The sequence below is a fragment of the Argopecten irradians genome, chromosome 2, assembly GCF_041381155.1.
Source record: "Argopecten irradians isolate NY chromosome 2, Ai_NY, whole genome shotgun sequence".
In the NCBI taxonomy this organism is placed as follows: domain Eukaryota; kingdom Metazoa; phylum Mollusca; class Bivalvia; order Pectinida; family Pectinidae; genus Argopecten; species Argopecten irradians.
Genome location: NC_091135.1, coordinates 10,047,005 through 10,186,691, shown reverse-complemented (window position 1 = coordinate 10,186,691; position 139,687 = coordinate 10,047,005). Strand labels below are relative to the sequence as shown.

Sequence of the window (139,687 nt, the reverse complement as noted above, 5' to 3'; positions counted from 1 at the left end):
GGAGCCGGAATTAGGTTACTGCAGTAGTGGACTATAGCTGATGATCCATTTGATTACAGATGTTGTGGATATTCACTACCAGAGAATCTAGACCCCATAACTTTTTGAATCCTGGTTGGGGCAGATTCAATAACAGGAATGTGTATTTCCCACTGTCCCTTCTTCAAGTTCATATCATAATATAATTATTTAACTTCATATATTGTGTCGTCAAATTATTTAATATGAAATATTAAAGTAATTACCATTAGCTTTGAAGTGGCATTTATTAGCTTTAAAATTGATGCAAAAAAAAAAAAAATTTTCAACCAGCATAATCCAAGGCAGACAACACATCTAACAGTTTTTCTCTCTCAATTATTTCCATATGTCATCAAATTCGGTACAAACCTGTCTATAAAGAGTTAATCAAAGGCCACTCCATGGATAAAGAAAAAAAGCCTCCATGGATAAAAGAAAAAAGCCTTTTGTTTTAAAGTTAAATGGTGTTTTACATCTAGTCAAATTGTGTTGAGATTGACCATCAATATTATAATAGACCAAAGATCTATTTGGAGCCGTGTTCGTGGTTGCTTTAAGGTAATGATTCATGATCACTGTACATAGGCATGTATTTCTATAACATGACTCATTGTCACCATGAACATTCCCTTTAATTCATTAGTCTACAAGTAACAACTATTATGATTTTTGACTAAACAATAAAATAATGCATTTAGGATTTAATTTGGCCATGATTTTTCATATTTTTTTTTATGTTTCAGATATAAACACATCCAATTTACTTAGACTGGCTTTTATGGACTGAAGCAATACCTCGGATTGTCAACATAGATAAGCTGGGGAAAAATCAATAAATATCTTTAAAATAATTAGGTTACTGAACACTCTATTGTATAGCTATAGCCCGACAATGAAAGTACCATCACAATTAGAATAATTATCGTAATCAGTGGTGTAGGGTTTCACCTTCTATATCATCCTTCTGGAAAGCATCAGGTAAACTGACTCCATAAAAACTTGATGCTTCCAAATCACAGTCCTGGGATTTTTCACCCCTTCTGTCGAACTTGTAGGCAAACCATTTGACATTGGTGCACCAGGTTGACTGTTAGCGGCTTCGACGCATTCATCATTGCTTTTGTCTACATTATTCTCATTAGACGACGAAATCTGTCCACTGTCTTCAGGTGTTCTCGAATTTGTTGTTTGTTGGGATGCAAGGATTTTTTCTTGCCAAACGTTTTTGAAATAATGCAATCGTCGTAGGTAGGATCGGTCCGACACTCTCCCCATATTCTTTCAGTTGCGTCCTGAGATCGTCTGCACTAAGTTTTTTCACTTGATCTAAAATGTCCTCCATTATTTTTAGTTAGCCGACGTAACTAACCTAACGAGAATCCCCTCGCCTGATATTTTCATCTCATTTTCGCCACTTCCGCCTCTTTACTACCAAACTTGTTTCGTTAACGGTTTTCTGATTAGTTCACTGTTTAAACGTCATCCAATGAAATGTCTCGTTACATTGTTACGAGATTACAGAGTTGAGGGACGAAAACGAAAAACGTGAGGACAGTTGCCTCTGGCGATGTGAAGTCCCGAACTTCAGTGGAAAGTTTCTAAAAGAAGTTTCAGCTGTTTGATAAGGTTTATACTAACTTTTGTTTTATGTATTTTGCGTAAAAATTAATACGTTATTGTGTAAACACGGATTCATTCGGCACCGTTCACGGTGTGAAGCAGACGCTTTTTTGGAGAGTTGAGAAAACACCCCCTTTTTCTTTTGATCATTTTCAAGTGTGTTCACAACAACAACTTTTGGAGGGTTGTCATAAAATCTCACATGTGTAAAATGCTTTAATATAAATTGAACAAGATGTTCTTCTGCACACAAAACAGTGTTTCATTGATAAACTGACAATATAGGGCCTATAATAAGTCGTCATATGAATAGTAGCTAAAAATTAGGGTCTTTGAAATTTAGTAAAGTGAATAACATAGGCCTAAGGCTACAATGCATATATATGGAACAAATATGTACTCCTAACCATATGTTATACAAAGTCTATTCAAATTGTTGAATTTTTAAGTCAGTCTGCATCCTTTTAATTTATATCAAGACACATAAAATGAATAATATAGAATATCAATTAGCAAAAGAAAAGAAAATAAAAGTAAACAAAGGAAATAAATACAATACACTTTTTCAGATAAAGTAGTTTAAAGCTGCTTAAAAATGATTTTTTAAAAACATGAAAAGGAGAAATTAGACTTCTTTTTTTATTTCAAAAATCATACATGTATTCAAAAGCGGAAGTGTGCATGTTTTTCTTTTAAGTTGAAAATATTATTTGTTCTTATTGCTGAACTTTATAACATGATATCAAATTTGTCCTTACGATAATTTCCCAGTTCATATCCTAGTCTAGTAGTCTTTATTACTCTAATAAGTAAAATGCTGTTTTGAAAATCATATTATAGTTTAAACAAGTCATTTACATGTACAAATGTACATATTTTGCACATGTATACTTCATGATGTTTTATAGGTGTTTGCCATCATGAGTAACTATGAACGGTTTGGGTCTGACCGTGGGGAGCCGGAAGGAGCAGCTGAAATTGATGTCACCACGGTGGAAGGCCAAGATATTAAAGACACTCATATACAAGTGGATGACAAGGATGATGGCAGACAAGTGAAATTCTATGATTCTGAAAACAAAGCTGGATTGGAATACATTGAGGATCCTGCTATGAAGACTGAACTTACTGGAATAAAGTATATACATAATTGTGGTCAGAGCCACAAATCAATTAATTGAATGTCAATCTGGTTAGATCTGGTTTTCTAGACAAATCCTCTAAAATTACTTTACAATTAATACCCTAAAAAAATATACTGTATTTATTTCTAATGGAAATTAAGTGTTAAACACTTGTTGATCAATGTATTAAGATGTAGATTTTGAGTAAGAAAATTATTTCAATGTTATGTGAAATGATAGCATACACAGCATTCCAAATTAACGTCTGTCCATCTACCAGTGATCGGCAATTTCACAGTAGCTTAAAGATGCTCCACTGCTGATAAATGACATTTTTTCACTATCAAAAACATGAGCAGACGATTTAGTATTTCTCTTCAGTTACAAAAGTTACTTACTTTACACCATTACTAAATCGTTTGCTCATGTTTTTGATAGTGAAAAAATACCATTTGTCAGCGGTGGAGCATCTTTAAAGGCAGACAATTTTTGCCATGCAACTGGTCCTTTGATCGGCAACTTTTTCGTCTAGTTCTGATAGAGTACTAAAGATATACAAAACAAAAATAGCAGTAGCATTGTAGAAAGGTTGACGATCAGACTGTACAAAACTAAATTTCATAATATCTGCATGGTTTATAATTTTCAGTCAAATTTGTTGAGAGCGCACAAAACTAAAACAGATATGTGGATTTTTTTGTTAGTAAAACTATTACTTTGCTAGTACATTTGTATATAAACTACAAGTATGAATTTTAACTTTGTAAGGACCAGTAACTTTTAATGTCAACCTGTCCTTATGACCAGCTGGAAAATATCCTTAAGGGGGAACAATTATATATATAGGCATGCATTTTTACCGTTATCAAGTCTATGGCCCACATCAATATCATAGATGATTCTGTTATTTTTCCTCATCAGATTTATCCAGTCCCCAATTCAAGGCAGTCATCGAGCATGTGATTTTCCGTATAGTGACTGTGCTTCTGATCCTGCTGGATTTCATCTTAACCATTATCGGTTTAGCTGACACTGACAATGCCAACAGTGGTCTGGAGATTGTTTCTCACTGTATCATCAGTTATTTCCTCCTGGAGGTGGCAGCACGTATCTTCTACCAAGAGTAAGTTAAAGTCCTGCTGTATACAGTAAAGGCCTATTTATTTTTAATGTGTAATTTAAATCTTGTCCCCCATACAGGCTCTGAGTATCCACTTATCTTAAAGGGACAATTCACTCAGGCTAATTCTTTTTACATAACCAAGAAGCAAAATATGACATAAAAGTATTGTTCTACATTTCTTATAAAACATATGACATAAAATATTGACAAATTCTTCGTCATTATTTGGTATTTTAATTGATACAGTTGTAATTACAAATCGTTGATCAATACGATTAAGCAGGTACAATATGTACACTGTACCCATATCCGAGCCAAAGTCACGCACGTTAAACAAATGAACTACATAACCACTGTGGATTGTGATAAAATTATTTTTAGGCAAGACAATTCACCTAATAAGGTAAACACATAACTGTCAGAGCGATTGGAGCAGTTCTAGACAAAAGTAGCATTACTCTACGAGCAAGGGAAAGGTTCGGCATACAAGATGTTCGACCACAACGTGTAATGGCGGACAGCGAGCGAGTTTGAACATTACACACGCATTTCACCACCATGGGCTTTTCTGGCATATCACAGAAAAAGTGACTGGTCTAATTTCCATTAGAACTGGGTTTTATCCGATATATGTATAAATTTTAATTTTTCTCTTAGACTGAATTGTCCCTTTAAAGGATTTGTGCAGCCTAAATTTTTTTTTTATGATACGTCAGGATAATTGCTTTAGATGAATGAAAAATCAAGTCCCACCCAACGAATCGTCTAGCTTTTAGCGCTATCGGTTGGTTTTGGTCGTGATTTACGGGTAGTGTTGACTGCAGTTCAGAGGTAATGAGCTAGGCGGTCACGTGGTCTTGTGATGTCAGAGTAGTCCATGGATACACCTAGGTATGCCTAGTACTATACATGTATATCAGCATTTATACATATACGTTTATAGATCTACAATATGAGTTTTTCGAATAAATGGTTATTCTAGCTTTATGATGTAGATATTTTCAGTTTCAAAACATTCCATTTACACCATTTCAGACATTCAAACAAGCATTTATCGAACTTTAGATTAGACAATCAGTCCAATTTTGATAGATATATCAAAAATGATGTCCGGATCAGTCTGGACTGAGATTAAGATAGCATATTATGTAAATTTCTGTGTATTAAAAAAACTGTATAATGTAATACTACATTTTTACGAGTAAACTCACAAAAATAAGCACGATTATATCTAGAATGCGTGTTTTTTTATTTCAAACTTCTGTCATAACGATGCAAATATGGCATAGTTTTTTGATTAAAATAAAATGTGGACGGTTGTCAGTAATTATGATATATATTGGAGTAACGGTACCCTGAACTTAAACAGAAAAATTATATAAATATCTATATTGTTGCCTTTGAAACTTTATCCATAACGTTAACTAAAAAGCAGAAATACATCATTGATATTTCTGATATATGTTTTTTAAATTACAGTATAAGTGTAGATTAAAAAAAAAATTTCATTATTTCAAAATTATACTAAATCCTTAAAGGCCCATTACCTTTCCGGAGCAAAATATAAAGGTTTCTTAAAAAAACATTAATGACATCAGAAAATGCATACCTATGACCTAAAATAAGGTTACAACACCAAACATATGCAAGATTTCCTTCGTAATATATATGAAAACATTTGAGAGTCATTCGCTGTTTTGCCGTCTGGCGCAATGATAATCAACTACAGCGCGGTACTTAGGGACGACGGCGGGAAACATAATACGACCGACCCGCTTTATGAAAATAAACATTTTATTTATTCTAATCAAATCGTTTCAGAAGGTGATGATAAATGTAGTATTAACGGAAAGCTAATAACTTTTGCAACTCTACAAAATTATCGATCTTGTTTTACATTCCCATTTTAAAAATTAAAAGCCGTTTCGGAAAGGTAGTGGGCCTTTAAGATAGCCTATTTATTGTTGATCCTTTTGTATATATCATACCGAGATTTAAAAAGTGTGATATATGAACATACTTAGTGATATTTAAATACCTTATAAATAAGTTTCTCCAGCATGTGAAAACTTTTGAACTTGCAAATGTTTACGGAAGTGAGTGTAATCCCTCATGCAGAGCCAGCAAATTAAATACGAAACTAAAACCTTCCTAAATTAACACTGACCAATCGGCACTATAAATGATGGTATGACTGTAAATTTTACTCTTATTACTATCTTTTGAAATGGTTCTGTAAGATATCATCCTGATTTCAATACTAATTGAAATAATTGAGAATACGGAAGCGTGCAGTCAGTAATCAAATATGGCGGCCACCTGTGGTTGATTGGCCTACTCAGTCGGCTTTCCAGCTAATATCTTGGACAATGATTAAATCTAAATGCCGAACAGATACACAATAGACTTGATTGATACCACTTGGAATTACACAAGGTATGGTTAATTATTTGATTGTAAAAACATCGTTGTTGATATCCTCTTTATAGTGTCACCGGCAATTCACAAGCTAACTAGGCCTGCCATTGTGTAAACAAAGTGTCAATCATCGTGTCAAACTCCTCTCGCCAGTTAATTTTAATGAACAGAATGTTGTTTTAAGCACTGATAAACAATAAGAACCGTTTGATTTTGTTCTTCAAAAGTGTTTGGAGGCAATGCAAAATATTGTGAACGAGGATACAAAAACTGAGATTTTTTTGTTGAGATTTTTTTGTGTAAATATTTTTTTTTTCAAAATGAAACTCAAAAACGCACCTGCGCACTATACGCGGGTGCGCACTATACGCGCAAAAAATACGGTAAGTATATTTAGTGTGGTAATGCTGTAACCCTTCTTGTATGATCATGACTATACATGTAGATTCGAAACGGTGAAAATACATGCTTAGAATTCTTACTAATACCTTAGAAATTACGGAAGATTGCTATATGCCACGATTCCGTTATTACAGTATTTGATTTGAATATTTTTAAAGGTTAAACCTTTAGTTGAAATAGTTCTTAGAACCATTTTTGTTTCTGAATAAGTCAACTTCCATTATTGTTTTACCTGTGTACGACATATATATATATGTGTGTGTGTGTAATATATATTCCTAGTTATGATCAAGGATATTTCATTTCCATTTACTTCTACATCTTCATTTTAAAAATGGAGATGACAATAAAAAACTAGCATAGAAGTACAGGGTTTCCATAATTCAAATCACAATCCAAATAATGGATGCCCTAACCTGATTGACAGTAAGACAATACCAAATACCCGATACAGTCCACCGAATAGCAAATTGCCCAGTGGCCAGGTAATTACAGGTGAGTTTGATGAATGGCGTTGTGTACAGGTAAACAATATTGTCCTGGTCCAGGTATTACATAACCATCAAACCAAAGGCATGGCTAATTATATATCTATATCGGTTGTATCTATTCCTACATCGATTTGAAATTTAAAGCGACAGCACTGTCTAAAATAATTTGTTTTGCTTAATATTTCAATATTTTGATCTTTTAAAATATAAAAAATAAATTATTTCTACCACATGTTGAAACGTATTACGGTATTGTAATAAATGTATATCAATTTATTCGGTTAGCAACACACAACACAACCATCATATCCTTGATGCTTTAATCAAGGATGTCTTTACCTGTTACGTAAAATTTCATTTTACAGTCACAAACTTTGTAATTCACAATGTATCAAAGATGCAGCTACAGAAAAATATCTAATTAAAGCTTATTCGTTGCTGAACTCCATGACAAAAAAAAATCCGAAACTTTTATTTCTGTGCGGATTTTCTTTCATAATTACACGAAGATACCTGCTATTAGAGCATAAATTAGAGTATTTGAAACATCAAATTTCACTCTATTAGTTATTTACATTCAAGCCAAAGTTATTGTACGATTAACTTCACTCAAAAGTAATCTTAAAAAATCGTTGATCGGCTTTTCCTGTGACCGTCGATATAAGTGATACTGTAAAATCATTACCTGGGTAATTTTCGTGGGGGGTTTATAATTTTCGTGGATTTCGTTTTTTGACCAAAATCAACAAATTTACATCCCCACCAAAATACATATACCTTTACCATCGAATCTACATCCCCACGAAAATACATTACTACATACCTATACCAATGTCATGTAAGTTTATGCGTTCATACATTGTAGGATGATTAGTACCTGAGCACACTGCATAAGGTCTATTTAATTCGAAATTTAAAACAAGAATGACAAGTTCAAAGTTGGAAAATATTGTTTAAACAAAGATAGTTTTCAGAATTTCACAGACTTCAATTACATGTACCAACTAATGATTGATTGAATATATCATGAATCTATCAATGTGACACGGTAATTGTTTGTTGGACACATCTGTATAAACACTAGCTGAGTACCGACTCTAGCTTTTGATTGTAACTGTGTTGTGTGGTAGAGCTTAGTTCCGCTTGAGCATGCAGTAACAGGTGACAGTGTCAACAGTAATGTGTAAAGTCTTCTCCACGAATTTAAGTGCCAACGTAATTGTAATATTTTTAGAATCCAAGAAAATTGAGCACAACGAAAAATAAAATGATTTCACAGTAGCACATCAGTTATAGTATATACGTACAGCTATAAGCCACGGACTATTATGACGTCACATAGTTTAGAGCCAGAAAATATGCATAATCGTGTGGTTAGAAAATTTGACCTCGATATCGACGGCTTACAGGTTATTCCCCGCTCGCGCGCGGCACGAAGATGTTTCTACACGTGCTAATAAAACCATTTCCAGCATAAACTGAAATTATCATTTTTGACTGCACAAATCCTTTAAGAATGTGTAAATACTAGAAAGTCAGTTAGTTTCAAAATTATCTTTCACATGATATATATAAAACCTTGATTAAACTGAATTATCTAAAGAATTTCAATTTTTTTTCATTCCTCATTCATAATCATATTTGTGAAAGACGCTCCACCACCAACAGAGCCAACGATAACCATTATTTTGAACAATAAATTAGGTTTAATCATTTTTTTTCTTGTATTTTTTTTTTTTTTTTTTGATTCAATTCATTGTTTTTAACATTTTTTTCTTGAAGTATAATAAAAGCTTAAAGTCCCCCAACATCCGTATCTGTCTTATTTTTTTAGCCCCACTATAATCAGATTGTTGGCTATATTCAAATCGCCTTTTGTCATGGTTTGTCGTCCATCTGTCCTTCCATCCGTCCATTAACAATTCTTGTTACTGCTATTTCTCAGAAAGTGCAAAAGACATTTTTTTCAAATATGATATGTAGGTTTCCCTACGGCCCTTGGTGAGCATAATGCATTTTGGACCGATCGATCAACAATATAGCCGACAGGCGGCTATCTTGGATTTTGATAGTTAAAGTTTGTTACCGCTATTTCTCAGAAAGAACTGAAGGGATCTGATTCAAAGTTCATGTGCAGGTTCCCCTAGGGTAACTTGTTGTGTATATTACATTTTGGGACCGATTCGATCAACAAGATGGCCGCAAGCAGCATCTTGGATTTTGATAGTTAAAGTTTGTTAAAGTTTTGTTACAGCTATTTCTCGGAAAGTTACTGAAGGGATCTATCTCAAATTTCATGTGCAGGTTTCCCTAGGGCCTAGTTGTGCATATTGCATTTTGGGACCAATAGATCAACAAGATGGGCTGACAGGTCACATCTTTTTTGGATTTTGATAATTGAAGTTAAAGTTTCTTACTGCGACATATCTCAGTAAGTAATGAAAGGATCTTTCTCAAATTTTATACAAGTGGACCCTCGATAATCCGGGACACCTTCGTTCCCAGTCTAAACCGTCCGGATTACGAGTTTTCCGGACTGCCAAATTCCGTGCTCTTAGTCCAATTAAATTGTCACGTACGAGTTACTCCCCTTGACCTTGTTATCGATGACAGGCTTTTATTGTAATATATGTGTATTATAATCAATACATCGTTTGTTTATGTTTTATAGGTATTTATATATCATTACGTTAAGAATAATAAATAAACGATTTCTTTTTCAAAATACGAAACCTAAAAGCCATAGTTAATTGTATAACTATGTATGCATATAGCAAACGTATCCCACTCTTGATCCTGTCGTACGGCAAATTGCCTACCCAAAGATCAATATCAATCTACGTTGTTGGCATAAAAAAACTATGATAACAAATAGTTTGTGAACACTTTAGGAACTCAAATAATTGTTATTTTGTATACAATGTGTGTTTTTAATGACAATTTCTACAAGTCCTTTGCTTATCTGACTTACAGACGTGTGTAACAACCACGTGCCCGCGTTCACTTCCAACTTCGTGCACCAATTTCACACACTTATGGCATGTGCCCGGTGGCGCCGTAGCCTTATATCTTATACCAACAGACGATGAATTATAATAGATTTACATACATTTAAAACTCTTATTAATTTTTGTAAGTATTATCTCACTTTTATTGTATCTGATACTCATATCGATATATTCTGCCACGCGAAACAAGGTAATGTATCTACAGCATATGTACCCATACTCAATCTCAAACTTCATGTTTAAAAAGCGTGTGGGCTAAAAATAATATATTGCGTATACTCAATTACAACACTGAAGTTTGATCTGCCTATAGAAAACCTAATGAACCGTTACATGACTGCATGTACCCGTGTGAAAGGTGTTCAGGTAAACGCCCTTGGCTATAACCTGGCAGGCCGTCGTTATGGACAACACACATCAGTGTCCAAATGATAGTGTGTATTGTACACATGAACTGAGATGGTCCTTGGATTATTCTCTGGCACTTCGTGGCGACAAACAAATTGTCCCGATTATTGACGAGAATATTATTAACGAAAATTTCGTTCCGTATCCCAAATGGGGAGCTTACATGTTCCGGATTCGGAATACGAATTTCCGGACTAGTGAGTATAAAATACGTTACGGAAATCCGTTCCCTGAACATTTCCGTCCGGGTGAATTGTGAGTTTTTTCAGGACGTATCGGACGGTCCGGATTATCGCGGGTCCATATATGTAATGTAGTTATGAAAGTTAATAAGTTAGAAAAGCAGAGAAAAGTAACCCTCTCCGTCCTTGTTCGGACGTAATATCATTCTTTGGTGGGCGCCAAGATCCCTCTGGGATCTCTTGTTATGAATTTTTTAAGGATATTTAAAAAAATGCTGTTGTAAATCATGAAGAGACAGACTAAATCGAAGTTAAGATGAGTGGTAATGATTCGGAAAACTTTTGATAAAAGTCAAATAAATATTGAACATTGCTAGGTCGGGTCCCCATTTTGTCAAACAACCCGAAGTTAGCCGACATTGTAACAGTGTTTCCGAGAACATCATGTGACTACAGTAACTACGTAACATCTGTGTCGAAACTCTTCTGAGAAAGGGTCATGTACTTTCTGACTTCTGTTCAGCAATAATCATAACTTCCTATGGCGACCAGTTTAAAATGAAGGCATGTTTTTACAAGTATTGATTTAAAGTCACTTTCAACAACTGCTTAATACCAAAGTTCTTAAGAAATCATTATGAATATTCTTAATATCGATATTAACTCTCATTTCAGCTACATCTAGCAAATTGGCTAGGAGCTTTTTAAGCTCACCTGCCCCCAAGGCAATGCAAGCCTATAAGCTATAATGGGGGGGTTTTGGGGGTGGGGGGGGGGGGGCGAGCGTGCCTTCTTCCGGGAGGGCGCGGCCCGTCCTTTTCAACTTTTCCATTTAAACAACTTCTTTACTCCAAACTTGGAGTACTAGTGTCTCTGAAATCGTGACCATAGCATGCTGGGATGAAAGGCTACCAAGTTGTGTTCAAATGAATGGACCCTTGACCTTCATTCAAAGTGTCACAGGCTTCAAATAGAGTGAACATCTTGTAACAGACATACTTTTTCTAAATAACCAAGAGGCCTAGGAGACCTGAAATTGGGGCTGTGACATGCTGGGAATGAAGGGGCTACCAAGTTTGTTCAAATGAAATGATGACCTTGACCTTCATTCAAGGTCACAGGGTCAAATGGGCTGAAATATCTTGTTTTAAGACTTCTGCTTCATAACCAAGGGGCCCTAGAGACCCGATATTTGGTATGTAACATGCTGGGATGAAGGACTACCAAGCTTGTTCAAATGCTTGACCTTGACTTTCATTCAAGGTCACAGGGGTCAAATAGGCTATAATCTTTAAACGACTTCTCCTTATATAACCAAGAGGGCTAGAGTTCTGATATAAGGCACGTGGCATTGCTGGGATAGAGGGCTACCAAGTTTGTTCAAATGAATGACCTGGGGGGGACTTGATCTTCATTCAAGGTCACAGGGGTCAAAAAGGCCTAACATCTTTAACTGACTTCTTCTTATGAACCAAACAGCCTTGGGACCTGATATTGGGCCTGTTGCATTAGATGGGATCAAGGGCTACCAAGTTTGTTCCAAATGAATGACCCTTGACCTACAAGAATAACACCTGATAGTGCCACTTCCATTGATATTATTCCTTATAAACACCAACCCCAACCTAATAACTAATACTTTTGTATCACCACGCATTCTGTAGATGAACCATTCATCAGTTCATGCTCAGATTTCTCTTTCTGTTTTTAAACAGGTGACTTATAAAAAAACTATATTAAAATATGACAGAAGCTGATTTGAAAGATAAAGTATGAATAATGCTCTCCTTAATATTGACTGGTTGAACTTATCAACACTTCAAGACCCAGGACACATTTAACTCATTTATTATAGACTCAATCACCGAACAAGTCAGCAGTTTCATTCCGACCACAATTATTACTGTGCGCCCAAATGATAAGGGCCCAGGATGAATAATATCCATCAGTAATAAAAATGATGAGACAACGCAATAAAGAATACATAGAAAAGCTAAAATGATTAATACCCCCCACTACTGGGTAACCGATTTCGTTATCTTAGAATGAAACACAATGGACTTGATCGGAGTGTGGCTAAAAAAAACTACATCAAAAAGCTTGAAAATTGTCTAAATGAAAACTTAGTCCCATCCAGACAAATGGTGGAATAAATTTTGGAAGATAGCAAATCTATCACTAACTTCACTAATAAATCCTCTTCTATTCCACCTCTTGAATCTGATATCAAACCATCAATCATCCTATTGATAAAGCCAGAAATCCTGAATAATCATTTTAGAGTAATATTTCTACATCTTTCAACCAAACCTTGAATTACACAGTCAGTTAGCACAGCCCTATATTCCTTACTCACTTACTAATATTTCAAATCACCTCAACAAGATGGTATTCTGACCAAATTAGTAATCTTAATGTAAATAAAAACCCCCTGGACCAGACGTAATAGTTCCTAAAATAGTAAAACCATTTGTGTAACTCACTTATTCTCCCTCTCAGTCTTCTATTTAATAAAACTTCTGGATTCAGGAATAATTCCAAAAACAATTAGTTGGAAACAATCAAATGTAAATGCTATATATAAAGGGAATGGGTCATCTAATGATGTTCAAAATTATAGACCTATCTCGATAACCTCTTGTTTCAGTAAAATAATGGAAAAAATATATTTAAATATCTCTACAACTATCTAATGGACAACTCTATATTATCTAAGCATCTGTCTGGCTTCATACCAGGTGATTCACTAGTTAATCAACTATTGTTTTTTTATAATGAAAATTGTTAGCATATGGACCAGGGTAAGAACTTCGATTTATTTTTTTTGTGATATAAAGTAAAGCTATTTGACAGAGTATGGCATAAAGGAGTCTTTTTTACATAAACTCCAGATAGTATGGAATAAAATGGAAATTTACGTTCTATGGTTCGACAAATACCTTATCTGATAGATTACAAAGAGTGACCATCAGAAGGCTACTATTCACAGTTCAAGGTTGTAAATGCTGGGGGTACTCCAGGGAATCAGTTACTTCGGATGCCTCTTCTTTTCCTCCTCTACATCAACGATATCCACTTGATAATCTTTAAACTAATATCAAACAATTTTGCATGTGATGAGCACCTCCTTGTACGTAATTATAGATGAAATAACCCCAGCACAAGCAGCTCAAGCACAAACAAACTGACCTCTCTAACATTAGTTGAATGGGTCAAAAACATGGGTACAATCAAATTTAACCCTAACAAAACTAAATCAAGTACATAATTTTCCAGAACCACATAACAAAAACAAGCCCCCCAATAAACTTCCAAAACAATCAAATTACTGACAACATCTGAACACAAACACTTAGTGGACTTACACTAAAGGACGATTGCATCATGGAAACAACATATCCTTAACATATATGAAAAAGCATACAGTCGATTAAACATTCTTCGTTACATAAAAATAAAAGTAAAATCGTCAGTCATTAATTTTAATAAAATTTAAAACACATAGGCATTTATTAGGCCAATCTTAGAATACGCAGATATATAATATGGGATAATTGCACGCAACAATCAAAAGACCTTTTAGAATCTGTCCAATTAGAAGCAGCCAGAATTATTTACAGGGGGGGAAAAAAAAAAAAACTTAGGTCTGGAACATCGCACAATAAACTTTATATACAGAACTTGGATGGGAAACACTATCAGTAAGGAAGACACTAAACACAAACTAATAAATGATGTACAAAATAATGCATGGCCTATCACCACGAATACTTACAAGAAGTATCCTAAATCCTTTCCAATAACATTAACAATCAAACATTAATGGCTATGTCTCTCTGTATGAACAAACAAGAATATTTAATCCACCAATATGCAGAAACTAATAATTATTTTGATAGTTTCATCACACTAATAGTGTCGCACTATAAACACATTCTGATAACAATCCTCTTTAACTCTCACTTCTCTTCACAGCCTTTAACACAACTTTAATAAAGATGTCCCAGTTTGTAATTGAAGTCGACCAAAATTTTTTAAACAGAAGGTGGATAGATACGAGCTAATATTTTCTTTGTCAACTTAGAAAATTTGTGTATGTAATCTTAATTCCCACGCTATATTACTGACCTATCTATCGTGATGATACATCTTGCTGTGCTTGTTCTTCTTAGAAAATGAAACTACTATCCATCCCAGCTATTTCCTCGAATGTACTTTATATGAACCAAAACATAGACCTTTCCCTGTTCACCTCCATTAGTAGTTATGCAAATCACAACCATATTGGATTATCAATATTCTTCTTCAAGGCTGCCCTGGACTGTGATAAAACTATAAAACAGACAGTTACTTCACGATGTTCACCTATATATATGTAAAATCTAGACGTTTTAATCTCTATATGATTTAAATTAGCCATGACATAAGTTTTTGACATAAGTTTTTTGAAATAAGCTTTTGAAAATTTTAAGATTCTCTTTAAAAAAAAAAAAAAAAAAAAAAAAAAAAAACCAACAACATTTAGTAATAACGTTGTATAAAATTCTACTCTAATTATCCTCTGATAAAGATATACTTGGAGTATTTTGTTGAGCCATGGTTGTTTTAATACGGTTACTTTGTTTTATTCTATATACAGCATACACTTATTCTTATTTAAAAAGAATATAAACATGTATATTATCATTTATTTTCTGGAATTTTAACAGGTATTGAGAGCAATGACAAGTGTGTATATATATCACATGGACTGTTTGGTCATTGTCTGTTCAATTATGGCTTATGAGTAAACATTATGGTCAAAAATTAGTAATATTAAAATGATTCATTGTATTAAATAAATAGCTAGCTGTATTAGTATTATGTGTGTGTGTTTGTGAATGGAGTATGCCAAAGAGTTTATCTCCCTTTATCTGTTGTTAAAATTTCATTTCAAAAACTTAAAGTATAAAATCTATAATTGATGTAAGTTTAAAACTATTACTTTTGCCTAACACCATTGGAGAGGAATTAATATAGGACTTTGCCTTGTTATTTAATCCATTTTGACCTGTAAACTATCTTTGTCAATAGAAATTTTGTTTGAAATGAAAATGACCTTAGACCTTCATTCAAGGTCACAGGGGTCAAAAAGGCTAAATCTTTTATAAACGACTTCATCTTAAAAACCAGAGGCCTAGGGTACCCGAAAAATAAAAAAAAAAAAAAATAATGGGGCCTGCTGTGACATGCTGGGGGATCAAGGTGCTATCAAAGTTTGTCCAAATGAATCACTTAGAACCTATCATTCAAGGTTACAAGGGGTCAAATGAGGCTAAAAATCATTAAACGACTTTCTCCTTTAATAACCAAATAGGGCTAGAGACCTGATATTGGGCATGTTGGCATGCTGGTATAGATGGCTAACTAAAGTTTGTTCAAAATGAATTGACCTTTGGAACTTTATTTCAAGGTCACAATAGGTGGTCTCAAAAAGGCAAAAATCTTTTAAACGAGCTTCTTCCTTAATACCCAAACAGCCTAGAAACAATATATTAGGGTCTGAAGGGCATGCTGGGATCAAGGGCTACCAATGTTTTGTTCAAGATGAATGACACTTGACCTTCATCTCAGGGTCACAGGGGTCAAAAGGGCTAAAATTCTTTAATAAGAACTTCTTTAAAAAAACCAAAAAGGCCTCTAGCGGGACCTGTTAATTGGGGCCTATAGCAGGCTTGGGATCAAGGGCTAACCAAGCTTTTGTTCAAAAATGAATGACCTTAATTTTCATATCAAGGTACACATGGGGTTCAAAAAGGCTAAAATCTTTAAAATACTTCTTTAAAACCAAAAGGCCCTAGCGGACCCTGATAATGGGCCTATAGCATGCTTTGGATCAAAGGGCTACCAAAGTTTGTTCAGACATGAATGACCTTGGTCTTTGTTCAAGGTCACAGGGAGGACAAATGGGTCTAAAATCTTTAAAACAACTTCTTTTTAATAAACCAAGAGGCAAATGAGGCCTCTAATGTGCTTAGGATGTATATAAATTCTTATTTACTCTAATTGTTAAGTATGAACCATATATGATTACCAGATTACATGGTGTGAGCGATTCAGGCTCATTGGGCCCTTGTTATAATTTTTTTTGAGGTGCGAAAAAAAACACATTTTATTGCCCAGACAAATTTTAAAGAAGCTGTGCCGAGGTTTAACAGAATGGGGCACTGGGGTTTAGACCTCCTCACAAACAAAATGTCAACACACACACGAAGGGCTGTTCAATCATCAACACACACATTCATCCCCACCTAAACACAATACAAAACACTCTCAACCCTTTCAATTCTGAAGTACATAACATTCTATTTAAACATCAACAAAACTGTCATCACGCGCCCCCCCATGGCTCTCACTCAATTTGATTCTCACAATCATTTTCTTTCATTACAGTGACCATGTATTGATATCAAACTTTTTGACTTATAATTTATAGAATATTTTGCTTGTAAATACCAAAAACATAAATGAGTAAATAAAATATTAACAAAGTGATATGAAAATAACTGACTAGTAAAATTCATAGATTATAAATACTTTTTATTAAGTAAATAAAATAAATAAATAAATAGATAAATAAAGAGAATATAATTAACTTACATTATATTATAATAATAATAATAAAAATACTGTAAAAAGATATCTTCATAATTAAAATTGTTCTGAAAATAAGACATGATTTTTTAATACCAATCGCGACTAGCGGTTGTATTAAATGCTATCTGGGTTTACTATGGATGTGTAAGATCTGAGTAGGACTTGCCCTGACAACTGACATCTAGTGGTGACCTCTTGAACCATTTCATTCATAAAACTTCCACTTCATAAATTCCCTATTGGCATTGAATTAATATTCCTTTGGATTACCAATCCAGTAGTCATGGTAAGACTGCCTGCTGATTGGTAGAAATACACAGAGTGTGTATAGAATACACAGGAGTTGTTATATAATACACAGCCCATCTAGGTCAACTGTTGCTTGCTGGTGACTCCATCTAGTCCAACTTACATAATCTCTGTTAATGATAACTTACTATCTAAGGCTGTATAGACATCAAGAGTTTTTAAAGTAAACTAAATCAATATCGCCCTTTTTGTGTACTTTACAAATAATGTATTTTAAATGAATGTTTAAACACAGAATCTGAGGTTAGAGCGCAGAATAATGTATAAGGACGGCCCTCATATGTGCGATGGTTTTACCATAAATAGGTGTATGTTGCCAACTTAAGAAACGAAGAGTATATTGAGGATTAAAAACTCATTTTAATGAAGACTTATTGTTTTCTTGTGTATTTTTCATGTGAGGAACTTTAATGAAGAAAAATTGGTCCAAACAAAACATGTTATTTTCTGTGAATGCAGAGTTGAATGTTCGTTGAAATAATTGATAACAAAGTCCTGTAAAAGATGGATTTTTATATTATGATTTTGGAAAATTCAATATGTTTTTAATTTTATATTTCTGATTTCTGTTGCTGCTTTGTATATTGCAGTACTTCGAGAGTACTTTGGATTAAGTGTTTCCAGCTAAATTAATGGAGTTGCAAACTTACTACACACTTTTGGAGGAAAACTGACTTTTCTGTGTCCCTTATTTCCCTGTAGTGCAAATATCCACTGTTGCATTAATTGGAAGGTCTTTATCTCTTTGGTGTTGTTTCCCGTGGAAAAACAAGCGTTCGGAATGCCCTTTGCGGAGTGTATAGTTAGAGTCCATTTTACGAATTTTTAATCAATCAACAACAAGAAGCGGGAAAAATTTAACAAGAAACAATTCATTATTGTTCAGCACTAATGAAATATCGACAATAGACGGGCACAGAACTCGATATCCGGATAATAGTAGTTTTCCTGAAAATAGTTGCAATAGGAAAATATTACGATGTCAGTATAATAGATGCTTAATTTCTTTTCGTTTGATTCAATTTCTAAATTTGATGGACTTGATCCCCCGTAACTTTCCATAGTGACGTCACTTTGAGTAGGAATGGAACTGAAAGGTCAGGCAGGTCCCGTCAAACAGTGACTGTCACAGTCACCGGACTATGACATCGCTTGAATCTTGCACCACGGTATAAGTGTAAAAAGGAGTACACAATCATTGTCTGTTTAGTGATGCATTTCTTTTCCTTGATCATCCAAAGAAGCGTTGATTTTTCGCCTTGAGCGGAATTATGTGTGTAAATAACAGGCAATTTGCTTATGTTTTGAATACCATTCTTCTGTATGCATAATGAAAAAAAAGTTCACAGGATTAACAGAAATACACGGTCACCTAACTCGCCTTACAATACAAGTTTTATTTTTGGGTGTCGACAGGGAAAACCGAGATAACTCGGCAAAACTCTCATCTCATCTCATCTCATCGCACAAACGAAACCAGCATCGATATTAATTAGCAAAATTGAAAATGTCCCAGCGTTGGAAATATTGCAAGTACATTCATTTTTTAATATACACCAGTAATTAGCAATAATACATTTATTTCATCTAGACTAAATAATTTGCAAATCCCATACATCGCTTCCAAGGCGACGTCCTTGGCCTATCGCTACCCACGATGCTCTCGATCCGTGGTTCTTATTGATATTATGTAACTTTTTGATGGGATATCAAATCTAGATTATCAGTATTTCGGACAGTTAAAATTTCACCATGATTATGTGTAATAACACTAATGTACTCAGTCTCAGAATACTGTACATACGTTAATGTACTCAGATTACGGTCACCTCAGCTAATGTACTCCAGATTACGGTAAATTATGACAGAAACGTATACTGTAAATTCAGATTACGGTTAAATATGTCATTTAAAAGTATTCAGACCTTTTGATATACCACGTGTAGACTAATGTATTTCATGATTACGGTTCAATACAGCTAATTATACTCAGATTACGAAAAATGAATTATACATATATGTTATAAACTCGGATTTACGGTACATTTTTATTGTCATTATTGTATATACACTAATGTACTGATATTTCGGAAATACACATATTTTAATAGGATTACAATACATACACTAATGTAAGTATCAGATTAGGTGATAACAAAATGTATCATAATAAATAATAATTACTGTTGGTATAATGTATATACATAATTATAGATTATAACCTTGGGTACATTACATTGTAATGTACATCATCCTAGACGGTACATATTATAATGTACTCAGATTTAAAAAAGCTAAAATACAGAAATAAAAAAATAATTTAAAAAAAGTTATGTTTTTGCAGTTATTGTGCAATGTATCTTTTTATACATACACTAATATAACTGTAGATTGGCGGTACATCATAAATGTATCAATTATTTAATCATTAATTTATCATACATAAACAGGGCATTACATTTGTTATTAGGTCATTAATTTAACAACATAAGAGGAAAACTCAGAATACATGGATAATTCATAACTCACTTGAAAAAAATTAAATAAATGGCCCCCAAATGCTAGATTGACGGTACACGAGTCTACTTATTTACAGTCAAAACCTGTGTATAATGATATCCTAAACTGGTCACTTGAACATTATCTTTGTGCCATGTTTTTTTTGATACACAGGGCTAACGCATGCAAACTGATGTATTGCCCCTTATTTTTGTAAATTAAATATTTGATAAGGAAGCAGTTTTTTAAAGCGATTGTATTGATGCTGCCAAAGATTTGTAGTTCATCGTTGTCTATTTTTTTATCTGGATATGGTAAAACAAAATTTATTGCGCTGTCAACGAGTATCCCTAACCTTGGTTAACCAGGTAAGCCTATAAAAGCATTTATCCAATAAAAGTAAAGTGGTATCAGATGATATACTAGATTTTGATGAAACTTAAAGGAAAATTGCTCAATTGAAAAGAAATATTGGATTGCAATAATTGTTGTTTTAACCACAAATATAATGTGAAGTCACATATGCTATAGTTACTGGTAATCCCTTGTTAATGTTAAAATACATTGTCAATTACCTAAATCATTTATTCACCACTGGCATGTCCATGTAATAGGTAAACTCACTATATGAAATTTATTTTATTGTTCTATTTTTCAAAAATTTTTAAATTAAACGTAAAATTTTAAAAATTATTATATTTAATTTTTCAGTATGTGACACTGGGATATCTCTACTTGTATAAATAATCAGCCTATCTCATGTATTTATTTACCAGACAGTTATCTTATTTGCAGTGGTAAGGTATTTTGGGAATGATTTTCATGTGGTTTAAAGTGGGGAATTTCTGTGTACTTAAAACATGTTTATTTTTGTGAAAAATACGTGATTGAACACGCTCACAATAATTAATATATATCGTACAACTGATGTACCTGCAATTATCCTCTATATAAACATATGCTGCTCTAAATTTGCTAAATGTGATACCTTATAATGATACATGTTATATAAACATTATTTTTAGGTGATACATTAGAGGAATCCCTTAGTGGCTTACAGGGATATCCTTCTTTCTATAGAATTTTTAAGTGTATATGTGTAGGTGGATACTAGATATGGTTGTTTCGAACCCCAGGATGGGACAATTGGACTATCCATCTATATATACAATGTTATTTGTGTAGGTGATAAACTGATATGATTACTACAAGGATAGTTAACAACAATCTACAATTAATGAGTGGCTACATTACTAGTTACCTCTATAATACATGTTATGTAATTTGTGTCTGGTGATACTAGATATGAGTGGGCTACAGCTATCCTCTCAAATATATACAATGTTTATCTAGCTCTAGGTGATATAAGATATGAATGCCATACAAGGATACTCCTCTTATACATAATGTATATATCTATTGTTAGATGAGTAAAATACTAATCACATTTCCCTATAAAGGGAGATAATTCCATTTTAGATATTCCATAAGTATATATCCATTTCATACATGTAATTTCAAACTAGATTATTCTGAGGAAATTATAAAATTCACATGTTTGACTGATCTGAATGGTTCGTGAAAAAGAGCTGTCAACATATGTTGGGTCTGATACTTAAATATTGTACTGTATGTGATCATCAATCAGGTGATTGGCAGATAGTGCCAGTCAAGGCTTTAATTTCTTGTCAGCCGTTTTATTTGTGAACAACGGTAATCAATTCAAACTTTTAAAAATATCATCTTTTTAATTTGTCACTGTGTGTAAAAGAACCTAATATCAGTTTGTATTATCATATACCTACATCGATCTGTAAATATCAAAATTAACCGAGCAAAACACACAAAATTACAGCAAGGTCATTGTCACTGCTTACACCATACCATGAAACGGTATTGAGCAATATGAATTATAAGGACTAAAGACTTTATCCAATGGTGTCTTTTCTATGTAGTATACACCTGCAATGCATATAACATATATTCCATAATTACAAGCTGTAACAGACAATGATCAAGGCTAATGCTCTACAAAATCTTCCATCAGACTTTCAACTAGATCAGCAGGTACAGGCCAGTCACGCAAGCATATACTTACTGGCTTTACTGGTAGGGGGCACTGCCTGTCCTGTTTCAGACGACGGATAAACACACATCAACTTTACATATATGAATTATATCATTGGACATACATGTACAATGCAAACAAAAATCTCTTTCTTTATCTGTTTCTTAAAATAGTTCACAAACCCAACAAATCTATATCTCTGTGTAATAGCATGCATATATCTGTAGCTGTACAAAGGAAATTAGAATCTATCTAAAATCTTGTCCTAAAGTTTTTTTCACATAATATATCCTTTCTCAGATTAATCACCAAAATACAAGGTAGAGTCAGTGCCCTTTCTCAAGTTATTAAGAAAGGAGTGCAATTTCTCATGAACACACTGAATTGTTTAAGGATACATTTTAGGGCAGGCTGAAACTGACATACAGCCCAGTTTCTAGGAAATACCTTTATGCTTTCATTTTTCTATTTCTTTCAATTTTTTGTAGATGTTCAGAAATTTCTTATAAACAGTCAAATCAAATATGATCAAAACAAAAGGAATAAGATATATAATTAGGCATTCTATGTGAAAAAAATGTAAATTTAAAGTCAATGTGAAGGAAATTTGACACTTTTTTATGACTGAATGCCAATAATTCATATTGCTTACCACTTAAAAAATATATACTCATAATATTTTTTACCAATTTCTTCTAAAAGGAATAATATGAACTTACCTGCATATGGGTGTGGGGGCATACCCGCATGTGGGGGTACGCCCATTCTTTGTGGCCCCCCAGGACCCATCTGCTGGCCTGGGTATCCTCCAGGTCTAGGACCCTGAAAGTATATTATTCATCATTGTTTATATGTAAAAGATGCTTGGAAAACACCACTGGCCTAATTAATGTTAATATTTAAATTCAATGTGACAGTGTGTGTTTCCGATTAACGATATTTCAATCGACGTCAGTCGTTTCAGCTGCAAAATCTATTAAATTTGATCTTCATTTATCATGAGTCGATTCACAATTTGATTAATCTAACATTTACATACAAAATTCCTGGTTAATTCATGACATCTTGCAAGAGTGCGATCTCGGATGAATGCTAGAAGATATTGAAAGCTTAAGTTTGAATGCTTTGTTGAAAACAACAGCACGATGGCTGAATAGCTCAATACGTCGGACCAATCAGGAATGGTATTTTGAAATTGTATGCTGCATTCATGGATATATACGAAACGCTAGCGTTTACATTTTCGTACCGGCGTTATATCCGTGGAAAACAATATTAATGAAATTGTTAGTGCTTAGGACCAATAATATAGTTCTTCGATTTTCCCTATGTTAAATGTGTGAAAGGACGATCCCTGCCCTCCAACAATCATGACGATATGGAGTTTTTCCGAAACAAAAATGAAAGTAGGTTTTTGTATAGGGGGGGGGGGGGGAGGGAGGATGGGTGCTGCCTGGAGTTTCTTGGCTCCAGTTGTTCGATGGCTGACTTGAATGCCTCGACAATTAGGTAATATGTAGATATAGTAGAAGTCATAATTGTTCTCTTATATTTCAAAAGCATTATAATTACAATCGAGTAAAAACAAGAGTATATTTCATGATACGAGCACAGAAAAGTTATTAATAAGAACTACAATTAGGGCTGGTTTTGAGTACCCGAGTTCCCGGATACGGGTCCAGGTTGTTGATGTAACCGGGTCACATATGTAATAGTTACCCTGGTGTATCAAAATAGGACAAACGTAAACAAGACTAACCTTTATTTAGGTCACACTTACTCACCAAGGTTGACACCATATCTTTTCAACCATTCTGTCACCTACAACACTTGTTCATTTTTTATTTCTCGATATTGATGCAGAACAATAGACGGACCACCTTATAATAGTTCCGAATCCGGATAAGACTATGTCATGTCAATGACAAGTAATGATCACTGATAAGAAATTAACAAATAAAGAATCGTGTAAGTTATGCCATGTTATTCTGTGTTTTGAATTCCAATGTTTCGGAGCATGGGGATAATAAATAATTGGCACTCTGATTCGAAAATCACGTTTTCTAAATGCAGGTAATGATAGTTAAAACAGGTAATTACGGTATTTTGTTTCTTTCCTAGTACTTCCTGTTGCGCATGTGCAAAAACATTTCCTCTCGGACTGGTATATGCTATAGACACACTGGTTAGACTGACGACTTTAACAACTCTTACTGCAGCTACATTAGCAATTTGTGAATGTCCAATAGAAATGAAGTAGACAATTAACAACTGAAGCTATCTTTACTGACCCATGAACTCACATATGAGGGTGGATCATTTTCATTCATTCGAATCTCTCTGTTGATCAAACTGATAGGGATGTATGTCACGGTTCATGTTTTTTTTTTCAAGCTCGGGTTCGGTTTCACAACTTTTTTTTTTTTTTGATGCGGCTTTATCGGTTTTTTTTTTTTTTTTTTCGGTTTTTTTTTTTTTTTTTTTTTTTATTTTTTTTTTTTTTTTTTTTTTTTTTTTTATTTTTTTTTTTTTTTTTTTTTTTTTATTTTTTTTTTTTTTTTTTTATTTTTTTTTATTTATTTTCGGTTCGGTTCAGCAGCAAATCTCAATTACACTTTTTACATAGTCTATTTTCTATCTATCAAAAGCAAGTTCTCTCTGCTTTAGATTTAAAAAGATGGTATATTTCACTACTTAAACAAATGGGTTTTTTTTCTTTATCAAGATTTCACTTCTAATTAAAAACATATAATTTATTTTAATTGCGCCCTGAAAAATAATCCACAGCACTATATCCTATATACATTGAAGTTCTAAAAAAGTGCATGCAGCAAAGAAAATGAATTTCATTAATTATTCTATAATCATTTTGTAATGTCTTAATTAGACATATAAAACGACGTTAAAATACCATTTTTGTTCAAATATTATAGAGTATCATTTTATGATCTCTCAGCAGATTGGAACATCTTTAAAAAAAAACATACTTGAACATTTTTGCCTTATCCTTTTTAACTCTTTCTAGTACTATTGACACACATTGTAATCAGTCACAGAGAGATAATATGTCCCTCGTATCCTTTATGTACATTATTTCAATCACTAACTAACTTTTCCTCGTCATCCTTCATGAATGACGCCATTATTATGATTATGTGATTGACATGTGAAAATCGTAAGTTTTATAAAAAATTACCTTACAAATTTTACCGCAAATCAATACATCGGTATTATCCCAGAAAAAGTGTTTTTAAAAAGTATTATGATTGCAATTGAATTATAATAAGGAGATAAACATTATATACGTACCAGGTGCATGTTCAATAAAAGTCGCGTAAAATGGTTTTAATTCACGGAATATTGGCCGACCGGAAACACGCGATTGTTTTACAATCGGCAACACAATGGCGGCTTGATTTAGCTGCCGATATTCTGCGGGATTAAATGTTATCGGGAAAAAATACATAATAAAAAATTATAATGAAATAATAATAAATATTATTATAATAATATATTACAAATAATAAAAATTATAAAATCATCAAACATTTAGTGAAATTATAAATCATTTAGGATATTATGTATGTGAAAAAAATAAAATCATGTCCGCAGACAGCAACAAAACGATCTTCTGAATGACTGAACTTGCTCCAACAAAACAACAGTGTTACCATATATTGTGATTCCGGCGGTCAACCCCAGGTGTATGTTCTCGGGATTCTGAGAAAATCAACCTTCGGCCTATTTTCAATGACATAAACTGCAATACAGTTTATACAAACACGTAAATTACAGACAGGTAATATAGGACAGTTATTTTTTTTAATGAACCGAACCGAAGATTTAGAATTATCGTAACACGAACCGAACCGTAACGGTTTGAATTTTTCGGTTAAAACAAAAAAAGAACAAACAAAAAAAGAAATTTTAACACAACAAAAAAACCAAAAAAAAAAAAAACAAAAAAACAAAAAAAAAAAAAAGAAAAACAAAACAAAACCAAAAAACCCAAACAAACCGTATTTTTTTCGGTTAAACCCTTGACACTCCTATCAACTCGATCTTCCCCAAAACGACACAGCAAACATAACGTAACCCAATTTGTTTTACAAAAGCAGTAGATCTGTGCTCGAGTAGGGCTGGGCCGCAATTTGGCAGAAGTGTTGACCACGATATATTGTGATTACACAACAGCTGTATTGTGTGATATATGGTATTGCAATATTTTTGACCTTAACATATGTGTTGTCTATTTTGTATATATTCCATAATAAAAAACACCTTTACATTATACAAACATTACAGTGCTATGTTATGTATTTTACATCGATTTCAAACTGTGTTGTTGAGACACAAAAATGTTTAAAAATGTGAGGTCTTCTTGTTTTAAAAAAAATACGAGTCTGTTTGTGAAAAAGCTAGGTTACAGACGATCGCAAAATAAAGCCTAATAATGCAATAACTACATATAATAATAGTTAATCTGCAAATATTTACATTTTTGAACCTAAAATAATGAACAAATTTACAAACAATTGTCCTGGCAAAATCAGCTTACGATCGTGATTAAACTTCAAAGGGCTGATCGGCTTGCATTGTTGTTTTGACATGTGTAGGAATTCGAAAATGGCGGCGGTACGATGAAGCCTGAAATATAGCTAGAAGAACGACCAATTCCCTACACGACACGCCATATATTTCACCAGGCCTAAATGTTTTTAGAAAATTATTCCGGTATTGTTGATTGATGGAGCGATTCAGCTTGATAATATTTCAGAAACTAGCCTAATGTCGTATCATTTATATTCAACGTCGTGCAAATGTTTGAATCATTTGAACATTATACACGTTAGTTACAAACATTTGACCGCCATTAGAATCAAATGAAAACGAAAAGGATACCCACATGGCTTCATATTATCGGAAAAGAAAACAAATTCAACTTGCTGGTTATGTTTTAATGACAGGATGTTTTAATTATATCAAATTAATGAAATTATGATACTAAGAAAATATATCATTAAAAACCGGTACAGGTAAACTGTATCGCGGTACAATATTTTTTGATGGTGCATTGCAATTCACCAATATACCAGTTAACCGCGGCAGCCCTAGTGTCGTGTACCCAGTACGGGTCAGGTACTAAAATTCGGGTACCCGGGGACAAAATTTAGTACCCGTGACAGCCCTATCTACAATACATTTTAGCAAAAAGACTCAATGTTTTTTATTGTAATTAACCCCCTCCTCACGCCTCTGCGCATTACCCTATGCCACATAATCGTCGGCTACGACGGAATGGTCTTAACACAAGAAGAAGATATGGGACTTGCAAACTTCAAACCTAGGAGTCCCTTGGACTCCGAAAAATTAATACGAGAGGGAAATCCTTGTTGTATACATGTCCTGATCAATTACAGTGAATAAAGCATGCAATTTAATTTGTAATCCATACTAGTCTATCAATCTGGCTATATCGGTTATGAATATACATATGCACCATGAAGAAATCACTAGCCTGTTTTCCAAGTAACCCCCCCCCCCCCCCCCTCTCTTTTTTGCCGGTTCATCGCGTACCTGTCTTCATGAATAGACAAACATACTAATTTATCTCCTTATCGTTACGATCGATAAATATCAAGATATATAATACGCACCGCTGGATATCCCTGCTGCTGATATGGTCTCATCGGTGGCCCTTGGCCGGGGAATCTTTGAGGCTGCATTTCTTTTTGTTCTTCGCTAAATCATATACTATAAGCTATGCGTACGCATCTCCCTTTTCCGTTTCCGGTTATCAACTTTGTCGGGGGCGAGTTTGTATAGGAATGTTTGGTTCTATTTTAAGACATTGCATAATATTATCACATGTTTGTGATTGCATATGATAAACAATTAAAACAATCAAATAAAATTTTAAGTCTAAGTTTAGAATTAGTTATTCCCCACACAACAGCGTAATTCAGTAATTTTCACTTTTGAATTTGAATCTGCACATAACATTATAAAGCTAGATAATACTTTATTTGTAGTTTAAGTAGGCCTATAAAACGTACGTGTACATATAAGAAGCTTAAAAATGTAGCCAAGTCATTCGATTTCCGAATTAGATATCGGTAAGTATACTGAAAATTATGTATTTTCTTATTTTGAAAATTGTAAAGCATACAAATAATATTAGCAAAAATGCAAATTAATCTTAATCTGACAATGTAAGTTAAAGCATTTAAGATTTATTTAAAATCTTAATTAAATATTGTTTTACTTGCATCGCCAACTTTAAGGTCAAAACTAGGAAGCATTTTTAAGTAATCAAAACATTCAGACCTTTTATGAAGACGCCGGTTACATTAATTTCAATTTTAAATTTTTTTAGTGACAAAAAATGGGTTATGTCAACATAGAATGGACCACAGGCGTTTGACTCTATAGACATTTTTCTCCATATATATGTATTAATACTGTGTCACAGTACTAAATATACATATAAAGAAAAAAATCTATAGAGCCAAACGCCTGTGGATGGATAGACATTAGTCCTTGCCTGTATACAACGTACATTGTATACGGAGCCTACATTTACATGTTTTAAAACCCGAATATATAACATTCTTTATATCATATTTTCAAATCATGGATTGGCTAGATGTATCGACCTTTCCCGGTATTCCATGACAGTAGTTTTATCATGATCGGCCATGTTGAGTTACGACATTTAGCTGTTGGTATTTTTTATCTATAATTTGTATACATCATATACATTGCATGCAAAAGTCAATTGTGCTACCTTTTGATATTGACATGAATATACATGCAAAATATTAGCCAGACGATGGATTTCCCCTTTATTGGCGTATGATTGACATTGGGATTCCCCCATGTGCTTTAAATACATTATGTAGTTCCAGCGATCGAGCTATAAATAACCAAATTGCATTATTCAACCGAAAATCCAGCGCGAGATTACATAGATCATAAAAAGTACATGGTACACGGCTTTACAAAGAAAATGTGCATACAAACTGACATTATACACCTCTATTTATATATTTAGTTAAAGTCCAATAATATCCAAAACGAAAGTGAAAGTTGAATTTCATGTAATTTACCTGTAATCAACAGATCTGGTCAACTAAAATAAAATGTGAACGGTTATCAGTTATGTGATATTGGAGTAACAGGAGATTTCAGAAAAGATGGCGTGACGTCACAGAAAGTTAACATCCGGGTCCTCAAAGGTACAAACACGGTATGGCGACTAATAAAAACAATAACAGATACGTACATCCCTGATACATAATCGCAAGGATTTATAAGTGAGAAGGATTCGTGACTGTCCCTCTTTACATTAAGTCGAGACGCCTATGAACCGGGGAATTTTTTCTCCAACAAATAACTTGTCGAAGTACACTACGAAACACCATTCAACGACGTATATTACTTGCTTTAAAGCAAATATTTCAGCACAGGATAAGTCTTAAATTATCGTTAAACAAAGAGCGAACATCTAATCGAATGACGGCGCCCGCTTTACAAAAGTAAGACGGTAACCACAACAAGCTACAACAAAGGCTTACCGGCTGAATATCAAAGAGGTGCGTCAAAATGATCGTCGCCCAATTTCACGGTCAACGCACAAAAACAAAAAGAGCCTGCACATCTGGACTTCCCCAATAACCGCAGTGTGACTTATCACCCTAAAGAATTTTTTATATATATACGTAGGAAATGGCGACCGTTTTTTTCTCTCTTCGTGGCGTTGAGAAAATGGATATAAACGCGAGTAAAATATATAAATACCAGATGTTTTAATCTAAATATTATTGTTAAATATTTTTATTTACCCTTTTTATAATTCAAATAACGCAATAGTTTCTCGGACATTGTCTTACTATTTAAGTTACAATTAAATGGTAAATCAAACATCGCAAGGGGCTGTTTTACCCTCTATGTTTATGTGTAGATAATAACGGAGTTTGTACCTTTGAGCGCCCGGATGTACCTTTGTGAGTGACGTCATCGCCATCTTTTCTGAATCTCCTACAGTACCGAAACTTATACCGAAAATAAATGTATATAAAAAAAAAATATACTATATTGTTGCCCTTTGAAACTTTATCCATAACGTTTACTAAAAAGCAGACATAACATCATGTATGTTCTGACGACCATTGGGTATATCTGATATATTTGTCCCGATCCTAAATCACAGTTATAAGTGTAGATTTAAATTCATGATTATTTCAAAAAATATACTAAATCCTTAAAAAAGTATATTTCATTGTCGACCATTTTGTATATCTTACCAGAGATATTAATAGTAATGATATATGAACATTTATCGTATAAATCCAAAAAGTAACCACATAAAGTGGATCAAATGAAAATTGAAATTACTTGTAATAAAAAAAAACAGGCCCCCAAATATAAATAGAAATACATGTAATATCTTGTACCTTTTTAAAAATATACTAAGTGATCATTTAATAAGCATAATTTAGTGTGATAAATGTTGTAACCCTACTTGTAATGACTATACATGTACATTAAGATTCGAAACGGTGAAAATACATGCTTAGAATTTATACTAATGACCTTAAAATTACGGAAAATTGCTATATGCCAGCCACGATTCCCGTAATTACCAGTACTAGACTGGGAATAAATTTTTAAGTTAAACCTTTAGTTGTGAAATAGTTCTCTAGAACTCATTTTGTTTCTGAATAAGTAAATTGCTTAATATCTCAATAATTTGATTTTTATAATATTAAAAGTAAATTCTTTCTACCACATGTTGAAACGTTTTACGTTTTTGTAATAAATGTATCTCGATTTATTCGGTTAGCAACACACAACACAATGTTTGTAATGATCAATCATCGGTGTGTACGTGTGTCAAGCATCATATCCTTGATGCTTTAATTCAAGGATTTCTTAAATTGTTACGTACAATTTCATATTACAGTCACAAACTTTGCAATTCACAATGTATCAAAGATACAGACTACAGGAAAATATTATCTAATTAAAGCTTATTCGTTGCTGAACTCCTCGATAAAAACCTGAAACGTTTATTTCTGTGTGGATTTTATTTCATAATTATACGAAGATACCTGCTATTAGAGCTTAAATTAGAGTATTTGAAACATCGAATTTCACTCGTTTAGTTATTCATATTCGAGCCAAAGTTATACTCAAAAGTAATCATAAAAAAACCTTTTATCGGCTTTATCTGTGATCGCCGATGTAAGTGATAGCACATCAGTTATAGTACAGCTGTAAGCCACGAACTATTATGACGTCACACGGTTTCGAGCTAGAAAATATGCATAATCGGGTAGTCAGAAAATTTGACCTCGATATCGGCGGTTCACAGGTTATTCCGGTCGCGCGCGGCAGGAGAGGTTTCTACATGGTCTAATAAAGCCATTTCCAGCATTAAAACTGAAATAAATCATTTTTGACTGCACAAATCCTTAAAACACCTCGCGGTCTGCCGTGTTTTACGATTTGATCAGCTATTCAATTCCGGAAAAATAAGTTGAGCAAAATTCAATAATTGTACGCAAGGATTTATAAGTGAGAAGGATTCGTGTCTGTCTCTTTACATTACTAAACACCACGAGAGCCGCCTATGAACCAGGAATAAAAACCGTTTTTCTCAACAACTACTTGTCTCGAGTCAAACGAAACACCATTGTAAAGTTTATTAAATTTCACGACGTTTATTACTTGCTTTAAAGATGGAATATTTAGAGGATATGTCTTAAATTTTCGTTAAGAAAATCGACAGCTCATGAAATGACGGCACCGCTTCAGAAAGTAAGACGGTAACCCTCGCACTCGCAAGCTACATCAAAGGCTGCGCCGGCGGATATCAAAGGAAAATCAGTCGTCGCCCAACGTCACGGTCAGTGCACAAACACAAAAGCACGTGTACATGGGAGACCGTCCGTTACATGACTCTGGTTGTTGATAGGACGTTAATTTACCAAACAAAGAAACAAAATCGTTATCACCCTATCCTCGAAGTATCAATCAATCAATCAAGCTTTTACCAACACCAACGGAAAAGCCCATTCAAATAAGATGTGAAAATAAAAAAAGTATTGCGAATAAAGGCAATACTATTGCGCATAAACGCAATACTATAGCGAATAAACGCAAAAATATTGCGAATAAACGCAAAACTAAGTATTATTCGCAATATTATTGCGTTTTTTTTACAATAAATATTGCGTTTATTCGCAATGTTTTTATTTTTCATATACAATACATCAGTTGGCACCAGTGGGCTTCCGTACAATACATGTACTACTCTGTAGGACATTTATCATTAAAGGCCCACTACCTTTCCGACACGGCTTTTAATTTTTGAAATGACAGAATGTAAAACGAGATCGATAATTTTGTAGAGTCGCAAAAGTTATTAACTCACCGTTAACAAAAAAAAAATGTTAATTTTCATATCGCGGGTCGTCTTATGTTCCCGCCGTCGTCATAAATACCGCGCGGTAATTGGCTATCACAGCGCCAGACGGCAAAACAGCGGAATGACTTTCCGCAGTTATATATTATGCAGGACTTTCCGCAGTTATGTTTGGTATTGTAACCTCATCTTAGGCCATCGGTATATAATTTCTGATGTTATTAATGTTTTTGAGAAACTTTTATGTTTTGAAAATTGAAAATATTCACATAACGTTCGGTAAAAAAAAGTTCTTAAGGTTTTTATGCTTTTACACTTTTTATGTTCAAGTAAGAGGCGATATACTAGTATAGCCAGGCATACGAAATATCACTAGTTTAAACAAGGTCTAAAACCTTAAAGATGCTACACCACTGACGAATCGTAATTTCTATCTACTAAAAACATGAGCTGACGAATTAGTATTTTTCTTCAGTAACACAATTACATAATTTACACTATTACCATCATTGAAAATTTTGAGCTTATTATTCTACTTAAAATTATTTAATACAATTTTTGCTAATTAGACGTATATATACAATTCAATATTAATGAATGTCCAAATGATAAATATTATTTATTCTTTGTCGGCGGTGCAGCATCTTTATATGGTTTTAAAGTAAGAAAAAAATACATCTGCTTGCAATACCATATCATATGCATTTTGAACTTGGACGATATTGTTTAAGAAAGTACAGAATAATTAAAACTGGTTAAATCTATTTGATATGAACCTTTTTATATAACAATTATACAGGCAATTATTGCGAGTCGTCATTTGGACAGGTAATATACAAACAGTACTGGAAATAACTGGAGTGTTTGTGTTTTTCAATGCGCGGTTTCAATATAAAAGTCAACATCTAAGAATCCCACACTAGATTGGTAATATTGTGGTTAAATATGAATAATCAAATAACTAGGAGCTGAATGTAAGATTACATTTGAAGTTTAATTCTGTTATATCTAGAACCGCATGATGGCTGAAAGACCAGGTCCCAACGAACCACCAAATACTGAATCTAACACGGATGCAGACGCACCAGGAACCAGCAGTGATTCCGCTGTGGAAGATGATGATCCTGATTCGACCATGGTGCCAGATGGGGTGAGCAGAACCCTTGCCCCTGGGTTTGATACCAACTCAAGTTGTAACACTCCGAGGAGCAAAGCAACGTCAGGTATTGACACAACTGTTAAAGAGAGGGAAGATGAAAATTCTGACGAAACATCAGACGAGGGCTTTGAAAGTTTCGTTAAAGTAAAGATGCCTAAGACAGACAAAGGTCAAAAAGAAATAGAAGGTGAAAAGGCTCGGGAAGGGGACGGGCGCAGTGAAGACAACAAAGATGACGAAGAACAAAAATCAGCAGGCGGCGCACATCACGGAGACGATTACACATATCGTGAAGAAACAAATGACACACATGTACAGGACGCACATGGTCCACCACAAGAAGATGACGTTCAACCGGAAGTTAATGCACAAGAAATAGGTGACACACAGGTGAAATGTCACCTTCCACAAGAATGTAACATTCAACAGGAAATTGTTGTACAGGACGAATATCACCCTCTACAAGACGTAAACATTCAACAGGAAATTGTTGTACAGTACGAATATCACCCTCTACAAGACGTAAACATTCAACAGGAAATTGTTGTACAGGACGAATATCACCCTCTACAAGACGTAAACATTCAACACGAAATTGTACATGTCGAATGTCACCCTCTACAAAACGTAAACATTAAACACGAAATTGTACATGTCGAATGTCACCCTCCACAAGATGTACAGGACAAAGATATAGGTGACACAGGGAGCGAAGAACATCTGCTACAAAGAGAGAACGCAGACCACCCTCCACAAAAAGAGAGTAAACATCAAGAAATTGATAAGTCTAATGATTCAGAAGAAACGGATGACACACATCGCCAATCACAACGAGGACCGGGAATATCGAGACCATGGTCAAATGCTGGAAATATATCACAACTCCGACATTTTCTTTTATTATTCGCGTTGTTTCTGTATTGTGCATTAGTAGCATGTTCAGTTCTTTTAACCAGTACACATGTTTGCACAATCCCGACTTGTGACTTCAACGATGCCATAACCGAGGAAACGGGAGGACAAGATAGGTGTAGCTGTGGTTCTCTCGCTATTTGTAACAGCGATCAGGAATTCCCATGCGTCCTGGACGAAAACAATAGCGATCAGAGAATGGTGACTGATTCTTCCTCGGCTGTAAGACAATGGCTTTTGCATAATGGCAGTTTCAGTATTGTGAGATCGGCAAATGATTGCGACAGAGAAAATGAAGGAGCAACGGGTGGACAACGAAGTATTCCAGGTAAGGCATGTCGCTGGTAGACTAGCTTCGTGTGGGACAATCCTTGCTTCTTTTATTCATATGTTTACTTAGAAGATTAGGGTATTAGAGCGAAATGTAAATTGTAGTATATAGAACTAACAAGAAAATGAAAGAAAAAAAAATAAATTTAGATTATAATTTGCCGTTCACATTTGATGAACATTTCAGTAAATCCAATCTAATTTGCTCTCATGGAACACCAGAATAAAACCCTGGTCCGAACTCAGACTCAGCTAAACTATACTTTATATTAACATGGCGCCAAGGAAAATGGTCACAGTAACAGCGAATACACGTTTGACGTAGACCAATCACTCTATATCCCATTTTACAATACTTTGCATTTTCCGAGATGGGTAGCATATTTTTACCAAATCTAGGTCGGTGAGAACATATACATCAGAACAAATAGAAATATCAGTTATGATACACTAAGTTTTTATTTTCATTCCAGGTGTTTGTCCTGGAGGCGAAGGATTAACAAATACGTGCGGATTCGACAACTGGTTTTGTGCGGTTTGTCAGCAACTGGACAAAAACCCACGCTTACATCGTGCGGTACAGCGTTTGGCTTCTCATCGTGTCCAACCCTTTGTAGTACGCAATTACATTATGTAGTTTTGGGTATTTACTGTCGACACAGGGTTCTGGTGTGAATACCATAGACTTAACCACACGAAAACAAATATTTTGATTAGAAATACGTGTACAAGCATGGCCAGATGTTATCTTTTCTTTATTCTCCGTGGGACCGAGTCTTCCAGAACTATGTATTGTTCAAGCTGTTTCGCCGTTCATGGTAAAGAAAACTTCTCTGGTTGGTTGGATATGCATGTTGGATTGGCAAAAACATAGAATGATACACTCACATTATACTGACATCGGACAACCTCCTTTATGTTTAGCACTAAGCAGGAGCAGAAACAACCATATTTAGTCTCGGCCAGGGCATAAAATGTATAGAGCATTCCTCACTGCATCCTCGATATTCCAGGGGTTCCGATCACTTACGATCTCTACACCCCTGGACTATCTCATAGTAAAACTGGAGGCAACATAATAGAACAGGTAATTTAGTCATTTGATGTACATCAAAAGAGTCGTATAACGGTACACTGTGGTTGACTGTGTGACTTTGAAGTTAGGCGTCGCTCTCTCTGTAGTCTTCAAAGGAAATCTTTGCTAGCCTGTGATTGGTCAAATGTTTTCCGCTGAGCTGCTTTCAATTTCACTATGAGATAGTCCAGGGGTGTAGAGATCGAAAGTGATCGGAACCCCTGGAGTATCGAGGATGTCCTCACTGAGACGAACGCTCAGCTTGAGGCTGTGTCAGGGGGAGACGTTAGGAAGAAGAATGCCAGTTAGGGAGAAAAAAAAAGGATACAATTCCAAATTTAGTCGCCTTTTACGATATATGCAATGGGGACGGAAGGTATAATTTTATAGAAAATATGCTAGGCTATATATTTTTTCTATGAATTGTACTTACACGTATTTAAATTTATCTTTTAAAATGATTCTACTGATGCACGTCTTCATACATTCTCAGCCTCCATGGCGTGGTAAGTGGGATATTATGTAACCATTATCGATTATTGCAATGACATGTTATAATATGCACATGTATTTTCGGTCCATAGGACATCTTTGACTCCTATCTGTTATTGAAAGGAGGCAATACAACGGCGGCCAAGGAGAGGTTATGTCCTGGGCAGCGTGACTTCCGTCAAAGTGAGGCTTACCGTATATTGGGGATATTGGAGCCTCAATTGCGTCACGAGCGCGTCTATGGGGATGGCTGTTTTCAGCTAACAAAAGACCACGTGATGCTGTCAAATACAAGGGATGGGAGGTACGAAAATACAATAAAAACAGGATTCTGTTTGGTTAGATTTCACGGACTTTCTATCAACAGTGAAACCGCTTAGTAATTTTGTCATTGTTTGAGTGCAGACACTTAATTATGGGATTTTTATGCATAACCTCAGTTTTCGGTTACAGCAAATCAATATTCATATTTATATCCAACTTTCTTACCATTTACATTTTTCTTCAGTAAGGCGTAAAAATATCCAAAAACAATCAGAACGCATCTCTCAAACAAGCTTTGAAAAAAGGATAATGGCCAAAATGCTTTATTTTACTTTCAAGGCCGTTTGAAGATATTGCCGAGGCGGTTACACACTATGAAACAAGGAGAGGGTAAGTCAATCTCAAATCGAAAATTTAAAAAAAATCGAGACACATTAATGGAATAATAGAATGGCTTTGAAACGTTACATTTTATTCGAAAATGTCTGCCAACGTTGAAGTAGTGATTTATAGTCACACAGTAACATGACCAATAATGTGATCTCCCGATATCAATATTTCTTCGATGGTTATGGTCAAAGGTCACAATTTGACCGTAGTTCCCATGCGTAAAAACGGCTCTCGTGACACCTCGTGAACCTTTCAAATGCAAAATGTTAATGTGTGGATGATCCCAATGCTGTCCTCTTATCTATAAATCTGCTAATCGACAATATATTGGTTTATACACTTTTTTAAGACATAAATGTTTTGCTTGTACATTTACTTCATGAACATTTTCTTTAATAATTCCTAGTGTATACTATATCTCTATCCGCCATATCCACTTACGTTTGTTTAAATCCAGGTGTTTGAGGTTCGAGAGACCACCTGTCTTCCTTTCACTGAGGGTGCCCACCTCGGAAAACTTTAGAGAGGACACGGATAGACTTAGCAGTGTCATTACCTTCTATGGCGAACGGTAAGATATTGATTCCGTCTTTACATTTTACAGTGTTAGTTCCTTTGCGGGTAGGTATCGATTGTTACGTCATTATTTTGTGAGCGATTTTCACCTTTTCTTTCAATTTTTTTAACAATATATCAATTTTACATAATCATGATATATAAATATATATAAAGTTATCTTCCATACACATCTTTCACTCTGCCATTCTTTCGTGAGCGCATTTCACGTCGTTTTTTCCGAAAAAAAAGTATGACATTTCGCTCGCAAAAAATCCGCAAAGGCATCCTCGTTACTCCAGGGCTTTCGATCACTTACGATCTCTACACCCCTGGACTTTCTCATAGTAAAACTGGAGGCAACAGATTAGTCATTCAAAAGAGCCGTATAACGGTACACTGTGGTTGACTGTGTGGCTTTGATGTTAGGCGTCGCTCTCTCTGTAGTCTTCAAATGAAATATTTGCTAGCCTGTGATTGGTCAAATGTTTTCCGCTGAGCTGCCTTCAATTTCACTATGAGATAGTCCAGGGGTGTAGAGATCGTAAGTGATCGGAAGCCCTGGAGTATCGAGGATGCGCAAACACTTACACAACTGAGGTAGATAACTCTGTAATATGCAAATACAGAATAGCCGTGAATATTGATAGAGAAAGAAATTTTGTTTGCAAACCAAATTTATTTCATAACCCTATGAAGTTAAAAAAAATAGTTACATCAATGCCTATAATTATTTTTTCAGGCTACTTGATAACTTAAAATACGTTTAAGCGTACGATTCTATTTTTCTAAATCAATACGCAACGTCGACGTCTCTATTGTGACGTCATGATTATGTCGGATTTTCATGCCATTCTCGGATTTTTTTTCATAGTGTATGAAGGAAAAGAATCTGCCAATCAGAGAGTTGGATTTAGTATGAAAACAAATAACTATTAATTAGGCCTATATGTATGTATATTCAAAAAGAGATAAGAAAGAAAGAAAGAAAGAAATGTATCATCATTCAATCTCCGTCAATTCATTTCGATGAAACAGTTTTGTCTTTGTACATGTATAAAGATGTTTATTCATGTAAGCGGTATTTAATTGTTTTGGTTTGAATGATCATTTATGTAGGTACTACCTGGCAAGTGTAACGTACCTCATCTTAAGAAACTCGGATGTCCATCACCTTACATCTCGGATATTTGAACCTAACGGGACGTATACTGACGAGGATATACCGCACGGTAGCTGGTGGTACTATGCTAACACTGTAGGTGGACGATTAGTGCCATTTACATCTCCTCCAGACGGTTACACACTGAATATGTTGCACTACGTGAGAGTTTTCCAGGAGGATAGGGATGGTGAGGTACAAGCGGGAGCTTCTGGTGAACCGCACACAGAATACATGGGCGAACCACAGAGTGAACAAGAGGAACCTAATCCTACAGTCGAGCCTCATACAGATCACTTGGATGAAGCACAGACTGGACATACTGACGACCTTCATACAGAACACTTGGATGAAGCACAGACTGGACATACGGACGAACTTCATACAGAACACTTGGATGAAGCACAGACTGGACATACGGACGAACTTCATACAGAACACTCGGATGAAGCACAGACTGGACATACGGACGAACTTCATACAGAACACTCGGATGAAGCACAGACTGGACATACGGACGACCTTCATACAGAACACTTGGGTGAAACACAAACTGGACATACAGACGACCTTCATACAGAACACACGGATGAAGCACAGACTGGACATACAAACGACCTTCATACAGAACACTTGGATGAAGCACAGACTGGACATACAGACGGACTTCATACAGAACACTCGGATGAAGCACAGACTGGACATACAGACGGACTTCATACAGAACACTTGGATGAAGCACAGACTGGACATACGGACGACCTTCATACAGAACACTTGGGTGAAACACAGACTGGACATACGGACGACCATCATACAGAACACTCAGATGAAGCACAGAGTGGACATACGGACGGACCTCATGCAAAACACTCGAATGAAGCACAGACTGGACATACGGACGAACTTCATACAGAACACTCGGATGAAGCACAAACTGCACATACAGACGAACTTCATACAGAACACTTGGGTGAAGCACAAACTGGACATACAAACGAACTTCATACAGAACACTTGGATGAAGCACAGACTGGACATACGGACGACCTTCATACAGAACACTCGGGTGAAACACAGACTGGACATACAGTCGAGCCTCATAAAGAACACTTGGGTGAAGCACAAACTGGACATACGGACGACTTTCATACAGAACACTTGGATGAAGCACAGAATGGACATACGGACGACCTTCATACAGAACACTTGGGTGAAGCACAGACTGGACATACGGACGACCTTCATACAGAACACTCGGGTGAAACACAGACTGGACATACAGTCGAGCCTCATAAAGATCACTTGGATGAAGCACAGAGTGGACATACGGACGACCTTCATACAGAACACTCGGATGAAGCACAGACTGGACACACGGACGAACTTCATACAGAACACTTGGATGAAGCACAGAATTGACATACGGACGACCTTCATACAGAACACTTGGATTAAGCACAGACCGGACATACGGACGAACTTCATACAGAACACTCGGATGAGTCACAGACTGGACACACAGACGACCTTCATACAGAACACTAGGATGAAGCACAGACTGGACATACGGACGACCTTCATACAGAACACTTGGGTGAAGCACAGACTGGACATACGGACGAACTTCATACAGAACACTCGGATGAAGCACAGACTGGACATACGGACGAACTTCATACAGAACACTCGGATGAAGCACAGACTGGACATACGGACGAACTTCATACAGAACACTCGGATGAAGCACAAACTGCACATACAGACGAACTTCATACAGAACACTTGGGTGAAGCACAAACTGGACATACAAACGAACTTCATACAGAACACTCGAATGAAGCACAGACTTGGCATACGGACGATACAGAACACTCGGGTGAAACACAGACTGGACATACGGACGAACTTCATACAGAAAACTCGGATGAAACACAGACTGGACATACGGTGAAACACAGACTGGACATACGGACGACCTTCATACAGAACACTCGGATGAAACACAGACTGGACATACGGACGACCTTCATACAGAACACTTGGGTGAAGCACAAACTGGATATACAAACGACCTTCTTACAGAACACTTGGGTGAAACATAGACTGGACATACAGACGACCTTCATACAGAACATTCGGATGAGTCACAGACTGGACATACAGACGACCTTCATACAGAACACTTGGGTGAAACACAGACTGGACATACAGACGAACTTCATACAGAACACTCGGATGAAGCACAGACTGGACATACGGACGACCTTCATACAGAACACTCGGATGAAACACAGACTGGACATACGGACGAACTTCATACAGAACACTCGGATGAAGCACAAACTGCACATACAGACGAACTTCATACAGAACACTTGGGTGAAGCACAAACTGGACATACAAACGAACTTCATACAGAACACTCGGATGAAGCACAGACTTGGCATACGGACGATACAGAACACTCGGTGAAACACAGACTGGACATACGGACGATTCACAGAACACTCGGGTGAAACACAGACTGGACATACGGACGAACTTCATACAGAACACTCGGATGAAACACAGACTGGACATACGGACGAACTTCATACAGAACACTAGGATGAGTCACAGACTGGACATACAGACGAACTTCATACAGAACACTCGGATGAAGCACAGACTGGACATACGGACGAACTTCATACAGAACACTCGGATGAAGCACAGACTGGACATACGGACGAACTTCATACAGAACACTTGGATGAATACGCACATACAGAATTGACAACACACGGACGACCTTCATACAGAACACTTGGATTAAGCACAGACTGGACATACGGACGACCTTCATACAGAACACTCGGATGAAACACAGACTGGACATACGGACGACCTTCATACAGAACACTCGGATGAAGCACAGACTGGACATACAAACGACCTTCATACAGAACACTTGGATGAAACACAGACTGGACATACGGACGAACTTCATACAGAACACTCGGATGAAGCACAGACTGGACATACGGACGACCTTCATACAGAACACTCGGATGAAGCACAGACTGGACATACGGACGAACTTCATACAGAACACTCGGATGAAGCACAAACTGCACATACAGACGAACTTCATACAGAACACTTGGGTGAAGCACAAACTGGACATACAAACGAACTTCATACAGAACACTCGGATGAAGCACAGACTTGGCATACGGACGATACAGAACACTCGGATGAAACACAGACTGGACATACGGACGACCTTCATACAGAACACTCGGATGAAACACAGACTGGACATACGGACGAACTTCATACAGAACACTCGGATGAAACACAGACTGGACATACGGACGACCTTCATACAGAACACTCGGATGAAACACAGACTGGACATACGGACGACCTTCATACAGAACACTCGGGTGAAACACAGACTGGACATACGGACGAACTTCATACAGAACACTCGGATGAAACACAGACTGGACATACGGACGACCTTCATACAGAACACTCGGATGAAACACAGACTGGACATACGGACGACCTTCATACAGAACACTCGGATGAAGCACAGACTGGACATACGGACGACCTTCATACAGAACACTTGGGTGAAACACAAACTGGACATACGGACGACCTTCATACAGAACACTTGGGTGAAGCACAGACTGGACATACGGACGACCTTCATACAGAACACTCGACTGGACATACGGACGACCTTCATACAGAACACTCGGATGAAACACAGACTGGACATACGGACGACCTTCATACAGAACACTCGGATGAAACACAGACTGGACATACGGACGACCTTCATACAGAACACTCGGATGAAACACAGACTGGACATACGGACGACCTTCATACAGAACACTCGGATGAAACACAGACTGGACATACATACGACCTTCATACAGAACACTCGGATGAAACACAGACTGGACATACGGACGACCTTCATACAGAACACTCGAAACACAGAGGCACTGAACACTGGACATACGGACGACCTTCATACAGAACACTCGGATGAAACACAGACTGGACATACGGACGAACTTCATACAGAACACTCGGATGAAACACAGACTGGACATACGACGACCATACAGAACCTCTGACGGATTCATACAGAACACCGGACCGATGAACACAGACTGGACATACGGACGACCTTCATACAGAACACTCGGATGAAACACAGACTGGACATACGGACGACCTTCATACAGAACACTCGGATGAAACACAGACTGGACATACGGACGACCTTCATACAGAACACTCGGATGAAGCACAGACTGGACATACGGACGGACCTCATACAGAACACTTGGATGAAGAATAGACTGGACATACGGACGACCTTCATACAGAACACTCGGATGAAATACAGACTGGACATACGGACGAACTTCATACAGAACACTCGGGTGAAACACAGACTGGACATACGGACGACCTTCATACAGAACACTCGGGTGAAACACAGACTGGACATACGGACGAACTTCATACAGAACACTTGGGTGAAACACAGACTGGACATACGGACGAACTTCATACAGAACACTCGGGGAAACACAGACTGGACATACGGACGACCTTCATACAGAACACTCGGTGAAGCACAGACTGGACATTCAGACGACTTCATACAGAACACTCGGATGACAAAACTGGACATACGACGAATTCATACAGAACACTTTGGATAAACATATGTGATACACAAAATCTATACGAATGATGAACACAAACTTTGCCAAATAATAATTACAAGATGCTCCACCGGAAGATAAACACAGACTGGACATACGGACGACCTTCATACAGAACACTCGGATGAAACACAGACTGGACATACGGACGAACTTCATACAGAACACTCGGATGAAACACAGACTGGACATACGGACGACCTTCATACAGAACACTCGGATGAAACACAGACTGGACATACGGACGACTTCATACAGAACACTCGGATGAAACACAGACTGGACATACGGACGACCTTCATACAGAACACTCGGATGAAACACAGACTGGACATACGGACGACCTTCATACAGAACACTCGGATGAAACACAGACTGGACATACGGACGACCTTCATACAGAACACTCGGATGAAACACAGACTGGACATACGGACGACCTTCATACAGAACACTCGGATGAAACACAGACTGGACATACGGACGACCTTCATACAGAACACTCGGATGAAACACAGACTGGACATACAGGACGACCTTCATACAGAACACTCGGATGAAACACAGACTGGACATACAGACGAACTTCATACAGAACACTCGGATGAAACACAGACTGGACATACGGACGACCTTCATACAGAACACTTGGAAACACAGACTGGACATACGGACGACCTTCATACAGAACACTCGGATGAAACACAGACTGGACATACGGACGAACTTCATACAGAACACTCGGATGAAACACACAGACTGGACATACGGACGAACTTCATACAGATCACTCGGGTGAAACACAGACTGGACATACGGACGAACTTCATACAGAACTCTCGGGTGAAACAACAGCACTGACGGACGAACTTCATACAGATCACTCGGGGGACAACACAGACTGCATACCAAAATTACAAACTCTCGGTACAGAGATATGACTAAAACCGCACCAAGTTTATATACACATGTATAAAATTTTGTATATAATGTATTTGTATAAACATATGTATACCAAAATGTATCCCGGTGAAATGAACAAACATTTTGCAAAACCAATTTATATTAATGTCCCAATTACACAAAAGTGATATGTCCCGGTGTGATAACCAAATATATTGTCATATATAGTCAATTATATTGTATAGTCAAACATATAACATAAACTTCATACGGTATATATGTAGATCTAACAGCATTTTCTTTTAACCAATTATTTTTCTTCATTGTTTGTACCTTATGTAGAAGAACAATATAGTTTATACTAATATCAATATGGCCAAAAACAATTGTCTATTTAGGGTTACAGTTGCGAAAAAAATAGTGTCTTTCTAAAATAATGGCCGGAACCGAAGTCAGAGATCGAAATCCCGACTTTTATTTTTTTTTTCGTAGAAAGGTGGGGAAAAATAGGGTCGGGGGTAAAAATTAAGGTCGGTCGGGTAACCCTAAACAGACATATATATTTTTTGGCCTAATCAATCTATTTTCTGAAGAGACATATATATCGATGTTTGTTAACCTAAATTTGACGATTAAGGAGTGTAACGCCAAAATGTTTAGAACTTGCAGCTAAGTGAATGAAGACTTGAAAAATACCATATAATCCATTTTCAATGGCAGCTTATTTCCATAAGAATCTCAGCACAAATTGCAATTGTATATTTTTCTACAATCAAGACGTTTTAATTATTTGTATTTATCAATAATTACATCAGAGGGTATGTAGACAATTAAATGGCATCTAGGCGTGCCTAGATTATAGTGATTTTTTTAAAAACATTTAACGATTTAATGTGATATATTTTTATTGAATAGTTTTTGTTATTATTTTTATCCTCATTTTTATTACGTAGGTTGTGTTAACTTGAGAAACTATTTTAGCTTGGCTCAACTCACCTTCAATAGTTTGTGATAGCCCAATGTCTTTCAATTTCTTCTTTATCATTTACGTAAAGACATACAAGTTTATACCTATGCTCAAAAATTCATTCCATTACCAACGTTATTATGTTATAAATGCCTTTGCGAGATATTTGTTCTTATTCAGTATGAATAGTCAGTAAAAACGATGATATTTGAACATTGATTGATATTCAGAAAAAACGATGATATTTGAACATTGATTGATATTCAGAAAAAACGATGATGTATCTGAATATTGTACAGTAGTTAGTAAAAGTGGTGATATTTGAGAAGTATTGATCAGTATTCAGTTAAAGCGATTATATTTGAATATTTCATTGACCTTTTCGTCCTTGGTTAAACATTGATCGCAATATTTTCATTTTTATTTAATTTTGTTGTGAAATGTTTGTTCTTTTCAAAATACTGCAAAAGAAACAAAACATTGTGGTCATATCAGACAATCTGTGTTTTACATATTTCAAATACTGTGTGTAAATATATCTAAATTAAAACTGCTTTGGCTTTAACGTGTTTACAATTGGATGAATGAATCAATTTACATAATTAATCAAAATTGATTCATTCATTCAACTTTTATAATAAAAGGAGATTGAATGGAATAAATGAATTATTTACAGGAGTCGTATATATGAATTAGGGAATTCGCGAATTTTGCGAAATTAAAACCTCTACGAATATTAGCAAATATATATATATAGTAGTATACTCACAGTGAAATTTTACCTATATATCTTCAATTGCACCCTTTGGTTCTACCATCGGAATTTGTCGCATCCGTATCTTTGGCATCAACGCAGCACTTGGTGGTAGAGGGAAATTTAGCTATCAAGCATTGACCAAAAGTTCCACTCCAACGAGGGGTTAAAACACGATGGAATTTTGTTGACAAAATGTAGTATGTAAACTCGGATAAGTCTTGAAGCCTTTCTTCTAGTAAAGCTTCCAGCTGGTTATCCTAGATTGATTTCCTTTTGAAGACTACAAAGAGAGCGACGCCCAACATCAAAGCCACACAGCCAACCAGTGTTGCCTCTAGTTTCACAATACCCCCGGTAGTTCCCTATTTTTACGAGAGGCTTGTATCACTTGGGCATTGTATTGTATTGTTCTAAGACTAATAGCCAAATGGAAAAGCCAAGCATGTACATGTAGTTTACTGTGTATCTAATTGTTTCTTTGTTTCCTTTGGAATTCATGGCAATTTCTATGGCGATTCAGAGTTTTAAAATAAGACCTCAAAATCTTAATGTTAACTATTCATAAAAAGGTGGAAAGAAAGATTGGCTCCTAGCCAACTCCCTTTGTTTTGCTTAAAATATTACCCACTAGATCATTACGAACATTGGTAAATTATACAAACTGGAGAAATTTCTTTTCAAATATAAGGTGTACATGTTGGCCGTTTTGCAGTCCCTTAATTAGTGATAAGCAAATTAAAGGGTCAGCTACATAGTGCGTGCTATTGTTTTAGTTCCTGGTCTGGGCCTTCTCGATACTACAGGGGTTCTGATCACTTACGATCTCTACACCCATGGACTATCTCATAGTAAAAACGAAGGCAACAGAATAGAACAGATAATTTAGTCCTCTGAAGTACATCAAAAGAGCCATATAACGGTTCATTGTGGTTAATTGTGTGGCTTTGAAGTTGGGGGTGGCTCTCTCTGTGGTCTTTTAAGGAAATTTTTGCTGGCCTGCGATTGGTTCAGAAGTTTTCCTCCGAGCTGCTTTCAGTTTTACTATGAGATAGTCCAGGGGTGTAGAGATCGTAAGTGATAGAAACCCTTAGAGTATCAAGGGATAGTAGATGTTCATCAGTAACAGTAACAATGTCAGCTTTCATCACAGTTGTTTATTTTGCCTTCAATGAACATGAAATGTACATACTAGATGTAAATACACATAGGTGAATCATAATGTCTTTAAATTGTCTACAACACCAAGTCACTACAGTAATCATGATTAATGAACATGAGTTGAATTTATTCTTCTATCATAGAATGAAATTACACCTTAGTTGCATTTCAAGTACATAATGTTGAAAATTTGTATAAATTAATATGGACCTTAACTTTATTCATTGAAATATTTCACAAGAAATTGAAACGACTGCAGTACCTTATGAAGCCCTTACCCCTATGAGGACCTAACTTGTGATGATAAGGTACAGTATTAAATAGAATATCAGAGGCCCACTACTCTTCAGAAACACAAAATGAAAGTTTCTTAAAAACAATAATAATAAAAGAAAAAATATATTGATGGCCTGGTTACAACGCCAAACAAATCAAATTTTTCTGCATTATCTATGTTTAGAGTGAAGATTCACTTCGCTGTTTTTCCGTCTGGCACAGTTATATAATCAACTAATAAGCGGTATATATAGGACGATGGCCGGAAACATAATATGACCTGCGTTCTGAAAATGAAAATCTATTAAATTTTAATTAAATTGTTCAGGAATTGATAAGAAGTATACAGTATTAACGTTAAGTTATTACCTTTTGTGGCTCTACAAAATAATCTTGTTTTACATTCCCATATTAAAAATCAAAAGCCATTTCGGAAAAGGATCTCATAGGTAATTTTTAGATCAATCATTTCAGTCTATTTACTAAATTATCTGGACGGTTTTAGGACAATCCACATGTTCAGTGACTTACATACCATACTGCTGCACTGCCACTTCTGACAACAACAAACAATGGGTATAAACAAACAAATGATATATACACACAAAATAACAATGAAAAATCAAGTAAACAATAGCATAATGATGATGAAGATGAAAAAATATCACAGATATCTGTCATACATTTTTTTAACATTTCAGTGGGGTTTTTTTTTTTTTCGTGTATGTATACCTACATATCTTTTGATAATTAATACCATAAATGATCACTCTCTCCCTTCATATCTGACTTATTTTTAAAATGTTTTGGTACATGCACATCTGTACTTACTTTTAAATGACAACATTTTATTTGTCAGTGTGTGTAGATTTATATACATTTTCTACACATAGTCTTTCTTTTTTAGTAGAGGCTGATTTTATTCTCTTAATAAATATATATAAGCTTTATGCTGACTTGTTGATTCTAAAAGAGTATTCCTGGAAATGATATTTTAACAAGTGTTCCAACATTTTCTTTTTGAAACACATTATTCAATTATTAATTAGTTTTATTGTTAACAGTAAGGCTTCTACTACAAGATGTACACAGTTCTGTGGACTTGACTCCATCATATCATTTCACAATCCAATACACAATGCATTCATATAGACATTAATCATTATGTGTCTCAAACGACATATATTCATAGATACTTTAACTTTTAAGTTATATAGGCTATGAAATACAGTTTACCATAAGCCTTAAAAATGCATGACACCATCGATAAAATGGGATATCATTCAAGTGTAAATGTCGCTTCTAATACTTGCATGTCCCTTCAATCTCTCAATCAATGTCACCAATATCATTCAAGAATGCCTCTGGTTTATTATTCAACCTTTCATGTCAATCAAGCTCATCAATATTGTCATCCAAGTACATACAGTCACTGGATTCATTCAAGCGGAAAACTTATCCGAGCACATCCCACAGACCATGAAGTGTAAATCCATCTCGTAACTTTTCTATAGCCAGTCCGAGCTCTTCAGAGTACACTGGGTCACGGTCCTTGTCTTTGCTTCCGTCAGCAAAGTAGGCCTGTAGAAAACAATGAACAGAACAATAACATTGTTTTTAATAGTATCATCATTAACATTGTACAAAACTATTTCTGTTACAACAAGAATCAGACTTAAGCACTTAGTCATGATAAGTTGTAAGTAATAACAAAAATCAAAACAATATACAGAGTATATGTATCAGGGGTTTCATTATCTTTCAGAGAAGTGGACAATTACAATTTAGGGTCACGGTCCTTGTCTTTGCTTCCGTCAGCAAAGTAGGCCTGTAGAAAACAATGAACAGAACAATAACATTGTTTTTAATAGTATCATCATTAACATTGTACAAAACTTTATTTCTGTTACAACAAGGATCAGACTTAAGTACTTAGTCATGATAAGTATAATAATAAAAAAATCAAAACAATATACCCTGATGTATAATACATGTTGTGAATGGAATTATAATTATATAATATGTTAGCTTATGATATGTGATTTCCCAATACCAAGAACATATAGTACTATACAGATATAATTGGGTAGATTCTTAAAGGGACAATTCAATGAGGCTTAATCTGTTACATAACCACGAAGCAAAATATGACATAAATGTATTGTTCTACATTCCTTATGAAACATATAACAAGAGATATTGACAAATTCCACGACATTGTTAAGTATTTTGATTGATACCGTTGAAATTCCAAATTGTTAACCAATACGATTAATCAAGTATAACATGTATGCTGTACCATACCCTAGCCAAAGTCATGTACGTTAAACAGATGCAATGCATAACCACTGAGAAGTTGGTGAAATTATTTTTAGACAAAAACATGCACCTCATAACGTAAACACACTATTGTAAGAGCAATTTGAGTAGTTATAAATAAAAATTTCATTTCAAATTGGCAAGGACCTGGGCTCGGTATACAAGATGTCCGACCACTATGTGTAATGGCGGACAGCAAACGAGTTTAAAAATTTCACATACATTTCACAACAGTGGGCTTTTCTGACATATCACAGTAAAACCAACTAATCTAATTTCCAGTAAAACTTGTTTATTTCCGATATATATGCAAATTTTAATGTAGTCTTAGATTGAATTATCCCTTTAAGCAATACTTTTTTTTTAAATAAAAAATCTTAAACTGAAATGTTATGTGTATTACACTGGGAAATAAAGAAGCAAATTCTTCAATAGTTGGACAGTAATGAGAAAAACTGCGACTGCAACAGTAACTTTACTTAACAAACACAATATGACTTGGATATATAAGAAAACATTTGCAGAAAAATAAAAGTAAATAATTTTTATTCTAACTCACAGCAAAGGCATCCGAGGATCCTTCATTTTCTATCTCCACATCGTCCTGAACACGCTCAACTGACAAGTCCTGACTGTCGTCCAGCTGGGAAACATTGAAATATTCATCATACAAAGTGAAAGAGTATACAATAGCCACATATCAAAACTGTAGAACTCAAATTGTCCATAAATAGTGTTGATTACTGGAAGTAAGAAGGAAGGTGGATGCATGGTTTTTTAGTTAAAAGTTGCATGTAAATTGATCATTTTGAAAGTGAAATTGGTTGAATTTTCCACTTTAATAGTCATTAACAATGCTAAATATAAATTGTAAAGGTTGGTATTTAATCAATGATTGATTGAGGCATAAAGAATTCATTTAAAAGATATGCCTGTCATTTGCTTTTATTTTGAGGAAGACATTTGATATAGCCGCAACCTCTTATGACATTTATGCAAGGTAAGTAACATTAATCTGTACAAATTGTAGTTAGAATCAAATAGAAATTAAGAAGGTTCAGTTTTGTTGGATTTCATTCAATGTTATTTTTAACAGGGTATGCCAGTAATGGTAGACTAGAAATAGCCAGTAAGTCCATAATTGGTGAGAGGGGTTACTGTGAAATCATTTATTTTTGTTGGGCTCAATTTCCGTGGATTATGAAAATTTACAATTCCGTTGGCACTTAAAACTCGTGGAGAAAATTCTGATAGACACCACATTATGATTCAAAAGTATCCAATCATGCAGCTTTACCTATAACATTGTTGGGAGTACTAGTAGGTATAGTGATGTCAAACAGCATCTGATACCTTACCTACTAAGTCATACTGCGACCACTGATTCAGAAATAAAGATCTATGATTTTTGGTACTATAGGCAAGACAACACATTCAATCACTATCTATAGACCATTAACAAATTCTAGTGACAAATGTGCACATAGAAAATCATTAAAAAGTAAGTTCAAAATTTAAAGGTAGGTTTCGCCCAATGAAATATAAAGACTACGAAATTGAAATTTATCCAAAACATAGATATTATCTTCAGATCATTTTCAATGCATACAGCGAACAATATGGGTGGTCAGTTGCCTAGCTTGACCAGGAAAATACTCCTCTAAAAATAGAGCGAAGTCAAGCTTTACATAGAACATGACGTATTTTTTTCCAAAACGAGGCCGCAGCAACAAACGGAAGCGTGCAACAAAAAGTCAGATGGCAGTGACAGTTTGCCACGGCATGTTTAGTTAAAAACAACAACAACAAATTGAAGTGCGATGGACTGTTTATACATATCGTATAATCTAAAACACTTCATGTTACTTACACACGCTCGCTAGCTTATTACACCAAACATACATGTAGTTAGTCTGGTGCGCTGGCATATGTGTTGAAATTTAACTAACCACGTGCAACGCCGTTACACGAGTCCCAACAGATCCGAGCAAGTTCCGCTTGGGATGTGGCTTCTGTTTTTTTCTACTGCTACATGTCATCTCTGAATTTAAATCCCTATAGATATCCTAGGGTGCTACCGATTCCATTATAATTTCCTCCACTTTGTTGCCGATTTAGATATTTTTTATCTCACACACTTTCGTTCAGCCATTTTGTTTACTTTTAGTGCGTAGCAATGCGCATGCGCGAAACTTCGACAACACAATCCATCGCAGCTTCATTTGCATACTATTTTGTCTGACGGACACCGTAATAAATCAAGGATTTCCTTCAATTTTGTATTCAAGACACATTTGTTTAATCTCAAACACATAAAGAAATTAAATTGAGGTATTTTAAAAATGTTTTTTTCCTCTTTTCTTCCATTTATTAGATTTTACAAAAAAAATATTTATTTGGTTGGGCGAAACCTTAAAAAGTGTTCAAAATTTAAGGAGAGCTACAAATGTGATACATATCCTATTGCATTTTTAACATGATTTTAATGAGGTTTTTACCTTTTCTTCTGTTTCAAACTCTACACCAAACAGAGGACAGGAACTGTACACACGATGTAAGCTCTGGATCTCCTTGACAACCTGTTGTAGTTTCTCGGCGGGATCTATTCTAAACCCTAATACAAATCCACCGCTCTATCAACGAGAAGAAAGACAAACTTATATGTAGTCCTACAAATTAATTGAAGATTATGTAATCCTGGTAAAAACTAGCTGCAATATACCGTATTCGACCCAATAAGCGCCCATGTAAGCATCTTATTAAGCATCTTTTCATTTTTTCATTTTTTTAAATATTCTGGGCACTTATTGGGTTGAATACGGTACTGTTGGCAATGGAGAACTTGTCTTTAGCTTGATCGGTTGAACATCAGACTATAGCTAGGAATCATTAGGTCCAGAGTTCACTCCCTGACAAAGATCGTGATTACATTTACCGTATTCGACCAAATAAGCGCCCATGTCCCTATAAGCGCCCCTCTCCATTTCTGAGGCATTTTTCAATTTTTTAAACGCCCTGGGCGCTTATTGGGTCGAATACGGTATATCAAATCATGCGCTATGTTACGATTGTTTTCTGTTTGAAAGGGTCTGTTGTCATCACCTGAATGAAATAACTAGACACATTGTATATTGTTGATCTATGTCATCTTTGAACTTATAGATCAAGGCCAAAGTAACCTTAAAGTAGTACACACATAGACTTTTGGTAATACAGATGTACTACTACAGTAAAATTACAAAAAAAAAAAAAATAAAAAAATATCTTTAAGAGATCAGAGGGTTACTTGGTTTTGGATTTACACATTGCTTAATTTCTTACAGCTAAGGTAATAAACGTACATATTGAACATATTTTACTTACCTGTTGTGAACTTTCCACAACCAGGGCCAGTCCAAATTTGGAATCTCTGATTTTCACAGATCTCTGAAAATTGATTTTTCAGAAATACAAGATTGATTTAGTCATAACAATTAACACTAGGTACCAATATTCTGAAGAAATGATAGCTCTGAATTCTAGAACAGACTTTTTTAACATTATTGTCATAAAAAAAACATCTTTTTCCTCAATCACATCTGAAAGTCTCATTGTAACAATTTAAAGGTGTTTAAATATACTGTTAATAGTAGGTAAACAAATATCAAAGCCATTTTTACTATGATTTTGTATTTCAATTATTATATATATTTGGCCTATGACATGGTATGATCATCTAATATGCCAGAGTACATGTAAACATGTACATACCATTTGTAGATAAGGGATGCTGACATTGAAGGATTCATTGATATTAGCATGCCACACCAACCGTACATTGGTGATGAAAAATGTCCCTAGATTTCCCTGGAAGAAAAATTTAAGAAATCTCTGAATATGTAGATTTGAAATTCAAATATCCTGCATTACATCAAATATATTCTTTTATATTCCATGGCAACCAATATTGTTTAATTTGTTACCCGACTGGTAAAATTTTTTTGCTACATTTTAAAATATTGTTATCAAAAGGTACATTTAATTTGTTGGTTAGAATTTATCTGTTGTGAAAAAATATTTGCATACGCATTCATATTCAGTATTTATATAGGTCTAGTTTATAAAGGTTTCTTTATTACATAAATATCTAGAAACACATAATATGAAATAGAACAGTGTGGACAATCCTGCTTATACAGAGTTCAGATTACACAGGGTCAGAATGAACAGGTTACCTGATCACTAGATAGATTCCATACTCCATTGACATTGTCGTAGATCTGTTCCTGTGGTAGAAGCCGAAGCTGTTTGTTATGGACGAGTGCACCACGTAGTTTTAGGTCACGGTATAGCTTGGAGGTGTCATAAGCCCTAAACACAAACATTGACAAAATTAAAATTTTCATTAAAACAGAAACACCAAGTCTTCATTAATTAATTAATGTAACTTCATTCACAGTTAAACTCATAAAATTGTCCATAATTCAGAGAATAGTTTTACTTTCTTGGATGTTTCAACATTAACACGCAGCTTTTTAAACATTTCAGTAATAATTGGCTGATGAGACAGCGACACAGTTGAAATATATATCACAATAATTAGGTAGTAAAATTAATCTCAAAAGATCCTGTGAATGGAAATTAAGTTCTAACAATAGCATGGATCCAAGAATGAGAACAAATATGGATATGTAGTTACAATCCATATACCTACAAGTGTTGTCATTTGAAACTAGCACTGTCACATCAATAGCAGGTAGGAAAAGATGAAATGGAACTTTCATGGAATTTAAAATTTCATAATCAATTGTCATACAATCATTATGAATGCTTATTTTAAAAGATCAAGGACCATAAATAACTATTTTTCGATTTGACACATAGTAATCGTTATAGTTTCAGCAAACATTATACATCATAGACTTACCTGTGTACTGCAATCACGGTTGTAAACAGACGTGGTGAGCCAGGAATCTGGAGAGAGATGGTTGGAAATAAAAAAATAAACAATGACCTGTAAGATTCATTCAATCATTTCCCCTGCATATTACAGGTATGCTAAATTGATTTGCTGTAAACTAACTTACTTTCGCTGCTACCACTACAATTTTCAGAGATAAACTTTCATGAATTAAAATCGGGGAAAGGAAATTGCACACAAAAGAATATTTGTTTACACTACATGAATATTATAACTGAACTGATCAGATTACAGATTGATTCACTAAATCAAATTCTCACTACCATCAAACAAAGAATGTGGGCATTGTATTTGTAGAGTTTTTTCTTATTCATGCAATTAATTTAGAAATATCTCTTCAAAATGGAAGACAAAAGCCAAAGGACAGGAGTTTGAAAATTGTATGTATTTCATTAACTACAGGTCTGTGTATTAATGTTTTTTTACTTACTAAATTTGTGAAGATGAATTCAAATCTGGTGGTATTGCACTTTGTCAAAACATATAAAGCCTCTGTGGTTCCTCTTAATTTCTGTGCAAAACAAAATGATTTCTAAATCAGTGATTTTCAATTTGTGTTTTTTAAATGCCATCCAGGAATAGAAGGTAATATACAAAACACATTCATATCTATATCTACCTGGCAAACAATCAATACATGACATTTTTGTATACACATTTGAACTACTGTACATTGTACTTGAACATTCTGACAGCTCAGCCTCTGTAGCATATACATATACATAGAGTTGGGAGAATTAAATATAAAGTGACAGAAAGTTAGACACCCTAACCAATCAGCCACAATAAATCTTGAATAAAAATGCTAGATGTAGAAAGTTGAATGTTACCACTTGGCCATCAAAGCACACAGTTTGAGGGCTAGTGGTAGAATAATATCATTGTATGAGGGTGTTTAATTGGGTTTTGTTGCTCATTAAACAAACTTAATGGAACATTGAAGATTTTCATATATATATATATAAAGGATAATAAATACTTACTGACTGAGCGGTCTTTGTTGAAATATTTATCACACAGTTAAACCCAATAGCTGGAAAATAAAAGAAATACATGCATCAATCAAACTTTTGAAGCAATATATTTTGCAAACATAGTACATGTAACTTATTTCATGCATCATTCAAATATAGCCATCACAGAGAGACAGCTCACATGTATAAAAAATCCCTTTTTTTTTTGTTTGTTGCAAATTAAGATCATTTAGAAGAAAAGAAATATATGTTATGTTCATTTATAAATAAATGACAAACAAGAAAAACAAAATAGAAAGAAGAAAAAAATATTTTAGAAATACTGTCAAATTTGTTAAATTTGTTGAAAGTCAAAGCGAACATAACCTGGTAAAACTTTAAGCAGTTACAATATTACAGTACCTGGTATGTTTCTCTTTATTTCAATGTGTAAAATTGGTTTGCTATATTATCAAGAGTAAAATCAATTCATACATACATAAATTGACTCTAGGCATGTTCAGGGAGTGCCAAATAATCCTCAAGTTGGTCACAATTATGCGGCCTAAAACAAACAATAAATAATGAATGATTATTCAAATGTCATCATGTCAGGGTACTGTTAACATCTATGAATAGAAAAAATCCATATCCATATGATTATGACTTTTAGAATTCATCATATCACATAAAGATATTTGTTAATGCTTCACATTTTCAAATAAAAGGTAAACAATATTGACTTTTAGATTATGCCAAAGTATGATCAAAGCATCCTTGATACTCAAGGAGTAACTTTTACTGACATTTATTCCATCCCTAGACTATCTCAAATATCTGGAGGCAACAGAACAGGTAATTTAGTCCTTTGATGCACATAAAGAAGACATAGCTAGTTGACAGTATGGGTTTGAAGTTGGACGTTGCTCCCTTGATATTTAGTCTTCAAAGTAAGTCTTACATGCCTGTGATTGGTCAGACCTTTTCTCTTGGACTGCCTTCAGTTTTAGTATGAGATAGTCCAGGGGTGGATATAACTAAAGTGATAGTAACCCCTAGAGTATCGAGGATGTGATCAAAGTAGCATTATAAGTACAGTAAAACCTCTCTATTAAGACCACTTGAGGGTCTGAGTGAAAGTGGTCTTAATAGCGGGGTTGTCTTAATACCGAGGTGCATTGGATTGACTTCTAATCAGTAAGAACCGTAACTCTGCACATTATAATTAACAAGGACATAGTCATTCAGATCCCCCGCCAATGGAGATAACAAAGCTGAAGAAAGTTTGATTGTGGAGACTTATGTGTATGAAAAAAAAAACAGGAAAAAGTGCAAAAAATGAAAACCTAAAAATAGCAAAAGGCACTACTAGACCATAAAATGAATGTGTCTATGAAGTGGAAATATCTCTGCTGGTTTTAGAGTTATGCTCCAGAAATGAACCTGCTACAAAAATATGATATTTTCAGCAATGTTTCTATGGTTACAGAAAAAAGTACAAAAAGTGAAAACCTAAAAATAGCAAAAGGCACTACTAGACCATAAGAACAATGTGTCTATGAAGTTTCATGGAAATATCTCAGCTGGTTTTAGAGTTGTGCTCCGGAAACGATTCTTACACAAAAATCTGCCATTTTCAGCAATGTTTCCATGGTTACAGAAAAAAGTACAAAAAGTGAAAACCTTAAAATAAGCCTACAGCTGAGTTCAACTTTCTTTTTCAGCGGCAGCTCGTTTCGAATTGCATATGAATTTAAAAGAGGTGGAAATATTACATACAAACGTTTGAAAGTTATTGTGTTTGTATGGAAATTAAAGGGACAATTCAGTCTAAGAGAACGTTAAAATTTGTACATATATCGGAAAAAAACAGTTCTAATGGAAATTAGATCAGTCAGTTTTACTGTGATATGCCTGAAAAGCCCACGGCGACATGTGTGTGAAATGTTCAAACTCACTCGCTGTCTGCCATTACATACTGTGGTCAAACTTCTTGTATGCCGAACCCTGTCCCTTGCTCGGAGAGTAATGCAACTTTTGTCTAGAACTCCTCAAATCGCTCTGACAGTAGTGTGTTTACCTTATCAGGTGCATTGTCTTACCTAAAATCATTCTATCACCTTCTCGGTGGTTATGCAGTTCATTTGTTTAACGTGCGTGACTTTGGCTCGGGTATGGGTATAGCGTCCATATTGTACCTGCTTAATTGTATTGATCAACGATTTGATATTTCAACAATATTAATTAAAATACTTAACAATGTCGTGGAATTTGTCAATGTTTTACGTTATATGTTTCATAAGAAATGTAGAACAATACATTTATGCTATATTTTGCTTCTTGGTTATGTAAAAGAATTAGCCTGATTGTCTCTTTAAATTGAAGTTTTGTCAAAACAAAAATACGGCGACATTCTTACCGGTTTAATTCCACAATGATAACGAAACGCCTTAGATCCACGATGTTTATTTTACTCACCCGTGAAGATAGAGCTTTAAATACTGCTACTGTAATATCATTAGAGCCCTGGTTAATGTTTTGATTAGTAAACAAAAGATCGATTACTATATATACGCGCAAGTGATCCGATAATTGGTCTAGTTGCACTTTCAAAGCGCCATCTAGCTGTTAGGTCAACATATGACAAGGGCGACGACCAAATGGCTAAACAATGGAGACCATCAAAAGCCCCATCCTTTCTTTTGGTCACAGTTATTATGCGTATGTATCGGGTAATTAATTGGATTATAACTGACCTCGATCACAACCGACCGGATTATAACTGACCTCGATCACAACCGACCGTACAGGTAACGGTCTGTCACTTGACAAGCGATTGACGGACACGGGTGAATGGTCGTAATGAAGGGGTCGATTAGTCTTGGCTAGTGGTCTGAAGGACTGCTGTACGCACGGTAAACTGACACAGGTGAATGTTCGTAATAAGGGGGTCAATTACCGTTGATCAGTGGTCGCTGGGACTGCCTTGGCTGGTCGTAATACGGAATAGCTGGGTGGTCGTAATACTGAGATGACCAATACAAAGATATAGAGGGGAAATGACGGGACTGAAAACAAGTGCCCATAATAGCAGGGTGGTCTTAATTCTGAGGTGGTCGTAAGGTAAGGTTTCACTGTACCTCTATCTCCATTGTTTCCTTTGGTATCTTCTATAGCATCTAATCTGTCAATCATCTTTTCCCCAGGCCGCATCTTCATTTGCCTTAAAATAACAATCATTATATATAGTCGCTTGTTTTACAAATGTATCACCATGCCTTAATTTGCATCTGAATGGATTGTACTATGGTCCATTGGGCATTAGCATTGTAGTTAGTGCTTTTTAACTTGCTACAACAATGTCATTTAAAGTTAGTCACAGGGCCATGTATAGTTTTATAAAAAAATAGCCAGAAATACATATAAAATAGAAACTATACATGGCCCTGTGAGTTAGTTAAGGAATTTGATTGATTCTACAGAAAGAATAAAAGATAAGGCAAGCATAAATTATGGTAGTCCTATAACGTATATCATTGTTACATACGACGGGTTCACGTCGAATCTGACATCTCTGTCTTCCCACAGGTCTTCCATCTTGATGCTTTAAAATTCCTAAGGACACTGTCGTTGAAACGCTTGAATTTGATCGCGCCTGTAAGCGTCTGTGTGACTGTAAAATCAATATGTATCTTGTAAACGCTGTAAAAATGTTAGTTTGGTTAAATTAGGATCAATAATAGTTCAAATTTCAATTAGAAACTTCTGTTACTTTTGCAATTATTTTCAAGTTACTTCTTACACGTTGTTTCGAGACTTACCAAATGCAAAATGGCGGCGCCCATGTGAACGTTTTGTTGCGTTCGGCTATTCACTTGAAACCAAAGAAATACGCTTAACGGTTCTTCAAGACGAAAGACAGCTGTACATCAAGGTCTATCAAGTATCGTACATTATCTTTGCCCGAAAATGGAAGTCGGAGACGATAGGCGGGATAGAAAACGCGACAGGTCCCGATCTCGAGAGAGGAAATCAAAGCGTCCAAGATCTCGAAGTCGTGACAGGTAAACAAGTCGAAGAAAAAAAACCCAACTAGACCGATAATTTAAATGCTAAGTTTTAAGCATTCCATGATACACCTTAAAACTAACAAATCATATTCCCTCAGGACACAGTCGTTTCGGTACCAGTTCATGCCACCATGTCACATCTGGAAAACAACAACATACTTTACGACAAACAACACGGCTTTAGACCTTCCAGATCGTGCGAAACCCAACTGGCCACGTTCATACACGACCTCACACAAAACCACAACAACAACACGCAGACAGACATCATAATCATGGACTTTGCAAAAGCCTTTGACAAAGTACCACACAAACGCCTTCAGTACAAACTCAAATACTACGGCATCACAGGTAACACACATGCATGGATAACAGATTTTCTTTCACATCGCACCCAGACAGTAATACTTGAGGGCAAACACTCACACAAAATACCAGTAACATCCGGAGTCCCTCAAGGAACCTGTCTGGGCCCCATACTTTTCTTAATATATATCAACGACCTACATGAATACATGAAACACAGCACCCTTAGACTTTTCGCAGATGATAGTATCATTTACAAGACCATACACAAACAAGAAGACACACAGAAACTACAACACGACCTTGACAATGCAGGACAATGGGAACACGACTGGCTAATGCAATTTCACCCCGACAAGTGCAACGTCATCTCCACTACCACCAAACGCAACAAAATCCACCACAACTACACTCTCCATAACCACTCACTTGAACATGTCAAACACAGTAAATACTTAGGCCTCACACTGCAAAACAACCTCCAATGGGACAAACACATAAACAACATCACCGCAAATGCAAACAGAACACTAGGTTTCCTAAAACGAAACCTCACAATCAATTCACCACACATTAAAGAACACGCATATAAAGCACTTGTTAGACCCAAACTTGAGTACTGCTCCTCTATCTGGGACCCACACAATACTGGCCAAATACAACAAATAGAAAAAACTCAACGCAGAGCAGCAAGATATGTACAAAACAGGTATCATAACACTTCTTCAGTCTCAGACATGTTATACATACTCCAATGGCCAACACTACAAACACGCCGTCTACAATCACGACTCATCCTCCTATATAAAATCACACACCATCTCGTTGCCATCAACCCAGAACAATACCTAACACCTGTAGACACCCGCACTAGACACACACATCCCTATGCATACAGACACATCGCTGCCACAAAGGATACATTTAAGTACTCCTTTTTCCCACACACCATCACATACTGGAATCTCCTCCCTGTGGCAACAGTACAAAACACTACACTGGAGGGCTTCAAGGCAAACATAAACAACGTAGCCCTTGAAGCCCCCACTCACAAATAAACACCTCATTTTTTATCATGATTTTAACCTATCTACTTTTATCTATTCCAGCACCAGAAAAAAAAAAAAAAAAAAAAAAGCACAGTATATAACCCCTTCCCCCACGCCACTGAGCCAATCACTCACCTAAAATCGTCACTATTGACGGCTGGTGACAAACCAAAGAAGAAGAAGAAGAAGTTCGGTCCCGTACCAAGACGTTTCGATTCCGCAAAATTTAACCGAAGTCGTTTCGGTGTTTTCTGAAAAAAATCGTACCTAACTATGCATTATATGTTGTCAAAACGACATCTCCCTTCAAACAGACCCCCTGCATACGGGTAAGGCTGGTCAGCACTGAGTATAACAGGAGAGGAAAACTGCACATACATGTACAAATGTAGTGACGACAGACCGGGTTTAAGGATGTATTCTTCTGAGGTTTCAGTCCCGTTGAAGTCTCGTTTCAACATAAATCAAAGAAGTTATGCGATTTTCAAATATAACTTATCAGTATCTGTAGCAAGTTGCCAGATGCAAATTTTGTCAAAAAATTACATTTCTATTTTTAGTAGATTTTTTTATACAGGGATTTTAAGAAATGGCCCATTTAGCGGCCATTTTGAAATTGTGTCTTTTTTCGCTTCAAGTAGAGCCACAGTTTTTCCATTTTTTACTGAAATTGTTTTTACTAAAATCATCACTGCGCCAGCATTTTTAGCTGTATTTAGCTAATTTTTGCTGCAAATCGTTACTAGGTTCGTAGTAATTAAGATATTGAGCATTAATATGTGAAACGATACACGTTTGTGAGTTTATTTTTACATTTAATGGTAATTTGGGCACTTTAATTTTTTACTTTAAAATACTGAAAAATAACAAAAATTAAAATGGGGCAAAAAAGTAAGCACACGGACCCCCAATTTTTCTTCCTGATTTAGAAAGAACTACCGTTTCCCTATTGATATGCAAAATAATAACAAAAGTTTAATACCAGAACTTTTCCTATAATGGGTTAAATTTGGCAAAAATGGCTGAAAATGGTGCATTTTGTAGCTCAAAATTAAGGGGTAGGGGTAGCATATGTTGTTATTCTGAGAAAAAATATTAGTCTAATTGATCAAAACTGGTATATTTTTAAAGAAGACTACTAGAAAATGAATTCTACAAACATTCATTCATATCAAACATCTCATTAGGAAATTATGGCTTTAATCGCTATCTCATATGGTCAAAACGGCAAAATTCCCATAAAATCCAACATTTTGTCAACTAGGTGTCTTCGAGTGACAAAAGCTCAAAAACGAGCACACGGACATATGGTTTTTCTTCCATTTTCTTTTATGGTACGAACTCCTTTTTCCAAAAATCTATATGAGAAAAAAAGTTTAATACAAGAAAATTTTGACTTCTCAGAGGTGTACACCCTTAACTTTAAACCTCCAAAACACAAACCAGATACTCTAATATAATTTGAGGCGAAGCCTATCTGAGAGCGCAGCAGTTAATATATTCTTTCGTTTGTTTTTCAACTGTATGTGTTACTAAATAGAAATATGCCAGGTAAATAAAGGATTTCCAACGGCGAAAGAGTAATCTCCCCTGACCTATAGGCATGTGTTTTGTTGTTATTGCTTAATGTATGCACTGACTAATTGTACTTTTAGAAACCATTTACAGAATTATTAATTATTAGAATCATAGCTTTGCTGAATTACTTGCATTGAGTTTATAACAAGAAAAACAATATTGAACATAAGGTACTTCTACTTTCACTTTCTGCAAAAATACGTGACTGCATGCGGCTACAAATATATCTCTACGTCATTCTCCATTGCCATGCGGAAAATTCCGAAGCAACGGCTCACATAAAACGGCTTTTAAGTAAAGATTCAGGACAATATGTAATTGTTAGATTCAGGTAAGAATAAATTGGAAGGTTAATCTTTCACTCATGTATATATTAATTTTGAATTTTCCAAGTATAACTTGTTTATAATCACTCGAGAGTGTGATTTTGTAATCATGCGAGAGTATGACTTTGGATACTGTCTTGCGCAATGCTGGATCTTGTGTTAACTTACTGTTTCCGGTTTTTGAGAAAGTTTTCCAACTCTACATATAATAGATGATTTACATAGAATAACATTACCGAGCTCGGGACACCTCTATCACAAGGCTGACCTGAGGGCATCTAAAAAAATGAAAAAAGTGCTAATAAGACAAAATTATTGCAAAATTTTACAGTTTTGTGTAATTTTGGTCTTTATTATATTCATGCCTGGGCAATGGAAATCGAGGCCTCTAAAAGGGGAATGGGCGCTTATTGGGTCAAATACAGTAACCCTGTTAAGCATACTCCCAATGCTTTAAGCAGCGGTAAACAAGCTTGCCAATTTTGTAACAGGAGAATTATAGCGGCAAGACTGGGGTTTGAATCCAGGACCTCTCAACATTAGCTGGAAGCTCTGCTGATTACCGGAGCTGGTCACTCATGATTGATCATGATCATCCATTGAAATTGATTCGACTACATGAGTAACACTTATCCATTCGAGTTCCATTTATAGTTACCCAAATACATGACTTTGACAAGGAAAAACACTTGAAGTTGTTTCAAATAATTTTATCAAAAACAGACACAATTACTAATAACGTATTCGACTCAAAAACTCCCAGGGCGTTCAAAAAATTGAAAAAATGCAAAGGTGCTAATAAGACAAATTTACAGTATTGCAAATCTATACAGTTTTGTGTAGTCTTGGTCTTTATTTGTGTCTGGGTAATTGAAATTGAGGCCTTACAAAGGGGGAGGGGCGCTCATAGGGAGATGGGCTCTTATTGGGTCAAATACGGTATAAATTAGTATGTAATCAATTACACAAAAGGGGACAATATTCATAAAAGTCACAGATTTAATCACCTCCATTACTACCTACTTCATTAATATGTGTCTGTCTGACTTTTCCACTACAACAGTAGCCACTCCAGAATCCATATTATACTTAAATGGGACTGGAAATAGCTAGCTACACAGGTAAAACTTCATCTACCAACCATGACATTTTCTCTGAATATTCCTGATAAATAACAATGCAGAGCACCTAGATAGGCATTTTATCATGAGGCAATAGAAATCAAGTTAATACACAAAAATAATAAAATGTAGAGTCTTAAATCTGTTGTAATGCAATCTGAAAATTATAACGCCTTTTTGGATAAAAAAAAATTAAAACAATGCTTTCTCAAACTTGTACATGTACCAGTATATAACTATTGTGCTGTAAACATGATGTTTTCTGAATTGCTTTTTTTGCAGAAAGCGATCCAGAAGTCGTGAACGAAGAAGAAGCAGGAGCAGAGAAAGACGAAGTAGGAGCCGAGACCGTAATAGACGTAAACACAAAGACAGCAAGGACGGCAAGAAGGAATCAAAGTAAGACATGCCGGATTTAACTCATTCACCCCTGAAAATTCATAATGAACTATTCCAACATATGAGTCAGAAGAGTTCAAGGTTGTCTATTGGGGTGAATGGGTTGATATGTATCATTTTGGTAAATTGAAAATGTGCAACTTCTTGCATCAAAGCTTAGGTGTAGTTGCTACATATATACTTCCATATTAATTATCATTGGTCATAGTTTTCTCCATGAATACTGTTTCTGACACCAAAAATTGATTCAGAATATATATGTAATTACAATATCTGGCAGCCGTTCATTCTATAAAATGAGAGAAATGGGTCTTATATTTATATACTAAATTAGCTTAAAGTTAGTTTAGTTTAAAGATGCTCCACCGCTGACGAATGGTAATTTTTCACTATCAAAAACTGGAGCAGACGATTTAGTATTTTTCTTCAGTTAAAAAAGTTACTTACTTTACTCCATTGCCACCATTGAAAAGTTTGAGCTTCTAATTTTACTTAAATTAAAGATGCTCCATCGCCGACAGAGCATAAATGATATTAATCACTTGAACAATAATTGGTGTTTAATCGTGTAAATATATGTTTAATTAACACAAAAAATAATATAAAATAATTTATTTTGCCTTAGTACATGCGCAATCAGTACTTAATTCCATATAGGATATAGTGCCACGGAATTTTTTCGGGATGCAATTAATTATTTTTTGTAACTTTAACTTGAATTAAAATTAGAAGCTCAAACTTTCCAATGGTGGTAATGGTGTAAAGTAAGTAACTTTTGTAACTGAAGAAAAATACTTAATCGTCTTCTCCTGTTTTTGATAGTGAAAAAATACCATTTGTCAGCGGTGGAGCATCTTTAAAAAAAAAAAAAAATGATTAATTGCATCCCGAATAAATTCTGTGGCACTATATCCTATATATGGAATGAAGTACTGATTGCGCATACACCAAAGGCAAAATTAATTTTTTCATATTATTTTTTGTGTTTATTAGACTTATATATACATGATTAAACACCAATTATTGTTCAAATGATGAATATCATTTGTGCTCTGTCGGCGGTGGAGCATCTTTAAACAATATTTTTATTCAAAGATAAACATACATATACACCAATACGTATAGACAGCTCAAAGTTGATATTGAAAGAATTTCTTCTTATTGTTTTCTTCTTGCTGTTGCTGATATAATATTCATAAATATTTTATACGGCCGTTGTAGGGATTCTGTCAAAAAAGAGAAAGAAAAAGAATCGAAGAAGGTAGTGCCTTTATCATTGGAAGAGCTTTTGGCCAAAAAGAAAGCAGAGGAAGAAGCACTTAGCAAGGTATTTCATTTTCATTACATTCTATCATTGGTTATTAATACCGTAATTCATCGACAATAAACCTTTTTTATCAAGTCTTTCAGAACTAGGATAAATCCAGCAACAAGCACCCTCCCTATTTTCCAATTCTGTCTGCTCAAACTTCTTTTTGTGAAAAAAATCCCTGTATTAACCTGACTTTGGATGAGGTAACTTAAATAAATGATTGCACAATATACCTGATTTTACTCTTTTTATTTGATAAAGGTCACTTTTAACTATGATAATTTGTACTTAAATGATTTATACTTACATCTATATATACATATATACAACTATAAGTCCAGTCTTACCTTAACTAACAGCATGCTAGTCCCTGCCTTTTCGATTCAGCTTGCCAAAGGGTGTTATGTGTCTTGATAAAGGTGCAGATTGCCTGTTTTATATTTTTACTAACTGTTTGAATAATATGCTTTTATGTCATTGCTATAAATAATTATTTATTCAATCCAGCCGAAGTTTTTAACGAAGGAAGAGCGTGCAGCTGAGGCATTGAAGAGACGTCAGGAACAGGTGGAATTACAGAGGAAAAAAATAGACGAAGAAAAACAAAAACAGAAGGAGTTCTTATCTGCAGGCAAAGACTCTTATGGTAATGCTTATTCTCTTACCCTTTGAGGTACAAATTCATTCAAATTAAAATTAGATTTGTAATTCAGCTTCACTACGATGCTCTACATTACACTTCAATACAAGATCTAACAACTCTCAGTTCGGGGTCACCTCAGCATGACCCCTATGGTTAGTCAATCTGTGTGTCAGCTACGAAATCTTTGGTGTGGTTGATTCATTCAGAAATGTAAATGGCAAAAAGTATGTCCTGAGATGTCATATTCTAGGCCAGGGGTCATGCTGAGGTGACCCCGAATGGGGAGTTGTTAGATCTTGTATTGGAGTGTAACAAAGAGCATTGCAGTAGAGTGGGATTAAAAGTCTAATTATAACTAGATTGGGTATACTGGGGTGGTAAGTAAGTTATGCTTTATATATTCTGCCTATGCTTAACTTAACGGGAAATGAGTGTTATGGTATTATGCTTTAGATTTTAGTCTGTAGGTTTTGAATTTGAGTGTGTGTCATATATTTTCATAGTGTTCATGCATGTGTCTGGCCATTTCTTGCCTGACTCTTCAGAAAAACTCAGGAGTCTTCTAGCTATTTATTATCCAATTCTGTGCATACCATGTGTTGTCCGCATCTGTCCTATCTTGTCAAACAACCTGTCTTGCTTTGATAAATGGGATAGAAGCATGAGACAAAACACATTTATATGTCTTCAAGAGATTTCAAATTTGTTATACCCCCGCAACAAAGTTAAGTGGGGATATACTGTCTGTCTGTCTGCAGACACAACTTTATCTGGTGAATTGCTCCTAATTTAAATTACTTGACAGATTTTGATACAATTTGGTACATCAAAACCTGACATAAAGGGGAGTTGAGTAAACTATATAGGGTTCTGCAATGTTCGCTATTAATGGAGTTATAACTAATTTGTTCGGCAGGGGAGTATTAGTCGTCCACTCCGACGACAGTTCTAGTTTTTTTTCTCATCCTGATCATGATAACTTAAATAAGATAACTGCTTAAAATATCTACATTTACAGAATTCATCATACTGCTATGTTTTAAGCCTCATTTTGATTCTCTGTTTTGATAAGGTGACCGCTATGATCGAGACCGGGACAGAGAGAGAGAACGTGAAAGAAGAGAAAGACAAAGAGAGAGGGAGAGACAGGAGCGTGAACGCGAGCGTCGTGGTGAATCAGGTCGAGGAGAGGACACAGGAGAAAGGGTTAAAGTGTTAGAGGGCAAGGACAAGGAGAAGGAATCGGAGGCAATAAAGGTAGGTAAAGTGGTAATGTCAGAAGTCTGAGACAATAAAGTAGGTAAAGTGGTAATGTCAGAAGTCTGAGACAATAAAGGTAGCTAGGTTAAGTGGTAATGTCAGAAGTCTGAGACAATAAAGGTAGGTAAAGTGGTATTGTCAGAAGTCTGAGACAATAAAGGTAGGTAAAGTGGTATTGTCAGAAGTCTGAGACAATAAAGGTAGCTAAAGTGGTGATGTCAGAAGTCTGAGACAATAAAGGTAGGTAAAGTGGTATTGTCAGAAGTCTGAGACAATAAAAGTAGGTAAAGTGGTATTGTCAGAAGTCTGAGACAATAAAGGTAGGTAAAGTGGTAATGTCAGAAGTCTGAGACAATAAAGGTAGGTAAAGTGGTATTGTCAGAAGTCTGAGACAATAAAGGTAGGTAAAGTGGTAATGTCAGAAGTCTGAGACAATAAAGGTAGGTAAAGTGGTATTGTCAGAAGTCTGAGACAATAAAGGTAGATAAAGTGGTAATGTCAGAAGTCTGAGACAATAAAGGTAGGTAAAGTGGTATTGTCAGAAGTCTGAGACAATAAAGGTAGGTAAAGTGGTATTGTCAGAAGTCTGAGACAATAAAGGTAGGTAAAGTGGTAATGTCAGAAGTCTGAGACAATAAAGGTAGGTAAAGTGGTAATGTCAGAAGTCTGAGACAATAAAGGTAGGTAAAGTGTATTGTTATTGGGTTAGAACACTAAACAACTGTCATTGAAGGAGAATATAGGTCAAGATATCATCTTTATCAGGTTAAAAAAATTGTTATTTAAAAGAAACTTTGAAAACCAAATAACTGTTTAAAGTACATTATTCTGTATTTGCATATTATAGAGTTATCTGTCCTTGTGGGTAGGTAGGTATTGATTGTGACGTTATGTAATTGCGAGTGTCACATAAATATTTTTGTGAGAAAACAACATGAATTGCACTCACAAAATAATGACTTCACAATAGATACCTACCCGTAAGGGAGCTAACTCTGTAATATGCTAAGACAGAATATTACATGAGGAACAGTATATTGAGTCACTATAATTTTGATATATGATAATCTGCATATTGTATTAACACTCATTTCCTTGGAACAGGAACGCTATTTAGGAATTATTAAGAAAAAGCGTCGCGTTCGTCGTCTGAATGACAGAAAGTTTGTATTTGACTGGGATGCTGGGGACGACACATCACAGGATTACAATCCAATCTACAAAGAGAAACACTCCATACAGTTCTTTGGTCGCGGCCAAGTTGGAGGTATCGATATGAAGGTATGTCATTTACTATGGTTGGGATGTTTTTAACTTTTGCGTTTAGTACCTTTAACTATCGATTAGCTTCACATGACAAGTCTGGAAAGATATATAAAAAATAAACATATTTTCAATTAAATTTCATTTATTTTTTCATGTGATTAGGAATCACAAAAATGAATTGTTGCAAAAATGTTTCAAACGCAGATAGAGTTGAACAATGTGATCCTGAATGGCAATAATAAATTGAAGTGAAAGAAATCTTTTGGCATGAAAAACTTTTGAAAAATGTTCTTAAAGTAAAATTATTTTCATTGTAGCAACAAAAAGTTGACCAGTCCAAGTTCTATGGTGATTTGTTAGAGAAGAGGAGAACAGATGGAGAAAAGGAACAGGAAAAGTAAGATTGATGTCAGATTTGAAAAATGTTATTCTATAAATATTAAATCAACATGAAACCTTTATACTGTAAACTAAGTTTCTTTCCTGTGAGATTTATTCCCAGAATTTCATGATCTGTGCATAAAATTAGTGAAAATTTATTTCCGTGTATTAAGTTCTTTGACAATTCTTGCACAATTAATTTTCAAGGATATCTCCATTCAATTTTTAAATTTGCAAAAATTCAAAAATGTTTTGAAATGAAAATCGCAAAATTTAGAAGCCGAGAAAGAAAGTTTGGTTTAATACAGTATTAGTTTTGGTGCTACATTTATTTCATATGCATGGTCATTAGATCAGGATTGAAATGAAGCGCTTGACTAGCTATAGGTCATTTTTAAATTGGGATTGCGACGAAGCGCTTGACCACTACTGCCATTTATCTTCATAATTGACAAGATGATTTCTAGTTTTAAAACTTAACCTTGCAACAGAACTGTTTTGTTTAGAAACAAACTGGTAAAACTCAAGAGGAAATAAATCACCAAATAGTATAAAAATAAAAGATAACAAAGAAAATTCTGAAACTCGAGCATGGACAGAAAATATTTCGAAGTTCCAGGGATTATCCATTTAATACGTAATGATGGATTTATTAAATTTGATTTCAGGAAGAGAATAAAGAATGTAGCGAAAAAAGAGGCCAAACAGAAATGGGACGACCGGCACTGGATGGAGAAGTCTTTAACAGAAATGGCGGAGAGAGATTGGCGAATATTCAAAGAAGATTACAATATTTCCTGTAAGGGTGGGCGTATCCCGAACCCGATCAGAAATTGGAAAGAGTCTACTCTGCCGTCTGAACTTCTGGACGTAATCGACAAGATTGGGTATAAGGTATGATGAAGATAATTGTTGGATTAAATACTTCTTGATTGTTAATGTTGTACTAAGTTCACTGAAAGAAACTTGGAACAATGACTTGTATTACCTCTGCCCACAAACTTAGGATTTCTTCCTTAACAATAACATTCGATAATTTTTTAAAGATGCTCCACCTCCGACAGAGCGTAAATGATATTCCTCAGTTGAACAATAATTGGTGTTTGATCGTGTATATATATGTCTAATTAACACAAAAAATAATATAAAATAATTTATTTCGCCTTTGGTGCATGCGCAATCAGTACTTCGTTCCATATAGGATATAGTGACACAGAATTTTTTCGGGATGCAATTAATTATTTGTCATATTTTTAACTTGAAGTAAAATTAGAAGCTCTTTTCAATGGTGGTAATGGTGTAAAGTAAGTAACTTTTGTAACTGAAGAAAAATACTAAATCGTCTGCTCCTGTTTTTGATAGTGAAAAAATACCATTTGTCAGCGGTGGAGCATCTTTAAGGAATCCTAGCTATGAACCATCTAAATTTAAAATCATTTTATCACATATTCTGTCTGATATCCATTGTCTTCCTCTATGTATTTTTTTTCTTTTTTTTTAATATGTCACTTTTTAAAATGTAACAAACCTGGATAACTTTTAACTGACTGAAAATTCATTGAGACTTGACATCAGTTAACAATCATGTACCTTTATTTAGACAAAACCAGTCTTAAAGTTTTATTGTTTTTACAGGAACCAACCCCCATTCAAAGGCAAGCTATTCCTATTGGTCTCCAGAATCGTGACATCATCGGAATCGCCGAGACTGGCAGTGGTAAAACAGCTGCTTTCCTCATTCCTCTACTCAAGTGGATTCAGTCTCTTCCAAAAATAGTCCGGTAATTTGGTTATTTACACACAATCAAGTAAAACCTAAATCAGATATATTTATAATATGTAGATAATTTATTGTGTAGCAGAATTGGACCATCAGTGACAGGGTAGTTAACCAGGTAGTTGATAGTGTACTTCTAGAGCTGCCTTTTATCTCAAGTCTGAATTTGTCTGCTAAGGTTTATCTCTTCTTTTACAAAAATGGCAAGCTTTTTGTAAATCAATTTCTGACAGGCGTAGAATTCAATACTCTGTATGAAATTGAATTTTCTTGTAAAGATAATTGTCAGAGCCATTTCTACTGCGGCTGATAGATCTGGCAGAAGTTTGTAGGGACAATTTTTTCTGATCTGAAGGTGATGTAGAATCTGAAATGGTATTATCAATCATTTTTGAAAAAAATTCATTTTTCTATATTATTTATGGTTCCTAAATAATTATGAAACCTAAAAAAATTATATTAAAAGAAGTTTTCATGTTTTACTGTATAGTCAGACAACTCTCAATTGGTAGGAAATGACTGGTGAAAATTAACACATAATATGAGTATAATCAGCTAGTAAAATTAAAATCTGTAATATAAGCATAGCTTGTGTTTATAGGATGGAGGAAGCCGATCAGGGACCCTACGCTATCATCTTGGCTCCAACTCGAGAGCTGGCCCAGCAGATCGAGGCGGAGACTATGAAGTTCAGTGTTAACTTGGGTTTCCGTACTGTAGCCATTATTGGAGGTATTTCTAGAGAGGAACAAGGTTTCAAGCTTCGACAGGGATGTGAGGTATGTGCACATTATTACAAGAACGATTTTTTATGAAATTAAAGAGAAACAGTTTGTAACGATAACACAATATCCACACAACTGCTAAAGTTACAGAAATAAGTTCAAAATGTTCTATTACAATGTTATATTTTGTTTATTTCTAAATTTTGATTTTGGTAAAGTTAAACTATGACTTGGTCATGAAAAATCAAATCCCATTTTTACTTCACAGATGATTTTGAGATGATTTTCAAGTAGAAAATCTATCTATCTGCTTATCATTTGACAGGAGTCAATTATTGGTATCACAAGCGATCGTTTTACCTGAAAGTGGGTATCTTTACTTCACCTCTCACATTATTAATGGCATATATCATGTTCAATGTTATCTTTATCTAACTCCTCCCCTGATAACCTGTGTACTTATATACTTCAGATAGTTATTGCTACCCCTGGACGTCTCATTGACGTGTTGGAGAATCGCTATCTTGTCCTCAATCAGTGTACATACGTAGTTATGGACGAAGCCGATCGTATGATTGACATGGGTTTCGAGCCAGATGTACAGCATATCCTCGAATATTTACCTGTTACTAACATGAAACCAGACACGGAGGATGCAGAAGATGACACAAAGATGTTGGAGAATTTCAACACTACGAAAAAATACAGACAGGTACTATTTCATATTGTTTGTCATCCATACAGGAAAATATTGATATATTGTGAATATATGAGCAATGAATCTTCAATAATTTGCAAAGACTCTGTAGACTTCAAGTACTTTTGGTCCTTTATCTCAGTTTCAACTGAGGATTTGAACTCACTAAGTGTACTGTTTGAAAATTGTCTTCCATTATAAAACCAGTTGGGAATGAATTAAAGGGTCTTAAAGTTTTTTTCATAAGTTTTGAGAAAATCTAATTAAAGCTGAATGTTAATGTTTTTGTTGAAAGGTATAAAGATGAAATAATGGTAACAATTACTATGCAATATTTAATGTAATTGAATGTATATATAGAGTTAAAGGGACAATTCAGTCTAAGAGAACATTAAAATTTGTACATATATCGGAAAAACCAGTTCTTATGGAAATTAGATCAGTCGGTTTTACTGTGATATGCCTGAAAAGCCCATGGCTGTGACATGTGTGTAGATGTTCAAACTCTCTCGCTGTCCGCCATTACACATTGAGGTCGAACTTCTTGTATGCCGAACCCTGTCCCTTGCTCGTAGAGTAATGCAACTTTTGTTTAGAACTGCTCAAATCGCTAAAACAGTAGTGTGTTTACCTTATTAGGTGAATTGTCTTGCCTAAAAATCATTTTATCACTTCTCAGTGGTTATGTAGTTTATTTGTTTAACGTGCGTGACTTTGGCTCGGGTATGGTTACAGCGTCCATATTGTACCTGCTTTATCGTATTGATCAATGATTTGATATTTCAACAATATTAATAAAAATACTAAACAATGACGTGGAATTCGTCAATATTTCATGTTATATATTTCATAAGAAATGTAGAATAATACGTTTATGCCATATTTTGCTTCTTGGTTATGTAAAAGAATTAGCCTGAGCAAATTGTCCCTTTAATATGGTACGTTTTATGTGGTTTTACAGACAGTCATGTTCACAGCCACTATGCCTCCCCCGGTGGAGCGATTGGCGCGTACATACCTTCGGCGGCCCGCAGTGGTGTACATTGGATCAGCTGGTCGTCCGACGGAGAGGACAGAACAGATCATACACATTGTTACCAGTAACATGAAGAGGAAGAAGCTTCTCAGCATCCTGGAGGAGGGCATCGAACCGCCAATCATCATCTTCGTCAACCAGAAGAAGGGTGCAGATGTTCTGGCTAAATCTCTCGAGAAGATGGGGGTAAAACACTTAATGCTAATTTTGATTTATTTTAACTTGTTCACCCCTGAAGACACATTTAGGTTCTTCTAAATCATAGACTAGACCAGTCCATTATGAAATTTCAGGGATGAATGGGTTAATGAAAGGTTGAAAAATATGCTGCAGCTCTTGTTAACCTGTTCCCAGAGATATTGTTGACATGTTTCCATAGTGATGTGCAAGTCGCATGATCCAGTTGAGACATGTTGATATGCAGGTTGCCATGGAGATGTGTTGACATGTTACTATGGAGATGTGTTTACATAGTACTTTTTAAATGTATTGATATGTTTTCAATGAGAATAATTGACATTTCCAGTTCAGATGTAGTCAGATATTTTTATTAGGATGTTAGCACTCACCTGTTGACATGATTCTATGGAAATGTGGTCATAATTTGATTCTAAAATGAATGTGGAAAAGTTTCTATGGGGATATTTCCACACTGAGTGTCCTGTATGTACAAGTTATTAGCATATACTACAGAAATCTAACAAATATGAATTTGACATGAATATTTATAGAATTTCACAAAAAAGTTCTATAAATGTTCTCCTCTGAAAAGCTCTTCCCATACTTTCTACAAAGAAACACTAGAATAAAGAACTTTGTTATCTAAGGTCATTTGATGTCATTACCTTTTGACTATATTTTGTGTTTGCATAACAGTAATTAGAAAAATATTTTGAATTTGAATTTCTTCCTTTTACAGTACAGTGCCATTACACTCCACGGAGGAAAAGGCCAGGAGCAGAGAGAGTTCGCGCTGTCTAGTTTGAAAAATGGCTCCAAAGATATCCTGGTGGCTACTAACGTAGCAGGACGTGGTATCGATATCAAGGACGTTTCTATGGTGATCAACTACGACATGACCAAGAGTATAGAAGGTAAAGGAAAAACACAAGATGTACATCTGTATTTGTTTTTGTTACTCTGGTAACGTTTTGCAGTTTATGTGGTTCCTTTACTGTGGAGGTGCTATTGATTGTTTGCTACACGGGGACCTGACTCAAACTTCTAACCAACAGTATTATATATATATATATATATATATATATCTGTGTTCGATCGCTAACGTTTTCCCAGCTGCCGCTGGTTAACATCTCCTGAAGAACAGCGGCAGCTGGGAAAACGTTAGAGATCGAACACAGATTTGTTTTAGTTTTGTTTTTTTCTATTTAGATTCCATCACAAGGATATTCAACATCTATTTATTATATATATTATAGTATCAGGGGTATGAACTCCGTGGTAAAGAAAAACCTGTACAGGTCCCTGTGTTCTGCCATATGACTTTGAGTGAAGAATATGTAATATATTTTAAGATGTATGGTAATATTGACCTTTCTAAGACAAATAAAGGATTTTGATTGTATTAGTTTAAGTGAACAGTCGGGCAAGGATGGCTAAAGTCGGTAAAAATGGTGTGAATGTATCCAGTATAAATTCTTATGAAATGGAAAAATAAAATCCCTCGTCAAAGTCTGTCTGCGTACGAAGAAATTAATTTAAAGTATGGAAATTCTAAAACGTCCTCCCGGCTCACTATGTCCATGGTTACATTTCCACGCAGCCTCGCTTTCAATGCTTTCAACTTTTCTTTACTTTAATGGTCAGAACTGGGAAACTAAGCAGAACTTGACCGTCGTATTAATATGTGGGAACTTTTGGAAGGCCAATGAACGCATTTAGACTGGTTTTCTTTGCCCGACTATTCACTTTAAGGAAGAAAATGTCATGACGACCACTGATTTACAAAAAACCCAGTTATAGTTTATAAGGTTAAATTTCAGATGACTTGGAAAGTACAGATATTATTTAGTTTAAAATGAATACAACCTCAAATTGGTACTGTATATAACTAAACTTTCGTTTTTATTCCAGATTACACTCATCGTATTGGTAGAACTGGACGAGCAGGAAAGAATGGTATAGCTGTAACGTTCCTGACACAGGATGACTCACCGGTATTTTACGATCTGAAACAGACAATCTTAGCCAGTCCTGTATCTACATGTCCCCCTGAACTGGCCAATCATCCTGAAGCCCAGCACAAACCTGGCACTGTGGTGCAGAAAAAACGAAAAGATGAAACCATATTTCTGACATGAGTTAAAATTATGTTTATGTGTCGAATAACAAACAGCTGTTACTTGTTGCGGAATTCCAATTGTAAGAAACAATAAGAAACATTAAGATAACAGTACAATTTTAGGAGTAAGGAAGAGTTTAAACCTACGATTAAAACGTGTTGAATAAGACGTTTTTAGGTCATCTGACCCGAAGGGTCAGGATGACCTATAGTCGTCATGTTTCGTCCGTCGTCGTCCGCCGTCCGCCGTCCGCCGTGCGCCGTGCCGTCCGCCGTCCGCCGTGCGTTAACATTTCACATTTTGAACTTCTTCTCAAGTTCTACCAGTGCGATTTAGCTGAAACTTGCATGAAATTATCCTGACATGGTCCCGACAAAGTGTTGTTATTTTTCGGGTTGATTTGAAATCCAAGATGGCCGCCACAGCCGCCATCTTGAAAACACATTTTGAACTTCTTCTCAAGTTCTACCGGTGCGATTTGGCTGAAACTTGCATGAAATGATCCTGACATGGTCTCGACAAAGTGTTGTTATTTTTCGGGTCGATCCGAAATCCAAGATGGCCGCCACAGCCGCCATCTTGAAAACACATTTTGAACTTCTTCTCAAGTTCTACCGGTGCGATTTGGCTGAAACTTGCATGAAATGATCCTTACATGGTCCTGACAAAGTGTTGTTATTTTTCGGGTTGATCCGAAATCCAAGATGGCCGCCACAGCCGCCATCTTGAAAACACATTTTGAACTTCTTCTCAAGTTCTACCGGTGCGATTTGGCTGAAACTTGCATGAAATGATCCTGACATGGTCTCGACAAAGTGTTGTTATTTTTCGGGTCGATCCGAAATCCAAGATGGCCGCTACAGCCGCCATCTTGAAAACACATTTTGAACTTCTTCTCAAGTTCTACCGGTGCGATTTGGCTGAAACTTGCATGAAATGATCCTGACATGGTCCTGATAAAGTGTTGTTATTTTTCGGATCGATCCGAAATCCAAGATGGCCGCCACAGCAGCCATCTTGAAAACACATTTTGAACTTCTTCTCAAGTTCTACCAGTGCGATTTGGCTGAAACTTGCATGAAATGATCCTGACATGGTCCCGACAAAGTGTTGTTATTTTTGGGGTCGATCCAAAATCCAAGATGGCCGCCACAGCCGCCATCTTGAAAACACATTTTGAACTTCTTCTCAAGTTCTACTGGTGCGATTTGGCTGAAACTTGCATGAAATGATCCTGACATGGTCCCGATAAAGTATTGTTACATCTCTGGTTGATCACAAATCGAAGATGGCTACCATGACACTATATCTAATTAATTTCCTATATGTTTAGGCCCTTGGGCCTCTTGTTTGAAATAAAATTTGTTGAAAGAAATTGAAAATGATCCTGACATGGTCCTGACAAAGTGACACCATATATAATTAATTTTACTATTGCCAAGGTAGTCAGATGACCGTTAAGGCCCTTTGGGCCTCTTGTTAAAGAACTTCTTCCTTCTGTTCACTCAAACCTGTCCACAAAGACCACTCCGACTCAAGGGACCAAGAAAGATGGTCTTTATACACAGCTCAAATGGTTTGGAAATTGACCTTAGGAACTCTCAAACTGGCCTTATTAAGTAGGTTGTCTTTATACACAGGTGGTCGCATTGGCAGTTTGACGGAGTGAAGTTGAATATACTATTAGATAGTTGAAATTGCACATAAAGTTTTATACTCAAAAGTCTGATACATCGGGTTAATCTAGTGCTATGACCTTGTTATGAATTTACCAAGGCAATAAAATAGTCGATGTTACTATCGATAACTTCCATGCTCTAAGCACAATTATGATGTGGTTAAGTGAATGAATGTGTATCTCAATGTAAATGTCTGAAAGTGGATTAAATGACATTAAAAAATAATAGCAGTCAACTGATTTATTTTTTCAATTGTAGTGATGATTTTGTAACGGGATTGGACTGGGTCGATCATTGGTGACCAGGTAGCTCAGCGGTATAGCTTTCGGCTAGTGTTCGTTTCAAAATAGCTACTAATTACTTTTGCTTTTCACCAACATTTATGGAATTCATTTTTAATTATATGGAGATATAACACAAAAACCTGCGTGTACTTTAAATGAATCAAAATGGTACATGATGAGAATACAATCAGATTCTTTGTGTTAGATCTCCATAACATAAAATATCTATTCAAGTTTGTAAACCTAATATTTAAGGAATAGATGTTTATTTTGTTGCGGTTATGAGGGTATAATGATAATGGAGCACGTGTAAATTATGCAACCCCGGCAAAGCCGGGTTACATAAAATTTACACGGGATCCATTATCATTATACCCTCATAACCTCAACAAAATAAACATATATTCCTTATATTTTATTTATTCATGCGGCAGTTGCATATTTTTTATTTAAGTACCCATATTTTTTTGCTTTCCCGTCATTGTCAACAAATTCGATAGAACAGCTGATTGGAATGGAGTCATTCATATGTTCCCGCCAAAAGTGGGGTCATGACCCGACATTGCTACGCCATCGACTATTCCCGTAACAATAGAACGGCCACGCATGTTGTGCTAACATTGTACACTGATAATGATAATACTAGAAAGCATGGTTATTGAGTCAGTGCAAACTGTAAATATTTCATTCTAAACTCATGTAATTTCAATTTTCTTGACGGACATTTTTTTTTGTGGTTAGAATGTCCCAGGATGGATACACTTAATGTCCCAATAAATAGGTGGTTTATATTTTATATGTTAGAGAGCAAGACCAACAAAATGACACAAAAATATCATTTAATATTTCCAAAAGTTTTATAATTTCTGATTGTATACATGCATGTACATATTTATTCAAACGGATAGAAAAATAAAAACTATCAAAATGTTAAATAATTGATTGAAATTATATTGTGTAGATCTAATGTTACAACTAATTCATATTCAAGATCTGTATAGTATACATATACTACATTGATAACATTTGTTTTGGTTATAGCTAACTATTACTGGGACTAGTAATTTGTAAATAGTAGGGCACTGAATTTAACTACACAATAAGCTTTAAAAAAATTTAAATATATTTAGTTAAAAGATATGATGTTTTGTTCATACATTAAATGACAAGCTTTTTAAATTATTAAGTTTTGTTCAAAACTTCTAATACCGACATACAGTGAACAATACTGAACATGCTTTTTTGCATGTTTTACAAAGCTGTTGGAGGGGGGGGGGGGGGCATTGAAATAATATTCAATAAATAGTCTTATTAAATATAAGAAGATTATATTTCCTGGTGCATGGAAAACATGAAATAAAACAAAAAAGATTTAAAATGCATAATTCAATGAAAATGCAGAAAATAATAATACTAGAATACAACAAAAAATGTTAACATATGCTTAAATGCAATTTACAAAAACAAAACAAGTGGCCAAAAGGGCCTTAATGGTCATCTGACAATCAATTAAAGTTTGACAAAATATTCTTTATATCTTGATAAATGCATATTTCACCTAAAAATAATGACATCTAGATCAACAATTTTAAACCCCAGTATTTCTTAATACCTCTAGCGTAAGCACGAATGCTACAGTGGATCTATATGCAAGGGGAGATAACTCAATTTGTTCACCAACGAGACCTTGAAGTGTCGCATGCGTATCAATCAATCTATATATCATCATTTTACAATTAACTAATGGATAAAATTATTTACAGGCTATTAATTGTGGCATTAAAACTATGTAAATGAAAGGAAATTTATTTTCTTTAACAACATGTTTGAATAAAGGTGATGTAAAGCTCAAAAAAGACACATCAAAACAATACTGTCGTCAAATCTTCAATATAGTAAAACTTCAAAAAGTTACTAAATGCACTTTAGAAAACTAGATAAAAGTAAAGTCTGTACTTCAGTGGTTTCACTTAGATGCTTTGTTTTACCTGGTGCATGTATGTCCTTTTAACAAAGACATGTCATGTTTTGATAGGGGAGGGTACCCAGCAAGGAGATAGGGGAGAGTACCCGACGAGGAGATAGGGGAGAGTACTCAACGAGGAGATAAGGGAGAGTACCCAACAAGGAGATAGGGGAGAGTACCCAACGAGGAGATAGGGAGAGTACTCAACGAGGAGATAGGGGAGAGTATCCAACGAGGAGATGGGGAGAGTACCCAACGAGGAGATAGGGGAGAGTACCCAACGAGGAGATAGGGGAGAGTACCCAACGAGGAGATAGGGGAGAGTACCCAACGAGGAGATAGGGGAGAGTACCCAACGAGGAGATAGGGGAGAGTACCCAACGAGATAGGGGAGAGTACCCAACGAGGAGAAAGGGGAGAGTACCCAACGAGGAGATAGGGGAGAGTACCCAACGAGGAGAAAGGGGGAGAGTACCCAACGAGGAAATAGGGGAGAGTACCCAACGAGGAGATAGGGGAGAGTACTCAACGAGGAGATAAGGGAGAGTACCCAACAAGGAGATAGGGGAGAGTACCCAAAGTGGAGATAGGGGAGAGCACCCAACGAGGAGATAGGGAGAGTACTCAACGAGGAGATAAGGGAGAGTACCCAACAAGGAGATAGGGGAGAGTACCCAACGAGGAGATAGGGGAGAGCACCCAACAAGGAGATAGGGAGAGTACCCAACGAGGAGATAGGGGAGAGTACCCAACGAGGAGACAGGGAGAGTACCCAACGAGGAGATAGGGGAGAGTACCCAACAAGGAGATAGGGGAGAGTACCCAACGAGGAGATAGGGGAGGGTACCCAACGAGGAGATAGGGGAGAGTACTCAACGAGGAGATAAGGGAGAGTACCCAACAAGGAGATAGGGGAGAGCACCCAACGAGGAGATAGGGAGAGTACTCAACGAGGAGATAAGGGAGAGTACCCAACAAGGAGATAGGGGAGAGTACCCAACGAGGAGATAGGGGAGAGCACCCAACAAGGAGATAGGGAGAGTACCCAACGAGGAGATAGGGGAGAGTACCCAAAGTGGAGATAGGGGAGAGCACCCAACGAGTTGATAGGGGAGAGTACACAATGAGCAAACTGCTATTCATGCATCCTGATCTTTTCACCTCCTTTCACCTAGCCGGCCGGGGTTCGATCCCCGGCACGGACGTGAAAAGGTTAGGTGTCACCTGCCCAATCACGTGGGTTTTCTCCGGGCACTCCGGTTTCCTCCCACACTAAGATCCCTCGTGCGCTTACATCTGGGCCATCAAGAGTAATTTGCATAAGTTTTATAGCTTGTTTCGTAATCAATGTAAAATAAATAAAGTTTATATTTATATTTTCATTCTGTCAGCTTTAACATATCAGAATGCCATACACTTAAACTACTAGGCCACGAATGACCAACAGGTGGAGTGATGTGGTAGAATGTCGGCTACCTTTACTTTTGTCACTACAATACATATCCCTAAAGTTCTTAGCACACATTTTTTAACCTTTGTTATTCTTTAACTGCATTGCACTATGAGGAATATGAACTCCACAGCTGGCTAGTTTCTCTACACTGCTTTTAACTACATCTTCAACAGTTCCACTGGCATCAACTTCTATCAGCCCTGGGTTCTCCATGCGGCGATAAGAATCACATAATCTATGCAGACAAAGAAGAAGATATTTTACCAGGTAATAAAAGAACAGGAATTACAGTTATACCTTGAAATTCCATAATAAACTGGTCTAGTTTTTGATTTAGGAGGGCCTAAATCTGTCTTCAGGGATTAATGTACTAAGACAATTTGAATGACCTCCATCTATTTATTCTTGGTGACCAAACAACCTGGCCATTGAAGATGTGATAAATTTATGTTAGGTAACTAACCCTAAACAGACATATTTATTTGTTTGGCCTAATATACATACAGTAGTCTTATTACTAATTAATTAATATAATCAGCATTCCTTTAGATATTCTGCATTTGCATATTACAGAGTTATTGGTCCATGCAGGTAGGTATTGATTGTGAAATCATGAGTTTACGTCATACTTTTCAGAGAAAACAATGTGAATTTCGCTCACAAAATAATGATGTCATAATAAAAACTTACCCGCAGGGGAAGTAACTCTGTAATATGAAAAGACGAAATTCCTACTTACCGTAACTAATTAATGTTCTAAAACCTACTAACTAAAATATTTGATATAACTTTTTATACCTTTGTCTGAACAGCTGGTCCTTATCCAGACTCTGTTCCTCGAATGTTTTCTCTATGCCACGCCCTTGAAGCCTTTGTTTCCTTATTTTCTCTCCCACTGTCAGGAACAGCACAGCGGTTGGTCGGAGTAGATCACCTGGCCATTGGTACACAGAGTGACCACACACAGGTAAATCACCTGTACTACTCTCGTTAGCGATCCCATAGGCTGCTGTGCTGTGCCAGTACCTGAACAGTTAAAATACAAAATTTTCTGATGAGTCAATTATTAAATGCAATTTATTTATCAGCAAATCATAAACATTTGTTAACTTTAAAGATAACATATCATTATCAAGACAGCTAAATGCTTGAATTTCAATCTACATGTACTATCTTCTTGAATTTGCTATTCTTTAGTTTATCATTCATAATTATGTCAGTACCTAGTAATTTACTTTCCTATAATATGATATACTCATTAATCTTGGTTAAAAGACATATACATGTACATATGTACTCATCAAATTCATCCATCTTTTAATTTGAATTTTTTCTTCTCTATCTCAACAACTTGTATACTTTTATTTTTAGCAGAAAACTAGCTTTTTATGAAATTCCATTTCGGATGAGAAAAGATAATCTTCATGTAAAACAATAATATCAGTTTACAGCAAAAATATGGTAGGTTCAAATTCATGAATCTGGCACATGTATAATATTTCTAAATTACTTCATACAACATTTATGTACATTACATACCTATCCATAACGACTGCTCGGTCTTTGCACTCTTTAGAAATTTCCATGGCAACAATGTAATTACCAATACTATAGTAAGCTCGACGGACTAACTCCGGAAGACGATCAAAAGCTTTACGCAGATGCTCAATAGGTGGTGGAGGTGTGTAAAATCGAACAGCCGACAGCCTGTCTTCCAGGATCTTGGTAAGAGTTGTCTTCCCTTATGGACAGTAAATGTTATGGATAGTCAAGATTTTTCTATATCAATTTTTTCATTTCAATGAAAATCTACAGGTAGAAAAAAATAACCTTTTTTTTTTAAAACTCAAAATGATACTGTCATTAATACTTCTGTTAAGTATAACAAGTATTTGATATATCAAAGTCTTTTTACCTGCATATACATTTTGTCTCAACCTAATTAAAATTAGACATAAAGGGCCACTACCTTTCCGAAACGGCTTTCAATTTTTAAAATGGGAATGAAAAACGAGATCGATAATTTTGTAGAGTCGCAAAAGTTATTAACTTGCCGATAATACTACACGTATCATCACCTTCTAAACAATTTGATTAAAATAAATAAAATGTTAATTTTCATAACGCGGGTCGTTTTATGTTTCCCGCCGTCGTCCTAAATGCCGCGCGGTAGTTGACTATCTCTGCGCCAGACGGCAAAACGGCGAAATGACTCTCCACTGTTATCATATATTACGCAGGAAATCTTGCATATGTTTGGTGTTGTTACCTCATCTTAGGCCATCGGTATATATTTTCTGATGTTATTTATGTTTTTTAAGAAACCTTTATGTTTTGCTTCGGAAAGGTAGTGGGCCTTTAAACTTGTAATTCCCCTTCGCTACGATTCTCTACGATATTCTCAAATACAAGATTTTAACAAACTCCCTGTTCAGGCTCACCTCAAATGACCCCTGGCCTAGAATCGGAACATCTGGGGACGTACAAGTAGGTGTTTATACTTCCGAGAGATTCAATCCCACTAACAAGCTGATTGGCTAATCATAGGGGTGACCACGAACGGAGAACTATTAGATCTTGCATTGGAGTGTATCACAGAGCATTGTAATGGATTGGAATTAGTCAAATATTAATTAGAAGACACTTTGTTTCCATAAAGTCTGTGATCTTTGTTTATTCATCTATACATTATCTTTGTTGATAGCTGATATTGCATTGAATTTTTATAGAAATCAGTACCTGTACACAATGTGTCATCAGAAAGTATAAATAAAATCCAATGATTTGGCAAAGACAAAGTTGGAATAATGTATTTCTCTGCCTCACAGATGATATCCAGTATATAAAATACCTGTAGCATCCATGCCCTCCACTACAACAAAAGGATGTTCCATGTTATCTTCTAGCTGCTGGACATCCAGATCCTGTGGTATCAAACGGTCAGCAATGGTCAGCAGCTGGGCTACTTCTGGTACATCTGACGTCTGTAACCGATAATGTCTGATTTGTGTTACAGTATTGTACATGTTTGATAATACATATATATTTAAATGAAAGGTGCATACAATTATGTAATTAATTGTAATTAAATTAATTTCAAAGTTTTTTTTTTATATAGTCAGCAAACCAAGATCTTTACAAAATAGTTTAAATACTTTGTGGAGGCAAAATACAGTTTAGACGATATTCCTAATAGTATCTGAAGTTTGAATGATCTTTTAATATGCCTTTTATTTGTTTTTAAGGGTTATCCTTTTTTTATTTGTATTTTTTTTATCAATATCAACAGATGCTTGACAATTGCGAGTAGTCATGTACATGTAAAAATAATAATTATATTGTTTGAATACCTGTTGTAGAATCATTTTGGTTCTTGAATAATCATGGAAAACAGATGTGAACTCTGGGACAGAAAACATTGCTGACTGTGTTAGACTTTTAGATAAACAGTAATCGGCTTCCTCAACAATATCATCATTTGCCACATCGTATTGAATTCTTTTGAATTTTCCTTTAGTCTTATTGACGAATTTGAAGTAATTTGTGATTCCATGTCTATTAAAGACAGTTTTCATTCTTGTAATGATATCCTTTCCATCTTCTTCCTTGAAATACACACACACTCCTCGTTCAACAATAGCGGATCTTTTTGAATAACAAAGAGAAAACCCGCCTTCAAAATCGGGAAGATCTCTAATAATTTTCTGGGATTTGATTCCAGTCTGAATGTATTTTGTCAACATTCCTTCTTCAGAAACTTGAGGATGAATGACTAGAAGTGAATAACTATCACGATCTCCGTTCACTATGTCGCTGGCTTCACCAATGTCACTTGCGATTGCAACATTTTCGCTCTTCAATTTCGACAGGTAAGCTGGTTTATCCGGAAATGAAATGTGCGTAACTTCATTTTCAGCTGAAGTTGACATCTTCCCAAGAGTAAACCAAACGTTTTGTGTTAGTGATCTTATACCTTTACCAGCCGTTGGCGCTCGTTTAAATATAGATACACACAAGGCGCCAAACATGCTCTACTTTCATATTTGCCTACTTTCACTTTAAACCGAGGCTATAGTTCATTGTAAACATAGTATGTAAAGCGGATAGATATCCGGATTCTCAGACTTTGTCTTTTTGATATACAGTAATAAATTTGTTATATAGATATAAATATATAAAACATATTTCACTTTAATAAACAACATATTATTTACAAAACACATTTTAAATGATGTAAAATATACCGATATAATCAGTCGCCGCGAGGAGTTATCACTCTTCACACGCCAAAAGGAGGGGTACGCTCCGATTTCGCTCAAACTTCGCGGTTTGTATAGGTAATAGACATGTGTATTACTACTTTCTGTGTTTTTATCCTTTCTGCTTCTTTAAAGAAAAATAAAGGGTCGAAAATGGTGTTTTCGAGTAATTCTCTGGGTTTTACCAATTGTGTCCACCATATTAAATCATATACATGTATATAATAAAATTGGTGCATTAATAAGAGTCATACTAAAGACCTGAATGGACCTGAACGGGACCTGAAGGAGGACCTGAACGGGGTTTTAGAGTATTAAATGCATATTTATATGCAATATCTCTTTATTATATGCTAGAATATATATTAATACACATCTTGATGTCTTTTTTTGTGAAAAAAATTTTTTTGAAGACTTAATTATAAAGCTCGACAAAAAGGTCGCTTACCGTACCGATAATATGGCGGACCTGAACGGGACCTGAAGGAGGACCTGAACGGGGTTTTAGAGGTTTTAATTCGTGTATGGAAGCAATATATCTTTGTTTTATCCAATATTATTCACTAATAAACTATATTAATGCTATTTATGAGTAAAAAAAAACCTCTTAATTTCAAAGCTTGTAGAAAAGAGTCGCTTACTGTATAGTTAATGCCGATATGGTGGACCTGAAGACAACATGAACTGAATGGACATGAGTGAAGTTTTCAGTAATTTCTCATTTTTTTTAGTAAAAAACTGAATTAATTTATGTATATACACATACATGTATACAGATATATCAATGTAAAGGTGATTGACTCTTGTCATTAATAATCTAAACATTACAAAAAAAGCTTAACAACTAAATATGCACTTGGATAATGAAATCTTTTTTAACATTAAATCAAATAATATATTTAAAAAAAACTTGATGTATTTTCATTAGTAACTCAACCTCAAATGATACAAAAAATGATTATCTTCTCATAAGTGTTCCAAAGGGAACATAATTTACAATATACATAATATAAACTGTCTCTGTTCCAAATTGCGAAAGAAAAAAAAAGATTATCGTCTGTAGATATCTCTTAGGTAGATCAGAACTATGTAGGGAAGGTCTACAGACCGAAACAGAACTATTGTATTTGATTTTCAAATGAAATTTTAATTGAAGTTTGAAACCTACATGCGATTGGCGATGACCAAAATCCACTAAAAAGTAGACCCAGAAGAAAGTGGTATCAAACCTGGAATATTCTCAAACCTATATATTTTCTGTCTTGAAAGTATACGTGCAATGTAAGTGCATTTATATGTGTCAATGGTCAAGGTAACCTATAGATCTATTTAGCCCTCAGCCAGTCAGAGATAGAGCTGAGGTTCCGAGATAAAATTTATTGAATTAATTTGATAGTGTAATAGTGAGGGTTTTCCCCACAAGAGACCCGGAGGGGCGATCCGACTGTAGCTCCCGTTATATGTATAAGTCCCAAATCGTGATCGTATAGTATTTTTAGTATACAACAGAGTCCACAGTCGTCACAAATCCTCTCCGGATCCCGTTTCCTCCACAGGTTACAGGCCTGTATCTCAACAGGTTCGATCTCTAGGATGTAGCGGAAGCACTGACACTAATCCAATAAATCAACTAGTTAAATACAGGTACAAATAACTATTTATTATATAAAAGACAAGTAATACAGAATTGATAAATAATATATTTACAATAGTGCCTGATGTAGACAACTTACAGTAAGAGAAACAAGTATACAGTCGTCGTATATGTAGTGAAACCCTAATACAACAAGACCACGTGTTCCCACACACAGTACAACAACACCTAACGGGAGACAACCGACCTACCAAATGTTCCAAACTCTAAGAGACATAACTAACTGTGTAAATAGGTTTTCTATGGATGTCTAAGCCCTAAGCCCCTGACGATCCCCTACTACACTGTGCGAACTAGGTTTTCTATGGATGTCTAAGCCCTAAGCCCCTGACAATCCCCTAGAACGACACAAACCATTGTTAGCCATGTAGCTCTAAGTAAAAACCCAAATGGTAGTTCAGAGACCCCGCAAGTGTTGCACTGTTGACAGTGCACGGCGTGGTTCTGTCCCTAACCCATTCTCCCTAGTCAAGACCAAAGCTTCCTTAGAAGCAGCCCCTTTTATAACGACACATCAACCCAGTACCCCAAAGTGACCACTGATTGGTCAAAGTCCGGACAGAGCACCATATTTAGGTTAAACCGTTGCTACAACAACCCACCTACACACTAAATATAACTTCCGCTTAAATACAGACAAGGCTTAACTGACTGATAAACACCTCCCACGTGTACTCCGGCCAGCAGTCAGCTGTCAGCATCAGGGTGATCATGAGGACAACTAGGTTGATGAATGTGACTGCTAAACAGCAAACACACCATAGATAAGACCTGTTCTCATGGTTTTCCCCTGAATTTGGGTCAAAGATACATAAACAGATCACTGAAGTGAAGACTTAAAAGAGTGCAATAACAAATATACATACTGTACAAATAAATGCAACAATGATAGAAACCCGTTCTATCACACTCCTCCCCCCTAAGATCAAAGTACAATTTGACAACAAATTTGCTTTGTCTAAAATAACCTTAAATGCCACATGACCCCCTATAGGTAATGTGCATCCCTGCATCGTACATCTAGTCTGACTTAGGATTCGCCAAGATATTTGGTCAACTCTTATAATTACACCCCTGTAATCTTAGACCTGAGTAACGACTATTCCACAGGAAACATATGCCCGAAGATATAGCACTACTATACCAATTGGTTCAAAATTAGGATGGTGTCAACTACAAACAACCCAAAGTAACAACAACACAACCTAAACAGAATCATTCTATAACCATGATAGACGTAAGCTCAATTAAAGATAACTAGCTATATAACCTTTAGTATTATTATCCAATAATGACTGAGTATATTACATGTGCATAGTCTTCCAACATCAGTATCCACAAATGCATAATAGAGCAGGCAGTACTGACCTCTATCATGTACCCAATGTATGTAAACAACAATGTACATGTATATAATCACTATAAACTTAAACTGTATAAGAAACATGAACAACCAACTAAGCTCGAAAATATCAACAAAATCCAGAGCTATGTCAAGTTTGGCTCTCCCATGACCCTAAATTTAACCAAAGTTCTTAAAAACCTACCAGTAGTATCAATACTTGATTTACTAAACAAGTATCAAAACTTGGTTTACTAAACAAACACCTGCAAAATAAGTGATATAAAATTTATAGCTGAAAATTATGCCACTGTAAGATCCAATAGAAATAGATGTACAAAATCACATTATCACTTTAAGTTTCGCAATGTTTTTTCTGTTTCGAAGTTAATCTATTATCCAAAAAGAATAAATACAGTCAAAGTTCACTTTTAGTACAGTTCAATAACACTGGATATTGTTAATTTCACATGTGGTCCAACATCAACTCGGCTTTTGGTTCCTCTTCTCCCTCACGGAGGTACGTAACGTCCCCGTGTTGTCTGTACAGCTGACATCGTTTGATGATTTCCATAACGTCTGTTGAAATATGTGCGTTTCACAGAATACACGTGCAGGTCCATTGTGTCTAGACATTGAAGTATGTGGTGAGGTCACTTCAGGACAAATGAGTGTTCATCCTCACAGGAGGGAACTCCAGCACTGGTCAGTTAGATCCAGTCAGGTAATCCGATATCCGTGGTACCGATACACCAGTTCCTCTAGATCTGACCCTGGCCGATCAGATAAACAGCACTCCCCCTTAGGTGGTCTGACCCCCTTTCTATAGACCCCCTTCCAAGAGATACTATGGGAGTTCAGTTATAATATAATTGATTCACCCCACTAGCCTAACACTAGTTTGGATTATACGCACACAATTAATTAATCTAATTAAGACAAAGTTAAATTCAATACTGGCAACTGTTTGCAGTCGCTCTGATTGTTACACTTGTAGGTACCCCCTTCCCGCATGACATTGTTTACAGCATAACTATTTACAATTTAGTTATCTCGTTCCCTAAACATGTACAATTTCCGAGACAACCTACAAGTATACACCCTAGTTACGGAGGATACCAAACCTTTGGTTTACTTGTTCTAACTACTTTAGCAGTCTGACAATAGCCATCCTTTTCTAGTATCATCAATAGTCTTGAACAGACTGGTTTGTGTTTACTAGCAGTATCTTCAGGACAAATGGGACTTAAGTTAGTTGACCTAATCATTCCAAGTAAAGCTAACAAAATGAACCCTATAGCTACCATGGCAACCATAACCTTTACCAAGGTAACACCTTTGTGTGCTAGACTAGCTTCATTTTCATCCTTGTTTAATACTTGGGCATCCCTAGAGTCTTCTACTAACTCATTGTCCCGTTTATCAGTAGCAATGTTCTCAGTATTGCCGACCTGAAGTTCAAACGTTATTTCGTCATCTACCATAGTAGATTGTTGACCTACTACCCTTGTAGTTACAGGCTCAGTTTTATTTTCTCTCTCGTTAGAATCAACCTGCTGTTCTATACTCATAACAGAGAGAATTAGTTTATTACACTCAAAATTTTGTCTGATTAGCTGTACATCCCCCTTATTTGTCTCTAAAATGGCATTTTCTAATTGAATGGAACTACAATGTGCTGACAAGAAATCCATTCCCAGTATCCCAGACAAATTCTTAACTTTTGAAACTACAAAGTTCTGTATGAACACAGATTGTCCAATTTTAAACACTAAAGGAATACACCCCTTTACTTCGAGTTGGTTCCCGTCGGCTGTGGTGAGATTTGTATCAAATCTCTGTAGCGACTCTACATCTAGCCTCAACTTTATAAACTCGTCAAAGGATAGAATAGAAACCGGGGACCCAGTATCTATCAGCATTTCACATGTTACCTGTTGTACTTGCACCTCTGCATACAGACAACCTATGCCCGAACGTACATTTTGTAACCCTAATGGAACCTGGCCCGATACTTTTCCCTCCCTTTCTAGTTTCCTTTCAGTTTTCTCCCAAATCCCCAACTCTGACTTAGAAATACCTATAGTATTTAATGTATTTGGACAGGCTGACGTCTCGGCCCTTATCCCAGCCCTAGTTAGTTTTTCTAACTGGCTAATTCTATCTTCTAGTTTCTGTAGGTTTTGTAACCTTTTACATTCTCGGACATAATGTCCTTCCTCTTTGCAAAATAAACAGGTACCTTTTTGTACTTTATTGTCCCCATACTTCTTAACGTGGGTTTTTAACATCTTATCCTTACCCTTCATACTGGACATTTTCTTATCTAGTAAGTTACTTATTTGGTTAATTGTAAGAACTTGTTCTACAGTACTATTTGTTTGTATAGAACATACCGATTCAGACTCTATAGGTTTCTTGGTGGAATTACATGTTACAGCCTCATATTCGACTGCAGAGGAAATAGCCTCATCCAAAGTGCTAGGATGGCTGAAAATTACTTTCTTTCGAATTTCAAAGTTATGTAGGCCGTTAACGAACTGGTCTACCACCTGACATTCCAGGTAATGGTACGGGATTTCAGGGTAGGCTAGGAGGGCAGTTCTCCTTAAATCATACCCGAAATCAGACGCAGTTTCGTCCTTCCCCTGTTTACGCTCCCTAAAAGTAAATCTATGAGCCACACTCCTTTCTTTAGGATTGAACCTTTGGGTGAGATATTGTTTTATCGACTGATAATCTGACAACTGTCCAACAGTAAGGTTACTCAATAATTTCTGGGCTGTTCCCTTTAAACTTATACTTAACTGTTGGGCCTTTTCTATGTCTGTCCACCCGTTCCAGGCAGCTACCTGTTCAAAATGAACGATGTAATCCTGCCAATCACAGCTTTGACCATCGAATGTGTCAGGGTGTCTCTCTTTTCTTCTAACCCTTCTAGGAGGTACAAGAGGTACATATGAACTGGTTTCCAGTCCCGATACCTCATTATTACTATCCTCATCATGCAAGAAACCCTTCTCCATGATAACAATAGTTCCCTAAACAATATGCCACCCAAAAATATCCAAATAATACTAAAAACAGCGTACATATAACCTGAAAACTCAGTAGACTGTCTATCACTAGAGGTCTTGAATATTCTAGAGATAAAGCACCTACAACGTCACAAACAAAGTTTAAATCATACTATATAAACGCTTGGTAAATAAATGTTACAAAAACAACTAAGTTATATTGTTATCACAAGTTTTGAGAAATTGGATAATGTAATCAGTACTTACACAACTACATCCTGGTCACACGCACCATTCTGTAATAGGGAGGGTTTTCCACACAAGACCCGGAGGGGCGATCCGACTGTAGCTCCCGTTATATGTATAAGTCCCAAATCGTGATCGTATAGTATTTTTAGTATACAACAGAGTCCACAGTCGTCACAAATCCTCTCCGGATCCCGTTTCCTCCACAGGTTACAGGCCTGTATCTCAACAGGTTCGATCTCTAGGATGTAGCGGAAGCACTGACACTAATCCAATAAATCAACTAGTTAAATACAGGTACAAATAACTATTTATTATATAAAAGACAAGTAATACAGAATTGATAAATAATATATTTACAATAGTGCCTGATGTAGACAACTTACAGTAAGAGAAACAAGTATACAGTCGTCGTATATGTAGTGAAACCCTAATACAACAAGACCACGTGTTCCCACACACAGTACAACAACACCTAACGGGAGACAACCGACCTACCAAATGTTCCCAACTCTAAGAGACATAACTAACTGTGTAAATAGGTTTTCTATGGATGTCTAAGCCCTAAGCCCCTGACGATCCCCTACTACACTGTGCGAACTAGGTTTTCTATGGGTGTCTAAGCCCTAAGCCCCTGACAATCCCCTAGAACGACACAAACCATTGTTAGCCATGTAGCTCTAAGTAAAAACCCAAATGGTAGTTCAGAGACCCCGCAAGTGTTGCACTGTTGACAGTGCACGGCGTGGTTCTGTCCCTAACCCATTCTCCCTAGTCAAGACCAAAGCTTCCTTAGAAGCAGCCCCTTTTATAACGACACATCAACCCAGTACCCCAAAGTGACCACTGATTGGTCAAAGTCCGGACAGAGCACCATATTTAGGTTAAACCGTTGCTACAACAACCCACCTACACACTAAATATAACTTCCGCTTAAATACAGACAAGGCTTAACTGACTGATAAACACCTCCCACGTGTACTCCGGCCAGCAGTCAGCTGTCAGCATCAGGGTGATCATGAGGACAACTAGGTTGATGAATGTGACTGCTAAACAGCAAACACACCATAGATAAGACCTGTTCTCATGGTTTTCCCCTGAATTTGGGTCAAAGATACATAAACAGATCACTGAAGTGAAGACTTAAAAGAGTGCAATAACAAATATACATACTGTACAAATAAATGCAACAATGATAGAAACCCGTTCTATCACAATAGCAAGTCTCACCTTCTGTTCCTGTTCCGTTTATCATGAGTAACATGCATTCATACACACACCATACATGTGTATGATTATATTTTGGATGTCACTCACGTGTATGAAACATACAGGGTAATGTTTCTGATGCATGAACACAAGCATTTTACAATACATAGTTTATACAACAATATCAAATTCATATCATATATAAGGGGTTTTTTTTAAAGAAAAATTGCCTAATACATATTAGGCAAAACTATAAAATATATAAAAAGCCTAATGATATAGGCAGGTTTAGCGGACTAATCTTATATCAGTCATTAGTATAGCATTTGCATATAACCAGCAGTCAAGTTTGCATTGGTGTTAAATTCCTGAGATTTGTTCTCATATCATTAATATCATTAATTACAAAGAAAGGAAAACAGAAAGTTGTTATATAGTTCAATTTTATATCGTAACATGTTAACAACCAGTGTTTTTCCTTTTAAGATGTGCTAGTGGAAAAGTCAAGTACCCGAAGAAAATCCACCGAAATACGTGTCTTTTAATTAAATGGCAAAGTTAAACTGTCCACGTGGGTTTCTTACTCGCAATTAACCCAAAGGCGAATATCTAGAAAGAAATAATTAGATCTCTGGACAACCAAAGGCCATCCCATAGCAACTTAGATAAATATTTTGATTGTCCTGATACATGTGCCAATGCATAGCCTAAGGACAATGCTATGTTGAAAAATGGACAATACAAAGTATACCCCATGGTTGGTAGTAGATTCTTATCGTCTCCCATGTATACTCTAATTACTGTACACATGTTAACGTACTGGCTTAAGGGACATATCTTTAGCTTCATATTTATGAATTTCCTGATTACATGTTCATGTATATGTGCGTATTTCAAGTATTACGATACATTTAGCACATCTTAAATGCCTATTAATGTGGTACAATGAAACTTTCTTAAATACATGTATGTGTATGGGGATTTTAATTAGTTTGTTTTGTGTTTCTTAAATTATAGTTATTACACGTAGTAATTCGTATCTCAGGAAATTGAGAAATATACTGGGCTGTTCTGTTGCAGTCATTCTTATAAGAAAGTCATGTACCATGTCGGTTTTGTCGAGTGCTAATCAAAACGACTCAATCAGTATAGTTAATACATACACTGTACAGTGCATGTTTAATCATAGGATGCTACATTCTGTTATCTGCTGGGGGTGAGCATATGATGAACTCAGCAAAAAGTCTATCGCAAGTCCTAAATCTACTCAAGGCTAAAACAATCATGTCGCATTGACACACACGCCGGCTAAACACCAAATACACGGGAGGCCGTTGACACTGACTGTTAATATGACGTAAAGAATATAATATACTAGACCAAAAAAAATCAATGCTAAATATAGCTAAATGACTTACATTTATAAATAATCAGTATCATTCGTCTCCGTCTCTTTAAAGATACCACTTCGCGGTTATCATAAATTAAACAAGATTGTTTGAGATTATTTACATTTAGATAAAGATCATCCACAATACACATACACAATTCTTCTTTAATAGTGTATACAAGATAATGTGTATACATATGTACACCTTGTGCGACCGATTTCTGTCGCTTCCAAGTCTCCGATCGAACTACGTATATGCATACACTCGCACTTTTATAATTGATTGAATCAACAAGATATACAAATTAAATGTATACACGAATTTGATGTTATCCTTCCGGCGTTTTTTTTCTTATATTAAACTTTTAATAAAAAATGCCGTCTCATTTTGTTCAATTCAAATAGAACAATGTTTATATGGATAAGTCACTATAAGTTTGTGTCATAAGCGGATTTTCATGATATTGTTTGCCAGATCGCTAATGTGACATTCTAATCCCTAACAACAAGGACGTATTATATACTTGTACATGTATGCTACAATGGACACAGAATTTATAACATTACACTGTGCCAGTAATATAATTTATGTGGGAAATATTTATAGCATAAAACAAATACTGTGTTGAAATTGTACAAGTCGGTTCTCGGAATTTTTGTTTGTTTGTGGAAATAATTATATTTCGGGTCGATTTATGGAGTTTTTGGGTCAATTAATTAGTTCAGCGAACATATATTCACGAGTCACGAGTGTAAAGTACAATCTAATTAGATTGTAAATGTAGTATCTTTGACAATTTTTTCTCGGCAAAACTGCACATTCAATTTCCCATTTGGTTTCATGTCAGTTACTCATTTTAACCGAATTAAGGAATGTCTCGGTCTTTGTCCATAATGATCTTCGTGCATAAGCTTTTGATTCTTAAGGCGTTAAATCTCTGATTATGTTGCCTTAATAAAATGTCATTCTCACGTGCGGTTAACTGCATCATCATACTCCGTCTGAGTCCGTATTCGTACCAGCCTTACACAGGTTATTAGGACAATGATCAAGCGCTATTTCTTGACATTTTAAAGCATATTTCGCAACATTACAAGTATATTTTACAAGTACATTGTAATCGGAAAGGATTTTAATTGTACTCTGTCACGCCTCTTTAGGAAAACCCCCGTGTTGGGACCCCTTGTTCTAATCTAGGTAACAATTTTAATCACATGACCACACGAGTGTACCGTCTATAAATATCGATTTACGTAAAGCCGCTGAGCGTGCCCGTGGTACCAACCGGACACAGGTGAAAATCTGCAATCAGTTCGGAACTGGAGGCGAAGGCAGAACCAAAGGATGGATTTGTTAACAAGACTCAACAATCCAGAGCTTACAGCAAAATTTCAAAGATTCTGTGGTGTGCATTATTCGAGGAAAACAAGTAGGTGTGGCAATGGAGATACGACAGTTCATTCAGGTGGAACATTTAAACCGGCTGAGATGTCAACTTACCTGGATGGGCAGACGACACGTGAAGATAACAATGCATCATTTAGCGGGTTGCAGGAAAGGAAATGTAAAAAACAACCAATAACTGAAGATGATTGGGAAAAATCTGGGGATCCTCCCGCCACAGATATTTCAGACTATACGATAAGATATAAAGTGTTGCTCCATTTTTTCACGATAGCATCTTCACTCGGTAATGAGGCGTTCTATCTCCTGTTCTACCCGTGCTGTATGTGGAATTGTGATTCATTGCTCATCAGGCAGACGGCCTTAGTTTGGTGCTTGTGTATGTGGGTCGGGCAGGGAACTAAAGATTATTTGATGTGGCCCCGCCCCTCCTCCCCACCGGTGGTGAGACTGGAAACTTATTATTTACAAGAATTTGCAATGCCGTCCACCCATGCTATGTCGGCGACTGCCATACCAGTCGTTCTAGCCATTCTCATCATCTCCAGGTATCAGGTAAGGTGTTAATTACAAAATATATTAAGTATTCGTCTTTCATTGGTGTCTATCGACATTTAAAATGACAAATAAAAACAATACAATAAAAAAAATCTAGAACCGTTTCCCTCAGCTATACACGCATAACACCCGCCCTATCTGTCATACCTGTTGTGGTCATTTAAGACTGCTAGATGTCTTCCCCAGGTATGTTAGAAATGAGGTCAGATGGGTAGATTTACCTGTACAACTGACACACCTGAAACGGGATCTAGCTACAAAATCTATCCCCGTGATTGTTGGGAGGTCGTGTGATCGCTCATCGACTGGGTCTAGCTTCGCCTGCAAAGTGGCACATATACGAAGCTGTTATATTTCCTAAGACAACACATAAATCATTAACTGTATTGCTTCATCGTCTCTGTACATGGCTTATACCTGTCTCTGCATTGCAACAACTGTTTAATCAACATAACATTTTACTTAATTCCACATATACATGTTCCACTTACACATCATTGATTGGTTTAATTCTGATCACAACTGTCTCATTCCATTACTGCCTTACACACATGTCTCACTCCAAACTTGTATTTTCAACAAACCTGTTTCATAGGACATTCACTACACACTTGTCTCACTACACACTGTCTCACAACACAAACTGTCTCACTACACACCTGTCACACTACACACCTGTCTCACCACACACTGTCTCACTACACACCTGTCTCACTACACACCTGTCTCACTACACACACTGTCTCACTACACACCTGTCTCACTACACACCTGTCTCACTACACACCTGTCTCACCACACACTGTCTCACCACACAAACTGTCTCACTACACACCTGCTTCACTACACACCTGTTTCACTACACTGTCTAACTACACAACTGTCTTATTACCATGTCTCACTACACACCTGTCACACTACACACCTGTCTCTCTACACACCTGTCTCACTACACACCTATCATGCTACACACATATTTCTCTACACATCTATCTCACTACACACCTATCTCACTACACACCTGTCACACTACACACCTGTCTCACTACACACCTGTCTCACTACACACCTGTCTCACTACACTCCTATCATACTACATACTTATCACACTACACACCTATCTCACTACACACTAGCCCAACTATCCACCTGTCTCACTACACTCCTGTTTCATTACATACCTATCACGCTACACACCTGTCTCACTACACACCTATCTCACTACACACAAATCTTACTACACACCTATCTCCCTACTCACCTATCTCCTTACACACCTGTCTCAATACACACCTGTCTCATCACACCTGTCTCAATACACACTGTCCTGTCTCAATACACACCTGTCTCAATACACACCTGTCTCACTACACACATCTGTCTCACTACCACCCTTCTCACACTCATACACACTGTCACACTACACACCTGTCACAATACACATCTGTCACACTGTCACACACCTGTCATCACACACATACATCTGTCAACTACACATGTCACATACACACTGTCACACTCTACACATCTGTCTCACTACACACCTGTCCACTACACACCTGTCTCACTACACACCTGTCACACTACACACACTGTCTACACACCTGTCCTACACACCTGTCCACTACACACCTGTCTCAATACACACCTGTCACACTACACACCTGTCTCACTACACACCCATCTCACACTACACACCTGTCTCAATACACACCTGTCTACTACACATCTGTCTCACTACACACTTGTCACACTACACACCTGTCACACTACACAACTGTCACACTACACACCTGTCACACTACACACCTGTCACACTACACACACTGTTTCACACTACACACACATCATCTCACACTACACCACCTTCACACTACACACTTGTCACACTACACACTTGTCACACTACACACTTGTCACACTACACACCTGTCACACTACACACCTGTCACACTACACACCTGTCACACTACACACCTGTCACACTACACACCTGTCTCACTACACACCTGTTTCATTACACACACTGTCTCACTACACACCTGCTCCACTACACACTACACACCTGTCTCACTACACAACTGTCTCATTCCATTACTGCCTTACACACATGTCTCACTCCAAACATGTATTTTCAACAAACCTGTTTCATAGGACATTCACTACACACCTGTCTCACCACACACTGTCTCACCACACAAACTGTGTCACTACACACCTGTCACACTACACACCTGTCTCACTACACACACTGTCTCACTACACACCTATCTCACTACACATCTGTCACACTACACACCTGTCTCACTACACACCTGTCACACTACACAAACTGTCTCACTACACCCCTGTCTCACCACACACTGTCTCACCACACAAACTGTCTCACTACACACCTGCTTCACTACACACCTGTTTCACTACACTGTCTAACTACACAACTGTCTTATTACCATGTCTCACTACACACCTGTCACACTACACACCTGTCTCTCTACACACCTGTCTCACTACACACCTATCATGCTACACACATATTTCTCTACACATCTATCTCACTACACACCTGTCTCGTTACACACCTGTCACGCTACACACCAGCCCAACTATCCACCTGTTTCACTACACACCTGTCTCACTACACTCCTATCACACTACACACCTATCACACTACACACCTATCTCACTACACACTAGCCCAACTATCCACCTGTCTCACTACACTCCTGTTTCATTACATACCTATCACGCTACACACCTGTCTCACTACACATCTATCTCACTACACTCAAATCTTACTACACACCTATCTCCCTACTCACCTATCTCCTTACACACCTGTCTCACTACACACCTGTCTCAATACACACCTGTCTCTCTACACATCTGTCTCACTACACACCCATCTCACACTACACACACTGTCTCACTACACACATCTGTCTCACTACACACCTGTCTCAATACACACCTGTCTCACTACACATCTGTCTCACTACACACCTGTCTCACTACACCCTGTCACACTACACACCTGTCTCACTACACAACTGTCTCACTACACACCTGTCTCACCACACACCTATATCACTATCCATCTGTCTTGCTACACACTGTCTCACTAGACACCTGCTTCACTACACCCTGTCACACTACACACCTGTCTCACTACACACCTGTCTCACTACACAACTGTCTCACTACACACCTGTCTCACTACACACCTGTCTCACTTTACACCTGTCTCACTACACCCTGTCACACTACACATCTGTCACACTACACACCTGTCACACTACACACCTGTCTCACTACACACCTGTCTCACTACACACCTGTCTCACTACACACTGTCTCACTACACATACTGTCTCACTACACACACTGTCTCACTACACACACTGTCTCACTACACACACTGTCTCACTACACACACTCTCACCACACACACTGTTTCACTACACACCTGCTCCACTACACACCTGTCTCACTACACACCTGTCTCAATACACACCTGTCTCACTATACACCTGTCTCACTACACACCTGTCTCACTATACACCTGTCTCACTACACACCTGTCTCACTACACAACTGTCTCACTACACACCTGGCTCACCACACACATTGTCTCACTACACACACTTTCTCACTACACATCTGCTCCACTACACACTACACACCTGCTCCACTACACACTACACACCTGTCTCACTACACACCTGCTCCACTACACACTACACACCTGTCTCACTACACACCTGTCTCACTACACACCTGCTCCACTACACACTACACATCTGTCACACTACACACCTGTCTCACTACACATCTGTCACACTACACACACTGTTTCACTACACACCTGTCACACTACACATCTGTCACACTACACACCTGTCTCACTACACATCTGTCACACTACACGCACTGTTTCACTACACACCTGTCACACTACACATCTGTCACACTACACACCTGTCTCACTACACACCTGTCACACTACACACCTGTCTCACTACACATCTGTCACACTACACACCTGTCTCACTACACACCTGTCTCACTACACACCTGTCACACTACACACCTGTCTCACTACACATCTGTCACACTACACACCTGTCACACTACACACCTGTCACACTACACACCTGTCACACTACACACCTGTCACACTACACACCTGTCTCACTACACACCTGTTCCACTTCATTGTCTAACTACACAACTGTCTTATTACCATGTCTCACTACACACCTGTCACACTACACACTTGTCACACTACACACCTGTCTCACTACACACCTGTCTCACTACACACCTGTCACACTACACACCTGTCACACTACACACCTGTCACACTACACACCTGTCTCACTACACACCTGTTCCACTTCATTGTCTAACTACACAACTGTCTTATTACCATGTCTCACTAAACATCTGTCACACTACACGCAATACAAATATAATATGGTCTGTCATGACTGTTTTACACCACAGGTAAGTGTGTGTACCTTAGGATCTGATGCGGATATTTAAACAAGAGCCTGCCCCTTCTATTTCTGTCACAGCTTCCTGGTTCAGATACCATATTTGACACAATAAGGCTTTCGAAAACTATGAAAATGAAGGAGGCGCATAATTTAAAATAATTACCATTTGCGGTAGACAATTAAGTCTTGTATCAAATTTATCAATATGTAGGACAAATAAAATAAATACATTAGATGGTGATCATATTTTCATTTTGCATTTCATCCTTGACATTGCAGGGAATACTCTCACAGACATAATATCCACCCCTGGACTATGTCATCATTAAGCTAAATGAAGGCTCTTTATGCGATAACAAAGAACAGTTAATTTGGTTCTTTGATGTACATCAAATAATTGAGTAATGGTACATTGTGGTGAACTTTGTGGCTTTAACTTAGGAAATAAAGCTGGCCATCACTCTGTAATCTTTGAACAAAGTTCAAAAAGTTTTTGTTTTTTTTTGAAAGACAATGATTAAAACTATATATAAAAAAATAGGCAATAATCACATGTAAATTAATAATTGTACTGCTTATAATTTTACTTTTAATTGTGATCACTCATGTTGATATATTGTAAAACTTATGAGCATCCATACTGAACATAAAAATTTCATGCCCAATTTTGCTTTTCTTTACACCATTTTAATGAATCAAAATGATAGTAGTCAAGTGATGCCAATTAGTTGGAAAGATGCTAAAAATTTAAAATTGATGGACTGCAAATATTTACAGTAAAACCTGCCTGTATACTATATAATGACCACTTGCTTGGTAAGACTCACTGGGGTCCAAAGTTTGACCTGTATAGACCACTTGCTATAATAAAGACCTTCTTTTCTTTGTAGACAGGGTTGCATGATCGTGTATAGAAATATCATGTTGAGACATTGACATAGGTTACAGACTGTGTATTATACTTATAGATTGTTATACCTTTACCTGGCCAATTACCAGAAGGTTAAACACACATGGGACAGTTGGCCTACTCATGTATCAAACCATGCATAGGTTCCTGGCGCATTTAAAAAAAATATGAGACATTGTAATACATAATATATGTTATATTAGGTTTACAACATGTTTTTTTTTTTTTTTAAACGAGCCAGGTACCTATGACCAAACAGACCTGGTATTGGTCTTTTTACTTGTGTACCAGGTGTATATAGTATATAGTCTACACGTATATCAACATATAGATCATACATACATGTGTCTGTATCAGAAGTGCACCAACTGTGAGCACAAATAAAATAATATTTTGTCACTCCACATCTTTCAGATACTTTGATGTTTGTTAGCTTTATCAAGACACAAACATTATTATACACATCCACATTGTAATTTTAATGTCAATAAATTTGATTAACACAATGGGAAACAATTCTGAATAATAAACAGTACATGTATACACATGTAAATTAACTGAAAAAAAACACTGAACCTAATTTTGATTCAATTAGCCCCTCTGAGACCTTATTAAACATTGGTCAGCTCTTGTACTGCATATTATATAAATAAGATAAAAGTTTACGGTACACCTATTTAGCTAAAGAGATTAAGTTCTAATTACATAATTGCTCTACACCATTGATCCATTGGAAGACTTTGATAAGTTCTGCAAAGGCATTGTATTGTTATCTGATTCCAGTCACACAGGTATATGATGAGTACTATGTGTACACCCGGCAGTACTCAGTACTCAATGTTGATCAGGTCACTGGCCTTTACATTTGTGCACTTCAATGTTGTGAAGTCTTTAACTAGTAAATTTAATTAGCTACTTCAGGTGCCTATTTACACTGTACATTTTTGTTATTTTATATCCTTGCTCATCTAATAGAAGAGGAAAGCTATTCTGTAATTTAAGAGAGCATTTTCTTGCATCTTTCATAAATTTTTGTTATAGATCTCGAAACTTGTTATTCTAAGGGCTTCATTTGTTTTTCTCAGAGTTCATTGAGAGCTTTAAATAATTGTTTAAAGATGCTCCACTGTTGATAAATGGTATTTTTTTTCACTATCAAAAACATGAGCAGAAAATTAAGTTCTTTTCTTCAGTTAAAAAAGTTACTTACTTTACACCATTAACACCATTGAAAAGTTTGAGCTTCTAATTTTACTTTAAGTTAAAAATATAAAAAATAATTAATTGCATCCCGAAAAAATTCCATGTCACTATATCCTATAGGGAATGAAATACTGATTGCTTATGCACCAAAAGCAAAATAAATTATTGCATTACTTTTTTTTTGTGCTAATTATATAAAAATATACACAATTAAACACCAATTACTGTTCAAGTGATGAATATCATTTATGCTCTGTCGGCGGTAGAGCATCTTTAACATACAGTTTCTGTACATGTACTGATAGTAGATAACAATGTATTACATGTATATATATGCGGTATTGCACTTGTTTTTGAAATGAAATTGCTTTATTAAATTGGCTTAAATTTAAAATGCTTAGTACTAGAATCCAAGACTTGTCAAGGTTTGAACTTCAGTGTGATCAGTACAATTTCTCCTCTCCTGTTACAAAGTAGTGCCAAATTAAAATCCACTATAGAGACAGGTTTTTTTGGAGCAAATTAAAGGTATGGGAAAAAAAGAACTGCAGGGGAAGGGTTAATTATACTATCACAACAATTTGTGTCTTTGAGGGCAAAGGTATGGAAAATGCAGTATAATTAGTATCACATCGCTTTTAACTTCATACCGGTATTTGATGTTTTTGATGGACCCAATCAGTTTTGTCTCAAATTTCAATCTTCAAAGCAGCTTAAAGTACCCGGTAATTGCAGATTATGGATCAATTGGTTACAGCTAGCATATACATATATATCTAAGCTAAAGTAAATAAACAATCGCCTGAAGATGGCCTGAAAGGCCTGAAAACGTTAGCGAAAAGGAATGCCGTGTTGATATATTTTTTTCTTGATATATATATATATATATTATTATAAATCTATTAATTGTACTGTATATATTCTTTAACTCAGAAGGTTCCTTGCGTTAGGTGCTACAAATCCTTCAGGTTTCAGGATATGTTTGCCACTGCTAGCAAAAACATTCCTATCTACCTGTGACTAATTACCATACTTGACCCAATAAACACCCAGAGTTTTTAAAAACTTGAAAAAATGAAAAGGTGCTAATAAGATGAAATTATTGCAAATCTATACAGTTTTGTGTAGTTTTGGTCTTTATTTATGCCTGGGCAATTGAAATGGCGGCCTCAAAAAGGGGTGTATTACTTATATGGACTTGGACACTTATTGGGTGGAATACGGTATGCAAAATTCCGATGAGCGGGGGGGGATGGTAACGATGAGACCAAATAAGTATATATATGTTTATATACAGGCTGTCACTACTGAGTTCTTAGCTAGGATATCCTGTTCAACATTACTATATGGCCTTAAATATGTATATATATATATGCAAATTTGTTAAAGGTATATACATATATACATAGTTATAGTAATGGTTCTCTGAAGTTTCATAACGTGTTCCCGAGTTGGGAAAGATGTAACATAAACACGTGGTGTTTAAATTTTGGCAAGGACGTCACAATGTTGTCCTGTAATTTTGTTTCTTTTAAAAAGTTCCTTTAAGCACACAAGTTTGACCTTAAAGTAGCTCCACTGCTGACAAATGGTAATATTTCTCTATTTCTCTATCAAAAACATGTGCAGACAAATTTGTATTTTTCTTCAGTTACAAAAGTTACTTTCTTTACACCATTACCACCATTGAAAAGTTTGAGCTTCTAATTTTACTTCAAGATAAAAATAATAAAACTTATTAATTGCAACCTGAAAAAAAATCTGTGGCACTATGTCCTATATGGAATGAAGTACTGATTGCATATGCACCAGAAGCAAATAAATTATTTTGTATTATTTTTTGTGTTAATTAGACATATGTCTATACGATTAAACATCAACTATTGTTCAAATGATGAATATCATTTATGCTCTGTCGGCGGTGGATCGTCTTTAAATTTTAAGTAGCTAATGTTATTAACCTTTTTCATGGATAATGCCAAGAATTTGTCCACTTTCTATGCCAATGAAATTATAAAGTGCATATCTAGTACTGCTGTTGATTTATAGAGACTAGATTTATTAATTCTCTTGACCCTATTTCTACAGCCTTTACACAGATATGTAAAATCAATACCACCCAGCAATGTGTAAACACTACTAACACCTTAAATCAACAATTCCAGATATCCTAGCGAGGCACAGCATAATTTAAGACAAAGACTATCTTTATGTTGAAAAAGGTGTTTTTTTTAACTACTTTGGAAATTTGGGAAAATGTGCAACATATAAAGATACCAAGAGTTTGGAAGATTATACAATATGAAATAAAGCGTAAAAATATATAGTTAATCCCTTATAATTACCAGCCCCTACACACTCTCGTGTACTATACAATTACATACATGAGGATCATGTATACATTGTAAGTACATGTCAAAAAAGTATATGTATATGTGTAGAGTTAAATACATAAAAAAACAATTTAAAACTCAATGAGCTTCGAATTCCTCTAGTACTTTAATTCTTGATCCAGGTCTTCAGGAATATAAATGATTTTCCATTGTACATGTAAGTACATGTATATAATATAATACATGTATTTAAATTTAATTCTGTCCTATTTCCTTATAAGGCCAAGAAAAAAAGAAAAAAAAAGGTCTGTTTAGGGTTACCTGACTCTAATTTTTTACCCCTGACTCTTTTTCCACTTTTCTGCAAAAAAAAACTAAAAGTCAGGATTTTGATTTCAGACTCTGGTTCTGACCATTATTTTTGAGTGAAAAACACACAAAAAAACCCAATAAAAATAAAGATCCCAATCTACCCCCGACCCTGTTTTTTTTTGCCAATGTAACCCTTAACAGAAATAAGCAGCCAAAAACATTTAGGTATTACTAAATTGATTGACCAATCACCGTATTCACTGCTGAGGATGGATATAATATTATCCCAATACAATCAAGAGAGCATATATGTACAGATTATATAAAGCCAATATCACGTCACACATTTGTAATACAAGAGGTTAGATAACTGAAAATCCTAATAAAGTAACAGGGAGTCTGATTTAAGAGATCATGTAGAATTACATATAACCTGGAGGGTGAAACAGAAGCTCCCTGGTTCAGCCCTGGCCGGGTATTTAAGTATTCAGTCAAAACCTCTTTATATAATTTTTAATAAGTCATTGATTTTAAAAAGGTATTTAAAGGATGATCTTAAAATATTGATCAGCTGTGATAACGTTGCAATATTTCATCCCATAATAATCTTCTGCCCTATTTGAACCTCATTGTAATAATTATGTCATGCAATATGATATTATGATAATGACATGTAATAATATTATAATAATGTCATATAATAATATTATAACAATGTCACATATAAGTAATAATGTCATATAATAATATTATAATGACATAAATTACTTATTTATAATAATGTCATATACAATGTAATAATATTATGATAACAAGTGTCTACAATGATTTGTATGTTACAGGTGTACATTCCGGCTCTGATCGTCGCGGCAGTGTTGTGGTGTAGCATGGTCAGCCTCAGCCGCCTCTATCTTGGAGTACACTCAGTACTGGTAAGTTGTCTCCCCTTTATATATATATATATATATAGTTTGAGCATATATTTCTTGTTTCGATTACTTAAGTCATTTCTTGTCTCAGCAAGTTGACAAGATGTCTGACCTAAAGTTGCAGGAAGCAGAACATGAAATACTTTACGGTTAGAAAGTTTTTGTTCATGGCATTTAATAAGATGAGTATTTTATGACTTTCTCCAAACCGTGTGACAATATGTCTGCATGAGGAGTGATATTAGAAATGTTCTTTTTCTAAATTTGACATTTTTATAAATTTGAGTTTTCAAATGAAGTATGATTCTTGTGGTGCCTGCAACACAAAGGCGACATGTACATGTAGGTATCACTTAGTGTTAATGGTACACATAATGTTGGCGTCGGCGGCGTCCGGGAAAAGGTTTCCGTGCGATAACATTTGTGTTCATTGTCCCATTTCAACCAAATTTGGTATGTTGTTTTATATAAATGTCTTTATATACATGGTCAATATCCGTCAATATTTGCAAGAGTTACTGGACTTGAAAATTGTCAAAACAGATAAATCCATTAAGTTTCTGCTCGATAACTTATTGTCTAATTTCCACCAAATTTGGTATATTGCTTAATATCAATGAGATCTCAAATGAGTTTGATAATGGTCAAAATCCGTCAATATTTGCAAGAGTTACGTGACTTTAAAATCGTCAAAACGGATAAACCCATGGTTTCCACTCGATAACTTTACTATTTATTGTCCGATTTCAACCAAACTTGGTATACAATTTATTACTTTATATCAATGAGATCACGGATAAGTTCGATACTGGTCAAAATCAGTCAATATTTTCAAAAGTTAAAGGACTTGATAACTTCAACAAATTCTTAACAATATTTTCAACTTTAAATAACTGTTTTTAGTGCGAGTGTACTGGTAGTATTATTTTCCTTGTCGACTGTGTACATCCACTATGTGCAGATACCAACTGCGCACACGATACCGGAAGTCAGTGTTTTATAGCGTTAAATAGATTTCGCCATGATTTAGCGACACCAAACTTTCAAAAACACATATTAGGATATACTTGTCAGAGATAATCTACTACAAATTAACAACAGTGACATTTCACAGTGCTTAATGCATTTGTCTTATGTAAACTTCAAGCGGCGTATGATACAAGCTCTTGCATCGGTCACGATATTCTAAGCATCTGATCGACTTTGGAAATTTCTGGACCAATACAATGTAATTCAGGTTTATAAAGTCAATAAAAGTGACAAAACGGATAACTTTTAGTACCGGTGTAGTATGGTATTTTGACCCCCATGGTAGAATGACCCCGGGGTCAAAATACCATTATGGTGAAATGACCCCCCCCCCCCCCCATGGTAAAATGACCCCCCCCTTCTAAAAGTTATTATAACACTTGTAAACATGATATTTTCTTCTCATTTATGATAAACTTCAAATTAGGATTAAGTTAGACCTATGGCTAGCATGTGGAAGGCATTTTTTAATTTTTTTTTGGGGAAGGGGGGGGGGTCAAAATACCATTTGATTTACTTTATTTAAACATATGAGATTTAAACAACTGTCATTTCACCATAATGGTATTTTGACCCCGGGGTCAATATACCATGATTCAAAATACCATGCTACACTGGCCGCATATTCAATTTATTTCATATCATCCTAGGTCCTAGGTGGATGTTGCACTATCGCTAACTAAACCCTGTGATCAAAGACTGCATTTGCTGCAGTTCTAATTAATATTTATAAAATCACACAGCTTTGTGTGAAAGAAACCGAATGAAAAAACACATTATAAAATATCAGTCTGAGTGTCTCAGCGCTAGATATAATGAACCCCAGAAAGGCGTTCAAGCATGACACAGGTAAGTCACCATGCGCACGTGCACAGAGACTTGACGATAATCTAGCGAACGACTATTTTGAACAATGAAACAAGTTTATCATATCAATATCAATATGATAATTAATAAACACACTTTTATGTAACAAAGAACTTCAAAGTAATTTTCACATTTAAAGTTCTGATGAAGTAAAGGAAAGTATTTATAACAATACACTAATGGTGTAAACCATCTCTTTGCAATAGTCCCAAGGATAATGAGCAAAAGTGCTATGTATACCTGTTTCAGAGGATGATTTCATAGCGGAAATTAAGGTTAGGAAGTATTTAGCGAGCACTTAATGTCTTAACAGACATATTTCTAGTTTGTGATGTTTCAAACTGTTGTACAAGTGACATACACACTTCCATGGAATTTTTGTTATTCTTTAAATGGCATATCCTGTTGGATTCACACGATTTAATACCTCTTTGGTGCAATTTACATCTGCATGATGCCATTTATCATCTGTATGTGCTAACAAATTATCATGTATATCATGAATTTTAATCACGAGCCCAGATTGATAGTTATACAAAAATAAATGAATATTTACTAAGTTCTAATTAACTGTTTATTTTAGCATCATCTGTTACAATCAATATTTTACGGCTCAGAAAACTAATTAAATATGCATATATTCTAGCAAATGGATAAAATGTTACAGATAATATTGCATAAAATCTGTTTCTTGAAATGAAAATAAACAACAAATAAAAACTTGTAAATGTAAATATATATATAAGGTAAACACACTACTGTCAGAGCGATTTGAGCAGTTCTAGACAAAAGTAGCATCGTATACATAGAAATGATGATCCAACACTTTAAATGTCACATGTCCGATTTTCTACTATTATATCTATAATTTTTATATCTGCAGCCAGGGTTGCAAATTTACTCAATACTAATTTATAAAAGTGTGTTGTTCCTATACATTTGTAGCTACATATATATGTTGGTGGTTTTTTCCCTGGAGGTACTACACAAGCTGACTTTTTATTTCGTTGCCACCAAAGTCGAAAAGACATTCATTATTTGACCTTAACTGATGAGTTACCATATGGAATCATCTCAATATTGTTCATAGTGGAATATTTTTACATAGTTTGAAAATCCAAATGTGCCTTTTCCACTGATCTATATTTGATTAGTGATGAGATGGAGGGATATAGAAGAAGGGAGGTACTTATTAAAATGTTTCCTCCATTTATAATTATAATTTTATGATGAAAATGTCATTGGAGGACTTGCATGCATGAGCATTTTCAAAATTCAATCAAAATTTTCCTCATCATCTTCCCTTTGTTTCTATTGTAATTCTTTTTCCAAACCTGTGGGCATATGTGAAGTTTAATTATCCTATTCAGCAAAATTAAGTTAAATAAATGATGAGTTTTGTGCATGATCTGCTTGCAAATTTACATTACATTGCGGTTAAACGAAATGTGCACATTTGTTATATGTACTTATAGTAGTAAGCAAATGAATCTCAAGGTAATTTCACAAACAAGTTTTTATCAGACTTTAGCCACCTATAGGAGTTAAAATTTCAAGCTTTCAAATTTACGATAAATGTATTAATTTTATCTCAAATTTTTCTATTTCCTAGTTCTGTTATGCAATATCTGAAAAAAATGCAATTTCCCTGTTAATGCTCTTGTCGAGAGAGGGGGTGGGGGAGGAGTCCTTGTTATATATTTGTCTTGTATAAACATTACACAACTCTGCTCGGGGAGGAATTCAAATAATCTTGTTAAATCAATATCATCGTGTTTTGCAAATTCTATAGTCCATTTGTTTCAATATGAATCATGATTGATTAAATTTGTAGGACATTTCAACTTCCTGCTCACTGAATAAATAATTAATCAAGGTTTTGTAGTCACATGGATAGGTACAAGTCTGGAGAGGGTTTATATATAGGCTTAGCCTCTTTTGCCCAATCATGTTGCTTATTATCAATAAAATCGATAATAATGTGTAATGTGTCTTAGGATTTATTTCATGGGTAACCAAAATTATCACCTTTTAAGTCTTTCTTTGACCATTGTTATCTTGTATTTCTTATATCTTTAAACTTATATTTCCCCAAACAAAAACATTACAAATGTTAAGGAAAATCTTAAGTTTAAGATAAAGCCATATCCTAAAAACCTGTAATGTTTTCCTATAGAGAATTTTAATTTAAGGGATTCCTTAAATTCATGGAATATTTATGAAAATGGGCTTAGACTTTCGATCAAAGTTACTATTCACACACATTGGTTATAACTAAATTACTAACTTTAATTTCTTTGGCCTGTTGTAGGATATTCTAGCAGGCATTGTGATGTCGTTGACCGTCATTGTCCTAACCACGCCGTACGTTGCCGACTTCGACTGGTACCAACAGACTCATCCATTTGCTCCAATGGTTATTTTCATCAGTAGCCTGGCCATGTGTACGGTGTTCTATCCCAGCAGTAAGACTGGAGACGTTTACACATATAACACTCGTGGTGACGCTGTCCAAATCGTTGCTGTACTTGCCGGGGTTGGCCTTGGTGCCTGGTTCAACCTGCATTTGGGCTTCACCAGCGTTGTTGACAACAAAGACGCCATTCCTTACGAAGTGGAGCTGCCAACTTTAAAAGTTTTTGCTCTGTCTGTTATGCGTTTCTTTGTTGGTACTGTAATTCTGTTTACTATGCAATTCCTTTTAAAACCTCCTCTTGTTAAATTTTTCTCCTACATGCTTGGTTTAGAGAAACCTGAAAAGAAACATCCACAAGTGGAAGTCGGGTACAAATTTGTAATGTTCTACTGTCTCGGTATGGCAATATCTTTTATTATTCCATTTGTTCATTGCATGTTTGGACTGGATCGTCCTGCGTTTTATACCGAGGTCATTTAATGAATATTAGATCATCACTTTAAAATTATAATTGTAACTTAATGAATGATAAAAATACCGTAAATTTCTCAGCGAAAATCATCCTCACCCTTTCATTTTAAATGAAATTGAAAGAGTGATTATTTGAATGCCATTTTGTAAAATGTGTTTCATCTTGTGTCTTTACATCATCATGCTACATTTCATTGACATATTTCACCATTGGAATTAAATTCAGACAAAAAATATCATAGCTCTGGAAGAATAACATTCAGAATTCATTTTATGGTGCCATAGATAATTACCCATATTTCAAAATAATAAATTAGGGAAATTATACCATAGATATTTAAGAATAAATTTTGCCAAATTTGAATTAAACATAAAGAATTTTTCATGTTACCTTTACCATGTTCTATAAAGGCAATTAAATTGTCAAAGTTTTTGTGAGCTTCAAATGATACAAATGTTTCAAAATTCAAGATATACTTTATCACATAACAATTTTATAGGTTTTTAAGGTAAAATCTGTTAGAGAATAATATAGCCATTTTGTTCTGCCATTTCTTGTTTTTCCTGGCATCCTCTCTAAAAGGAGAACCCATGTTCAATTGTTGGCCTCCACTGTGCAGTATTGATAGTCCACTATAAACCTGCCTATATTATTAGGCTTTTTTATTTTATATTATTGCCTAATATTAGGCCAAAAAAAAATTTAAATTAAAAAAAGCCTAATAATATAGGCAGGTTTAGCGACTACAGTATTGATGGCTGTCCATTTTATGACAAAACAGGTTAGTTTGTTTATCTGATGGAGATCAAGGGCGATACTCAATGTTTGCCATATCAGGTACAAAAAGATTTTATTTTCTATATAATGGGAAATAATGTATGCAAATCTTTGTTGATATAAACCTAGTAGAGAATTATGCACTTTAGAACTCAGGTGACTGTTGTATGGTATATACTGGCCTCTATAGATGTGAAAGTGAAGCTTTCCATAAGCTCTTTATGGACATGTTTAAAAAAAAAAGAGTGATTCTGTTACCTTATTTATGCTCATTCATGTTATGTTCCATTAGTTATGTAAACATTATGTATCAAGGATATATGCATGCTGTATGGTTGATTAGATTCATTAAGATATGGAGATATATTTTAGTAATGCTTTACTGAGCTCCATCCAAATTACTCGATTTGATTCTTAGATTGTATTGGAAATACAAATTTATTAAGCAATGAGTCTATATCTCTGTGTTCCTGGTGAAACTTGTTTAAGATTATAAATCTGATTTATGTGATTTTTGTCACCTTGAATGACATAAAGTGTCAAAATTATTTTGCATGTGTAATTAATTCAGATCTACTGGATCAAGTTAATTAGATGATGCATGTCAAGTTGTTGGGGATTATAAAAACTGTATTTGTTGATTTTATACTTATACCCAATCAACAGTATAATCATGTTCTTTAATTTGCAATATTTTATACAAAACATATTGTTAAAGATGTTCCATCCCCAACAGAGCAGAAACGATACCAATCATTTGAATAATAACTGATGTATCTTCATGTGACTGATAATATGTGTCTAATTAACACAGAAATGCATACAAAAAATTGCATTTGGTGCATGCATATAAGTCTGTGCTTAATTCCATATAGGGCATACATCGGGACACAATTAATTACTTTTATATCGAATGAAGATAATTAAAAATTAAAAACGGAAACTTTTCAATGGTGGTAATGGTGTAAAGTAAGTGGCTTTTGTAACTGAAGAAAAATAGGCAAAATTACAAATTCCTCTGCTCCTGTGTTTGATAGAAATTTCATTCGTTGGTGGTGGAAAATTCTTTCAATTAATTAGTTCACGTATAAAGCGTAAATGTAATTTGCCCATCATGCCAAAGATGATTTTTTTTTGTAAATTTGTTCTCGGGGAGAGTTTTTGTTTACTTTTTGAAATTGACACAACCCTATATATCAAATAATGCATTCTAATCTATTAGGGTTATCTCCCTTTATTTTACTTTGCCAGCAAATGCAATAAAATACATTTACTCTCTTCGACCTAATAAGCGCCCACAGTATTTATAATGAAAAAGTGTGAAATTAGACAAAATTATAGCAAACTTATACAGTTTTGGCCTTATGCCTGGTCATTAAAATGAGGCCTCAAAAAGGGGAGGGGCGCTTACAGGAACGTGGGCGCTTCTTGAGTTGTATACTGTAGCTAATATTATTAGCCCACCATCATCGGATGGTTATAATTAGCATATGATTGGGATTGATATTGGAGATTCCCAAGTATCTAAGAACACAAACAAATTAAGGTTTTATATTTTACAGTACTTAATTTTCTTTCTTCTTTGGCATATTCGTAACCAATCTTAAATAACAGTTTTATTCATTTGGTAGCTAATATTGTATAAACTGCTTGTTGTACGTTTATTGTTGTGATTGGTATAGTAGTTATTGTTATCCAGATAAAAAAGACACTTTTCAGACTTTTTTTCCTGAACCCATCACTCTGACCAATCATTTTATATTTTATGCTGAACCCTCACCCTCTCCCACCTCCTCAAAAATAAATAAACATATATAAATAAATGAAAAATCGGAAGGCAAATTTTACCCATACAAATCATAGTATGTAAATTTCAAATGCATATTGGTTTCCCCAAACTGTGTTCTGCATATATGCCTACATATTTGATTTCATTTTGGAGCAATGAAGACATTGTAATCATCCTGTATTAAAACACATCAAATGAATATTCAACTGGTATTAAAATGCAGCTATACATGTAATACCAGGTACACATACAATATTTATGAGGTATTAAAATGCATCAAATGAATATGCAAATTACCAGGTACACATTCATCAGGTATTACAATGCATCAAATGAATATGCAATAACAGGCACACATTAAGATACACAAATGAATATTCATCAGGTATTAAAATATATCAAAATAAATATTCATCAGATATTAAAATACATCAAATGAATATTCATAATGTTTTAAAATACACCAAATGAATATTCATCAGGTATTCCATAAATTATTGTAAAATGCATCAATTAAATATGGTACACGTATGATATTCATCAGATATTAAAAAAACATCAATTTAATATGCAATACCAGGTACACATAAATACTCGTATTTGCATACCTTTTTTTATAGATACATATGTTAAGTATGCTTCCTCTACAACATTTCGTCTGTAGTAAATAATGAGTGTAGCATTCATATACAGTATTTTAAAGATGCTCCACCGCCGACAGAGCATAAATGATATTCATCATTCGAACAATAATTTGTGTTTAATCGTGTATATATATATGCCTAATTAACACAAAATATAATATAAAATAATTTATTTCGCCTTTGGTGCATGCGCAATCAGTACTTCATTTTATATAGAATATAGTGCCACGCAATTTTTTCGGGATGCAATTAATTATTTTTCATATTTTTAACTTAAAGTAAAATTAGAAGCTCAAACTTTTCAATGTAATGGTGTAAAGTAAGTAACTTTAGTTACAGAAGAAAAATACTAAATCGTATGCTCCTGTTTTTGATAGTTAAAAAATACCATTTGTCAGCGATGGAGCATCTTTTAAATTACCATTGATGTATTCATAGATCTTTCGATAATATATCCTTAGATCTTTCGATAATATGTCAAAACCGCTGTACTCCAACTGTAGAATGAATAGTCTCTCAAGAGTTATCGCCCTTAGAACGATGTGTAAATCGTAATACGTTTATATGTATACATGTACAAGCAATGTATAGTACAATCAACATAATGCTAATACGTTCAACTTATGTCAAAATCTATAATAGATCAAATCAAAATGTAAAGTGTTTATTTTTTAAAATTGTGATTACGAAATAAAAATGTTTTGAGTTAAAATCATGTTTTGTTTTCTTAACTAAAATAATTATATGTGAGTATATGAGTTTTTGAAGTACATGTATATGTAGTATGTTTGTTGCAATGGGACCATGCATGGTTTTAATGTTAAAAGCTATTAAAACATTGCCCTTAGTGTGCATAATACATGAACAACTTTTGACCCCTTTAAATTGCCATAAAGTAAAATTTCTATCTAATCAATAATATGAAATGTTTCATAGCAATACGACTATTGATTATAGATTTTGTAGCAATCTTGCGATTCTCGCCTTATTTCAAATCAAAACATTGGTTATTTACCAGTGAATATTAAACGTTTGTAATATTTGTCATCGTTCAGGAAAATGGTACTTGAGAATACAAGCAATTATCTGGAAGCAAAACACTCCATTACAATAGCAAAATTTACAGATTTTGTCCCATAAACAGTAATATTGTTTGGTATCAATCTAAACTGAAGCAGATGGGAGGAAATCGGAACTCTGGTCTTTTCTTGCTTAATTTTTCTTTAGATGTAAATACTTTTGAGCTTAATTCCTATTAATCAAAATGTTTTGGAAGTCATGTCAAGTAAGATAAGTCTCCAGAATCTCTCATTACCAAGGATTTATAAGCGACAGGGATTTTTCACTGCCTCTTTGCACTACGACATACCAAGCGAGACACCTATGAACCGGGAATTAAAAAAAGTCGAGTCAAAGGGAAACACCAATGTAAAGCTTAATAAATTACATAATGTCTAGGATTTTAGGACGGACTATTTAGAAGAAATGTCTTGATTTTCCATTAAAAAAATGCGACAGCTCATAATGACAGCCCGCTTCAGAAAGTAGGACGATAAAAGCCTAAGCTACACGAAAGGTTGCGCTGGTAGATATCAAAGAAAAATCAGTCGTCGCCCAACGTCATGGTCGCGACGCATTCATCCAAACCCCGAGCGAGAAATCCTTCTAAATACAAATCCTTGCTCATTCACCAATCGACATCATAGCACATTTTACACAAAAGTTAAATATAAGTATGCTACTCATTGATCATTTCAGATAGGAAATGTACACTATCCAGATAACACGCAGGATTTAATTTATCATAATGCTTAAATAAAATATCAAATTAAATACCAAAGTCACAAAGACTATTAATTTTGCGTCATGCATTTTATTTTATTACTTGGCGAATCTCATTACAAGTGGCGTAAGCTTATGTGTAGACTGACAAATAAAAGATGGTTCGAAAGAAAGTAGATAAAAAATGCGATGGGTGGACAAGTAATTGTCTTTGAAAAAAGTCTTTCGTCAAATGATATATTAAACTCTAGTTCTATTTCAGTCAAATTTATAGACTTCGAACGCCGTGGATTCACCGTCCGAGGTAATGACAAATTCGTGTTGGGTGGGATGAAATATGATACCATATGGCCGACTTACGTTATGATGCATTTTCATGAGAATACGTCCGCTTGTTCCGTCATTAAATATCTGATGGACATGCCCAGTCTCACGAGAACACGCATACGCATTTCCAAATTGGTCACACGCGATCCCCGATAAACCTTTGAGATCCTCGTCTTGGTAACGGAAACCGGAAGTGCCGTCCAGCTTCATGCAGACGACATTGTCGCCATCTTTGAACCAGAAGCTGTTGGTCCTCGAACAAGCTGCGACGTATGTACATACTCCGTTGGTTGGGAATGAATTGAGTGACGAACCATCAACAGAGATCATCTCGATGGAGTTTGGACATCCGGCGAGTATGACGTCGTCGATGACGGAAATACCCCATGTTCCTTTTGGCACCTTCAGTTTATCTTGGTACTCGATGTCGTCCCCATCCATGCTGTAGCGGTAGATGTCTTTTTCGAAGTAATATCCAACAGCTATGAAGACACTTTGGTGTCTTTTGCTGTAAACGATGTCACTTGGTGGTTTGTCGATTGACATTGCTTTCTCTATCTTGTAGCTCTTGTCAAACAGAAGCAGACGACGATGCTTTTGGTCGGCCATCAAACATTTCCCGCTCGGAAGGTAGGTACCGCCTGTAAGTTTGGCAGCCTGCTTTCCGCCAAGCATCTCTACGACCCTGGACACAGGTCGCTCGGTCAAGTTGGCAGTCTCCTCTTGCTTCATCAGGTCAAAGATGGCATCCATTTCTTTCACATTTGATTCTAGATTTTTTGTCAGTTCAAATGAACGCTGAGACTTTATTTCTTCAACGGTAACGCCGCCATAGTTACGAATGGTGCTGACTGCTGTATTGTCTAGAAGATCTATACTCATATCCATGTCAACTTCCATTACATCAATGTCCCTTTCGAATATTGTTCTCATCTCGCGAACATGAGATTTCACTTGAGCTTTCACCAACTCCTGTGCTATAAACATTTGACTCGGCAATGCTTTCTCTTGGAGCCCAGAAATAACAGCACAGCTATTGTCTAAATCCAATGAAAACATTTCCGTACGCCGTAAATCCGAGACAAGTCTGCCACGATTTTCTTCCCACTCAAGATGGAGATTCTCCTGAAAATCTGCTAACAAATCATCAAGTTTAGCCTTCGCCTCTTCCACCGTTGCCTTCATAACCGTTAGAAGTTTTGCGTTTTCGCAGTCGAGACTTTTAATATTTCTATCCTTGACTTCACGCAACGCATCAGCATGTCTTACCATTTCACATAGTTTCCGCTTCGTTGCCTCTGCAACTGCATTAGCATTATCCGGCGTGACATCCCCAACTGACGTCATATGTTGACATTCCTTATGGTACATCGAGGTACAAGACGAACAACATAATGCTTTGTGATCTCGACAGAAAGAAGTCAGCACATTTCTTGGATGCGATTTACAGAAGATTTCAATGTTCACCCTTGCCGATTGAATGTCTTTTGTCTCTATTGGGACAACGGTGTGACTAGCAGTGAATCTGTTTCTGTGGTGATAACTTTCACAGGAGTTACAGAGAAACTGGGAACAGTTTGAACACTTGTAGGAAGCACGACTATGATCCTTCACCATTTTACACGGATCACACAAAGAGCTACTGCTTGACGTCTTCTTCGGCAAGGTCGTCTTCGCTAAAGACTCGTACAGTTTGTTCATTGGAAATAAACCAGCACATTCATCCCATGGTACCGTATGATCGGGAATTTTTGTCGACACTGCACAAGTAGGACAAGGGAACTCGCGATCTCCAGCTACAAGTCCTAGAGTCCCAATATAGGCCTGGAGGCAACACTCACAGAATGTATGCTGACAGGGAAGAGACTTAGGAGTGTCGTAATTCTGCGAACAAATTAGACACAGCAACCGGACGGTGGGGGATGATGCAGCCATATTGGAAGACGATCTACTCGTATGTACTATGGCCAAGATTAATGTTAATCTAAGGTATGCCTATTATCTACAACAGATGATAGTATGATCAAGTCACATGATATGAAAGCTAACGATGTTATGTCAATGTACCCGGTATAGCCCGATTGGTAGTAGAGATTAGATATAACAGAAGGGCATAGTTGACAGATTCAACGTTCGTATCGTTCATGAATGAATAAAGTAGACGCAGAGAAACTGTAGCAACCAGAATAGAACATTTAAGCTGCTGATTTTCTATTTTTGTCATGGTGATATAGTTTCAGAATTAATTTTTGCGTAATAGGTACACATATATTGCTTCCAATTGATTATGAAAATAATCTGTTAAATTTCTGAGATACACGTAACTAGAACTTAAATGTGCCTTTAGTTGCATTACCTTAATTTTCCAATATTCTTTCCTGATATGAAATGGTACAAATTTTGTTCAAAGAAATGACCTTGACCAACTTCTCAGTGGCTGCCAATATATCTCGTGATTAATATATTTGACAAGAAATATACTTTGATTTGAATAACTTCAATCAATTTCATCAGTAGATAGCTGAGAGAGGAAGTTGTCAACTCTGTACGTAAATACATTCAGCATTGCATTACATACCTCTTAAGACATTGTTTAGTTATACATGTGTACTTGTAAGAGTGTCAGATTGAATAGAGAAACTTTAATATATCGCATCAGTATTCGTTATCGCAGCTCTATATACCAGTACCTGTGCATGTACTGGTACGAAGAATGACGGATACGTGGATTTATCAATGGGACCTATCTATTTACATAGTCTGGAATACTGTACTATACTATCTCCGTTTGAACACGCTCTTTGCTCCCTGTTTGATGATGTAGGCTATAGGGACAAACTTATGTATATAAAACCACAGGAGTTTGACGTTCTGTCAATAATATATAGTATACATATATAAAAAATACCCCTATATACTATATAGTGTTTTTATATAGTATCTAGGGGTATTTTTTTTATATATGTATACTATATATTATTGACAGAACGTCAAACTCCTGTGATAAAACTTAAATTGTCTATATATAGTTGATTAGATATGTACTAGTATTGTTCGTATTTTAATCAAAAAGCGAGATAAATGAAAATTTTACGACGGAGATAGACATTTTCCGATTCAGTTAAGTTTTATTCATGTTTACAACGATGACGTTGTAGATGACATCGTCATCACCAGTGGAGTTACATACTCAAAATTCTCCAATGAAAATTATAACAGAAGTATCATAAAGTTAAGGAACTTTCCTTAATTTCTCCGATGCGCTAAAACCTCGCGTAAATTATTGGTTCTGGAATTTCCTGAAGTTTTTTGACATTAGCCCAAGACATGACGAGATTTCATATTGAATAACTAGACTTTGTGTTGGGTTAATAATAATTGTCAATCTCAAAAGTCAAACAAAAGAAAAATATTTTTCCAAGGTTTAAGTTAGTTACAATTCGATCCAATCCTTCACAAAATTGATGAAAACCAAACTCCAGGTTAATACCAGTGCCCAGCTATCCAGACATCCATACAGGATTTTACACATATTTCCTATCAAAACTCTTCAGACAAAACATGTTATTTGTGAAAAAAAACCCAACCCTATAGCTATCTATATATAGGCGCTCTTTACTTCTTCGGATCGTGCACAAGGCTACACCATACTTAGACGTTTTAGGAAGCTAGATAAATGTGGATATTTTCTTGTTTGGATTTTTGCGCTTAAGTCACCTTTAAAACTGTTGTGCAATTTTTCAACCGTGCGCATTCAGTGTATAATGAAATTATTTACAAGTTGATAAGGAAAAACGGATGACAAATGAAGCACAGATCCAATATTATGCAACAAGATCTTTCAGGCCTATGCTCCAGTAATCCTTACTTCAAAGTAATGACCACGCCAAGTTTTCAACGAGTTCAAGACAAGCCTGATGACGACCGGTTTAGGGGAAGTTGTCTGGACAGAAGTTTCTGCGTTATTTAGAAGTGGTTTATCTTTTATGAAATAAGTACAAAATATCAAATGTGCTTCTGCATTTTACATTTGAGATGCCTGTCAACAATGCACATATAACAGCTCCGTGCCATTGTTATTTAAAACGTCATAACCTAATATCCCTATAAGCAATAATTTACCCTCTGAAGCTTTGTCACTTTCATGACGAAGAATTTATTTTGGTGTTTTTCACAGAGTTATAAACTGGGATATTTTTTTAGTTTTCACTCTGTGGGTTTATTTACCAGTGCCACAATGATGAGCAACAAGTCTTTAGAGCTGGTCAAAGCTAAGGATAGAGACAGCATTTCACTTCCATCTGGCATTCAACATATCACTTCGATTTCAGATACTTTGCTAGTGGGTAACTTTTTTTCCAATAGAATAACCCATAATCATAAATGGAAAATCAACTACGCGAATTTGTCAACTCTTGATCAACATCGCCAAATATCGACGGATGATTGCTGAGATTTAGCATAGCGTTGTGCAACCAACCGTGTAACTTAGATAATGTTGAACAAAAGGCAACACATTTGCTTTAAAACAATATTTTAGTCCAATTTCTTTACCTATAACATTCAAAGCAATATCAAAATAATCTTAATAGATCATGTGAAAAGAGAATTGAACACTGTAACACAGTAACTTGTAGTGTTGCAACAACCATTTTGTTTATGATGTTTCTTAATAAACAAGATTTTGCAGATATTTGAAAATAAATCAATAAATTACCGCTTTCTATCAATGATTTTCATAAAACTCGTATGAAAACATTGAATGCCATTTCGAATCTTAGTTTATTTTCACAAAACTTTTAATTAACTTGCAGAAAGACAACATAAATTGTATTTCTTCTTAAAACATATAAATATTACAGCCTAATTTCACTATACATCTGCTTCATTCCCGTGTTGGCTTGACCCTTCCTCTTTGTATTTAGATAGATAACTCTCCATGATAGCAAGTCGTTCTGTAACAGGGGTATCCTGTTGGAAGAACCATGGTCTCATATCCCCCTTTGTAGTGAATAAGTAGTTTCCGTCTTCAGGACCGAGAATATTTCTACAAGCAAGATTCCTAGATATGATACGCTGATAATAGTCCCTACCGGCCTCAGCATAGTCCTTGCCCATGGAGGCAACTACGTCATCGGACTGCTTCTCCAACCGATTTTTGTACAAAAATAACAGACTGTAATATGTCACTAACCCTGTCCCAAGGATAAACACATACATTGGTCCCCTTGCAGCCATAGTTGAGATAGCATTCAAATCAATTTTTGCCAATGCAGACAAGCCTGCCCCGACATTTTGCATCATGAGCTCCCTTGCATAATAAGCAAGGCCCAGAAACGTTGTTGCAGTGACGATGCGAAGACCGGCAATCACATTATCAGGACTGTGTTGACATGATACCACCTCTCTCATTAGAACAAACTTCCTCTCGTTGTCTGACAGGACGAGAGAATTTCGAATTGCAATACCGTCTTCTGACTTAATATCTATTGGGACTCTAGGAGTTCTTTCGATTTGGCCTTTGGAGAGCACAGTGAGTAGTCTCCCTTTGGATAGGGAATGCACATTGTCCACAAGTTCTGGTATATAATTCATGAAGTAATGTGGGATACTAACCAAACATCCAAATTTACTGTCTATGCTGCCTTTGTGGCTAGGGTGCATGCCAGGAATTATCATGAATTTGACTTTATTTTTCAAGTCCGTGCCGTCTTCCAAGTCTTGTTGAGCCTAAGTTAAACAATAAACAGTTATTTAAAATAATGACAAAACATTTTAGTATACTTAAGGATGTATTCTTCTGAGGTTTCAGTCCCGTTGATGTCTCGTTTTGACATAGGTATATCAAAGAAGTTATGAGATTTTCAAATAAAATCGATCAATATCTGTAGCAAGTTGCCAGTTGCAAATTTTGTCAAAATATTACATTTCTATTTTTAGTAGATTTTTTTTATATGGGGATTTTAAGAAATGGCCCATTTATATATAGCGGCCATTTTAAAAATTGTGTCTTTTTCGCTTTGAGTGGAGCCACAGTTTTACCATTTCTTACTGAAATTGTTTTTAGTTAAATCATCACTGCACAAGTATTTTTAGCTCTATTGAGCTAATTTTTGCTGTAAATCTTTACTTGGTTTGTGGTTATTAAGATATTGAGCATTAATGTGTGAAGTTATACACTTTTGTCACTTTATTTTTTTCATTTAATGATAATTTGAGCACTTTTATTATTTACTGTAAAATACTGAAAAATAACAAATATTCAAATTGGGCAAAAAAGTAAGCACACGGACCCCCCATTTTTTCTGTCTGATTTAGAAAGAACAGCCCATTCCCTGTTATATGCAAAATATTAAAAAAAGTTTAATACCAGAACTTTTTCTCTAAAGGGTTAAATTGGGCAAAAATGGTTGAAAATGGTGCATTTTGTACCTTAAAAGTGGTAGGGGTAGCATATGCTTTTATTTTGAGAAAAAATATTAGTCTTATTAATCAAAACTGGTATATTTTTAAAGAAGACTACTGGAAAATAAATTCTACAAGCATTCATACATATCAAACACCCCATTAGGAAATGAAAGCTTTAATCTCTTGTGTATATGGTCAAAACGGCAAAATTCCCATAAAATCCATCATTTTGTCAACAAGGTATCTTTGAGTGACAATAGCTCAAAAATGAGCACACAGACATATGTTTTTTCTTCCATTTTCTTACATGATATGAACTCCTATTTCCAAAAATCTATATGAGAAAGAAAGTTTAATACAAGAAAATTTTGACTTCTCAGAGGAGTACACCCTTATGTAAGTTGTAAAAAAACCACTGACCTATAGATAATGACTCCTGGCAATAGCCCAATGAGGTTTTTATGTTTATAAGAGGTAGAGGACAAATAGAATAAGATCATATATATATGTTGGACCAAGATGGGCAAGGCAAATCGAAATAAGTTTTGCCAACAGGTAGAGGGCAAGTAGCAGACATGTTGGACCAAGAGTGGAGAGTAATTTGCAGATACGTTGGACCAAGACGTGTAGTGCAAGTTGCAGATGTGTTGGACAAAGATGTGAAGGTCAAGTTGAAGATATGTTGGACAAAGATGTGGAGGTCAAATAGGAGATATGTTGGGCCAAGATGTGCATGTCAATTAGAAGATATGTTGGGCCAAGGCATAGAGGGCAAATAAGACCTAAGCTGGACAAAGAAGTGAAGGGCAAATAGAAGATAAGTGGAACCAAGAGATGGAGGGCAAATTGAAGATTTTCATATACCTCTACCACCCAACTACTAAAGAACTCAATTGATAGTCACAAATATGATTGATTGCACATCAATATATTACCTTGTCTTTCTGATCTGTCTTCCATTTCTGGAAATCTTTTCTCACCTATGTGTAACAGAAAACAAAACATTAAGATTCTGATAAAAATAACAAGAGCTGTTGGAGAACAGCAAAGCTCGCCTATTCAGAAGAAGTTGATGTTCAAGTATTTACTATTTAAACATGGAAATATGACAAATTAACAGACTCAAAACCCCCCTAAAGGGCCCCAAATTGGTTGTATTGTCACGTTCAGCATCCATACACATTAGGAAAATAAAATCATAAACATTTATGATGACTTAAGCTTAAACAATTGACAAAATAGACACTTGCTCAAAAACTTTAACATGGAAATATGACAAATAACAGACCCAAAAACCCCCTAAAGGGCCCCAAATTAGTTGTATTATCACGTTCAGCATCCATACACATTAGGAAAATAAAATCATAAACATTTATGATGACTTAAGCTTAAACAATAGACAAAATAGAAACTTGCTCAAAAACTTTAACATGGAAATATGACAAATTAACAGACTCAAAAACCCCCTAAAGGGCCCCAAATTGGTTGTATTATCACGTTCAGCATCCATACACATTAGGAAAATAAAATCATAAACATTTATGATGACTTAAGCTTAAACAATTGACGAAACAGAAACTTGCTCAAAAACTTTAACGTGAAATGGGACACAACGCTGACGCCGACGTCGGGGTGACAACATTAGCTCCCCCTATTCTTTGAATAGGCGAGCTAAAAACTGACACAAATCTTGCAGCTTGAAATACTTTTAAAACTCTTCATTTTTTTAGTAAAGGAATCATATCATTATATATATTAGTCAGTGGATTAAACAGCTCAGCTTTCAATAGTTTTTTTAAAACTGTATGGGACATTTAAGAAAAGGCCTATTGGCCAAATCAAAAGAACTGAAAATGCTCACATTTGATTGATCAAGTTACAATGTACAAAATAGTAAATATAAATAGTATTAAGTTTCCATTATTTTTTTTAAGTAGAACAGATACAAAAAAATCATTTCAATCAAATTGGAGATTGATAATTTCAAATTTGGTGCATACAGATATGTATGTGTATCCTAACCATGCTATGGCCAGATAATTAGTTATGCAACTTCTCAATCTTAATCTTACCTCACGAATACAAAGCCTGAGTCTGTCATCAGGTTGACAGATCGTGGCCGTGTCTGATTTGGGTTCTTTTATCCTCAGCTGATAGTACTGTTTGTATGAGGTCAGTCCGATTGTCCCTGGTACCACTGTAATTCCGTATAGGATACCAACATTTCCCAACGCAGTCAAAATCACCTTATTGGATTTCATCCATTCTAAAATTTTGGATGCCATGATGATCTGGAAAAACACAAAAGACATTTTGTAACATTCTCAATTAAATTTGTTCTTGGTGGTGTCACTGGTTACTCAGGATGAGTGAATGGCGTATGCATTGTAATATATTATGTATATTGTTAGTGTTAGATAGATATTACAGTCAAACCTTTCTATAACGACCACTGAAGGGGAGACAGAAAAACGGTCACTATAGACAGGTTGCCTTTATAGACAAATTGGGGCTTTCATGCCAACCAGCGAGTCAGAAAATAAAACAGAATTAAATTAATGCAAAACAGATATGTTATTGGATATTTACATATTTATTACCATGCATTATTTAAAACTAATTGTGTCAATATATTTCCGTGATTTGTATTATTCGTATTATTTTTTAATGTTTGGATTGGGCTTTCAAATGCAAGCGGAAATTTCGATCATAACAAAATCAACTTCTTTTGGTACACATTAGAAGTAGATTTTTTTCAGCTTTGAACATAATGATTACCTTATTGTAGTTGTAAAATCACAATTGATGAAAGATTTAGGACAACCTACTAATATTCAATTTCATAATCAGTTACCATTTACAGAAAACTTTCTACATATGGTCATGTATATTCATATACATGTATTTCCATTAATCTTATAGTTTCCCTGAAGCATTTTAAAAAGATTCCCCCCCCCCCCTTTATTCAAATTTAAATGTGAATATACCATGTCTAAGGCATTTTGAGATGTGGTGTTATCTCCCATTTAAGAATTGATTATTACCTTTCAAAATTGATAGTCTTTAGGAAAATTATAAGGCCAATAAAAAATGTTTTCTGTTTAGGGTTACACCACAGACTCTAATTTTTTACCCTCGACCCTACTTCCCCTCCCCCCCCCCCCCCCCCCCCAAAATTTTCTACAAAAAAAATTTTAAGTTTGGATTTTGGTCTCAGACTCAAGTTCCGGCCATTATTTAGAGTGAAAAACTGTGTGACAGTTATACAATTTGCGTATATTACCAGGTAATTAATAGATTGGTGTAAATGTGTTTCTCCTGGTACTCCAGCTTTCCTTCGCTGCCTACCCAAAGATTTCTCAAAACGACTTGGACTGTTTGAAAGTTATAAAACCAAAATATTAAAAAACAAACCTTATTCTTGAACAAGAGTTATCTGCTCTTGTCAAAGAATACTGACTTCAAAGTGAAAACAGTGTTCAGTTGAATACATCTCATATTTATTACTCAATGAAATATTCATATTACAGCATGTAAGAAATTCTTAAAAATACATTGCACACAAAACCTCAGTGATGAGGTCTGCACATTTTATAATCGCAATGTTTTAGATATATATATAGTATTTATTTACATAATAAACCTCTGAATTGCATAGAAATATATATGCATGTAAAAACCGTTCACATACTGTACAATAATGCACAAAAATATGTTCTAGTTACGATCAGTAGTATATACTTTAACGCTATGTAGGCCTATATACTGTATCCGTGTACCGTTTGCTACAAATAAATGTATAAAACATGCTACACGAAAGTTATCCTGATTTTAGTACAACCCAAAGTGAAGGACACTAATCAAACAATATTAGGAATATCGATAGCTTGGAATTTAACTATATGTACATATGAAAATGGATACTTTTATATGATACTGCAAAGTTGCTAGTTTAATACAAAGCGAGAATGGAGTATTTTCACAACAACGAATTCATTCTCATACAGTATTCTGCACGCGAACACTGTTACGAAAGCCCGACAACAAGCTGGCGATACAGATCCCTTATTCCAATACGATGAATTGAAATATATACTTTGAATACAGTCCTAAGTGAATTATTGTGTACCCACCAAACTTTAGAGTTGTCACCTCTTACGGTGGTTGGTTACATAAACTTCACTAGTACTCTTCAACCTCTCACATGGGGGCAGCCATCTTGGGTGCGGGTAAAGTAAGGAACGATGGACGGCCTTAATCGAGGACAGAGACTAAAGTTCCGGTTTAAGACGGATTTTTTTCGTGTTACAGAGAGCATATTCCTGACACTATATTTTTCAGTCTTTTCAAATTAAAAAAATACAGTGTACAACATAAGCATTATTAGATGTCGGTATGGCGTCTATTTTGATCGTGTGCTTCTTATACGGTTTGTACAATGTATGTTACTATATAATGTACAGAGTTGGCATTTTACCTTTTTTACTTCAATTCTCACTAAATCTCCCAAGTTCATTTCTGCTGCAAATATGTTGAAGGTTCACCGTGATGAAAGTATCATTGATAATTTGAATTATAGCCTACAAATATATTATATTTCTTATTTTTTTTAATTTGAAAAATACAATGTAACAAATCAGGTTATGGAAAAAGATATGTCCGTTTTTAAAAAGAGCGACATTTTTATTTCGTTTAAGCTGTGTTAGATATTTGAAAAAAAAAGAAAAGTTGACAATGTTTAAGTGTTTAATCGGTCAATATATGGAGAGTTAAAAAACATTTGCTAGAGTTGTACATGAAAAGGTTTTGGGAACGTTGCACTCAAATGTATTACCCATAATATCAGTGGTTATGTAGGCCTAAGTAGAATTTAAAAATGTGTCATTCATATTGAATTAAAAATAACATAAAATTATTCACATTCTACAAATTGTGAATAGAAATTGTGTTTAGATCTAGACAATAATGTTTTCACACATCTTATCCACTAATCACAATTACATAATTGTACATTTTTTATTCATATAAGTGGATTTTATAGCTATTTTTAGTCAGGACAGGTCACTGATACAAATGCATGGATTTAGTAGTTCATGAAAATCGTAAGAAGAGAAACATTAGGACATACTAAGGATTTATACGTCCATGGGACACACCCGCGAACACTTTTAAAGAGACACTTAGGGAAAATATCATCATTCTCGCTTGGTACATTACAGCTGTAGGTATAGGGTGTTGAAGTCGTTTCCAATTACATCGGCATCTATTTATGTAATGTGGTGACAAACTAAACACAAACCATATCAATGTTATGACATATACAGTTGGTAGTAGACTAAAGGTTACACATTATGCACACGGTGTGAACTACGAGTGGACACGGAGTGCACGAGGTTTAGACTACAGGTAGACACGGAGTGCACGAGGTTTAGACTACAGGTAGACACGGAGTGCACGAGGTTTAGACTACAGGTAGACACGGAGTGCACTACGTGTGAACACGGTGTCAACTACAGGTGGACATCGTGTCCAGGTAATATGTCCACTACATTCAGACGACAGACAAACTAGATGATGTATTACAGAGATATGAGAAAAGATCTATTTATTCTGCAGTATATATGGACTTTGACAGATAGAAATATATATTGCGATCAGAAACATACATGTAATATTTATTGTAACATAAAACTGCCCTTAATTACTAGAAACCATTCGCACGGTAATGCTTATTTGAATTGATACATATAAAGTAAAATGTATCAATACACATTGTCATACAATTTAATTTATTAATTAGGACATTTAGTAGAAGTTATAAAAGCAAATTAACTGCGTACATGTTGTTACGGTAAACCACGCACTGGTTATGTCTCACCAATGGATCGTTCAAGTCCGCATTTTCCTATTAAAAACTTTTTTTCTTGCTAGTGATATATAGTTTAAACATTGACTTTTTATCTAATAAATCTTACTTTGGATAGTTCGAACCAAGGACATAGATGAAATTCTTGTGAGAACACATTTTTTTTTATTAAAAAGGATAGATTATAGTTTTCAAAACGGCAAGGTGTGCGAAATAGTTTTAAGTCCTGTCAAATGTGTAAACGTGTGCATTTGCTTCATGGAACCTGGTGCGTTGCAAAGCATTGGAAATATGAAAAATCGTCCATAGATGTTAAAAGACGGCATTAGAAATTGCGTTTTATTGTGTCAACCGATTGAGGAACCTGTAAGCACTTAAAAAAGTAATAATTTAGTATTGGGCATGTGGCTGCTTGCGAGCATCAACACAGAGTGAGTACGTCCATAACGAAATGGTATTAGGCCTATCTTATTCTTTTTTCTTTGTCTTCCTGACTGATTATTATATGGATTCCCTTAATATTGGCATTTGTATCAGTCCCGTGAATCCAGGGCGCATCGCCTGTACGTTGGAGCTGACATATAATTTATTTTGTTTTTGTAAGTAGGCATGAAAGTAGATCAATATTTGTACAATTTTAGTACATCTGATGACGACTCGCTTTCTTTACTTATTTATAATAAGTTATAACAAACTGTAGGTAATAACTGTAACATATGTACTTTTTATAATTCAAATTGTCAAAAAAAAAAAAAAAAGAAAAAAAATTTATCTGTCTATTGTAAAGACGAAGTTATTTTGTAATCAAGCGTTTTACCTACATGGATCAAATATCCAGGATGCCATGAAAACTCTACTATTAGTTATTATATAATATAGTTCATGACCTCTTTTAGTATATTGCCTGATCTACAGGGATATGAGAGTAAGTCACAGTTTACATCAATTTGACCACAGGTTTACGACGCGCAAAAAAAAAAAAAAAAAAAAAAAAACAGCTAGAAATTCTAAAAATACTATTTTTAGTAATTTTTTTTTTGCGAGTCGTAAACCTGTGTTTGGACCTACTAAAGTGTCCATAGACCGTTTTAGACGTTTTTGGGTCTAGATCAAAAATGAGTAAAATCATATTCTACAAATGTAGTACTTATACACCAAAATGCATATGGCGGAAAGCTCACCGAGACAAATAACCTAACCCACCCTAGTTGTATCGGCTAAAATATTACATTTATTTAGTCTTCAAAAAACGGTTACTACCGTACGCGTTGTAAAGAGCGATAATTTTTTCCATCTAAAATTACCCTACACAACAATATAAAGTGTCGTTACTAAGAAATAATAATAATTTGTTTTCTCGTTTACGTATGATGTCAACTATAAAGAAACGTCGATGGTTATATTTGTCTCGTTTGTTTTGTTCGTGGATTTTTCTTGTCAAATGAAAATGTGGAGTACACAAAGACAGTTTTGCTTCACATTTCATGACCATACATTATACATCGTGTACTAGTATCTTAAAGATGCTCCATTGCTGACAAATGGTGCTTTTTTCACTATCAAAAACAGGAGCAGACGATTTAGTATTTTTTTTTTCAGTTACAAAAATTACTTACTTTACACTATCACATCATTGAAAGTTTGAGCTTGTAATTTTACTTCAAGTTAAAAATATAAAAAAAAATAATTAATTGCATCCCGAAAAAAATTCTTGGCACTATATCCTATATTGAATGAAGTACTGATTGCGCAATAGACCATTTTCAGGTACATTTGGTCCGCATCCGGATCCGTGCTTAGAATTCGCTTAGTCACGTGATACCCGACATCACTCATCATTGTTTACATAGAAACAACATGGCGAATGCGGAAGTATCTACGAAGAAAGTACCAGAATTACAGCGGTTTCTAAAGATTAGAGGTATAACGACAACAAATTTGAAGAAAACACATTTGATAGATCTGTGCCAAGCTGTAGAAGCTATAAACTTGCCCATAGACCCTGATTGTGCGACATGTAGCGGCGACAAATCGTGTACACCTGCAACGTACGGGATACCAGATCCATTTGTTTTAGACAATTATACGTCGGATTTATCCTATATTCCAAACATCAGCTTATATGACGTGTTCAACTATCTTATAAATAAGATATCAACATATGATAAACGTAAACTGAAGGCATACAAGTCGTGTGACGAGTATAGACTGTATTTTGATGGCCATGTTCAAGACCTGCAGTTCAGCGAAGTCCGACCTTCCAGCGATGTTTGCGCATTTAGGGCTACAGTCAAGCCGACTCAGAAGGATGTGACTTATTTGTCGAAGTCAGCATACGACGTGTGGATTGTTTGTGGGAAGGATATTGGTGACATCAAGATGGCTTACTGTACTTGCATAGGAGGGTAAGAAATTGTATAATGTATATTTTTGTAATAGAAATATCTACATGTATATAAAATTTAAATCAACAAGTAAGCTTATCCCTGAATTTGAAAAGTGTGAATTTATTGTGACAATGCAGTTAATATTTGGAGGTTTACTATATTCTTAAACTTATATTATATCATACTGACAATTCCTTAGCTTATGCTATTTCAGTTCCCCAAATAGGCATTGGAAGACCATTTATTGTAAATGTTCTTGTTTTATCCAAGTAATTTGTGTGCTTGTACCAGCAGTGTACAAACAATACATGAAATACAATGAAATAATTTTCTTCTGATAACAGAGCTGATGGTGCATGCAGACATATTGGGGCTACACTATATGAAATTGAGGCATTTGAAGTAAAGTCGGTGACAGATGGTGACAACATTTGGGTGAAACGTCCACGACAACATGACTGTCCAGTCCCAATAAAGCAACTGAAGGTTATGAAAGCAAGGTACATTGACTATCGCTTGATAAGTATCACAAGTTAACTGAATGTGCAATTATAATTTTACAAGTTTTATGTACAGTGGAACTCGGTTAATACAAACTTGAAGGGACCGAGATACAACTTCGAGTTATCCGAGTGTTCGAATTAAACGAGTTCTCAATTAAGTCTACAGACGATCTCTATACATGGTTTTAGATCTACTTGCAAAATTATAACAATAAAACCGAAATAATGTACTACATTTGCTGATGTATGTAAATTGTTTTAGCTTCATGTTAGTTAAATGAATTTTTTTTTTATGTTTTTTTTTTTTTTTTGGGGGGGGGGGGGCAAAAAGTATATAAAATTTGTTCTGTAAGCTAATTATAGTACAGTGTAACTTACAAAAGGAAATAAAATCACTGTGAATCTAAAGAGCTTTTATAGCTTAATTGTTTATCAGGTGATTTATAACTTGTTCCATTTTTATATATTACCATTATTCACTTAGTACCAAAATTATTTAAGCCATTCAGAGGAATTCAGCTCAGTTGATAAATATAATTTAATATTTAATAGACTCACTTGATAATACCATATTTTATTGGCAGGTATACTAGTACAGCCGACGACTATCAGCAGTCCAGTGCTCAACACTTTGACCCTCGTTGTTTGGACCATAGACAGAGTTACACAGAGACAGATATCAGTGACATTGCTCAAAGCCTTAGAGAGGTACAAAATAACACAAAATACTTATATTAAAACTGTTTAATTTTTGTTTAATCTTTTAGTGTCATCTGTCCATGATTTAATTGTTCTATCTTTACTAATACACTGCATTCTAAGTTTAACATTAGTTTATGATATTCTAGTTTGTCTAGTATTATAGAGGATTCTAATGCAAATAAATTAGATTCATACTAAACTACTGAGTGAGAAAACAGCTACAGTTTGTCCAGGCATATGTAATTTGCTAGATATGAATATGCAGTAAATACCACTGTAGTCTTATTTTTATAGATACCTATATCTAGTTTAGTTTCATTTTCAGATTTCCCCAGATATGCAGGTTTTGGAACTTCTAGATGTCAACACACCTAACACTGATGTTCATATGGAGGAACAATGCCACGAATGTCCATCTTTGTTTGTATCAGATATACTGAGGAATGCCAATACCGAGGAGGAGTTTGTGGAACTGCTCTCATTGACTGAGGAAAACATATCTCATGTTGAAACATGCACATTAACACAATCAGAGAACAAAAACTGGAAAGAACTCCCGAAAGGGCAGAATAACTGCATCCAACTTTTCTAAAGTGTGCAAGGCTGTGGATAATGACAAGTGCCCCCCTTCCTTGATGAAGACACTCTTAGGAGACTACGAGGAATGCTCAGCTCCCCCTCTGCTATGGGGTAAGAAGAAGGAGAACACAGCTATCCAGCTATATATGAGAGTTTGTCGTAAAACTCACATACATGCTCGTTTATCCAGGAAGGGCTTACGGTTACATTCAACCATGCCATATATTGGTTGTTCTGTTGATGGGTTCATTCAGTGCAAATGTCATGGCAGTAAACTCATTGAAGTGAAGTGCCCTTTCACCAGAAGGGAAGATAATCCAAAGGATGTATGTTTACAGAATGGCTGTACTTACAATGAAAATGGTGAACTTATAGTTACAGAAGATTCTGAATATTATCATCAGATCCAAGGCCAAATGGGAATTTATAACTTGCAATGTTCTGACCTTATCTTGTATACTAAAAAGGGAATTTGTGTGGCTCATGCCAGTTTTGACAAGGAATTTTATCATAGAATGCTCAGCAAACTCGATCAATTCTTCAGAAATCATGTTGTCAAATCATTGTTTGAATCTAAACAGTAATTACATGCATCTACTTGGACTGGCCACCAGTCTCTAAGAATATTGAAAAACATCACTAAAATTTGGTTTGATTATTTTTGTCTCTATACTACACATCCGATTCTAGATTTCAAACCAGGGGAGATAATCTAGTGAAGAACTCTGCTGAGAAAGTCTTATCAATAAACTTAGGGTCTTGTGGCCAGTCTAGCATCTACTGAACTGTTCTATGATACAGGAGTTAACTGTTAAAGGATATTGATCAGTATTCATTGAACAATCTATATAAATGTCATGGTGCTATATCATTTACTATAATTATTAAATTGATTAACTTTCATAAATGATAACACAAACATTCAGGTATATCCTCATTCAATAGTTTTTTTTATTTAAAGAGAATGTTCACAAGTAGGTACAATGTGCAGGCTGTGGCCTTGGTTTGTTTTTACATTGTAGAATGATGAATGTCTTATCATTAGATCTGAGTCATCTGACAAAAAACTGTCACATTATCAATTAAATACATCAAGTCAAATACTTTGCTAATATTGTTACAGTTTCAAAAAAATTGCAGTTTTGGCTTTTGAGTAATGATCTAAAGCCATTGACACTTGAAATGATATGATCTTATTATGTACCATATTCTTTTATTTTTTTTATATGTATTGTAGTATGTTAAACTTGTTATGAACTTGATCTGTTGAAAATATTTGATTGTTACACTCATTGCACCTCTATGAGTGAATAAAACAATCTTGAAAATCTTCAAAACTTGGTACACTTTGTTGTATTTTATTTGACCTCTTAGAAAACCAACTGTCTTTTGCGGCTACTAAATTTTTGTGATTTCTATTTCAAAACAAGTTCACAAAGATTAACAATCATGGATTTGAAAAAAATTAATTAATATTCTATCAATATAAAAAGATGTAGATGTTAATTTGTGGATATAAAACTTGTGAACTTAAATTGCATAAGAAAGAAAATTGGTTTACAGTATACCACTTGGCATTTCTGTTCATATTCTCATACAAGTTGAAAAAATTTCCACAACAAATACTCTGTCATAAAACTTCATTTATCACGTAACTGGCCCGTTAGCCATATTTAAATAAAAGTAATGTGATAAATAGAATCTTACAATCCTGATTTCAGACTAGGTAATATGAAATTTATCAAACTCGTAAATAATTTGATATGCCACTCACCTAAAGGCTCGTGGCATATCAAATTATTGAACTAATTTGATAAATTTCATATTACATAGCCAATCATGTATGATCCTCTATTTAACTAATTGTTTATCAAGATTGCACAACATTGCACACACTTTAACTATTTGAGTGTACAAAGGTTTCATACTAAGTGCAATAACACCCTGCAAAATTGCAAAGTTTTTCAATCGGCCAATGGCTCTCTCAACATGGATGCGAGCTCGTGCAATGCGTCTGGTTTTAGTTGTGGCATTACTGCACATTTGTTTTCCCATTGAGAAAGGTGGAATATTTAAAGTTGCACCTTTTAATGCCAATTCTCCACGAATTAAAAAACCACGATCTGCCATGATGTCGTCGCCAAACTCAATATTGTTTAAAAACCCAGAGTCTTGTACAATTCTCTTATCCGAGATACTGCCAGTAAATAAGTCAGATATAAAGATAAAGGAACCCTTAGGACTTACACCCACAAGACACTTAAAAGTGTTGTGATGCTTATAGTTGGAGTAAGTTATTCTTTGAGCAGATGGGAGACTTGGCCTTTGTACAAAAAATTCAGTGCAGTCTATTATACATCTGGTCTTTTTGAAATACTTAAAGCATTTGGGCATGTTCTCTCTGACTTGTTCCCTTGTTGGCCACCTTATCAAGAAACTCAAATCAACGTACATTAAGCTAAGCCATGTGGTAAATATGCGGCAAACGGAACTCTCTGAAATACCAAACATGTTTCCGAGAGACTTAGTATCAAATCCTCTTCTGAGTCGCAAAAGGGTAAGGGTAAATTCCTCCTGAAGTAAAAGTGTCCGTTTTGGTCCTCTCTTTGGAGTCTGAAAATTAAGGTCAAATTATTGTAATGACTATATTGTAAAACGGGTAATTGGTATCTGTGGATCATGACTACTGTATTTCATTTATTATTGTAACTGCAGTGCACATTATTTTATGTAATTATAATCACTGTTTTTGGCAGGATTCGAACTCCGGGCCTCTGGGTTACTAGTCTGATGGTCAACTGAACCATATAAAGAGACGTTCTCTCTAGCCGGGCGATATATTGTGGCTAGTATTGACAGGGTTACATTATGTACAATATATACTTTACACACACAGATAACTTCATCATCAAACTCTCACAAGCATCTAGTATAATTAGTGATCTATAAACATGTACTGTATAAATATACAGTGTAATGTAGACTGTAATTACCATTGAATCATGGGGCTCACTGGTATCAGCACTGTTCCAATACACCATCGAAGAAGCCTTTGACTTCAGAATATTAAAGAAGGTGATAAAGATTGCCAGTGTTATACCTGCAATAAACAAACTTTCTGTTAATTTTCATACACTGGGATATTTTAAAAAGAAGTGAAATAAATACATTACAAATGAGAGGGTGTTGATAACAAAAGAGAATTATGAAATATCATACTGGTAGGTATATGCAAAATTTAATTTATACAGAATGACCAACATATATATTTTACTAGTACTCACCTGTGTAAAACTTGCATGACCTGTCATCTTTGAATACATCATCCATTAGGAGCTTACGTTTCATGTTTCCTGTGTCATGGAAGTGTTTATCCTCATAGCAAGACATGTCTTCCAAGCTGATATTTGTCTGGGTTGAAACAGTGGCCATTTGCTTTTGTTTACAATATGCATGGTCATCATCTGTGAAATAATATACAGTGCTGTATATGATATCGAACGGACAATATGTGGAAAGAATATTTTATTTGTATATATATTTACATGTATATGTGTGTGTGTGTGTGTGTGTGTGTGTGTGTGTGTGTAACAGTAATTTTAAAAGATCCAGTGAAGATTACATACAAATGTAATTTCAGAATACATGTTTCTGATTATCCATACTCATAGATCCAAATACATAATTTTACCTCTACCAGAAACATACAGTATACACTTTAAGGTTTCAGTGATACAATGGACATTGAACTTCTCAATCTGAAATAAAACCACAAGCCCAAGAGGCACATGTACATGATACAATATGTTTCTGCTAGTTACAGTCTATAACTCTAAACTGACTACAAATGTATATATATACAGAAGTGCAGTGTATAATACCAGGATATTGTACCTTCTTGTAGAATGTTGTCGTCTGACTCTGATATTAGGTCGATGGTCTCTGATTTCTGTGGCGCATCATCGTCTGCCGCAATGGTCACATAGTCGGCAGGTGCAGGAACCGGCTCGTTTAGAATGCTTTGCTCGTTTATAATTGTGCCCTTATCTGATTTACTAGTACATGTAGTATACAGTTCTCTTCTGACTGGAGGTTTCCTAGCACTAACAACTCTTCCACGCGCAATCCGCACGCACAGGGTACGGATGGACATCTGTCGGGCGACCATCTACAAAATGTTTACTACAAACATATGCATGTTTGTTTACATTGGCAACAGTGAACGACTTTCTCCCACACGCTTGCACCCATATCTTTGTGTCATGTAACCTCGTTTTTGGCTTCGGGACAGGCCAAAATTCTACATCTTTCATATACTCTTTGTCCTTATACCGAGTGTCGCTGTTGCAAGTGCCCCAGGCACAACGTTTCACCATGTTTGTTTTGGAATTTCACCGCTTGTCAATGTCGGGTCTCTCACGTGACATAGTCGCTTACGCGCTTGAGAAATTGCTTATATCATTGAAAATATGACTAACCCTGTTCATCGAATACCTCCCTAAATGTTTCTCTATTCTTGTTTTGGGTACATACTTTTATGTTTTGATGATATGTAGTGCAGTGTAATGGGGTTAAACATGAGAAAATAGACCGTCGCACGGTGACATTGTAGGAGATTGACGAAAATAACACCAACTTGCCGATTTCAAAGTCTTCATTAAAGCATAATAAAATCGATCACTGCTTCAAAATTTGGTTTAAATATCGCGGAAATGCATTTTTATGACTATATGTACGTTTATTTTAAACGTAAAATGTGCATGCGATAAAAAGAGCAATTTCTCGAATCCGTGATCCGATTTGGGTACTGATCCGATTTGGGTACTGTGACCTTACACTGTAATTCATCTCATTCTGGAGTTAAAATTGATTTTATGCCGGAATGTGACGCCTTTTTCCCAGCCCTGTCTTCCAGGTTCTTGGTAGAGTTGTTCTTTCCCTTATGACAGTAAATGTTATGGGTAGTCAAGATTTTTCTTTATCAATTTTTTCTATATACATGAAAATCTACCAGGTAGAAAAATATACCCTTATTTTTTTTAATTTTTAAGCTCAAAAATGACACGTGTCATTACAATATTCTGTATACATTTGATATATCAAAAGTCTTATTACCATGGATATAAGTTTTGGTTCATCTAATAAAATTAGATTTAGACTTGTAATTCCCCTTCGCTACGAAGCTCTATAATATGCTCAAATACAAGATTTTAACAAACTCCCTGTTCAGGCTCACCTCAAAATGACCCCTGGCCTAGATCGGAACATCTGGGGACGTACAAGTAGGTGTTTATACTTCTGGGATGATTCAATCCCACTAACAAGCTGATTGGCTAATCATAGGGGTGACCCCTGAACGGAGATCTATTAGATCTTGCATTAGAGTGTATCACAGAGCATTGTAATGGAGTGGAAGTTAGTCAAATATTAATTAGAAGGACACTTTGTTTCCTCAAACTCTGTGATCTTTTTTTATTCATCTATACCTTATCTTTGTTGATAGCTGATATTGCATTGAATTTTTATAGAAATCAGTACCTGTACTCTATGTGTCATTTAGAATGTATAAATAAAATCTAATGATTTGGCATAGACAAAGTTGGAATAACGTATTTCACCCGCCTCACAGACGATATCCAGTATATAAAAATACCTGTAGCATCCATGCCCTCCACTACAACAAAAGGATGTTCCATGTTATCTTCTAGCTGCTGGACATCCAGATCCTGTGGTATCAAAAACGGTCAGCAATGGTCAGCAGCTGGGCTACTTCTGGTACATCTGATGTCTGTATCCGATAATGTCTGAAACAGTAATCGGCTTCCTCAACAATATCATCATTTGCCACATCGTATTGAATTCTTTTGAATTTTCCTTTAGTCTTATTGACGAATTTGAAGTAATTTGTGATTCCATGTCTATTAAAGACAGTTTTCATTCTTGTAATGATATTCTTTCCATCTTCTTCTTGAAAATACACACACACTCCTCGTTCAACAATAGCGGATCTTTTTGAATAACAAAGAGAAAACCCGCCTTCAAAATCGGGAAGATCTCTAATAATTTTCTGTGATTTAATTCCAGTCTGGATGTATTTTGTCAACATTCCTTCTTCAGAAACTTGAGGATGAAT

General features: G+C 35.4%; 9 protein-coding genes across 11 annotated transcripts; 4 read left to right on the top strand and 5 right to left on the bottom strand.

Annotated features, from left to right (window-relative positions):
• Positions 1-28,297: 28,297 nt before the first annotated feature.
• LOC138316429 (filaggrin-2-like) lies at positions 28,298-43,131 on the top strand. Its single transcript, XM_069258123.1, has 9 exons — positions 28,298-28,425; positions 33,751-35,137; positions 35,613-35,755; positions 36,799-37,010; positions 37,310-37,360; positions 37,818-37,931; positions 39,035-40,487; positions 41,183-41,548; positions 41,902-43,131. Exons 2-9 carry the CDS (start codon positions 33,757-33,759, stop codon positions 43,129-43,131), a joined length of 4,950 nt encoding a protein of 1,649 aa, XP_069114224.1. The 5' UTR covers positions 28,298-28,425; positions 33,751-33,756.
• Positions 43,132-47,585: 4,454 nt separating this feature from the next.
• Positions 47,586-59,777, bottom strand: LOC138314400 (BBSome complex member BBS5-like). Its single transcript, XM_069254711.1, has 12 exons — positions 59,660-59,777; positions 59,253-59,335; positions 56,612-56,677; positions 56,143-56,192; positions 55,590-55,670; positions 55,106-55,152; positions 54,414-54,549; positions 53,950-54,045; positions 53,563-53,625; positions 52,698-52,832; positions 50,759-50,842; positions 47,586-49,461 (listed from the first exon to the last, which is right to left on the bottom strand). The coding sequence occupies exons 1-12, from the start codon at positions 59,707-59,709 to the stop codon at positions 49,336-49,338; spliced, it is 1,017 nt and encodes a 338-aa protein (XP_069110812.1). The 5' UTR covers positions 59,710-59,777; the 3' UTR covers positions 47,586-49,335.
• A 146-nt stretch (positions 59,778-59,923) lies between these two features.
• Positions 59,924-78,262, top strand: LOC138314398 (probable ATP-dependent RNA helicase DDX23). Its single transcript, XM_069254709.1, has 14 exons — positions 59,924-60,176; positions 64,845-64,961; positions 66,183-66,288; positions 66,781-66,919; positions 67,989-68,173; positions 69,281-69,457; positions 69,760-69,839; positions 70,492-70,717; positions 71,459-71,604; positions 72,202-72,379; positions 72,798-73,037; positions 73,984-74,244; positions 74,978-75,152; positions 76,150-78,262. Exons 1-14 carry the CDS (start codon positions 60,082-60,084, stop codon positions 76,374-76,376), a joined length of 2,352 nt encoding a protein of 783 aa, XP_069110810.1. The 5' UTR covers positions 59,924-60,081; the 3' UTR covers positions 76,377-78,262.
• An 884-nt stretch (positions 78,263-79,146) lies between these two features.
• LOC138314399 (UMP-CMP kinase 2, mitochondrial-like) lies at positions 79,147-85,811 on the bottom strand. Its single transcript, XM_069254710.1, has 5 exons — positions 85,091-85,811; positions 84,592-84,724; positions 83,280-83,481; positions 82,539-82,766; positions 79,147-81,975 (listed from the first exon to the last, which is right to left on the bottom strand). The coding sequence occupies exons 1-5, from the start codon at positions 85,766-85,768 to the stop codon at positions 81,816-81,818; spliced, it is 1,401 nt and encodes a 466-aa protein (XP_069110811.1). The 5' UTR covers positions 85,769-85,811; the 3' UTR covers positions 79,147-81,815.
• A 10,159-nt stretch (positions 85,812-95,970) lies between these two features.
• LOC138314397 (sphingosine-1-phosphate phosphatase 2-like) lies at positions 95,971-115,712 on the top strand. Its single transcript, XM_069254708.1, has 3 exons — positions 95,971-96,817; positions 106,920-107,009; positions 111,214-115,712. Exons 1-3 carry the CDS (start codon positions 96,203-96,205, stop codon positions 111,796-111,798), a joined length of 1,290 nt encoding a protein of 429 aa, XP_069110809.1. The 5' UTR covers positions 95,971-96,202; the 3' UTR covers positions 111,799-115,712.
• Positions 115,713-116,871: 1,159 nt separating this feature from the next.
• Positions 116,872-118,364, bottom strand: LOC138314396 (uncharacterized). The gene has a single exon (XM_069254707.1). It carries the CDS (start codon positions 118,292-118,294, stop codon positions 117,041-117,043), a length of 1,254 nt encoding a protein of 417 aa, XP_069110808.1. The 5' UTR covers positions 118,295-118,364; the 3' UTR covers positions 116,872-117,040.
• Positions 118,365-120,197: 1,833 nt separating this feature from the next.
• LOC138314395 (transmembrane protein 177-like) lies at positions 120,198-127,756 on the bottom strand. Of its 3 annotated transcripts, XM_069254705.1 has the most exons (5): positions 127,651-127,741; positions 126,801-126,891; positions 125,590-125,808; positions 124,453-124,497; positions 120,198-122,839 (listed from the first exon to the last, which is right to left on the bottom strand). In XM_069254705.1, the coding sequence occupies exons 3-5, from the start codon at positions 125,800-125,802 to the stop codon at positions 121,982-121,984; spliced, it is 1,116 nt and encodes a 371-aa protein (XP_069110806.1). In that variant the 5' UTR covers positions 125,803-125,808; positions 126,801-126,891; positions 127,651-127,741; the 3' UTR covers positions 120,198-121,981. The 3 variants fall into 3 exon arrangements, with proteins under 3 accessions (XP_069110806.1, XP_069110804.1, XP_069110805.1); XM_069254703.1 differs by lacking the exon at positions 126,801-126,891 and having other exon boundaries at positions 127,651-127,756; XM_069254704.1 differs by lacking the exon at positions 126,801-126,891 and having other exon boundaries at positions 127,647-127,716.
• A 3,383-nt stretch (positions 127,757-131,139) lies between these two features.
• Positions 131,140-134,895, top strand: LOC138314394 (uncharacterized). The gene is made up of 4 exons (XM_069254702.1): positions 131,140-131,788; positions 132,115-132,270; positions 132,858-132,981; positions 133,301-134,895. The coding sequence occupies exons 1-4, from the start codon at positions 131,241-131,243 to the stop codon at positions 133,565-133,567; spliced, it is 1,095 nt and encodes a 364-aa protein (XP_069110803.1). The 5' UTR covers positions 131,140-131,240; the 3' UTR covers positions 133,568-134,895.
• A 153-nt stretch (positions 134,896-135,048) lies between these two features.
• On the bottom strand, positions 135,049-137,960 carry LOC138314393 (uncharacterized). The gene is made up of 4 exons (XM_069254701.1): positions 137,449-137,960; positions 136,839-137,018; positions 136,548-136,654; positions 135,049-136,167 (listed from the first exon to the last, which is right to left on the bottom strand). The coding sequence occupies exons 1-4, from the start codon at positions 137,720-137,722 to the stop codon at positions 135,406-135,408; spliced, it is 1,323 nt and encodes a 440-aa protein (XP_069110802.1). The 5' UTR covers positions 137,723-137,960; the 3' UTR covers positions 135,049-135,405.
• Between the last annotated feature and the right edge of the window lie 1,727 nt (positions 137,961-139,687).

What these genes read in the sequence shown, in the direction of transcription:
- LOC138314396 (XM_069254707.1), bottom strand. Translation starts at nt 118,294, where the DNA reads ATGAAGGCAACGGTGGAAGAGGCGAAGGCTAAACTTGATGATTTGTTA.
- LOC138314398 (XM_069254709.1), top strand. Translation starts at nt 60,082, where the DNA reads ATGGAAGTCGGAGACGATAGGCGGGATAGAAAACGCGACAGGTCCCGA. An exon ending in AGATCTCGAAGTCGTGACAG is followed by an intron (nt 60,177 to 64,844) that starts GTAAACAAGTCG and finishes CTTTTTTTGCAG; the next exon opens with AAAGCGATCCAGAAGTCGTG. An exon ending in TTGGAGGTATCGATATGAAG is followed by an intron (nt 69,458 to 69,759) that starts GTATGTCATTTA and finishes TTTTCATTGTAG; the next exon opens with CAACAAAAAGTTGACCAGTC.
- LOC138316429 (XM_069258123.1), top strand. Translation starts at nt 33,757, where the DNA reads ATGATGGCTGAAAGACCAGGTCCCAACGAACCACCAAATACTGAATCT. An exon ending in CACTATGAAACAAGGAGAGG is followed by an intron (nt 37,361 to 37,817) that starts GTAAGTCAATCT and finishes GTTTAAATCCAG; the next exon opens with GTGTTTGAGGTTCGAGAGAC. An exon ending in CGGACGATACAGAACACTCG is followed by an intron (nt 41,549 to 41,901) that starts GTGAAACACAGA and finishes GATTAAGCACAG; the next exon opens with ACTGGACATACGGACGACCT.
- LOC138314397 (XM_069254708.1), top strand. Translation starts at nt 96,203, where the DNA reads ATGGATTTGTTAACAAGACTCAACAATCCAGAGCTTACAGCAAAATTT. An exon ending in TCATCATCTCCAGGTATCAG is followed by an intron (nt 96,818 to 106,919) that starts GTAAGGTGTTAA and finishes TGTATGTTACAG; the next exon opens with GTGTACATTCCGGCTCTGAT. An exon ending in TTGGAGTACACTCAGTACTG is followed by an intron (nt 107,010 to 111,213) that starts GTAAGTTGTCTC and finishes GGCCTGTTGTAG; the next exon opens with GATATTCTAGCAGGCATTGT.
- LOC138314400 (XM_069254711.1), bottom strand. Translation starts at nt 59,709, where the DNA reads ATGGAAGACCTGTGGGAAGACAGAGATGTCAGATTCGACGTGAACCCG. An exon ending in GGAATCTATCTAGTGATCAG is followed by an intron (nt 54,046 to 54,413) that starts GTAACCTGTTCA and finishes TTTTTCTTCCAG; the next exon opens with GGAAATCTAGGGACATTTTT. An exon ending in TTGTGGAAAGTTCACAACAG is followed by an intron (nt 52,833 to 53,562) that starts GTAAGTAAAATA and finishes TCTCGTTGATAG; the next exon opens with AGCGGTGGATTTGTATTAGG.
- LOC138314395 (XM_069254703.1), bottom strand. Translation starts at nt 125,802, where the DNA reads ATGGCATCCAAAATTTTAGAATGGATGAAATCCAATAAGGTGATTTTG. An exon ending in TCAGGCTTTGTATTCGTGAG is followed by an intron (nt 124,498 to 125,589) that starts GTAAGATTAAGA and finishes TGTTACACATAG; the next exon opens with GTGAGAAAAGATTTCCAGAA. An exon ending in AGACAGATCAGAAAGACAAG is followed by an intron (nt 122,840 to 124,452) that starts GTAATATATTGA and finishes TGTTTAACTTAG; the next exon opens with GCTCAACAAGACTTGGAAGA.
- LOC138314399 (XM_069254710.1), bottom strand. Translation starts at nt 85,768, where the DNA reads ATGTTTGGCGCCTTGTGTGTATCTATATTTAAACGAGCGCCAACGGCT. An exon ending in CGAGCAGTCGTTATGGATAG is followed by an intron (nt 82,767 to 83,279) that starts GTATGTAATGTA and finishes TTAACTGTTCAG; the next exon opens with GTACTGGCACAGCACAGCAG. An exon ending in GACCAGCTGTTCAGACAAAG is followed by an intron (nt 81,976 to 82,538) that starts GTATAAAAAGTT and finishes TTGTCTGCATAG; the next exon opens with ATTATGTGATTCTTATCGCC.
- LOC138314394 (XM_069254702.1), top strand. Translation starts at nt 131,241, where the DNA reads ATGGCGAATGCGGAAGTATCTACGAAGAAAGTACCAGAATTACAGCGG. An exon ending in TACTGTACTTGCATAGGAGG is followed by an intron (nt 131,789 to 132,114) that starts GTAAGAAATTGT and finishes TTCTGATAACAG; the next exon opens with AGCTGATGGTGCATGCAGAC. An exon ending in CTGAAGGTTATGAAAGCAAG is followed by an intron (nt 132,271 to 132,857) that starts GTACATTGACTA and finishes TTTTATTGGCAG; the next exon opens with GTATACTAGTACAGCCGACG.
- LOC138314393 (XM_069254701.1), bottom strand. Translation starts at nt 137,722, where the DNA reads ATGGTCGCCCGACAGATGTCCATCCGTACCCTGTGCGTGCGGATTGCG. An exon ending in CGACAACATTCTACAAGAAG is followed by an intron (nt 137,019 to 137,448) that starts GTACAATATCCT and finishes ATTATTTCACAG; the next exon opens with ATGATGACCATGCATATTGT. An exon ending in GTCATGCAAGTTTTACACAG is followed by an intron (nt 136,655 to 136,838) that starts GTGAGTACTAGT and finishes TGTTTATTGCAG; the next exon opens with GTATAACACTGGCAATCTTT.